This window comes from Mixophyes fleayi, chromosome 2 (assembly GCF_038048845.1).
Source record: "Mixophyes fleayi isolate aMixFle1 chromosome 2, aMixFle1.hap1, whole genome shotgun sequence".
In the NCBI taxonomy this organism is placed as follows: Eukaryota; Metazoa; Chordata; class Amphibia; order Anura; family Limnodynastidae; genus Mixophyes; species Mixophyes fleayi.
In genome coordinates, this window is record NC_134403.1 from 181,028,664 (window position 1) to 181,172,842 (window position 144,179).

The 144,179-nt window shown below is 42.2% G+C and overlaps 1 protein-coding gene across 1 annotated transcript; it reads left to right on the forward strand.

Annotated features, from left to right (window-relative positions):
• Positions 1-371: 371 nt before the first annotated feature.
• On the forward strand, positions 372-79,942 carry LOC142139874 (multidrug and toxin extrusion protein 2-like). Its single transcript, XM_075197733.1, has 15 exons — positions 372-473; positions 11,556-11,624; positions 20,032-20,180; positions 21,354-21,396; positions 22,658-22,702; positions 45,052-45,149; positions 47,515-47,612; positions 47,707-47,820; positions 55,808-55,875; positions 56,955-57,063; positions 75,714-75,789; positions 76,987-77,056; positions 77,225-77,357; positions 78,386-78,480; positions 79,814-79,942. Exons 1-15 carry the CDS (start codon positions 387-389, stop codon positions 79,940-79,942), a joined length of 1,383 nt encoding a protein of 460 aa, XP_075053834.1. The 5' UTR covers positions 372-386.
• Positions 79,943-144,179: the final 64,237 nt, after the last annotated feature.

Sequence of the window (144,179 nt, forward strand, 5' to 3'; positions counted from 1 at the left end):
TATACATTTTTACAATGGGTAACACATAGTGAAAAAGTCTCCTATACAGGCATGACCCCAGTAGAGAGAGGATGTCTAGTGGTTTTCGACTTTACATGTGTCAGACACCCTGCTTTTGCAGCAAATGCTATCATCTGGTGTGTACGATGTGTGATGTATGTGACTAAATTGGAAACTCATGTGGTCACATCGCCAAAAGGATAGGACCAACCCATGTCTCTAGCATTTGTAGCAGATAAAAACTCACCCTTGACATCCATTTAGCAGCATATTAGCTATTGTATAATGTACGTATGATGAGAACAAAAATGTTGATTCATCTCAAGAAGCTAATATATTAACTTGCATTTTCTGTTTTGATTATATTTTAGTGCCTATCTCAGCTTATGATATATCTTTTGTTTATTGTGAGTGCCATATTCTGCGGGCATTTAGGCAAAATTGAGCTGGATTCAATAACACTTGCTGTAGCTGTAAGTATTTTCAGTATTGTAACTAAATTGAACTTTGCATCAAAAAAGATTGAAAAATATTTGTATGTATTTAAAAGCTACCCAAAACTTCCATAGTTCAGCATTAATCCAGAATATAACTGGATTCAGTAAAGTTCAGTGTACCACTTAATCTGGCAAGTCCCCCAATATCTGCAGTGGTGCAATTATGCTGTCTTTGCTCCTCCTGACTTGTATGGTAAAAGCTCACCTCGGCAGGTACAAGTAGAAAAACCATGCTGTGCTTCATGGAAGGAGGAAACAAATTTAAAATGTGTAGACAGATTTAGACTGGGTACACACTACAAGGTTTTCAGCCAACCATCTGGCCAATCACACGATTAATGACCATTTGGCCCGATATCACATTAGTACAAGAATGAATGATTATTGTTCCAAAGCACATCATATCATTTCATTTGTGTCACACGCTGCTCATTCGGCTTCCATAGACAAAGACTGAGACACTCTCATGTGTCTCATTAACAGACTTCAAACCTCTAAGTTCTGATCTGCGCATGTGCAGGCTGATTACCTGTCTACTTCTAATTAAGATTCCTATTGGTTCCTGTTTTGGCTCCAAACTTCAAAAGGCATTTCCTCCCTTTCCTCTGGGCCTGTTGATCAAGTTACCTGTTTGCAGGGCCGGACTGGCCATCTGGCACTTCTGGCAAATGCCAGAAGGGTCGATGGCCAGATAGGCCAGTTGCTAGCTAGCCGGCCCCACTGCTCAGCGCACCGACTGTCATGCCGGAATTCCTCCATGACAGTCGGTGCGCTGAGAAATGGGGCTGGCTCTACACTTACTTCCTGGTGGCCGCGCGTCCTCTTCTCCCCTCCTCTTCTATGAATAGATCTGGCGATGTCACATGGGACGCGCACCACGTGATAGGTGCCGTCCCATGTGATAGGAGAGACTGCACAGCGCGCCGCGGAGCACACAAGGTAAGGAGGGAGGGAGGGGGTAGTTTATGTGCCAGGGTATGTAAAGAATGTGGGAGCCAGGGTATCTAAAGTATGTGGGTGCCAGAGTATCTAAAGTATGTGGGTGCCAGGGTATGTAAAGTATGTGGGTGCCAGGGTATCTAAAGTATGTGGGTGCCAGGGTATGTAAAGTATGTGGGTGCCAGGGTATGTAAAGTATGTGGGTGCCAGAGTATCTAAAGTATGTGGGTGCCAGGGTATGTAAAATATGTGGGTGCCAGGGTATGTAAAGTATGTGGGTGCCAGGGTATGTAAAGTATGTGGGTGCCAGGGTATCTATAGTATGTGTGTGTGACAGGGTATGATTATAGAGTGTATGTGTGTGACAGTGTAACTATAGTATGTTTTGTGTGTGACAGGGTATGACTATTGTATGTGTGTGGGGGCCGGCGTATGACCATAATGTGTGTGTGTGGGGGGCGGCGTATGACCATAATGTGTGTGTGTGTGTGGGGGCCGGTGTATGACCATAATGTATGTGTGTGGGGGGGTCAGTGTATGACCATAATGTGTGTGTGTGTGTGTGGGGGGGGGGCCGGCGTACGACTATAATGTGTGGGGGGGGGCGGTGTATGACTATAATGTGTGGATGGGGGGGTCTTAATATAATGTGGGAGGTAGGCTGGTTAATCTAATGGAGAATTGCAGGTAGGGGCTAATTATTGGGTGCTATTCAATTTGTGGGGGATGGAGGGGCAATTTAATAGTGGGGCCTATCAATTTAAGATGGGGTGATTGAATTTTTAATTTAATTCTGGGGTGGTTTGGGAGCTATTAATTGAATGTGGGGCTGTGTGTGGAAAATGAGGTCTATTTATTAAATGTGATTATGAGTTATTTAATGCCTGGGGTGGTTGTGGGAAATGGATATATTTATTAAACTTAAATGCTATTTAATTTCTTGCTGGGGTTGTTTGGAGAGAGGAAAATATTTTTATTTATTAAATGGGAATGCTATTTAATGTCAGGGCTAGTTGGAGGGAAATAAATGTATTTATCAAATGTGAATACTAGTATTTTAATGAGTGGCTGCAGTGAGGCCTAATTTTAAAACGCGGATGCTATATTGATTTAACACCAGGGCTAAATTTCATGTACTCATTTTTTTCTCCAAATAGGGCATCCAACATTCCAGGATCCAGACGAGCAGCAACTGATCGAAAGACACCAGCAGTCACAAGTGGTGACCATGACAAGACAGGTAGGAGAGACCAGGACAGTCTGCCAACTGTTTTGAATTTGGTAAGTGACTGTCCCACTTAGTCAGGATTTGGTCTGACAGTTGGGAGATATGTCCTGCTTCACACTGTACTGCTTGTTAAGGCAGAACTGCGTGCACCTAACAGTAGTGCACACAGTATTGCCTGTGTATTTGTCAAAAATTTGTCTTATAGCCAAATTACATTATAGGAGCCCCCATGACTTAAGTGCCCGGGCCTCCAGAGCCTTAATCCAGTTCTGGTCAGCAGGAGGAATCTGTGCTCCCAGTTCCGCCCAGGACACAGCCTGCAGAGCAAGCCGAGGAACTCTAAGTCTCATGAGATTTATTAATCTCGTGAGACTAAGAGCTTCCCTGCTCACTCTACAGGAATGTCAGCAGCATCAGAAGCATAGATAAGTACAGTGGGCTGGGGGTGTCATAATGTATCTGGGGGGGTGGCGTAATGTGGATGGGGAGGGTCTGATAAATGTAATGTTTTATTATAATGTATGTATCAACGCATTTTGACCATGCCCCCAACATAATGTAGATACGCCCTTAGCGGCACCGCCACTGCGCTGCAGCACACATTTTTTTCCTGCTCATCAACAGAGGTGGGCCTGTGTGCTTTAAATGCCAGGGCTGATTTTTAGTCCCAGTCCGGCCCTGCCTGTCTGATTGGGTTCCTACCTATTCTGTGTGCTCTCACCTGGATCGTCAGTGCCTCTGCTGTGTTGCTGTTTCAAAGGCCATACTGCTCAAGCTGCACCTGTCTCCGCTGTGTTGCTGTTCCACGGGCTATACTGCTCAAACGGCACCTGTCTCCGCTGTGTTGCTGTTCCACGGGCTGGATTGCTTAAGCTACACTTATCTTTGTTGTGCTGCTACTGCACAGGCCGCTCAAGTTACATCTAACTCTACTGTGTTACCCCTCCACGGATTGCACCACTCAAGATCATCTACTCCACATTTGTCTCGGTGGCTCAGTGGTACTAGAGTTCGTATCATCAAACTGCTTGTTGTTCTCTTCTCTGGCTGAACTGTTCATGTATGGATGAAAGTATTAAGGCATTGTATGGTACCGGATTCCTGCTGCATCTATTGTGATTATATTGCTACCTGGAATGTTACTCTTTCCTCTGATGTGTGCTGCTCTATTGTGATACCCTATACCTGCTGCCTTATTCTTTCCACCTTATTGCTGGACTGTTCATTCTATGCCATATCTAATTACATGCTGATTGTTCACATTGCATATGATATTGCCGGTGGCTCCGTCCACCTTGTACTTTGCTTCTAGTGTCATGTATATATATATATATATATATATATATATATATATATATCAAGACTTTCCTGTTAATTCATCTAGTCATTATTAAACCGCTGATTGTACTTTTATCCTGCATCTGTCATCTATTTACCCTCGGGTACTGCTACCACTTGCTAGTGTGTTACCTTACTCTCACTCCCCGAGGATCCGTTCCTACAACACCTATTGAACGTAACCAGAGTCCAGAATACCAAACCGTGACAATTTGATTTTTAAACCAAATTAAAATCTCGTTCAACGATGGAACAATGTCGTTCTAATTCTGCAGTGTGTTTGCACTCACCACTGGCAGTGTCCATAGATCTCTATGGAGTGTGCAGAGTCACAATCTTTTCAGGCTATGGTTATGACAGATGAAGAGCACAGATCTGAAGATACATCTTGTAAAACGTGTATAGTGAGTACACATGAGTCGGCATGCTGATCGGGACTTTTTTTTCCAGTCGTTAAAATCGTAACAGATTTTAACATTGTAACATCAGGAGAAATTTTCTGTAGTGTGTACCCAGCCTTAGAGTTGGGACACGTATTTCTCCTCAGCTCCGTGTCCCAGTGTGCTTTTTACTAGAATTTGGCCCTTCTCATTTAATAGGTAATTCGCTCAGGTGTACGGGCACTACGTTCTGGCTGCCTCTTGGGGCTCTTCTACTTCCATTGGATCAGTCCCATGTGTCTGAGTCCTGTATCCTAGCACCCTCACCATTGACGTTGATCTCCGGTGCCATATATACCACCCAAAGCGAGTCACAAAGCAGTGATTCGGCTCTCCCCGGCCCTCTCCGGATGCCATATTTCAGACAACTATAATACAATTACTGAGGCAGCTGTCTCACCTACCTGGTCACTGCAATCTGCCCGGGCTCCACAGCACAGGTCCTGTGCTGAGGAGCCCAGTGGAGATCTACATCTCTCCAATGACTGAGCACACTGCTCTCTAGTGGTTACTAAGGCAAACTGCAGGTACTGAACATATTACAGTTGAATTGTAACTGGACTCCTGCAGCTGGAACCTAACATCAACCTCTACTCTTTAAGAGACACTGACAAGCAGCATGAGAAGGGAATTCTGTCTAACCTACAGGCTTTCTGCACCTTTTTGAGCGTCCTTCTGCTTCATACCTATCATAGATTGAGGTTAATATCTTCAGGACTCAGCTGAGAGTGTGACAGCAGTCAAACCCGACAGTTGCAAGCACATATCGTCCCCCAACAGTGCCCTGCAGCTGAGCCTCTTTCCAGCCCATTCCTGGTTCGTGGGTCATCATTTTCTGCTGCCATCCGTCCTCCTCCTGGACTTATTGGACATGTGCCTGGCTTCCTTTGCTCCATAGCCGCCAAACTTGGCTCTCTGCTTTTTGGAACTTGGACATTGCAGGCTACAGCTGCGACACTCTGCCATCGTGGCTCTCCTTCTCTGCTGGCAGACACCACATGACGCCGCCATTTCCAACAGAGGCTGTCAGAGGCTGTCTCTCCCTGTGGGTCCAGCAACTTTACGTTGATTTACTGAGATGAGCACTCCCATAGAGATGTCCTTCAGCAGTGACATAGGTGAATTCCATCTCTACCTGGCAATCTGCATTGCCTGCGGGAGAAAGTGGCACAGCATAAACCATCCAGCCTCCGCGGCACCCAGAGATCTCATCTCCTGCCGATTATAATCACAGGGACCTAAGGGGCACTTAAAGTGACAAAGAATAGGATGTTTTTCCCTTTCTTCCTGTAGTGCACAGACATCTTTTTAATAGCATCACAGCCATCTTGTGGGTGTTTCTCAGATTACATTGACTGTTTCACTATTTCAAGAGGGTCACTAATACTGCACTGAATATATTACCTCCCTCATATTGCTTGGACCCAGGAGGAACCCTCTCATACAAGCTGAGACTGGTGTACGACCTCTCACCTCCCTCCTTACTTCATCCTTACCATCTCTAATCCTCTCCGCTCCTCCAAGCTCACTGACTGTTTGTTTTTTTGTTGACCTCACAATGTCCAATAATACAAAGAAAAACCTTACAGGGGCCTCAGCCAACTTCTTCAGCTCCAAATCCAAAGCCTCTCCTCCACGGTTGGATTGCTCTGAAGTGTCAGGCACCTCACTGACCGCAGAACATGCACTTGACCCTCAGATTCCACTAAGAACTTTCTAAGGCGGCTAATGATTTCAAATCCGAAATAAACTCGCTAGGCACTAGAACAGATGCCCCGAAAACAAAAACAGACAAACCTTTGCCGCTCACAGTATGTACTTGACAAGGAACTCTCTCGCCTGCACGATGAAGGCCCTAAAAGAAAAACAGGAGAACTCCGAAAATCGTTCTTGCTGCAACAACATTCGCATTACAAATGTTGCTGAAGAAGTATCAAGAAGGATCTTTTTGTCAAGGACTTTCTCCACATCCTTCCGGAACTTTCTGATGCAGACTGCCTTCTGGATTGGGCTCACAGAGCCCATCGGACCAATCCGTTTGCACTATTATCATACTATAGACCGCATTCAAACAGCTACTAGAGACAAGTCTGTTCTTTCCTTCCGTGACATGGACATCCAACTATTTAAGGACCTTGCACCTTCTACGATTCAAAAACGACTTGCAGCCTGTTACTAGGATACTCCAACAGCACAATATCCGTTACCGCTTGGGCTTTCCGTTCCAACTACAGGGTTTTTTTTGGCCAACACCTCTCATTTCATTAAAACGCTAAATCAAGGTCAGGACCTGCCAAGCTGGACATTCTTCTCGTGACGTCAGCCTCATAGTCTTAACCTCTAAAAGCCATATTTCTCATTGCGAACTCAAGATGCTACTCTACCCTGATATGACTTCTGTTGATTTTTCTCATTTTTTGGTGTCTGTTCTTTCTCGATATTGATTTTACAGGCGGACCTCTTTATAGGATGATGCTCCGGGCACATCGAACCTGATTGCAAGTTCCTCTGATCCGTCACAATTTAAGTCCTCTATTCTTTTCGATTAGCTGTATAGTTCTAATCGTTGTGACATTATAGTGTTCTGCCATTTCCATTTAACCCTCCTGGTAATTTGCTATGAGTGACTATGAATAATCCCTTTCCCTCCTTCCCCCTCTTCCCACTTCCCCTACCCTACAGTTCAATTTAATATCATTAATAGGGGATTGTTTTTCGTATACTGTTCACCAGTTGCTTATATCTGTTGTTATTTATGCCTATTGTTATCTGCCGTGGGTCCCCTGGTCTTGGTCTACTGCTTCCTTAGCTTCAGGACCACCCCCCATGTACCATTTGACATTGTTCTACTACTTATGTATAGTTTCTCCACTATGTCTTCGAACCCCGTCTAGGTTCCTATCACTCTTGGGTTTTTGTCCAATTGGGCCGTCTCATTTCCTTCCTTTCCTCTCTTTTTCTTGTGGCTTCCTTCCTTTTTCAGTTGTGTATTCTTACTAGAAGTTTCAAAGATGGACTCCATGTTTACTTCCCCAGTCCCTGGTCATTTATACAAGAGCTGTATCCCGTTCATAGCCATGGCTTTAAAAATTATCTTCATTAGCATCAACGGCTTCAACACCCCATGTAAGCACATGATGCTGCTTGGAGCCTACAGGAGAGAATAACTGACATTGTTTTCCTGCAAGAAACACATCTTACTGGAGCCTACTCCCAATTCCAAGGTAAGTAGTTTTCTCAGACCGGCTTTGTCTCTGCGGATTGTAGGAAGTGGGGCGTGGCTATTTTGATCTACAATAAAGTCCCTTTATACACTTCTCTACTTACGCAGACTCTGAGGGCCATTTCCTGCTTGTGGGGGGGGGGGGGGCACCCTCTGCTCTGCTCCTGTCACCCTGGTATCAGTTTATGCACCAAATCAGAAACAAAAGCCCTTTCTTCCAGGCTTTTCAAATGCATTGAGCAGTTTGTGCGGAGTCTCGTGATCGTTGGAGGAGACTTCAATGTTGTCCTTGATCCTGTCCTGGGCAAGTCTCCTGCCCCCTCCTCCCTGAGGGGAACTCCTCCTTTCCCGTAATCCACCTCTCTTGCTACATTGCGCTCCACCGTCTCTACAACACCTGGCGGCTTTGTAAATCGAACGCTAGGGACTACACCCACTTTTCTGACCCCCCTCCAGGTATATTCAAGCACAGTCATGTTACATGTCTCCCACTCCCTTACCTCCTACGTGACTCAAGCAGGCATAACTCCACTCTCTTTGATGATCTTTCTTCCTCCTTGATCTTTTTAAGCACCCTCCACAATGCATGCGGTAGGTGGCACTTTAAAAAATCGATCTCCAATTATTTTCTTGAAAACTTTACTCCTGATGTAATTTCGGGTATCTTTCGAGAGGTTCACAAAGCCACAATCGGGGACACCTGATTAATTTGGCTGCTACTTTCCAGAGAAAGGCTACGGAGGAAGTGTTAGCCTTAGAACACAAAGTTGCCTCGTTCCTCGGCCAACACCAGGTCCAGCTCAACCTGATCCTACTTTCTCAGCTTGACTCATTAAAGGGCCAATTTAACACCCTCCTCTCCCATAGGGCAATCAACCACCATGCAGAAACTCCAACAGCATTATTACAACAAAGCTGGACAAGATTGAGCTTCTGGAATTTTACGTTTCCACACCAGACAAGCTGCAGCTTGAGCGCGTATTCCCTTTCCACTGGCGACTCCAAAAAATCAAATACCTTTGGGTATTTATTACAAAATATCACTATCACCTTTTACAAGCATCCTTACCCAAATAAAACAAGACCTTGTCGCTTGGTCACAACTTTACATCTCTTGGATCAGTCATATTAATGCTATCAAGATGAATATTCTCCCCATATTTCTCTATCTTTTTCATACCCTACACATTCGTGTCCCCCCCCCCTATGTTTTCTGGTCTTATAACCGCCACTGATTTCGACTCAAGGTCCTCCAAAGGTTCTTTCGGGGAGAATGGTTGGGCATCCCTGACCTCCGGCACTACTACCTCTCCGCCCAACTCGCTCAATGTGTTCTGTGGTGTCGGTATGAATCATCCATAGTCTGGATCCGTATTGATGCTGAAGTTCTGGGACTGATCTCACCATCTACTCTCCTCTGGCTCACAAAGGCTCATCACCCAAAACACTCTCTTCTTCACCCAGTCATTTCACACTCTTTAGTGGTTTGGGACTTGTTTTCTCAAAAATACAGTCTCTCTCCTCACTCCACTCAAGTAATACCATTATTTAACCCCCTTGATTTCTCCCTAGGACACAACCCCAGTACGTGGGGAGTCAGACACCTCAACAACCTCACTTCTACTGCAACATTTCCCCAATTTGCAGACATCCAATCCCATCTACACATCCCCTCAAAATATTTTTACCAATATATGCAAATTTGCCATTTCCACAGCACAATCAAATCACGTCTCTCTTCCCACCTTCCCACCACTCTCGAAGCTCTCTGTTTGCGTCATACCTTCACGAAAATTTTAATCTCTACTTTATACTATGAACTTGCTCCATCCCTTCTGGTCTCTGGTACCCACACAAACTGGCCTGGGAAAGACACCTTAGTTAAACTTTCTTAGATGAAGAGTGGTCTGAGATCCATGAAATGTTACCTCTAGTTCTATCTGTGTCAAAATAATAGAGAATATCTATAATTTGTTGTTCCACTGTACTATGTGCCCTCTCGACTCCATAGAATCCTCCCTAATTATTGTTGTTGGTGAGGGTGCTACCTCGAGTGTACTTTCCTCCATATTTGGTGGATGTTTCCATAGTTAAATCGTTTTTGGACTGATGTGAAACAAGTAATTCAATCAATTCTCTAGGTTGATATGCCCCTGGATTCTAAATTTATTCTCCTACCATTGGGAGCCCCCACGACGACCTGACATTGGAATAAGTTGATTAGACGCATTCTCTCGGCAGCCACAAATTGCAGCCAAGTGGAGGCAGCAGAATCCCCCATCCTTTCAGACCATAATTAATAAACTTTGGCAGACACAGCACATAGAATATATAATTAGTATCCTACGCAATGCCTCAAAATATTTCATCAAGGTTTGGGACCCATGGCTCTCCTTTTGCAAGCACACTCTCCCTTCGCCTGATCTTGTATTGTTCTCAGTCCTCTCCTGTCTCAATCTTCTTTTCTAACTCTTCGCAACTTCAACCAAGCCACGCCACGCCACTTCTTTCTCTCTCCTCTCTCTTTCCTCTCTCTCTCCTTTCCCTTTCCTATCTCTCTTCTCTCTCTCTCTTTTCTTGTTTCCCTCTTCTCTTCTCTGTACTCTTAAAAATTCCTGGTCACCCACTATATCTATTTTACAGTACCAATTTGTATAAGAACTTCCATTGTTGCATTAAAGTTATTTCATCGCCTACCAATAATCATTGTCCACTGCGATTTGTGTGGTTCCAACTCACAATCAGATTTAATAGCAAAAAGTAGCAGGATACAATTCAATAAAATAAGTACAGCCGATACATACGCAGGGGCCCTGGATCCAGCATACAGTCATTCAATCCTGAAGTCTGTGGTCAAAAAGACTGTCTGTTGGTCCCAGAGCCCCTGCCTAGATACAGCTGGTGTTAAATTAAAAACAATAGAGATGATTTGGCATGTTTCCATAAGTTCAGGCTTCAGGACGGTCCAGTATAATGCAGTTCATAGGTCAGTTCAAACTATGTCCTCCAAGGGTCAGCTCTCCAACAGCTGCATACTAATCTTCCCGCCGAAAGCTTGTTCAAACTGGTCTATTTACATTACACACTCAATACCATTCTGATCATTATTTCCCTATACTCCATAACTCCCATACGCAAGGTGCGATCTCTTAGCCGATAGAAACGGACGTTTGAGGATAAATAGGGGATTAGAATGATACCAAACATGATATGTTTCCTGTATGCTGAACCTTAGATCTCAATAAAGTGCTTTTAACATTATTATATTTAACTATAAAATCTGTTACATTTGATTATAAACGACTGTGTGTTGGAACTATTTTTAAGGTGAACTCTTTACAAGTGAATGTGTCAGTGTAAGTGTATGTGTGCATTATTTATCCGTGCGATTGCGTCATAACACGTGGCGGTGCAATCGCACGCTAAAACAATATTAATCAATTTGATTTACTTCATCCAATTATTTGACTTCAATAGTTGGTTGTAATGTTCATATTGCAAAAATAATTTGTTTTTAAAAAAAAGTAGAATATGTGTGTCCCCTATATTCAGAGATATATTTGTTGTAATTCAAAAGCTGCACTTTGTGTACACATGATTATTAAATAAAGCATTTTTGCTTTGAACTTAGGTTTGAATTAAGGGCTGTAGCACATGGGTGCTATTGACCACTATAGTTTTCTATCCAGTATACAGCAGTTTGTCAGCTAAGTGCCCTGAAAACATACTTCTTTGCCAGGGGAATAATGTATTAAGTATTATCTAACTCGGTGGGCAATTTACATTAATAGCATCTCGGTTTCTGGATTGAAAATTGCAAGGTTCAAAGCACCCACATACTATGGCCTAAAATGTTTCCTCATCTGACATGTGTATGTTTTTCTTCACAGGTTATTAATGTAACTGGCATATCAGTTGGTGTAGGCATGGCCTCCGCATGTGATACTCTCATGTCTCAGGTACAAAAAAAAGAGTTATAATGCTGTATGTATTTAAACATGCTTTTTAAATACATAGTAATTATTATGTAACCCCATTTTCCCGTAGATCAACTGGGTGTCTATGTAAAGTGTATTGTGACCTGTGGTGTTTCCTTTACTTCTATTCTCAGTTGGCGCAGTGCCTCCACCTTGGTCAGAGTGCAGTAGGCTCTTCGTTGGGTAGTGTTCTTGACAAGCAACACCAGAGGCAGGCCAAGGAACCCTCCGCTCCCTACTAACAAAACCAAAGGCACACACAGAAAGAGACAGCAATAGGCAAATTGGTCTTTGAAAGCCACACCCAGGGCCGGATTAAGGGAATGGAGGCCCCTGGGCTAAGGGGCCCTCCATTCCCCGCGAGGCCCCCAATGTGAGCCGTCCGCCGCCCCCCACCCCCCGCGAGGACCCCCCCAAGCACTTACCTGTCAGTGCAGTCCTCCGTCCCGGCGCGCTGTAAGCTCCTTACTGAGGAGATCTCGCGAGAGTTCATGAACTCTCGCGAGATCTCCTCAGTAAGCAGACTACAGCGCGCCGAGACGGAGGACTGCACTGACAGTACTCAGCAGCATCGATCGGGCCGGGGGCGCCCCCGCCCCCGACCGATCAATAATGCTGCTGAGGAGTTTGAAGGGCCCCCTGGATGCCCGAGGCCCCTGGGCTATAGCCCAGTTAGACCTTGGGTTAATCCGGCCCTGGCCACACCAGCACTTTTATTGATTGGACGCATGCTCTCAAAGGATTTTTATGTCTAGTTAGACTTTATATATACCAAAATAGAATATCTCTTATATAAACTATATTTTAAAAGTATCCCTTTAAAACAACTACAATGCAATAACTTAACCTTTTTTACCTTTGCAAAGAGGTACCTCTAGTTTAAATGCCTACTTGCAATTATTCTCCAACTGTAATAATGTCTAGCAATAGTACACTCTAAACTCAACACATCCACTAACTTAACATGTCAATATAGGCATATTTAGCAATAGAATGCAGTTAATTGGTCTTATGAGGAAATTAATGGCAAGCAAATGTCTCTCCACTTCTCTATCCCAGAAACAGTTGACTATGGTGGAAAAAGCTCCAGAATAAAGTTGCTGGCGTCAGTTTTCCTTAGCTTTGTCAAACATAAATCTCTTTTAAAAGTGACACTCTGTAGTATCCCTCACTTTTCTAATAAGCACAATTTGTAGTCTGTCTTTATCCCGGAGAATATGACTTAAAGAAGTTAGGCTTGTACACACTGCCTCCTTGTCTCGTCCTATTACACAGGCCCAGCCCTGCAGTGAGCCATCTCTCCTCTGTACTTCACTGCAAGAAATGTCACTAGTCTGAGGTAAATTTTGTTGTTTAATGCAGATGTTCATAATATATATCAGTATCTGATAGAGATGAGTGGGCTCGGATTTCCGAAATCTGAGCCCACCCGAACACTGCGGATCCGACGGGATCCCAGCACTGTTCGGGAACTTCCGGGCGCCAAACAGAGCCAAACCGAGGCTATGACATCCAAGTCTCGCGTCGGATCTCGCGAGACTCGGATGTCATAAATTCAGCGCTAGCGGCCGCCATCTTCACTCTGGCTGTGATCACTCGTGAGAGAGGTTGCAGTTAGGGAGCTCCTGTCCTAGTTTTAAGTATTAGTGTAGCTTTGCTGCTTTGTCCAGTGCTCTGTCCTGCTGAGTCCAGTGGTGCTGTGTCCTGTGCTCTGTACTGCTGAGTCTAGTGGTGCTGTGTCCTGTGCTCTGTCCTGCTGAGTCCAGTGGTGCTGCCTGTGTCCTGTGCTCTGTTCTGCTAAGGGCATTGTTATTTCAAAGTTATCAAAAAGTTATTAAAAAATAAATAAAAAATTATAGAAAAATTATAAAAAAATAATAAAAAAAATATATAAAAAAAGTATAAAAAAATTATACAAAAATAATTGTAAAAAAATATAAAAAATGTATTTAAAAAATACTAGGTACTGCTGTATAACTCCAGTCCAGTGGTACTCTCCTGTGCCACAGATAATTTGTAAAGGCTTTGGCGAGTGTGTGTGGTTTAGGGGTACGCTCTCTTGTGCTGCATATAATGGAGTACAAAAATTTGGAGGATAAAGTAGGGAAAGATCAAGACCCACTTCCTCCTAATGCTGAAGCTGCTGCCACTAGTCATGACATAGACGATGAAATGCCATCAACGTCGTCTGGCAAGGGCAATGCCCAATCTCCTAGAGGGCATGTAAAATCCAAAAACAAAAAGTTCACTAAAATTAGCCAAAAAAGAAAATTGAAAACATCTGAGGAGAAATGTAAACTTGCCAATATGCCATTTACGACATGGAGTGGCAAGGAATGGTTTAGGCCCTGGCCCGTGTTCAGGACTAGTGGTTCAGCTTCACCCAAGGATCTAAGCCCTCCTCCTCCCCCTCCCTCCAAAAAATTTAAAAGAGTTATGCTGTCAGCAACAACACAGCAAACAACTTTGCCTTCTAAACAGATGACATCACAAATCCCCAAGGCGAGTCCAAGGGTGTTGGTGGTTGCGAAGCCTGACCTTCCCATCATTGTACGGGAAGAGGTGACTCCATCCACCATTTGCAGCACACCCTCTGCATATGCTGGAAGGATCACCCACAGTGTAGATCTAGATTTGGATAATCAAGATGTCAAGGAGGCTATTGATGTAGCTGGCGTTGTGGAGGAACTTGACGAGGAGGATGCTGATGTGGTTATTTTAAATGAGGCACCAGGGGGGGAAAAAGTTGATGTCCATGGGATGAAAAAGCCCATCGTCATGCCTGGTCAGAAGACCAAGAAATGCACCTCTTCGGTCTGGAGTTATTTTTATCCCAATCCGGATAACAAATGTATGGCCATATGTAGCTTATGTAAAGCTCAAATAAGCAGGGGTAAGGATCTTGGGCACCTAGGGACATCCTCCCTTATACGTCACCTGAATAACCTTCATAGTTCAGTGATTAGTTCAGGAACTGGGGCTAGGACCATCAGCAGTCCAGGGACACCTAAATCCCTTGGTCCTGTTGGATACACACCACCAACACCATCCTAGTCAACTTCCTCCACGGTCTCCATCAGATATAGTCCTGCAGGCCATGTCACCAGCCAGACTAAGTCCTCTTCAATCCGGGATTCATCAGAGGAATCCTGCAGCGGTACGCCTACTACTGCCACTGCTGCTGTTGTTGCTGGTAGTCGGCCATCTTCCTGGAGGGGAAGTCGTAAGACCGCTACGTCTTTCACCAAACAATTGACCGTCCAACAGTCGTTTGCCATGAGCACCAAGTACGAACCTAGTCATCCTATGGCAAAGCGCATAACTGCGTCAATAACAGCAATGTTGGTGTTAGACGTGCGTCCGGTGTCCGTCATCAGTGGAGTGGGATTTAGACGGTTGATGGAGGTATTGTGTCCCCGGTACCAAATCCAGATGAGATTCCACTTCACTAGGCAGGCGATACCAAAGATGTACAGAGAAGTACGAACAAGTGTCCTCAGTGCTCTGAAAAATGCGGTTGTACCCACTGTCCACTTAACCACGGACATGTGGACAAGTGGTTCAGGGCAAACGAAGGACTATATGACTGTGACAGCCCACTAGATAGATGCATCGCCTTCCGCAGCAACAGCAGCAGCTGCATCAGTAGCAGCATCTCCACAACGGCTGCTCGTGCCAAGGCAGGCAACATTGTGTATCACAGGTTTTAATAAGAGGCACAACGCTGACAACCTCTTAGAGAAACTGAGGGAAATCATCTCACAATGGCTTACCCCACTTAGACTCTCCTGGGGATTTGTGGTGTCAGACAACGCCAGTAACATTGTGCGGGCATTACATATGGGCAATTTCCAGCATGTCCCATGTTTTGCCCACACCGTTAATTTGGTGGTGCAGCATTACCTGAAGAGTGACAGGGGTGTGCAGGAGATGCTTGCAGTGGCCGCAAAATTGCTGGACACTTTAGGCATTCTGCCAGTGCCTACCGCAGACTCGAACAACATCAAAAAAGTCTGAACCTGCCCTGCCATCACCTCAAACAAGAGGTTGTGACGCGCTGGAACTCCACCATCTATATGCTGCAGAGGATGGAGGAGCAGCAAAAGGCCATTCAAGCCTACACAGCCACCTACGATATAGGAAAAGGAGTGGGGATGCGCCTGAGTCAAGCGCACTGGAGACTGATTTCCGTGTTGTGCAAGGTTCTGCAGCCATTTGAACTTGCCACACGAGAAGTCAGTTCCGACACTGCTAGCTTGAGTCAGGTGATTCCCCTGATCAGGCTGTTGCAGAAGCAGCTGGAGAAAGTGAGGGAGGAGCTGGTAAACCATTGCGATTCCACAAAGCATGTAGCTCTTGTGGATGAAGCCCTTCGTACGCTTTGCCAGGATCCGAGGGTGGTCACTCTTTGTAAGTCAGAGGAATACATTCTGACCACCGTGCTCGATCCTCGGTTTAAAGCGTATGTTGTGTCTCTGTTTCCGGAGGACACAAGTCTACAGCGGTGCAAAGACGTGCTGGTCAGGAGATTGTCCTCTGAAGAGGACCGTGACATGCCAACAGCTCCACCTTCACTTTCTTCCACACCTGTGGCTGCGAGGGAAAAGCTCAGTCTTCCTAAAAGACCCACTGGCAGGGATGCTGAGAACATCTGGTCCGGACTGAAGGACCTGTCAACCATTGCAGACATGTCTACTGTCGCTGCATTGGATGCTGTCACAATTGAATAAATAAATGGTGATGATGATGATGATGAATTGAAAAAATGGTGGAGGATTATTTTGCTGACACCATCCAAATAGACATGTCAGACAGTCCATATTGTTACTGGCAGGAAAAAAAGGCAGTTTGGAAGCCCCTGTACAAATTGGCTCTATTTTACCTGAGTTGTCCCCCCTCCAGTGTGTACTCGGAAAGAGTTTTTAGTGCAGCGGGGAACCTGGTCAGTGAGCGGCGAAGGAGGTTGCTTCCTCAGAACGTTGAAAAAATGATGTTCATAAAAATGAATTATCAATTCCTCAATCAAGTACAGCACTGCCCTCCAGATAATACAGAGGGACCTGTGGTTGTGGAGTCCAGCGGGGACGAATTGATAATGTGTGAGGATGAGGAAGTACACACTGAAGCGGGCCAGGAATCAGAGGATGAGGATGAGGACGACATCTTGCCTTAGTAGAGCCAGTTTAGTTTGTACAGGGAGAGATGAATAGCTTTTTTTGTGTAGGGGCCCAAACAAACCAATCATTTCAGCCACAGTAGTTTGGTAGGCCCTGTCACTGAAATCATTGGTTTGTTAAAGTGTGCATGTCCTATTTCAATAACATCAGGGTGGGTGGGAGGGCCGAAGGATAATTCCATCTTGCAACTCTTTTTTTGGCATTATGTGCTCTTTGGGGCCTAGTTCTATCTCCATCAGAGATATTCCTGCAGGCCATGTCACCGGCACAGCTATGTTGGTTTTACACGTTCGTCCGGTGTCCGCCATCTGTGCAGTGGAATTTAGACTAGTTGAAGGAGGTAGGAGCAGGCAGCTGTGCAGTGGAATTCAGACCTGTTGAGGGTGATATATTGTGGCACCGGTACCAAATTGGGTACCGGGGCCACTTCACTACGCAGTCCAGATAGATGCGTATCAGATATTAAACTACATTCAGTGTTGGGGGCAAATCCAAAGTTAATGAAAATGATCTGTCATCTTCAAAGACAAGAGGTATTGACGCGCTCGAACTACACCCTGTATATGCTGCAGAGGATGTAGGAGCAGGCAGCTGTGCAGTGGAATTCAGACCTGTTGAGGGTGATATATTGTGGCCCCGGTACCAAATTGGGTACCGGGGCCACTCCACTACGCAGTCCAGATAGATGTGTATCAGATATTAAACTACATTCAGTGTTGGGGGCAAATCCAAAAATAATTAAAATGCACTGTCATGATCGAAAACAAGAGGTATTGACACGCTAGAACTCCACCCTCTATATGCTGCAGAGGATGGAGGAGCAGCCATATGTGCAGTGGAATTAAACCCAGTTGGAGGAGGTATTGTGGCCCTGGTACCAAATTGGGTACCGGGGCCACTCCACTACACAGTCCAGAAAGCTACCTCAGTGCAACGTTTTGGACTAAAAACAATATTGTGAGGTGTGAGGTGTTCAGAATAGACTGGAAATTAGTGGAAATGATTGTTATTGAATGTTATTGAGGTTAATAATAGCGTAGGAGTGTAAAGAAACAAAAAAAAAAATGGATTTCAGTGCTTTTTATGCTTTTTTAAAAATAAATCAGAACCCAAAACCCTAAAACAGAACCAAAACCTTTCGTCAGGTGTTTTGGCAAAACAAATCAGAACCCAAAACCTCAAGCTAATCAGAACCCAAAACACAAAACACTAAAAGTGCCCGGTGCGCACCCCTAGTATCCGATCCCTAACTATATTGCCCTATCACTACCCCTGATAGTTTATCACAGTCCTGCATAGGGGTGTATAAATTATCTTCAGGCCTTCCCACCAAGTCCCAATCTACCTAATAACAAGAATCACAATACACAGTCCCATCAAATAATAAAAAAAACAGGGGTTAATCATCTATTTAGATTCAGTTTTCTCCTCAGACCTCTCACAGGAAATGTCAGCTGTTTCTCTCACAGGACAGTGTTGACAAGTCTGACTGGGCTCTCCCTCCTGTCAGAGCTGAAACACTTCTGTCCCTATCGGCTGTTTCCTCCTGGGCTCATTTCCTTCAGAGACTCACAGGGGCATATTCAATTAGTTTTCCGGTTCATGGTAACGCGCGTTACCGTGAATCCTGCGCAGTATTGCAGGTAATACGGTACCGCAATAACGCGGATTTTCGTATGCAACCCTATGGGCTGCAAACGAAAATCCACGTTATTGCGGTACCGTGGATTGATTTGCGGGCCGTTCCAGCGCGATCCCGCGAACTGGAAAGCTAATTGAATATGCCCCACAGGGTTCTTCCCTGACAGACTCACCGGTTTTCCCGCTGACCAGGACCAACTGCCAGTTTAAAGTAATTCCTCTCACACCTAATTGTCACTTTTCCCTCGTTCCCTTAGTCTCTGAGATGTCACTGTGAGCAGAGCTTTATCAATCCCTCACATAAATGCACATGTGCAGGCCATCATGTCCGTCGGCGCTACAATTATAACCACAGAGACTTACCTTGTGTGTTATTGGTGACATGCCATGTTACAGTTCTGACCGCCTACAGAGCAGCACAATGGTCCATGGTTTCTGTGCTTTCAGCCCTTTCCAAATTCCCTATTAATTCCATCCACTCTACTCATCAGTCTCCCAATTTTCTATCCTCCACTCAAAGCAGCTGCTAACAGTATTAACAACATGTTTATGCTTGTCACACTATTGGATTTCCCGTTAGAGAAAAATCAGAATTTGGCTAATTTACCTGTCAATTGTTTGTATACTTTTATTTACTAGTTCCTTATTGTCCCTTTTTCTAATTCCCTTCCAACCAAATGTATCTTCCTCCTCAGTTTTTATATCCTTTTTCCACAAAGCTCAAAATGAAAATTCACACCTCTTTATGTATCACCCAAATGATAAGATGCTAATTAACCCTGCTAATTTTTTTTATGTAGTTTTTGACTTCCTTCTAAAAAACAGTAAATATCAAAGTGTTGTCTAATGTCACGTGTGTTCTGGAGATTTTAGATGACATTTATCAAGTTTGAAAATATAGTAGTCTGTGCTTTCATACCCTTTATTTATTACAATATAATGCAGCAGGCAGCCAAGAAAACTGTCAGTTTTTAATATTTTCTTTTTGCTTTGTTTCAAGAATGTGCAAAACAGTTAAACCTCAGCACTGCAGAGAAGCAGAAACGTTTCAATTTATTTTTCAACTATATTTTAACAAGAAAATGAATAATGATGTTTGCAGATAATTTTATTATGAACCAAAAAATATGCATTATAGCAAAAAAATTAGGGGTTGTCTCCCTTAATAACTGCAAAAGAAAGAGACAGGTGGCCCTATCTGGGTCTAGATCGGGGCCAACATTATTCATTTCATTCAGAACCCATTATTTGCACTAATATCCCATCTAAATTAACCTGGACTGAATAATTGGTGGTAAAGGTGTCTTTGCACATCAGTTTCTTATAGCCCAGGTTAATACATTTAAATTGGAAAAATGAGAGGAAATAATTCTATATTGTGTAAAATAAATATTGGTAGCTATCAGCCTCCAGACCAAAGGTGGAAAACATTCAGTAAGAGACCTAATAAATCAACTTCAATTGTGTATTTTTTTTTGCACTCTATCAGAAATGTAACATATTCATTTTAACATTTATCTTAACTGATTTCATGTATGTAAATTAAGTTGCCTCCTTACCTCTTCTTCTAGACATATGGAGGAAAAAATATGAAGCGCGTGGGGGTAATATTACAGAGAGGCATTCTCATCCTAATGCTGTGTTGTTCCCCATGTTGGGCTATCTTCATTAACACAGAACAGATGCTGCTGCTCTTCAAACAGAACCCACATGTTGCCAGGTTATAAGTATTTGTATACTATACAAACATCTAATAATTACCAAATGATACTGTATATATTAAACAGAGAACATTCCCAGGAATAAGGGGAAGAAATTGTGTGCATTTATTTCAACTTGATAAAGGCTTCAATCGCAGCCAAAAGCAGCAATAACCAAGCTGAAATAAATATGCATGTGTCGCATGCACTCTATAGTATCAAACAAGCCCTTAACTATATTTAAATAAAATGAAAAATACATAGCACTGACAATGAAGTGTATACACGTGTGTAATTTATGTTTCAGCATAGTTTTAAAGCTGCCCTGTCACCTACGAAGGGGTTGCAGTCATTATTTTCTGGACCCCATGGCTACAGCCGGGGCTGTGAGATGTGTTGGAGAAGGCTGTGAGTACATGGACCAGTGAGAAGCTGCACTTACAGACATTACTGCTTTTTCCTGCTCACTTCCACGGTTTTCATCCATTGTAAAGTGCTGAAAAAAAATGTATATATTTTTGGTGGCTAAAATTTACATTTTTACCATTATTTTGAAAATGCATTTCCATACATACTATAGCTATTTTCCATCAAAGAACTGTTACTGTGTAATGTGCTATAAATAATAGGTATTATCACCAATTATCTAGTAGTTACCTCACTTTATGTAGCCTAGGCCAGGCTATTTGAGTGAATAGATCGATATACTGTATATCACTAAGTGATACTGCTGTGTAGAGACACAGAAAACCAGCTCACATAAAAATTCACCATGTCCCAAATACTTGATTCTTTTAGCACATAGTTTTTTTTGCTCAGTCTCACCATAGGCTATTCAGTCATTTTAGAAGGAACATTGTAGAAACCCCATTTAAAAAATGCTGCAACTTTACTATTCCTGAGTTTCCACCCCCAATATTCTTGGATGTACAAGAATTATTTACTACATAGATGAAACATATGCAGTTCAAATCATCTAGCATCTATCAGCACATGGACCACATTCTACCACTGTTCTTGCTGTACTGCATCTCACTTAATGACATGACAGACAATTCAGACAATTATTTCACTTTTTATGGTACTGGCATTTTAGGCAGTATATGTTATCAGGGTTAATTAGACACAGTGCTCCCACTCTGGCAGCGCTGGGTCTATTGGAACAAAAACTAAACTTATTATCATCTTTTCAGGTTAACACAGAGATATGTGAAAATAATTTTACCTGCTCTTCCGGTAAGTTTTTATTCAGTGCTTTATCTTGCTATTTTAAGTTTCCCACCCCCTTGTGTATATATATATATATATATATATATATATATATATATATTGTGGCAAGAGCCCGCTACAGGTGAAGCACACGCGAACAACTTCTTCCTTTTTATGGTTCTTTATTGTCAGGATGGTAATAATATTTTGATACCGTATACTCGCACAGCAATTATGGAGACCCTATACGCTTACTATACATAGTCCAGCTCTCTGTCCAGATCAGCCAGCTAGCCCAACGTTGATCTCCCTGAACAATGAAACAAGCAGGGTTTTATACCTGACACTCCTCCCACAGGCCTAGCTTGATGGGCAGGTGACACACCCACCTTCCCTTTAAAAGGAAACGCCCATCCCTGGCTCTGTTTAGACTAAGACACACCCTGTCTGTTTGCTGAGAGGAAGCAGCTTTTAAATCATGTAAGCTAACACACTCCAAACTACATATATGTTTTTACCTGGTTTAATCTCCACCTAGGTGCATAATTGTGCCAATGTTTTATTCTGTTTGTATACTTTATCTGCCTCTTGTCAGAAAAATGCCTCCCTTTGTTACAATATATATATATATATATATATATATATATATATATATATAATGCTAGGCTCCACTTTTGGGCGTCTATCCTGTTTGTCAACAAAATTTAATTTGCTATCTTTGGATCAAATGTGAAAAAACGTCCGTCATAACGATAGTTTTAGATATAATACACTTCCGAGCACTGTAATTTGTCCTTAATAAAATGCCGTCCATCCATTATTGTGTTTTTGAATGTCAAACTGTCAGATTTTTCAGATTTGATGACACTTGTGTATGACCAAATCTGACAGATCATCAAGTTCCTGGTGAAACTCAGTTTGGATGAACAAGTGGTGTTCAAAGGCAGGAAACACACCCAGAAGAATTAATAAGTAGGGCTGACCAGTAGAGTTTTAGTGGAGTCTAGCAAGTAGTAAGTAGGTTGAATGGGCTATAAAAGAAAAAAATTGAGAGATAGGTATCAGTATTATTATACATTTAAAATATGTCCTATTAATTTATAATTATAATTTGATTGTAATTTAGATTCCACATATATGTACATAATAATATTTGTTTTGTTCAGTTAGGTAGCACTATTTAGATTTTTTGATAGATTTGGATTTGTGAGAAAAACTGTACATATGTGTGTCTGTATGCTTTGTATGTTCTGCTTTGCACTTTATATGCTTCTGATAATTTTTACAGGCAATTTTTCTTCAGCAGCTGCAAACAAAATATTTACAAAACCAGGTAACAAAATGTACATGTATTGTATCTGTTTTATTTTATCTTGATTTTATGTTACTTTTTATATATTTAGTCTCCTCTCTCCAATTTCAAACAATGGAATCCTCTTGTGTTTAAATATTCAGCATTTGTGATTTCTGATAATAATAACTTTAATGTATTTGAGTATTTCTATCAGGTCACCACTACTCCTTCTAACCTTGAAATTATATATGTTTATCTCATTAATTCTTTGCAGACAAATTTTGTTTTGCAGCCTACCATTATGTGCAGCACTTCACTGCATTGATTCTAGTTTACTAGCACATATTTGGTGATACGTCCCCTGAAAGCAGTACACAATCCCTGAGATAAGGTCTAAGGCTGGGTAAACACTACAGATTTTTCACCTGATTATCATTCCAATCCAGGGCTGCTAAGAGGAATTCAGGGGCCCGGTGCAACAAATTCATGGGCCCTCCCTTATAGTTATTCAAGGGTGTGGTCACACAATTGGGGGCGTGGCAATGTGCCATTGGGGCGTGGCTAGCACATCAAAATCACTAGGTCCTGAATTGACGGGAGCGTGACATTTGTCCAAGCACTCCTGACTTTCAGGACATCTAGCACCCTTGTGTAGTATAGGAAGAATGCAGTGTGTACAGAAAGAGTTCAGTCTTGGCCTGCGCCCACTGGGCTCACCAAACACTCACCAAACATTGACATTGTCCCTACTAGAATCACAACATTTCACACACTATGCTGCTCTGTCCTACCTGTTCTTCTCACTTTTACCACATGTGGCTGCTGGTTTCTTTAGTTGCAGCTTGTCCGGATCCTGGAATGTTGGAGGACCGATCTGGAAAAAAAATGGCTACATTTAGAAAATTACAGCCAGCGCCACCGTTAAATCACTAGCATCCATGATTAATAACTAGGCCTTCCTCCAGCCCCAACATTAAAATAGTATTCCCATTAACCCGCAAGCAAAATAGCAACCATTAATTAGCCACCATCTACCTCACACACACTACATTGCCAAAAGCTCTGTGCCATCACACTCACATTACTGTGCCCCTTTATCGTCACCACGCTATGCCCCCTTATAATCACACTGCGCCCTCCATGCTGCATGTGCCCCTTTCTTCATCCCTTTGTGTCATGCTGCCTTTGCCTTCCTCCTTTCATCATCCCCCTGTGCCATGCTGCTTTTGTCCCTCTTTTCTTTATCCCCCGGTACCATGCTGCTTTTGTCCCTCTTTTCTTTAACCTCCTGTGCCATGCTGCTTTTGCCCCTCTTTTCTTTAACCCCCTGTGCCATGCTTCTTTTGTCCCTCCTTTCTCTAACTCCCTGTGCCTCTCTGCGTTTCTCCTTCCTTTCTTTAACCCCCTGTGCCTCTCTGCGTTTCTCCTTCCTTTCTTTAACCCTGTCACTCACCGGACCGTGAGTGCCTCTGCGCTGGTGCGTGGCTCCCTAGCCTTCCTGCCGGCACCTATCCTGAACAGCGGCCGTCCGCCATCCTGATGGTCTGCGTGTGCGCAGCTCCCAAGAACTCTTGTGACTGTTGCTTTTAATCCAAATTGGTTGATCAGGCAACTCCCTATTTAAGGCACCTGTGTGCATTACCTCATTGCCTGATCTTGGAGTCTGATTCCCTGTGAGTCTCTGAAGGTGTTTCCTGTGTTCTACTAGTGTCTTCAGTTTCCTGCTGATTCCTGATCTACTCATCGCTGGTTTCCATACCCGCTACTATCTCCTGTGTACTACTAGTGTCTTCAGTTCCTGTGGATTCCCTGTGCTTCTCATCGCTGGTTTTCATACCTGCTACAGTCTCCTGTTTCCTGCCTGTGTCCTCAGCTGGACTCTGATTACCGAATCTACTCACCTGTGGTTCCTACACTCGTCTCTGCCGTCCAGCGTCTCTGCAGTTCCTGCATCTCCCTGTGGACAGACTGTTCTACTGAATAGCGGTATGCCTATCTGTTATTGACTTTCTCCGTTTACTCTGCATATCCGCTAGGACAAGTTTCCACGCTCAGCAGCGGTACCCATACCTGCTATAGACTGTTATTGTTACGCTGCATACCTGTTTGGAATTAACCGTACTACTCAGTTGTTATATGCATAACTGTGATTGACTATCCATTATTGGCCTGCATATCTGTGCTGAGCAAGTCTCTACCAAGCAGCGCCACACATACCGTTATAGAGACTTTGTTGGATACGCTGCATACCTATTGGGATCAAGTTCCTCTGTGCTCTCAGTGTCTGCATCCTATTATCTTTGTATGCTTCCACTCATCAACACTTGTACACCTCCTAACCTATTAAGCAGTGGTACAACTTGCTATACGCAGACCACTGACTTCCCCGCTACCTACCTGCACCTGGACAAGTCTTCTCACCATAAGCAGGGGTACAACTTGCTATACGCAGACCACTGACTTCCCCGCTACCTACCTGTACCTGGACAAGTCTCTTCACCATAAGCAGTGGTACAACTTGCTGTACGCAGACCACTGACTTCCCTGCTACCTCCCTGCATCTACTCACGTCCATCCTGATCTCCGTGTTCAAATCTGCCTTTCCACTATATTAGCTAGAGGCTGATTCATTGACCAAAGATTGCTGCAAGTCACTGACTTTCCTATTATTTACTGGCATTCTCTCTCCATCTGCTGTGATATCTGTTCCGCTAGTCACCCCGCTACCAGAGCACCGTTGTGTGAACTTCACGACTCTGGTAAGCCCAGTCATCTGGTGAAATCCTGGGCAAGACTCCTAGTGCCAGTGACAGTAAGATCAGGCCATGACAGACCCAGGATCGGAACCAACAGCTAAAGAGATGCTGCAGTATCTTGTCACCCGCATCGAACAACAAGATGTTCGCCAACAACAGTTGCAATTTTGTCAGGCTTTAGCCTCCCAAGGAACCCTTATGCAAAATGTAGCAGCAACCATTGAGCTTCCAGTATCTCCATCTCCTTCCCCAGTGCCATCCCAGGTGTCCATCGCTTCCACGCTACACCTGCCTACTCCTTCTAAATATGATGGAGATCCCAAAACCTGTAGGGGCTTTCTTAATCAATGCTCCGTTCATTTTGAACTTCAACCTCATAACTTCTCTACTCATCGTTCCAAAGTGGCCTACCTCATCTCTTTGTTTTCCGGACAGGCTCTCGCATGGGCCTCCCCTCTGTGGGAAAGAAATGACCCTTTATTGCAAGATAGTGCCTAGTTTATTTCTACGTTTCGAAGTATTTTTGATGAACCTGGTCGTGTTATCTCTGCAGCTTCCAGTATCCTCCGACTATGCCAAGGATCTCGGACTGTGGCTCGGTATGTCATTCAATTTCGGATACTTGCCTCTGAACTTCAGTGGAACACTGAGGCACTGATCGCCGCCTTCTGGCAGGGGCATTCCGATAAAATTAAAGACGCACTGACCTCTCAAGAGTTACCCTCCTCCTTGGATGATTTGATTTCCCTTTGCCATCGTGTAGACATGAGATTTCGTGAGAGAGATTCCGAGAGAATAACCTCCTGCAAAGCGCTTCTTCGCTCAGTATCTCAAGTTCGTCATTCTCCACCTCCAGTAGAACCTATGTAGCTAGGTCGCTCAAAACTAACATCTGAGGAGAGAGAACGAAGAGTGAAAAATAGACTCTGTATCTATTGCGCTGACTCTACTCACATGCTAAACTCATGTCCTAGGAAGTCGGGAAATGCCAGGCCCTAACCAGTTCTGGAGAGGTAAGGTTAGGGTCCCTGGAGTCCTCTCTATGTTCTACGAATGTGAAAGTGTGTGCTTTTGATGTCACCGTTTCCTTTGCTACCAAATCCTTTGTCTCTCAAGCACTTATAGACTCTGGAGCTGCTGGAAATTTTATCTCTAGTTCCCTAGTGAATCAATGGTCTCTACCAGTGATTTCCTTAAAGGTTCCCATTGTCGTTACTGCTATTGATGGATCACGTATAATCAATGGTCTCATTACTCAAAGTACGTCTCCACTGACTCTTCAAATTGGAGCCTTACACCAAGAAAAAAAATCTTTATTGATCCTTCCTGTTACTACCAGTCCCATCGTAATAGGCCTTCCATGGCTTCAACTTCATTCCCCTCAGATTGACTGGAACACTCCTCAAGTCACTTCCTGGGGTCCCAAATGTCGTCATCATTGTCTCTCTCAAGTTGTTCCACTCAAAATACAGCAGTCGTCCATTTCACTATGTCCACCGGGCCTCCCTCCTCAGTATGCTTCCTTTGCGGATGTGTTCGATAAGGTTCAGTCAGAATGCCTTCCTCCTCATCGGGCATGGGATTGTCCGATTGACTTACAACCTGGCAAGAGTCCTCCTAGGGGCCGTGTGTATCCACTTTCATTACCTGAGACTCAAGCAACATCTGAGTACATTAAGTAGAACCTCCAGCGAGGATTTATCCGACCTTCTACCTCTCCCGCTGGAGCGGGGTTCTTTTTCGTAAAGAAGAAAGATGGATCATTACGTCCCTGTATAGATTTCCGTGGACACAATGCCATTACCATCAAAAATCGGTACCCTATTCCGTTAATCACTGAACTTTTCGATCGCATTAAGGGAGCCCGGATCTTTACCAAGTTGGATCTTCGAGGTGCCTATAATTTAATCCGGATCAAGTCCGGAGATGAATGGAAGACAGCTTTTAAAACCAGGGATGGCCATTATGAATATCTTGTTATGCCCTTCGGGTTGTGTAACGCCCCCGCTGTCTTCCAGGGTTTCATGAATGAGATCTTCCGGGACTTGCTGTATGTCTGTGTCGTCGTCTATCTGGACGATATATTAATTTTTTCCCAGGATCTGCCCACTCATCAACAGGTGGCAGAGGTCCTTTCCAGACTCCGAAGAAATTCTTTATTTTGCAAACTAGAGAAATGTTCATTCGAGTTATCCCAGATTCCATTCCTGGGATACATTGTGTCCGGAGTCGGTCTTAAGATGGATCCAGAAAAGGTGAACGCTATATTACGTTGGCCCCAACCTACTATTCTCCGAGCAATCCAACGCTTTTTAGGATTTGCGAATTATTACAGACGCTTCATTCAAGGGTTTTCGTCCATTGCCTCTCCTATAGTGGCCCTGACCCGCAAGGGGCTAACACTAAACTGTGGTCCTCCGAGGCCCTTCAAGCTTTTCAGTCTCTCAAAGAGTCCTTCTCTTCTGCTCCTGTGCTTCGACAGCCTGATGTGACGCTTCCCTTCTTCCTAGAGGTAGACGCCTCTAATGTTGGCTTAGGGGCCATATTATCCCAAAGATCGGAGCAACAAAAATTCCATCCTTATGCCTTTTATTCCTGAGGTCTTCTACCCGCGGAGAGGAATTATACCATCGGGGACAAGGAGTTGTTGGCCATAAAAGCAGCATTAGAGGAATGGAGATATCTACTGGAGGGAGCTCGTCATCCCGTAACTATTTTTACGGATCACAAAAACCTGTCATATCTACAGTCAGCTCAATGTCTAAATCCCCGTCAAGCAAGATGGTCTCTTTTATTTTCCCGTTTTGAACTTATTATAACCTTCAAACCTGCTGCCAAAAATAAAAAAGCAGACGCCCTGTCTCGGGCATTCGTGACGTCCTCAGACGTTGAAGATGGTCCTAACCATTCTATTTTAGATCCCAAGTGTGTGTCTCTGGCCACTTCGTCTACCAAGGTGCTACCATTTGGGAGAACCCTCGTGCCTCCATCTCTTAGGAGGAAAATATTGTCTTGGTTCTATTCCTAACGTTTTTCTGGACATTCGGGTGAACGCAAGACTTTAGAAATCCTTTCTCGAAGCTACTGGTGGCCCTCTATGAGGAAAGATGTCAAAGACTTTGTGGCCACTTGTGAGCTGTGTTCCCAGTTTAAAACTCCTCGCAGAACACCAGCGGGATTACTACAACCACTACCCATTCCTTCCAAACCTTGGACCCATATTAGTATGGACTTTGTCACCGATCTTCCTCCGAGTAAAAAGTGTAATACCATCTGGGTAGTGGTGGATCGATTTTCGAAAATGGCACATTTCGTTCCTTTGACCGGTTTACCTTCTTCATCTACTCTGGCTGATCATTTCATCAAAGAGATTTTCCGAATTCATGGATGTCCTTCTGAGATTGTTTCGGATAGGGGAGTGCAATTTGTTTCCAGATTCCGGCGAGCCCTTTGCAAGACCTTGGGTATTCGGTTATCACTCTCATCTTCCTACCATCCTCAATCAAACGGACAGACAGAGAGAGTCAATCAAGATCTTGAAACTTTCATTAGGATGTTCTCCTCAGCCAACCAAGACAACTGGGTAGATTTACTCCCATGGGCTGAATTCGACCCATAACAACATGTATCACGAGTCATCTTCAAGAAGCCCATTCTTTGTGGTTTACGGTCACCATCCGTCTTTCCCGGAATTTCCTGCCCTCCCTCCCACCCAAGTTCCTGCTGTGGAGACTGTTTGTCAGACCTTCAAAGATATCTGGTCTCAGGTCAAAACCTGTTTAAAAAATACATCTGCCAGATACAAGTCCTTTGCGGATAAAAAGAGGCGGACTATTCCACCACTAAAGATTGGAGATCGTGTTTGGTTATCAACCAAAAATATTCGTTTGAAGGTCCCATCTATGAAATTCGCTCCTCGTTTTATTGGTCCATATAGGATCATTCAAGTGATAAATCCAGTTTGTTTCAAACTTCTACTTCCTATGAACCTTCGTATTTCCAACGCCTTCCATGTGTCTTTGCTCAAACCTCTCATCATCAACCGTTTCTCTGTTCCTCCTTCAGCACCTCGGCCAGTTCAAGTTCATCAAGAGGAGGAGTTTGAGATCACTCATATATTAGACTCAAAAATTTTGCGAGGAGTTCTTCGTTTCCTAGTGCACTGGAAGGGCTTTGGCCCAGAGGAGCGTTCCTGGATCCGGGCAGATGATCTCAACGCCCCAGCTCTCCTGAAAAAATTATTTTCCCAGAATCCGAGCAAACCCGGCTCCTTGTGTTCTGTGCCCACCTTTAAAAGGGGGGGTACTGTCACTCACCAGACCGTGAGTGCCTCTGTGCTGGTGCGTGGCTCTCTAGCCTTCCTGCCGGCACCTAACCTGAACCGCGGCCGTCCGCCATCCTGATGGTCTGCGCGTGCGCAGCTCCCAAGAACTCTTGTGACTGTTGCTTTTAATCCAAATTGGTTGATCAGGCAACTCCCTATTTAAGGCACCTGTGTGCATTACCTCATTGCCTGATCTTGGAGTCTGATTCCCTGTGAGTCTCTGAAGGTGTTCCCTGTGTTCTACTAGTGTCTTCAGTTTCCTGCTGATTCCTGATCTACTCATCGCTGGTTTCCATACCCGCTACTATCTCCTGTGTACTACTAGTGTCTTCAGTTCCTGTGGATTCCCTGTGCTTCTCATTGCTGGTTTCCATATCTGCTACAGTCTCCTGTTTCCTGCCTGTGTCCTCAGCTGGACTCTGATTACCGGATCTACTCACCTGTGGTTCCTACACTCATCTCTGCCGTCCAGCGTCTCTGCAGTTCCTGCATCTCCCTGTGGACAGACTGTTCTACTGAATAGCGGTATGCCTATCTGTTATTGACTTTCTCCGTTTACTCTGCATATCCGTTAGGACAAGTTTCCACGCTCAGCAGCGGTATCCATACCTGCTATAGACTGTTATTGTTACGCTGCATACCTGTTTGGAATTAACCGTACTACTCAGTCGTTATATGCATAACTGTGATTGACTATCCATTATTGGCCTGCATATCTGTGCTGAGCAAGTCTCTACCAAGCAGCGCCACACATACCGTTATAGAGACTTTGTTGGATACGCTGCATACCTATTGGGATCAAGTTCCTCTGTGCTCTTAGTGTCTGCATCCTATTATCTTTGTATGCTTCCACTCATCAACACTTGTACACCTCCTCACCTATTAAGCAGTGGTACAACTTGCTATACGCAGACCACTGACTTCCCCGCTACCTACCTGCACCTGGACAAGTCTTCTCACCATAAGCAGGGGTACAACTTGCTATACGCAGACCACTGACTTCCCCGCTACCTACCTGCACCTGGACAAGTCTTGTCACCATAAGCAGGGGTACAACTTGCTATACGCAGACCACTGACTTCCCTGCTACCTCCCTGCATCTACTCACGTCCATCCTGATCTCCGTGTTCAAATCTGCCTTTCCACTATATCAGCTAGAGGCTGATTCATTGACCAAAGATTGCTGCAAGTCACTGACTTTCCTATTATTTACTGGCATTCTCTCTCCATCTGCTGTGATATCTGTTCCGCTAGTCACCCCACTACCAGAGAACCGTTGTGTGAACTTCACGACTCTGGTAAGCCCAGTCATCTGGTGAAATCCAGGGCAAGACTCCTAGTGCCGGTGACAAACCCCCTGTGCCTCTCTGCATTTCTCCTCTTTCACTTACCTCTGTACTTTCATCTTTATTTTCTTTTCTTCTCTCTTCTGTCTTCTTCTGTGCGCGGCTCTTCACTGGATGTCGGGCGTGACGTGATGACTTCACGCCCGACATTCATTGCAAACAGAGAGGGGAAGAGGGACGCCGCGATCATGTGAGTATTTCTATACACGCATGATCGCGGCGCCGGCGCCGCACCTCCCCCCCACCCCTCCCTGGAAAAAAAACACATTTGAAAAATAAAAGTTTAAAAAAAAGTAAAAAATAAATAAAATTCAGAGTGAGGGCCCGGGCCCGGGTAATTAGTACCCACTCCCCCACCTCTCGGCGTCTCTGTTCCAATCACATGATAAATGACTGTTACGTCCGATATCGTATTAGTGTGTACGCTCCCACAATCATGTATTATCGTATGAAAGCACATTGTATAAATTGATTTTATTTTATAAACTTACTAAAAATCTCTATAAACGATGGAAAGAGGTCAGGCAAATTCTGAAGTGTGTATGCACTCACGACCAGCAGTGCAGACAGATCTCTATAGAGTTTACAGAGTCACAATCATTTCAGCAGATGGTTATGACAGATGAAGATCACAGATCTGAAGGTAAGTCTTGGAAGTGTGCAATGAATAATTTGGCATGCTGATCAGGACTTTCAGTCATTGATAAAATTGTTAATGATATTGCATCGGAAGAGATTTACTTTTTCACCAGCCTTACTAGTGGCTTATTCATTGGCAATATAACCTCCATCTTCCTGCTACTAATACAGCTTCATATAGCACCAATGATTCTTCTGGTTTTTCTAACTTTGCTATATCATTTGGACTAAAAAAAAATATAAGCCCTTTTGCTGTGTTATTGTCAGTACATTAGCGGATATAATTACTAAACTGCGGGTTTGAAAAATTGGAGATGTTGCCTATAGCAACCAATTCGATTCTACCTGTCATTTATTTAGTACATTCTATAAAATAACAGCTAGAATATCATTGTTTGCTATAGGCAACATGTACACTTTTTCAAACCCGCAGTTTAGTAAATATACCCCTAGATCTTTGGTGGCAACATTAAATTAGTTCTAAGACGCAAATTGCACATTATCTATGGAGAAGCGTCAGATCACAGTTTGAGATCGGAGCACCGATATGAAATGTTCATGCAGCCGATTGAGTAAGTTCACCATAGCTGACTTATTAAACTGGTGAGAAGACATCAGCATCCAATTATGGTTTATAATTCGGCTAAACAGATCATACAAGTGCATTGTGCTCATTCTGGAATATTTGTATCATTAGGAAGAGAGCCATACAATTTAATTATTAAAATTTAAGGTACTTTAGTCCACTACTCTCTTTTATCTCTAAATCAACACACGTTTCATTTACCCCTTCTGCGGTATTAACAAATCTGTGTGTCATCTGAAAATGAACATAACCTTCTTCAAAGACGGCAAGTATTGAACAAAAATATTGTTTTTTATGTAGCTTTGGTTATGGCCAATTTAGTGGTAGTGTTAAGAATCATATTCACGGGAGATAGTGCAGTGCAAACAATAATTTTGCCTAAGAACATAGCCATGAATAAAGAATGGTACCAAAGCATCCCCCAAGAGCAACTTCTCCCAACCATCCAAGAAAAGTTTGGTGAAGAACAAAGCCTTTTCCAGCATGATGGAGCACCTTGCCATAAGACAAAAGTGATAACTAAATGGCTCGGGGATCAAAACATCAAAAACTTGGGTCCATGGTGTCGAAGTCGTATAATTGGATGAACGAAAGTATATTGGTTAATATTGTTTTGCCGTGCGATTGCAATTCTTACTTCATGTAACACAGATCCGTACGCCACCTAACACAGCGCATGGTGCGATCGCACGGTAAAATACGCACATACACACTCACATTACAACATTTAGTTATTTATATAATTCATATTCATGCTAGTCCGTTACACTGTAATTTATGAGCAGATAGTATTTGGTTTATTATTAGTTTATATAATATGATTATATGTACACTTCAGTGATATTTAAGGTTCAGCTTATAGGAAAGGTGTCATGTCTAATATCATATTAATCCCCTTTACATCAGCAGCTGTTCGTTGCATTTGGCGAGATCGCACATTGCATACTCTAGTTATTGATGTTAGGGAATAAACCTTTAATATGATATTAACCGTCAAATGCTAATGGACTGATTGTACTTGGAGTTTGGCGGGAAGAACAGAGCATTTTTGCGGGAAGAACAGAGCTCATCCCCTGGAGAGACCCCAACCTTTGGATTCCTTAGATTGAATCCGCCTATGATGTGTAACCCCCTGGACCCTCCTGATGCCTGGACCAATAGAAGCAAGCTATACCACCTGCATTGTTTCACTGTATCTCTGTTCGCATATAAGCAGTAGCTCTCATGTAGTGTTCAGTCTACTCTGATCACAGTATTCAAGGGTGAATTACTGTGCACTGGTGCCCGTGGTTAGCGCAGCGTTATGTATGTATCTTTTGGTATTGGCTGTACTGTACTGTATCTTAATATAATAATGTATTGAACTGTTAAACTATTTACATCTGCTAAAATAAATCACTTTGTGCGTTAGAAACACAATACAATTGCTTGGGCAATGCTTATTTGAAAACTATACAATTACTTTAATAATTTGGGGACTCTTGAATTTGGAGGTTACGTTGCTGGAAGGTATGCAACGCTGACGGAATTCGGTTCCTCAACAAAGGGTGGATATTGACAGACGCGTCTCATACGGGAAAGAACGCAATGTGTTCAAAACCTGTTGTCCATTCTGTGTTGAGAAGCCGAATGTCCGCAGTTGCGTAATCTGAAGGAATCTAGGAAGAAGAAAGAAAAATGTTTATTTTTATTGTCGTTTTGCGTTTTAAAAGGTATTGCATTGCCTAGTGTATGTGTATTTCCTGTTTAACATGTATAAACTTCCAGTATTGTTACCACGTGTTTAAACAATCATGTTCATAGTCTGTTATATATGTAACATAGTCTACATATGTGTTAATATGTTCATAGTCTGTTATATAAGCATTTGTTAAAACCTCTGTAAAACTACCATTGATTGGGAAATCTATTTTCTGTGCAGAAAACAAAAGGTTGTATGCGAATGGTATGCATAAAGATAAGAGAGTTTGCATACTGTTGAAAAGAGATAGATAAGGGAAGAATTTGCATACTGTTGAAGACAGACAAAGAGGTGATTTACTATTGAGAAGACAGTGATATCGGTTGCTGCCTGACCAGGGGGACTGGATGGGCAAGGTTGTGTTTGAAATAAGAACACTATTCTAAGTAGTATGTGGATTTTTATGTAGCATACGGTGTATTTGAATAAGTAGTATGTGGATTTTTATGTAGCATACGGTGCAGTTTTATAGGTAGTATACAGGGTATACGGTGATATGGTAGTATGTGGATTTTTATGTAGCATACTGTGTTATAGGTAATATACAGTATTCTAAGCTGTATATGGTGTGGGAATAGGTAGTATACAGGGTATACAGTGATATGGTAGTATGTGGATTTTTATGTAGCATACGGTGTTATAGGTAATATACAGTATTCTAAGCTGTATATGGTGTGGGAATAGGTAGTATACAGGGTATACGGTGATATGGTAGTATGTGGATTTTTATGTAGCATATGGTGTTATAGGTAATATACAGTATTCTAAGCTGTATATGGTGTGGGAATAGGTAGTATACAGGGTATACGGTGATATGGTAGTATGTGGATTTTTATGTAGCATACAGTGTTATAAATAATATATAGTATTCTAAGCTGTATATGGTGTGGGTTTTATGGTAGTATGTGGTATTTTGAGTAGCATACGGTTTATTGAAGAAGTACGTGATTTGAATAAGTAGTATACAGGGTATACGGTGAAAACAGATTTTGTGGAGAGCCAGGATATCGAGGAGCTAATATTTCTGTTGTCCATAGTGATATTTCTGTGTTAGGAGGTGTGTGGGCGTAGCCTGTGAAACCATCCACGGATAAAAATCTCTAGTAGGTTCTGTTTGAAAGGAGAACAGGTAAAAAGTTTTTTTGTGTAGCGTTGAGAAATAGGTTGTTTTCACAATGGATGCGAAGCAAACGCTAGAGATAGTTCATGTTGTGCTGCCTAATGAATGGCCGGTTAGTTCGGCAAGGTATGTTATGCATAATAAATATGGTGCATACGCAACGGCATATTGCGACAAGTGGGTCAAGATGACCAAGGATTGTGAGAGACCTTTCCTAAACATAGGTAGTTTTGAATCAAAGGTGTTAAGTAATGTTAGAAATAAAGTGCGGTTGATTACATCAACAAAAGCGAGAATTAAATATGATGATTGTTTAAAATTGTGGCAAATGGAAGGTAACACGTGGCAGAGCAGCGAATGCAAGCAGAAGTAAGTGTGGCAAAAAGTGCGCGCACAGCGGAAATGAGCGTACCGGAAGTGAGCGTTCCGGAAGTGTGCGTTGCAAAACGTGGAGAACTGAGCGCAAGCACGCCCCAGACAATTTCGGCCGGGGCGGAAAGTACAGCCAATACCAAAAATGTAAAAACTGTAACTAGTACCTTGTATGTTGTTTTAAGTAATGTTAAAAGTAATGTTTCAGGACAAAGAAAAGGAACGATCCCACCAGCAGGGGCAGCGGCTGGAAGTGGTGAGAATAATGTAAAGGTTAACACAGGGGGAAACATCCATTGTACTGCAGCAGCAATTCCAGCAACTAGTTCAGAACATAGTGATTTGGTAGACTTACATCCTGTCTGCACAATAGCAGTTCCCAATGGGAAAGCGAACAGAGATGGTGACGTTCCCTTAAAACATGTAGCAAAGCATGATCCATGGACTAGATCTGAAATATTTTCAATTTTGTCTGATTTCCCTAATCCTAAGAAAGATTTGACCAAATGTCAGAAGTTTATTAGATATTATGGTAATGTGTACAAGCCAACTAATAACGATTGGTGAGTATTATTAAGAGCTTGTTTTCCTCTCAATACTGACATACAAAAGTTCATTAAGGATTGTATGTTGGAGTAGGATAAATCCTTAACGGAGGATGATAATCAGGACAATATTAGACGTATAAATACACAGTTGGCCATATATTTTCCAGTGATAGTGGAATGGAAAAAGATTTTCACCATCAAGCAAAAAGATAGTGAGATTACAACTGACTATTTTGTCAGGGCTTTAGCAGCCATGACTAAGTACACAGGGATACCAGATATAAGGGAGAATCCACAACATAGGGAGGTAGTTGTTGCAGTACTAATGAACGGTCTCCGGGAGGATCTAAGGACCTGGATACAAACCTCGTTTCCTAATTGGAGGGGTCTCACGGTAAATGCAATTAAAGAACATGCCATAGAACATGAAAAAAAAATATGTAAAAAGGAGAAAGCGCAGAGTAATAGGCTAAGGATGGTGGGTATCCAGGCTTTAGAAAGATTACATTTAGAACCTCAGAATTATAAAAACCACTATAAGGGATGAAAGAAACAGAAAACTTTGAAGTGTTTTAACTGCCTTGAGAAGGGACATTTGAGGAAAGATTGCAAACAAGATCTGAGAGCGAAAGCTAGGAAATTAGGATCAGGCAAGGCAAATGGTAATCTGTGGTAAGTATTAGTGTGCAGATTTAGAAAGAAACTGTTTTAAAAGTAATACTTTGTTGATTTTGCTTGCTTGTTTTATGTCGTCATGTTTGCTTTTCTGATCGCTGGCCGATGGTAAAGAATAAAAATGTTTGGTTTGTTTGTTGTTTAAAGATACCTATCTTGTTTTTCTTCTTACAGATAAAGGGTACACAAAAGAAATATAGACTTGGGGGTATATTTACTAAGCTGCGGGTTTGAAAAAGTGGGGATGTTGCCTATAGCAACCAATCAGATTCTAGCTTTCATTTATTTAGTACCTTCTACAAAATGACAGCTAGAATCTGATTGGTTGCTATAGGCAACATCCCCACTTTTTCAAACCCGCAACTTAGTAAATCTAGCCCTTAGTGTTTACAGGGGTGGGATAGAGAAATAGAAAAATCACTCTTGAAAGACAAATTAACAATAGACCATTGGAACACACTTTGTTTTAGGCTGCAGTGACTCATGATCATTTGTTTGGTTGAGAATCATTATCCAAAAATGAAGTATGTACATACTTTGCTCCAAAATATTGTTTTATGTATTTCAGAGAAAATATGAGTCAATAAGAGAAAATTTTTCATTTCTCTATCATAAGTTAGGAAAGTCCGTTGAAAAGGTATGTAGATAATGTGATACCGAGTTCTTAATGAACAAATGACGGACGACACTGGATTGCACGTTGATTTAAGACCCCCTAGTCAAGTATGGGGAGGGGTCATAGTTTAGCAAATAGCTAAGGGGATTAGTGGAATGAATTCAGCCATTTCCCCCTAGAGTCCAATCCAGCTGTCATTTTTGCTGAAAAATCTCACTTTCTACATGCATGTTTGTTTTCAAAACCTTGTATTCAAAGCTTTGTATTCCTATTATTCATTGCTTTCTTATTTCTCATTCTTTACATCTATGCTAGTATCTCTCTCTCTCTCTCTCTCTCTGCTCTTGTATAGATACGAAAAGACATAGACATAGTCTCATTAATGGGGCTAAAACATATTTTTTTTAAGACAAATTCAGGGATACACACATTAGATTGACATGAGTTACAGAAACAGTCAGGGGTTTGGTGTTATGTGTATAAAAGCTGCTAATTTTAAGCAGAAAGTTTTTTTTGTGAGGAAATACGAGTCATGTTTTTATAGATGCATATCTGTTTAGTTTTTTTTGTGTTTTGTGCCTACTGTACAAAAATGTGCCTTTATGTGTATGCACAAAGGGTGGATAGGAGTAGATTGCTAGAGGATAGGCATACAGATATGCATCTCTGTATAGAACATTGGAGTAGGATTTTTACCACAAGATACGACATAATGGGAAACCCTAGAAAATGTAGAATTTTCGTGTTTTATATTTTTTTCACTGTTAGACAGACATGTACTGGATACTGTTATATTTGAAGAAAGTGCTATAGAGATAGACCCCTTTGCCCTTCTCACTTAGCCAAGTAGCTTTTTGTGGGGTATTGAAAATGGCATGTGAGTTGGCAGAGGGAAAATCGATTGATATACATTGGCCTTCAGCATTTTTCTAGTCTAGGGGGCGATGTTGAGTTGACTGAAAAATCTTTTTATAGCAATACCAGCACATGAGTAGGACACTACATAGAGGACTTTACACAATGACACAGTTACCAACTGAAGTAGCTGCTAGTAAAGTCCACACACATACACGACCATACACGGCTGTCACACCAGGGCGAACATAGCTGTCAAATAGACAGCAGGGTTTTAGGTGACAGCTGACAAATTTTTGTTTTGTTTTGTTTTTCGTTGTAAACAAAACATGCACACATACACGTATTAGTTAATATATGAAGATTTGGGTTACCTGAAGAATTTCTCCAGGTGAAATAAATCCACGTCATCCAATTGCCACCATGCAGGATTCTCAAGTATACAATGGTGTACCAATGAAATATGTCTGCGTAAAGTTGTATTGAAATGTGTCTAATGTATTACTGTGTCATACTTAAAGCTTTTGTTATTCAATGTGATAGCCCTAGAGTTATAATAGGTGATAGGGGTATTCATGTTATTGATAAAAAATGTATAACGTATGAGTAGTGGTAACAAATTACATGCTTTTGATTAGCCACAAACCAGTGTGAACATAAAGTAATGGTACTAATTAGAACGAATTGAATAGAATGAGAGTTGGAACTTGATTGAAGTGGCTGATAGCTTTAGCCACTAGTCCTCCACACTATCAATGCCACTCCTGAGCTGCCTCTTAACCTGTCGATTTTTGAAATGTTCTTGACCCCTCTTGAGATGAATTTGTAACTGAGAGACTAGTTTAGACCTTGAGAGAGAAGGTAAATAGTGAGACAGCAACCAAGAACGTTCAGAACACTGTTTCCTGAAGGGTTACATTAACTGTCAGGATGTTGGACCGAGAGAGTAAGTTGTGGAACAGTAAAGTTCTTAGGCTCAGGTTATTTGACAGACAGGTACCAGGTGTAAGCTACCAGCACCAAAAATAGCAGAGACACTGGTACCCATTCCACCCAATGCAGAAGAGCCAACACTCAGAGAAGGGTCCAAGGGCACTCATGAATCTGTTCTGGAAGGCCTTAAATGCAGTTAGTAGCACCTGAGCCAAAGGCTAAGACAGCTGTCCATCATGAAGTTGTAGTTTTCCTGTTCTGTTTTTCTCTCATCACATTTACTTTTCAGGACGGTCAATTCTTTTGTTTATTGACAGGTGACAGAGGCTGGTTCAGGTAATGATATTGAGGAGTTGGGGATGAAGGATAAGTTAGTAGCATAATCGGTCCAGCCAATTACTCTATTCAATTCAGGGGTAAAGGAAAATTTGGAAACTCTGGAGCTTGGAGAAAGTGTGAGGGGCTATTGTCTGAGTAGCATTACGTCCGTTTGTACGTTGACCACATAGTTAAAAGGAGGTACACCCAGCGATGCCAGTCCAGTAATTTTCGGACTTCAGCAGGCATCCTTGAGAATGATTATCATTCTTGGGAGGGTAAGGTTTTAGACCAATCAAAGTGCTGGGCATGCCCTCACGTGCCTCAGTGATTATATCAAGTAGGACTAGTTTTCTTTCCACTAAATATTCTTGAGGTATCCGAATTATGGGTGAGAGGTCACTAGGGGAAAAGTACAACACCTAGGTCCCTTAGTCTGGAGTCTCCCAATAGTTTACAAGCTGATCACTGTTAAAATCTGAGTATTGGGAGACTGGGAAGAACGAACAGACAATAGCCCGCCCACAAGTGTTGATGAAAAGAACTGATGACATTATTAGAAGTGTGTATATTAACGCAAGCTGAAGGAGGTTGTAGATGACATTATTGATAGACAGAGGATGATGCTATTGATGAACATGAAGTGTTTAAATGTATTCTGAGCTTAAAGACATGCGATGGACAGATGAACCTGTTAAACTTGAAGAATTGTAGTAGAGTATTTTGTATAGCTAAAACATGTTCTATTGTACTTTGTACCTTTCCAAATAATGTATTAAGTGTTTTATTGCACCCTTGAAGGGCATACAAAAGGTTATCTCCAAGCTCCAGAAGTGTACGGTCTATAGTAAAAGAAGAAATAGTTTTGAAGATTAAGACTCTCATTTATGATAACTTGTTTAGATCTACAAACAGCGTGGTCATACCCCAAGGGGGACTTGCATTACATAACAATGGTACTGGTACTGAGATCCTGCATATAACATCTTTAAGGTGATAGTTTATTATACTATCAAAGGGTGGAACTGTCGAAGTCGTATAATTGGATGAACGAAAGTATATTGGTTAATATTGTTTTGCCGTGCGATTGTGATTCGTACGCCACGTAACACAGATCCGTACGCCACCTAACACAGCGCATGGTGCGATCGCACGGTAAAATACGCACGTACACACATGCATTACAACATTTAGTTATTTATATACTTCATATTCATGCTAGTCCGTTACACTGTAATTTATGAGCAGATAGTATTTGGTTTATTATATTACGATACAATTGCTTTAATAATGGCCAGGAAACTCCCCAGACCTTAATCCCATTGAGAAATTTTTGTCAATCCTCAAGAGGCGGATGGACAAACAAAAACCCACAAATTCTGACAAACTACAAGCATTGATTAGGCAAGAATGGGCTGCCATTAGTTAGTATGTGGCCCAGAAGTTGATTGACAGCATGCCAGGGCGAATTGGAGAGGTAGTTGTCAATAAAAGCCTTTGACACTTATGAAATGCTTGTAATTTTACGTCAATATACCATAGCAACATCTGACAAAAAGGTGAAAGCAACACAGTTTGTGAAAACCAATATTTGTGTCTTTCTTAAAACTTTTGCCCATGACTGTACAAAAAGATCAAGGGGCTGTTGCAAATTTGTTGGCAAAATGGGTGTAAATTGCGCAAAAAAAAAGAGCACAGAAAAATAGCTTTTCTCTGCCCATATGCAGAGCTGTAGACACTTGCACATCACCAGCATATGTGCTTGGTTTACCATAAGTCATCATCAGTGTGTGCTTACACCTACCCTCTAGCATGTGCAAAAGATGTGTGTTTCTGCATGTCTGCATGACAGTATTTGTGTAAACTTGCCTTTACTGTACTTGGCATACCTATATAGATTCACCCCTGTCCCTCAGAATATTAGTAATTGCTTTGAAGTCTCTCTGTTTAAAGACTGACATGAGCTACGTTCTATAAAAACTGGAGGGTCATAGTTCCAAAAGGGACTTCTGAGCAATCGTGGGAGGTGTTTAGAAGGGACTCTTAAGTTTTATATTTATGCATTCTTAAAACTATGCCTATTATTGAGGTATCCAAGAGCGGTGGTAGTCAGCATATCAATGCTAACTACCCTGACCAGACTTAACCCGACGCTTTGCAAAGTACATTGTCCACATAATTAGTCGTTGCTCACAACAGTCGGGAAGGAGCCTGGTCGGGGAAGGAGGCGTTCGGTCTCACCACGTCAGGGTAAGTCTTGTCAGAATAATGAGTATAATTATTCCATACCACACCCTCCAAGAGTTTAAGCCACAATGCTCAGTCCTCTGTCTATGACAAGTTGATGCTTGGTCAGTGAGGGAATGGTGTTTGGAAGTAGATTTATTAGAAATTACTCTAAATCATTGAGAGACTGTTTTCATGATCCTTCTTATCCTGTTTTATTTCCTTTGCTATTTTCCAGTTTTTCATGTTTCTGTTTAAACCAGGCCTGTCCAACCTGCGGCCCTCCAGGTGTTGTGAAACTACAAGTCCCAGCATGTCCTTCCAGCTATCAACTGGTTGTATACTGGCAAAGCATGCTGGGGCTTGTAGTTTCACAACACCTGGAGGGCCGTGGGTTGGACAGGCCTGGTTTAAACGATCAGTTATTGGTATAGGAATCACAGCTCTCGATCAGCTTCCATCTCAGCTCTTGATTGACTGGACTGTTTGGATCTCTGAAGTATCTGTATTTGCACCCAGTGAACTTTCTCTGCATATTTGATTTCAGCAGAAGGGATGATCTTTGTCCAATAAAAGTTGCTCCAGATGTTGTATTCATTTATCTTGTTACCAGAGCCATTTCATCTTATTACAACATAAGAAAAATTACAAATGCAATGAAACAATTGGCACACTGGTAGGCCAAATTCCTCTGCCCTGAGGAAAAATTGCATGTGAACTGTTTTATGCTTTAGGACAAATAAGCAGTTGGCTTAGGACATAGGACTTATATAGATCATCTGGATCAGGTCCATTATGTTATGTACAATGTTGCTTGCATTTGTGATTGTAATATGGCTCTCAATGAGGAGTGTGAAACTGCACAAAGCCAGTGTTCCAGAATTCCGCATGTAGGGTCCCCACTAGGCTTTCTGCTAATGGCCCCATTTGGTTAAAACTGGCAGTGGATTAAGTTTTAAACGCCTATTTTTGAAGCCATAAACCATGTGGAAACTGCTTTTTCTGTATTGGTTTTGGCTTTCTTAAGTAACATGCTAATTTTCTAAAAGCGTAACGCAGGAGATATTGGAGAAAATTACCACATTAACTGCATTCCCCATAACAGTCAGTGAGGACTGCAATCTAGGCAATTTTTCTAAGTTCCAAAAAAGTTAGCTTTTCAGAACTTGTCCGCTACAGCAAATGCCATTTGAAGATAACATTAGCAATTGACTCCTACAGGGAGAGCATTGCAGTAGAGGGATCTTCAGATCCCTCACCACAGCTTACCTGCTTTCCCGTCCGGGTTACTAGAGCAAAATTTCAGTTTGCAATAGTGACCTGAGAGGGCAGACAGGAGAGGAGAGACAGACATCGGCGGTAAGTGAAGTCTTCACCAGACTAGCCATCAATTAGGTGTGCTGTTCCAGGATGATTTTTTAATAAATACTTACGTAAAATCATTTGTCGCTGTTACGATGACAGATGATAATTATCGGAGCAAAACCCTGTTAATTAATAAATGGGCCCCTTAGTGTGTTTTCCTCATAGAAGAAGCAGTGGGTTTGGATCTGGGACATAAGTTTTTTTCATTGTACGCTCTTCTCAATAAGATAAACCATTTTCCTTAAATGAAGATAAAACACGTTATCCCATTCTTATCTCATTGCCTCTAACAATGAGTGACTGAGAGAACCAAACCATTCATGCTCAACCAGGGGGCGTAGGAACGAAGATTTCCATGGGGATGGGGGGTAAAAGGCCAAGGACTACTATAGGGCGTGGAGACCCTTTTTCTCGAGTTTTGTACCTTATTTTATAACAGTTGTAATAGTGACTGCAGATATAGATTTTGTCAGTGTTTCAGGGGTGGACAAACCCAGTTTCATTATTTATTTTACTATAAAAATGTATTTATACATTATTAAGTTAATATTATTAATAATATTATCTACCAATGAATACAATAGCTGTTAGAAAGATAGATAAATTAAATTGTTCATCTTAAACGTTTTCATTTTTCATAGTTGTTAACCTAGTTTTTATTCAGATTTCATTGACAGCTTAATCTCATTTGAAGTATTGGAAGTATTTTTAAATCTATAGTCACTGCCTCACTGGTTATGGTATGTGCTATAAATTCAGATTGCTATATCTCATGTTTGTTACTGGACATACCACACAAAATTCAGGGTAAAAGTAAAATGAACAGTTGTTCATCATCAATGCAGGTTATTTATTAAATGTTTATGAACGGAACACTTAGGGCTAGATTTACTAAACTGCAGACTTGAAAAAGTGGAGATGTTGCCTATAGCAACCAATCAGATTCTAGTTACCATTTATTTAGTACATTCTAGAAATTAAGGCTAGAATCTAGATGGTTGCTATAGGCAACATCTCCACTTTTTCAACCCCCCAGTTTAGTAAATACACCCCTTAGAGGTTTTTAAATAAGCAAATCAATCAATCTGTATTAAATGTAGGCAATCTATATAAAAAGAACATTTGGTAGTTATACTAAGACAATCTATAATTGGACGGGCAGTGTTTCATGTTGTATTAATAAGCACCAAAAATATTAAAATTAAATTTTACTTTGCTCAAATACATTATTTAAATGAGATAAAGGGGTTGAGATAGGACATTTACAGGGACATTCCCTGTTTTGGGGTAGGGTACACAGCCTTTAACTCATCACAGTAGTATTTTTTCCATGATCTCTTTGGTGCCAGAGATCAGGTATTGTCTTATACGTTAACATTAGTTCTAGTTATACTTCTGTGGAAAAGCGGATTGCAGGTTCAATTTGACCAAAGTTGCAAAAACATACCACACACAAAAGCAAACTGTAATAATGACTATTCTGATATCCCATCACTCTTATAATTAAGTTGCAAATAAAACTAAACTGAGTATTTTCTTTAGGTGAAAAACTGAATTAAATAAGTAAATGGGGTGGTCCTAAAATAGGACACGTTATCCCATTGCCTCTAACAATGAGTGAATGAGAGAACCCCACCATCCATGCTCAACCAGGGGCGTAGGAACGAATATTTCCATGGGGGGGGGGTTTGATGTGGCATTACCCTCTCTTCTTCATGTACATATCCAGGCACAGGTTCAGCTCCTAGGTTTGTGTACAGGGCATATACCTAGAAATGTGAGACCGAAGTGTCACTTACACATATAAAGAAGAGGTGTAGGTCTGCCGTTTTTTACATTTCATAAATTGCCATGTCCAGGATAGGCATAAGTGCAGGTTAAGGGTTGTTGTTTGTTTAAGCCTACATTGATTAGGATTCACAATGTATAGACACAAAAAAATTAAGCAAATTTTTGCTTCCTTTTCAGGGTATAATGTGGCCTCCGTTTTTTGTTGGTTTGATAGTTAACGTGGTCAATGCAGTTGTCAATGCAATCTTACTGCTTGGACTGAAGCTGGGAGTAGAGTAAGTAATCTCACATTTAATTCTTTTTCTACTTTATGTAAGCAAGTGATAACATGCTGTAACTACCAATGTATGCACATTCATAATGGCACATGACATACTGATAAAGCAAGTGAGACAGAAAATAATCCCTATGTGGAATTACTGTATAAATTAAACAAACTCAGAGTGTGATGACACCTCTTATTTTATGTAAAACTAGCATATTAACTAAAATTATTTACATATGTGCATATGCTTATTATTTATAGCCACTGAATATTGTTACTGTGAGGTGATGTGGAATTGTGGCTTAAATGTCCAATGATTTTTCTCTTACAGTATTATTATTTATATCCTCCAATTGATAATTAAATGTTAAATCTAACATGTCCCACAACTATTGTATGTAGGGTGGTTACCATTACTTTAATTCGAGAACCTATTCTCACTAAATTGGGCTCGATGCGTATATAACAAGCCATCCGTATGATGGGATATGAATACCATCTTTCAGACTATCTATGTCAGGTGAAATCTCCAGCTCACAAGTAAATTGGTTAACAATAACTTCACTGTAAATCTTTTTTAAAAGGAAGCAGAATAGTAAATAAATGTAATTTTCAAGGTATGCTAGTATTAAGTAGTAATATAATTAAAGATTACCTGTCCTGCAGTTTTGCCAAATCTCAAATCAATAGTAGACCCTGAGTAAAAAACTATTTTGCACATATGCCATTTTTGTTAAAATAAGCTAGAAAATGTTACCCTTACCTCTTTACCTTATTGGTTTTATTTCTGCAATAAAACCAATGGTAGTAAAGAAGCCTAAATGAGTTTATTAGGCACCCATGAGTGGTCCTCGTTGGTGTCTTCTGCCCCAGCTTCCTCTACTCTCTCTCACATACAAATGTTTTTCTGTCTGTGGGCAGCACGGTGGCTAAGTGGTTAGCACTTCTGCCTCAAAGCGCTGGGGTCATGAGTTCAATTCCCATCCATGGCCTTATCTATGTGGAGTTTGTATGTTCTCCCTGTGTTTTGCGTGGGTTTACTGGTAGGTTAATTGGCTACTATCAAAATTGACCCTAGTCTCTCTCTCTCCCTGTCTGTCTGTGTCTGTGTGTGTATTCTAGGGAATTTAGACTGTAAGCCCTAATGGGGCAGGGACTGATGTGAATGAGTTCTCTGTACAGCGCTGCGGAATCAGTGGCGCTATATAAATAAATGGTGATGATGATGATGATAGTATGGTAAAGGTGTGATGCAGGTGGCATTGGGTGTTTTTAGCACACACATTTAGGAGCTGGTTTTATCTGAAAAGATGAAAAAGAACAATGGTTGTGTGGGAACTGGGCTTTTTAACTGATGTTTTTGTACCGTCACAGAACATGCTGAAAATGTGTCTGTACAAATATACATACAGTATATAGATCTATACCTGCCAACAATCCCCATTAGAAATTGGCCTAAACCATTCCCAAGTCTACCGAAACCATGCCTCGATCCACCCATCTTAAGTAAGGTCTCACCCCGTTTCAAGTAGGCCATATACATCTAGGGTACCAAAAATTGGGTCTCCTGAAAATTGGTACTTTTGGCAGTTATACATTTCTTTACAGCTCCATTTGATTCACAATATGGGAAAGCTATAAATATGGATTAGTGTGCATTTAGTATAACTGTGAGCTTTCAGAGCCAATCTTTAGAAGATGGCTGTCTTTATACAGGCTACTAAAACTGTGAATGTCAAAGAAACTATACAACTGTAACCAGTGGTCAAAGTGGAAATTTAGAAGTTGCTGTATGGAAAATGTAATAGGAATGTAAGGGAATGGAATTTTATAGTGTTACAATGAAGACAGTAGGAGAAGTGGGGGTATGGCATACCACCGTGTACACTACCACTTCCACTTCTCACTGTAACACATAATAAATATAACCTGTGATTATTTCTATGTTCTCTATTTAGATATATTTTTGTGTATGTGACATGGTCACCTTATGTCAACTAATGTGAACTAATCTTGTAAGCATGTTAAAATAACTAAAGTATAAGCCTTTAATCAAAATGCATATTTTTCCATAGTTCACACTTTTAATATTTTTGGGTTAGCAGGATCTTACAATTGTTTTACTGATTAAGTTATACCCAAAAGGAGACAAGTCTTGGCAATTGCCATAATGAATAAACCCTATATCACAGGGGTGTTTCAGTTTAAAAATTCTGAAACTCCTTTGTGGTGCGTTGTTTCAATTTATTAAAGAGGAATTTAACCTCAGGATAAAAGCAATGGTAAAGTGGTAGGAGCTATCCAATTAATGTTTTTTTATTTGTACTGTAATTATATTCATATCTACAATCGTGTCTTTCATTTGTTTCCTCTAGTGGTTCAGCTTGGGCAAACACCATTTCTCAGTGGGCAATGTTTCTTTTGCTGTTTTCATACATTGTTGTGAAGAAACTGCATGTAGAAACATGGGGAGGTATGTGAATAATGACACAGAAAGTACATTTGTTAATGTTCTTTTAGAAGCACAGTTTAGGATTGTTTTGAAGAAAATTCTATCTTGTTTTCAGGTTGGTCTAAAGACTGTCTTCAGGAATGGGGGGCATTTGTAAACTTGGCCATCCCTGGCATGCTGATGCTTTGTATTGAGTGGTGGAGCTTTGAAATTGCAGGCTTTTTGGCAGGTTGGTTCATATATGCTTTTTTTTCAAACTATGGAAATAGTGATTACTTTGGACAACTCGCCCTCTGTATGTACTTGTCCCTCCTCCCCATTTAGTATGGTAGGGGGCTCAAGGGGACCCTGCCCAGGACTCCTGCAATTACCAGCAGCTTTCAGCAGCTGCAACCCATTGTTTAAGAGCAGGCAGCTATTGCAGCTCTCATGGCAGTGTGTCCAGTCATATTCAATAGATAGTGGAAAAGCAGTTTACACATAAATAATCAGCACATTCCATCTCTCAGCTATAGGTAATAGCAATGGTCCTAGTAGAGGTCCCCCACACCAAGGGAGAAGTACATATAAATGGGAGTTGTCCCAATGTGAACATCCTCTCTGTAATGATAGATTATCATCAAAAGTACAAGTTAGGAATTGGATCTAAAATTTAATTTAAATTGGACTTTGCATGCCTCACAATTCGACAATTGTTATGCACGTTTAGTCGCTATCCAATAACGATTGTCGAATCCCGATGTGTTGTTCCAAAGCACAAAGTAATTTAATACCCAAAAGTAGCAGAATAACAATGCAAAATAAAACAAGTACAGCCGTTACTTATCGCAGGCGCTCTGAATCCAGTGAACAGTAATTCAGGTCTGAAGGCTGTGGTCATAGAAGACTGGTCACTAGGTCCAGAGCCCCTGCTTATATGCAGTCAGTGAATACAGTAAAACAATGCAGATGATGTGGCTTGCTTCCATTGGTCCAGGCTTCAGAAAGGTCCAGTGTACTGCAGGTCATAGGCCAGTTCAAACCAAAAAATCCAAAGGTGGGGGTCAACTCTCAAGGATATGCACTCCAATTTTCCTGCCAAGAATCCAGTTTCAACTAGTCTATTTGCATTTTACAGTCAGCATCACTTTAAACATTTATTCCCTAACATTGCTAATTAGAGTATGCAATGTGCGATCTCTTCGGCGAATGAACCGGACAACTGCTGATGAATAGGGGATTAAAATGATACTAAACTTGACATAGTTCCTGAAACCTGAACCTTTGGTTTCACTAACATGCATATAACTTATAATACTAAACATAAATACTGCTATATTCTGACATAAATAACTATGTGTTGCAACTACAATTAATATGTACTAATTACAAATGTGTGTGTTCGTGTGTATGTGTGAAAAAGTGTAAAACTTGTTATTGCCACGTGTTGCGGCTGGATACGCCCTTCCACGCCGCAGCATGCTCTACGCATAATTTCAGACAAAGACAACCAAGTTTGCTTGATATTCATTGAAATGACTTTATCCAATTTGCTGACTTCGACACTATGTAAATCAGCAGTATTCTGTTTCTTAAGGAAGGCCAGTCACATTTTTGAACCTACATGGTACAGGGCCAGATATCATGAAGAACACAGTATTGTAACAAAGTAAATAGCAAGTGCATTACTGCACAAATATACACAGTGAACTGTGCAAAGAATATATTAAGTGTGTCAACATCAAAAATATAAACAGCACATTTGGAATTGCAAAAAGGCAATACTGTTCAAAGCAATCCCGTGCCCAACACATAGACCATGGGGTCTATTTATCATGCCCAGGGCTGGCAAGAGGAATTCAGGGCCCCGGTACAACAAATTCATGGGGCCCCCCTTATAGTCAAATATGCTTAAAAAATTTGCGCCTCCTTACAGCGGCGCAAAATTTTCGGTGGTGTTATAATGCATTTGGGGGCGTAGCAAATGCGCCATTGGGGCGTGGCTAACACATCAAAATCACTAGGCTCTCAATTCGCCTGAGCGTCACATATGTCCAAGCACTCCTGACTTTCAGGACATCTAGCACCACAGTGTAGTATAGAAAGAATGCAGTGTGCACACAAAGAGTTCAGTTCCTCACACAAACTGGGGAACAGAAATAAAGTCAGTATTCATTTGCGTACTTATGATCCGTGTGCATGGTTGTTCCTTATTAGAATTTATTGGCTATGTTTTGAAAAATATTATTTTTGACTGTAACGAGCAAGATTGTTATAATGTTGTAATGTTAAAATAGTGTGAAATTGTACTATACACTCTACACACACAATAGACCCTGTTTATTATGTTCTAGGTATATTTACTAATTACGATTACTCATGAAGATATATAATTCTATCAATATCAACTAATAATTCTCACTACTACAATTTGTTTTGGTCACCCTAGATAACTATTATCAACAAGTTAACCCGTGCATGATACTCATGCATTCTAGTCAAATCAAGCTACTTAAGGTGTTAAAAAGGTTCTTGTCATGCATTTGGGCCATAGCCCAGGCCTCCTCAGGGGAAGAGCGTTACTTCCCGACGTAAGCGCCCTTTTTTAACGTGGTTTTGTCCACATGTCACCACCTCATCATTCTTCTCCATCACCTCATCCTTCATTTTCATCGCCACATCTATCCAGATGTCTATCCAGACACAGGGATCTCTCTCAGCGGTCCTGAGTATCACACCCCTCTCACTCTGTCACCCCTGGCAACCACCAACCACTCCCCACTGTCACCCCCGGCAACCACCAACCACTCCCAACTGTCACTTCTCCTTCAAGAAATATATATATATTTTTTTAAATCTTTATAAACACTTTTAACAACTAACAAATTAAATTAACAAATTAAAAACATCTTAGTATACCAAATTTCAGCCCTTTCTGAATTTTTTTTTCCACACACACTAAGAATTTAGTAGGTCAGTGTATAACTCCGCCCAGCAGGTGGCGCTGCAGCTTGGTTTTATTTTTTCCACACACAGACAGACTAACACATGCCACTAAGCATTTATATTATAGATTATAAAAATGTATCAAACAGTTATAGCCAAAGTCTGAGGGCTGATCGGATTCTCTACAAAATATTGTTTCCATTTATTGCTATACATTCATAGATCTCCAAAAGTACCAAGGAACACCAACATTACCAGTTTGTCTAATCCTATAAACCATACTCAATATTACACATACCTTACAGTCCCAAGGGGCAACTAACAAACCAAATGATTTGTCATGCCATATTCTCTCTACGTATTTGAATCATTTTTACAGCCAATGATTTGTAATACGTCAAGTTTCTTGAAAGATAACTAGAGTTAAGTTCAGGTTGTATGTGAACTTCCTCTTCTTTATCTTCTGGTCCCCCGTTTTTCAACCCCTCTGTGCCCCCCTCCCCCCTGTTTTCCTCCCTTCACTTACCTTTTCTTCTCTGTTCTTTTTGGTCCTCTCTGCTCCTCTGTGCTCCATTGCTCCAGACTGACTGAATGCTGGGAGTGACATGGTGACGTCACACCCGGCATTCAGTCAGTCTGGAGCAATGCAGCACAGAGGAGCAGAGAGGAGGGAGACCAGCGCCGCGATCACGTGAGTATGTTTTTTGTTTTTTTTTTCTTCCCTGCTCCCCCCACCAATGACAGAGACCCCACCACAAAAACAAAAAAAAAAGAAAAGAAAAAAATATTGTTTTAAAAAAATAAAAATAAAGAAAAAAAATCGTCGGCGCAAGGGCCCAGCCGCGCCCCCTGACATGCCCGGGCCCGGGTAATTAGTACCCGCTCCCCACCCTCTCGGCGGCCCTGATCATGCTCAGACAGAAATCAGGCATTAAGTAACATTCTTTATCACAGCGATACAGAATGTAGTTTTGCTGCAAGCCCCGGAGAATGAAACCCTCATCGAATTTACTGTCACTCTGCTGGCTTGTCTTTTGTCAGGAGCATAACGCTGTGGCAAGAGGCTTGAATCACTAGTCATCCCTTAGTTTCTTGCAACCCCATATCCACAATTTTCAAAATCCGTTTCTCAGAAAACATTTAAATGGTAGGATTCTGACAATCTGCCTATTTAGCCGATTTAGCTTCACCCACCACAGAGGCATAGGGCTATTGCGGAAAAAGTTTTCGCCGAGGACCCCAGCAAGGAGGTTTGGTCTTCGATGCTAGCACCATGCAGGTCGTGATTCTCCGGGTACCAGGCGAGACTGACAGGTGGCATGGGTATTCACCGGAAAAAGGAGATATCAGAGAAGCAGAGCAGATACGAACATGGGAAGCCAGAAATTGAAGAAAAGGTCTGGATTCAGAATACTGGTAACAAGAATATCTGAAAGGACCCAGATACTGGATACCAGGATAAGCTGAGATCCACCGGGTACAGGATTCCAAGATCACCTGAGAAGCATCGGATACTGGATACCTGGATTAGCTGACCTTATCTGTGGGAAGTTTGAATGTTCTCCCCGTGTTTGCGTGGGTTTCTTCCGGGTGCTCTGGTTTCCTCCCACACTCCAAAAACATACTAGTAGGTTAATTGGCTGCTATCAAATTGACCCTAGTCTCTCTCAATGTCTGTCTGTGTGTGTGTTAGGAAATTTAGACTGTAAGCTCCAATGGGGAAAGGACTGATGTGAATGAGTTCTCTGTACAGCGCTGGGGAATAAGTGGCTCTATATAAATAAATGGTGATGATGATGATGATGATGATGATGATGATTAGCTGAGAATTGTTCTATGATTCTCAGCTAATCAGCACCAAATACAGGATACCAGGATTAGCATTGGACGCTGGCTGCCAGGATAAGATGAAAAGCACCAGCTACAGGATATCTGGATTAGTTGAGAAGCGTAGGACGCTGGTTACCAGGATAAACTGAGAAGCAACGGATACAGAATACCAGGATTCACAAGGACAAACAGTCCAACAACAGCAGGCTAACAGGACATGAAGTTCTGGCACAGTATTGCCAGAACAAGTACTTTAATTAGGCAGCTGGATGAAGGACGAGTGGAAATCTAATTACCAGGGGAATGTAAAAAGATAAAAGACAGAGGACCGACGGAAGAGGCGTTGGTAGTGCACCGGACCCTGCTAAGAGAGGGTTTTACTCTCTCGTAAATTAATTTACTCTCTCTTAAATTACCGCCCCATCTCCCAACTCCCATGCCCCTCCAACCTTCTCGAGAGAATTGCCTACACTCGCTTCACACACTTTCTTACAGCAAACAACCTATTGGATCCTCATTAATCAGGCTTTCGCTCTTAACACTCCACAGAGACTGCACAGCACAGCAGTGAAATTGTGCCATACTGCTTGATAAATAATAAGGTGTCCCGTGCAGTAGCCAAATCACTTGTGATAATGATGTTGAATAAATAGAGCAAAAGAAAAATATAGCTCTATCTCTGTGATGAAAATTTTATGGCATTGGTAGGACTTGATAAATATGCTCTAAATTTTTAATTATCAAAAATCCCTCTGTCAAACTTTAACAATTACATATATGAAATAATAAATGATTAAAATAATATTAAAAAAACGTATAATATACATAAAAGAACAATGAAAAATTAGTTACTTGTAATAGAACCCTTGTGCTGTCTCATTGAGTCATGAGGACCCTTACTCTTCTTGCTGTTGCCTGACATAATAATTAATAGTTAATTATTAATAGTTAATGGTTAATAGCCTGTGCTATAGCTCTTGTGCAACGTTGCATTATCACTTGCAAGCTGGCAGTTTGGGAAGCACAGTAGGGATTGGGAGGTAAGCCCACCTTCCCAGGAGGCCTCCAAATATTTTGGGTGTCTCCCTGACATTCATGCAGAGGAAGGGGAGGAGAGAAAAAGAGACCTTTATTTTATTTCTTTTATAGCTTTTTATGACATCAGTCCTCATTTTTTTGTAGCGCACCTCTTTCTGTGTACCGAAAAGCAGCAGCCATTTTCTTTTGGCATACTTCTTTAGGTGTGCTGGAGAGTGGTGGTTATTTTCTTGTAGTAGAGCAGGGATCTGGGAGCTTAACCTTCCTTCCTGGGAGACAAAGAGGTGTCCCAATATTCTGGGACAATAGGGAACCATGTTTTATATACCTCATCTGTCCAACATAATCGCCTGATGTCTACATAGTTCCATGCCGACTATATACAGAATGTGGCCAGAGTAACTACGTCATACCCACCAGTTCAATGCCCACCATAGAATGCCTCAGCCCAGTATAATATGTCTTATACACATCATATGCATCCTTTGCCAACATAACTGCCTCAAAGCTGCCTTTTTACCACTATATATAACCCCCGTCCAACAGAATTGCCTCATACACATCATGTGCAATCTGATTCCCAGCATACTCTAATGCTCACTATATACAGCATGTGTCTATAATAACATGCCTCTTGCCCACCATTCAGTTTATGCTCATTATTCCAATCCCTACAAATGGCAGCCTTGAACTATTGTTATACCCAGCGTGGAAATGTTCTTTTTGTTACTATATTATATATATTGGTCAGGGTACAAGCTCATTTGCAGTGTTATTTATTCTGTCTGTACTTGTACTGTGAAGAGCAATGGTAGACCATGCTACTATGTGTAATATATTGTTATTAGTCTCTATAATTTTCTCTTGTTATGGACTTACTACCCATTATCCTTGCCAATCCATTATATTTTCTGTTGTTATGAAACTTTTATTGTTATATTTGTGTGCAAAAGTTTCTTCCTTAAATACAATATTTAAATTTTAAAAAAAAATCACAGGTGTTGTCAGAAGAATGAATATACAGTGATTTCATCCAGAGAGCCCACAGGAGCTTCATCAATCAAACCAATCCAGTGTCAAGTTATAAAACAGCCACATTGGATATTAATAATGAAATCTCTAGTTGCTGTTAGAAGAGAGGAACATTGAAGAGGTCAATAAGACTGCTTTATTTCAATTTGATAGCACTGTCCATCACAGTGGGGCCCTAAGTGACAGGCTGCCAGTTGGGCAATTCTGGAGTTTTAAAGTAAAAAAAATCAGTCATTGTAGTGTTAGTGCCAAATTATTAAATTTTATTATGCCCTTTCTACACCAAAGAATAGTGGGTATGTGTAGGGGTGGGCAGGCAAATTTTAGCCCGAGGGGCAACACTCGACTTTTTAATAAAAAAAATGCAGGTGTTCCAGTGAACCAGCCCAAGGTAGCCCACTATTGGACCAGCCTGGTCGGCAAATGCCCCCCTACCCTCCAGCCCAGTCTACCACTGGTATGTGTGAGTCTATGTTTCTCATACCATTTTTGTGTGTATGTGCGTGTTCTTATTTTGATAGTGGTTGGTGGAAGATAGTGAAGTGTGGTGCAAACTTTGCACAAGTCCTTAAAGTTTTGAATTATATACTTAAAGGGTAACTCCTCTCAAAAAATATATTGCCTAATTAGAATCATTGTGTTGTATACTAAATCATACTGGAATAGCTCCTGATACTCCAAATTGCCTGTTGAATGTGGACAGGAGGTTGACACACAGCAGAAAGTGCCAGATAGCTTTGTTCTTAGTAGAAACAGATGCCTGCATGCAGTATAAATGTAAACTTACATTGTTACACTGCAAGTCTTATAAAAACCCCTGTGTGTCCTAACTGAGACAACTTAGTGTGACAATGACCGTGCAAGAAAACTAAACGGAAAGAATGACTGTATGTCTTCCAAGTTGCCCCGTTTCAACCAGTACAGTATGTAATTATTTGTGCCTGTTACTGAAGTTAGCAGTTCTGAATAAAGTATGTTATATGTTAAATTTCACATCACTTATTTAATTAATAGGTTACTACAATTTGGGTGAAAAAACCTGCAATATTCAGTTAAACGATCTGTAAAAGAGCAACCTGGGCAATTGATCTCCTTTCAGGTTTCCAGTTATCCGGGGCTGTACAGAGTAAACAAACTATACATGGTTTTATCCAAGTTGCAAATGCATTATAACAATCACAAGGCAGAATGAAACATTAGGAATGATGTTCTTACTGAAGGAAAAGGAGATGGAAACTTAAAGTGTATTAAACAGGCTAGATTATACCTTTTCTTAGGGATAGGTTCAGCTTAACTGTAGAAATAAAAACATTTTGGGTGTTGTTTGGACTAATCTACATTTATACATATTTATAATAAAACAACCTGTAAACTTATATGTTTCTTTTTAGGATTAATCAGTGTGGTGGAGCTTGGAGCTCAAGCCGTAATAATGGAGTTGATAATATTGACGGTTATGGTGAGCAGTTTGTGACTATTAATTGGACATTTAAACTTACCAAAACAGCTATTAATGCACACTTTTTAATATAACTATTGCTACTGAAAAGGAAAAGCAAGAACGATTTAGCATGTTTAACAATAAGCAAGTATGGCTTATGATTTATTTATAATAACTGTTCATAGCTGCCTAACCAAATAATACAAATGAAGTCAAGTAAATAAGTAAGAATATGATACCTGTCTGTCCATACTAAAGAATACTCTATATGAGTAGGTGGGTATAGCCGTTACTATATTAGTTTAGGAATGGACACCCTGGGCTACTTTAACTTGGTTTTGCCAAGGTGCAAAAGTGCTAGCTGCATTTATTCCTAACTCAGGCCCTAAATGAACTGTGTGACATGTAATGTTACATTTCTCTTTTATTAATTGCTTATATGTATCAAGGAATTTCTCCAGAATATAAATATTTCATAAGTATTGTATAAGTAATAAATCTTCTATTTTAAGATAATTATTCTAATTTGAGAAACTTATACCATGTCATTTTAAATGCTATGACAGCTTACTACTTTGCGCTTTTTTGATATATATTTATTTGTATAGTTATATTTAGATTTTTATAAAAGATTATATTTTTTACATTATTTTTGTCTTGTTACACCACCACAAAAATACACAGAATAGCAAAAGTTCAATTTTAGAAATTTAAGACTTATTTTATTTTCTCATTAATGGCATATTCAGAAATGAGCCTTTCCTCTTTTGTGAAAGTAGAGGAATTAGGATCATTTTAACATTTTTTTTTAAATGTCAAAAACAATGCCGCATGCAGTAACATGTCTTTTCCCCCATTAATATGTTCACTTTTAGTGCACGTTCAAGACTTGTTGACTAGAAATTTTAGTTGGTAGTTTCCATTGTGTAGACTTTATTTACTTGGTTTTCTTACTCTCAAAGCCAGCCTCCGTTTTACCTATTGTACTGCTAGAAATGCTGACTCTAAAGTTTGGAGTAAAGTAAAATAATTTTTATACCCTAAGATTTGATTACAGTTCTTAGTCCCTAATGTATGTATTCATTTTTCTTTAACAGCTTCCATCTGGTTTTAGTATAGCTGCCAGTGTCAGAATAGGAAATGCTTTAGGAGCCAGAGATATTGAGCAAGCCAAAAAGTCTTATAAAGTTGCACTGTGTTGCACAGGTAAGATATTTTATATTATAAATGGTATATTATAGTTATTTCATCGTTTTCTCCAATAACCATTGTCAATGCGAATTGTGTGGTTCCAAAGCACAAGCAATTTATTTAGCAAAAGCAAAAGAATAACAGTTCAATAAATAAGTACAGTCGATATATATGCTGCACGGTGTTGTGCTCTGCTCGATCCAGCTATACAGTCCTACAGTCCTGAAGCCTGTGGTCAGAGTGACTGAATGCTGGTCCCAGAGCCCCTAATTATGTACAGTCAGTGATACATTGAAAACATACAGATGATTTGGCATGTTTCCATAGGTTCAGTCTTCAGGAAGGTCCAGTGTAATGCAGGTCATTGGCCAGTTCAAACGATGCCATCCAGGGGTGGGGTCAGCTCTGCAGAAGATGCATACTTATTTACCCACCAAGAACTAGTTCAAACTGGTCTATTAGCATTACACAGACAATATCATTCAAATAATTTATTCCCTATCATCCATAACTAGCATACGCAAGGTGTGAACCTTTCGGCGATTGAACCGGACGTCTGCGGATAAATAGGTGATTAGAATGATACCAGACATGATATGTTTCCTGTGACTTGAACCTTAGATCTTACTAACGTGTACATATCACCTTATACTATTTAACTATAATTAAATAACATATGTACATAAATGACTGTGGATTGGAACTATTATAAAAATGAACTATATACAAGTGAATGTGTAAGCGATTGCGCCATGACACGTGGCGTACTAATCACAATTGCACAATATTAATCAATATACTTTCTTTCATCCAATTATTTGACTTTGACAGCACCACTCTTTGATAGTACACAAAACTATCACCTTAAAGATTTTATTGCAGGATCTCAGTAGTACGTTTCGTTGTTCTGTAATTTATGTCCCCCTTTGTGTATGACCCCACTGTCTGTAGATCTCAGTCAGGTTACCATAAAAGCGAGTCACAATCCTAGAAACAATTTTCTTTTACTATGGAACATATTCTTCTGGAGCTTGGAGATAACCTTTTGTATGCCCTTCAAGGGGGCGATAGAACATGTATCAACAATATAGAATATTCTACTACAGTTCTTCATGCCTAACATGTTCATCTGTCCAAAGCATGTCTTTTAGCTCAGACAACATTTAATTAATGCATGTTCACCAATAACATCATCCTATGTCTATCAACAATGTAATTTACGATCTCCTTCAGCTTGAGTTAGTATACACACTCTAATAATATCTACAGTTCTTTTTTTCAACACTTGTGGGGTGGGCTATTGTCTGTTCGTTCTTCCCAGTCTCCCAGTACTCAAGTTTCTTTGTACGTGAAACAGTGATCTGTGTTTGAGATCGCGGCGGCCGCGGGCACCGCCGCGACTTTCCTGGATCCTCCAATGACGTCCCGGCCGTTGCTACTGTAATCGGGACGTCACTTCCGGTTTCCACGTCCCGGTTGCCTGGGCAACAACCGGGATGCTACAGACTCCCTGACTCCGCGCCCGGCCAGCTGGTTAATAGGCGCGCGCGCGCACAGGGCTAGTTAGGTGAGAGCCAATCATGGCTGTCCAGGTGCCTAGGAGGCAGTTTGTAGAGGAGTCAGTTATTAGTATGCAGCTGAGCACTGCATTACAATTGGCCACCAGCACTTCTATCTATTAGGCTTCTCCTGTGAGGGCTCTTCTCTGATTGGCTGCTTGAACTATTTTAGGCAGTGAGGACTAAGCCTCATTGCCGGTTATAGCGTCCTGTCCTCAGTTCTGCTGCCTGCTTCTTCTCTCTCTGCTTGGTGATTATTACCTTTGATTGACTTCCCGTGTATGACCTTTGCTTGTTCCTGGACCACTGAACCTACGCTTCTGACCCTGACCATTTGCCTGAAAACCGGATTCTGCTCCTCCGCTAGTGCTTTTGATCTTTCACTTGTCCCTGGATTTCGAACCTGTGCTTGTGACCTCTGACCTTGGTTTTCCTGCCCGCTTTTGTCCGCCAATCACTCCACTCCTGGGTTCTCCTTAAGTCAGTATACGTTACTCGACCCTCTGTCAGCCTGCGGCCAAGTCTGTCCCCACCACTAGGGGCTCCAGCGAACACCGGGCCTTCAGAGTAGACCCCGAGTTTCATTGTACTGGCTTGGGAGTTCCTAACAATCGGCCTGCCGAATATTAGGAGACTCCAGACTAAGGGACCTAGCTATCTTACCTGTCTTACCTTTCCCTTAGTGACCTCCCAATTCGGGTACCTCAGGAATATTTAGTGGAAAGAGAACTAGTCCTACTTGATATAATCTCTGAGGCACGTGAGAGCACACCCAGCACTCAATTTGGTCTACAACCTTACCCACCCAAGAATGATAATCATTTTCAAGGATGCCTGCTCAAGTCCGAATATTACTGGACTGGTTGCACCTCTCTTCAACTATGGGGTCAACGTAATTACAGACGTAATACTCCTCAGACAATAGCCCCTCACTGTCTCCAAGATCCAAGGTTACCAAATTTTCCTTTACCCCTGAATTGAATAGAGTAATTGACTGGTCCGATTGTGCTAACATCTTCTCCTTCATCCCCAACTCCTCAATATTAGTACCTGAACCAGCCTCTGTCACTTGTTCACAATTGAAGGAATTGACTGTCCTGAAAAAAGAATGAAACACGGGACAGGGAAAAAAACAGAAAAAACTACTATATCATGCTGGACATCTGTCTTTGCAAAGTCCTTGGCTCAGGTGTTGTAAACTGCAATCAGGGTCTCCCAGACCAGATTCACAAGTGTAATTGGAACCTTCTTCGGGTGTTGACTCCTCTGCAGTGGATGGAATGGGTACCAGTGTCTCTCTGCTACCCCTAAGGACGTGATGCTGGTCGTCAACACTTGGTACCTGTCTGTTAAACAACCTGAGCGTAGGAAATTACAGTTCCACAACTTACTCTCCCAGTCCAACATCATAACAGTAAGTGTAACACCTCAGGAGACAGTATTTCGAACGTTGTCGGTTGCTATCTCACTATTTGCTTTTTCTTTCAAGGTCTAGAACAGTCTCTCCATTACAAACTCATAACAAGAAAAGTCAAAAATATTTCAAAAGATGACAGGTTAAGAGGCAGTATAGGAGAGACCTTGATAGTGGGGAAGACTAGTGACCGAAGCTACCAGCCACTCCAATCAAGTTTCAACCCTCATTCTATTCAATTTGTTCTAGTTAGTACCGTTACTCTATTTTTCTATTGGCTTGTGGCTAATCAAGAGCATGTAACTTACTATCACTGCTCATACATTATAAAGTTATTACCAATAAAATGAATACCCCTATCCCTTTCTATAACTCTAGGGATATCACATCTACTAACAAAAACCCTGAGTATGACACAACAATACATAAGAAACATTTCAAAAGACCTTTACCCAGCTTTATTTCATTGGTACACAGGTACATACTTGAGGATCCTGCAAGGTGGTAATTGGATGAAGCTGATTTGTTTTATCTGATGAAAGTCCACCTGTAGGAGGGGTATGGGATGATTCTATTGGTATTGTCTTCCTGACATTTTCTCTCACTTAAGACAGGACATTGCCTCCCTACCAGCTTGAGAAGAAATGCCTGATGCACACCAGTATGCTCTTACCAGCTTGCACATACCTTATTTTACCCAGCTGAGTCCGACCATGTGCTGCCTCCGCTAGGCCTTGAAGATACACTCTGGGAGCTACTGGCCTACCTTGTCCATCTCTCCAGGGTCCAGCAGACTTCTGGCCACATCCCTTCGTCTTCCAGACTGTTTCTTCTTCAAGCAACACAAAACTGATATATTTTAACTAATTTATGTGTGTGTATAATTTAAAGCAATACAGAGACAAAGAAAACAAAACATTGATTTGTCGGTTGTCACATAAAACCCTGGTGTCCATTTGACAGCTATGTCCGCCCTGTTGTGAAAGTCATGACAGTCATGTGTGTAAGTGTTAACTTAACTAACAGCTACTTCACTTGGTAACAGTGTCACTGTCACAAGTCCTCCATGTAATGTGAGTTCTACTTATGTACTACCATTGTCATAAAAAGTTCTTCAGTCACCTCAACGTCACCCCCTAAACTAGAAAAATAATGAAGACCAAGGTATATCAATTGATTTACCCTCTGCCAATTCATATGCCATGTTTAATTCCACATGTTAGGCTACTTGGCTAAGTGAGGAGGGCAAAGGGGTCCATTTCTATAACACTCGTCAATTATAACAATATCCAGTACATGTCTATCTGACTATAAGAAATATAAAGCATGAAAATTTTACATTTTCTAGGGTTTCACTTATGTCAAGTCTTGTGGAAAAAATCTTACTCCAATGTTCTACACAGAAATACATATCTGTATGGCTACCAAATATACCTTCAGTGAGTATCCTGTCTCCTACCACCCTTTGTGCATATATAGAGGCACACTTTGCACAGGAGACAAAAAGGCAGATACCACATGCAATCTATAAAACATGAATCATATTTCTGCTTAAAAATCAGCAGCTTCTATATACATAAAAACAAACCTCTAGCTATTTCCATGACTATCTCAATGTAGTGTGTGTACGCCTGACTCTGTCTGATGTCACAAATATCTTAGCCCCATGAATGAGACCATGTCTATGTGTTTTTGTATCTCTTTGCAAGAAAAGAATGAGATACTGACAGAGATGTAAAGAAAGAGAAATAGGAAAGCAAAGAATAATAAAAAAAACAAAAGGATTTGCAGATAAACAGAAAGGCAGAGAAGCAAAGAAGCAAAGTGTGAGATTTTACAGCAAAATGACAGCTGTATTGGAAACTATGGGAAAATGGTTCTACTTTTCCCACTAATCTCCTTAGCTATTCACTAATCTATGTTTAGTTCAGTTTAACTGGGAGATACGTCACCCATCCAATCCAGTGTCGTCCATCATTAGCTCGTATGGAACTCGGTATCTCATAATCACACTACCTATATACCTTTGCGATAGACTCATGACTATAATGGAGAAATGCAAAGTTAACCCATTGTGACACATACTCTATATCTCTCGTGTGTCCTCCTGAAATACATAAAACAACATTAGAGCAAAGTATGTGCACACTTCATTTTAAATAATAAATCTCAGCCAAATAAATTATCATGAGCCACTGCAATTAGAAGAATGTTACAATGACCCATTGTTAATTTGTCTTTCAAGGGAAACTTTGTACTCCTCCAGTAATCCCCTTAATCACTAAGTATATATATTTCTTTGTTTGTCCTTATCTACAGAAAAGAGGAGCAAAATAGTTCGTTTCAAATAACAAAAAAACAAACATGATATTTCTTTTGCTTTCAATCCTTATCATCGTTTAACGACAGGAAACTAAACACAAGACAAAATAAAACAAACAAACAGCAAAAAGAAAGTATACATTTAAGTTTATTTCTCTCTAATCCTGCATAATTACACTTACCTTATATTAAGCTTTACCCTACCTGGTTGTAGGATTACAGGTATCACCTGACCCCTAGAGTTGGCTGCCGTTCTCCTGCAAAGCATTTATTGCTAAAACGTGTGCTGGTAACTGTCTGGGAAACCCCTGAGACTTGTGTCCACCCTCTTTGTGAGTATCCATGTGATCCCCCCTTAGGTGGTCCCAATCTCCTTGCTTCCACTCTGGTTCTTTCCTTACAGTCCTAAGTGTCCTGTTTTAGTGCATCTAAAACACTTCCTCAACTCATGTTGTTTCCTTTCTTTATAATAAGTATTAGTATACTGTGGACGTGAGTGCAGTCCTTCCAAAGCCTGCATACTTACCATCCATAACCTATTAGTTGGTGCCTCTTTACTTTTACCAATATTTTTGTCATGCTCCACGGCAGACTCTCTAAGAGCATCTACCGTGATGCCTCTCCAGTTAGGTAAAGAGGTTTGTACCCAAGCTTTTTGATTCTCCCTGAGACCATTCATTAGTACTGCAACAGCTAGTTCCCTGTGGTACACACCATCATTTATATCTGATATTCCAGTGTATTTGGTGATTGCTGACAGAGCTCTGACAAAATAATCTGTTGCAAGCTCACTATCCTTTTGTTTGATAGTGAAAATCTTGCTCCAGTTCCCTACCACTGGAAAATATATGGCCAACTGTGAGATTATATGTTTAGTATTTTCCTGATTATCATCATCTGTTAAGAATCTATCCTCCTCCAACATACAATCCTTAATAAATGTTTGTATACCAGTATCGAGAGGAAGACAGGACCTCAACACCACTCGCCAATCTTTATTAGTTGGCTCATATACATTACCAAAATATCAAACAAATTTCTGACACTTGGCCAAATCTCTTATAGGATTAGGGAAATCAGACATAATTAAATGCAATTCAGATCTAGTCCATGGACAATGCATTGCTACATGTTCTATGAGAACTACACCATCTTTGTCCGCCGCCTCCTTCCCATTGGGAATTGCTATTGTGCGGACAGGATGTAAACCTAATAAATCACTACATTCTGGACTAGTTGCTGGAATTACTGTTGCAATACAATGAACTTTCCCCCTTTTATTAATTTCAATATTATTCTCACCAATTTCAGCCGCTGCCCCTGCTGGTGGGACCATTCTTTTTCCTTGTCCGTGTAATGCCTCTTGCATGTTACTGGCATGGGCAATGGCTGAAATTATGGTGGGTTCATTTTCTTCTTCTGAAGCATTACCTTTAACATGATTTTATACATCATAAAAATTACTAGTTACATTTTTAAAATTTTTGTACTTACCACCCCAGCCGCATTTGGCGGTGGGGGCGCGCTTGCATTCACTTCTCTTTGCTTTGCAACGCTTACTTCTGGAACGTTTACTTCCGGTACGCATGTATTATTACCCTGCCTTGTATTACCTTCCTGTTGCCACAGTTTTATACAGTCATTGTGTTTTATTCTCTGTTCCATTGATCTAATCAAACATATTTTATCTCTAACGGTACTTAGTGCCTCTAAATCAAAACTACCATCCTTGGGAAATAGTCTCACACACTCCCGGGTCATCTTGACCCATTTGCCACAGTACGCTGTTGCAAACGCACCATATTTCTTATGCATAATAAACCTCGCCGAACCAATCGGCCCTTCTCTAGGCAGTAACACATTGACCATCTCTAGCGTATCCATTCTCTACTACTAGAGATTTTATTGGCCGTGGACGATTTCAACAAGCTACGTCCACTTCGCTTAACCCGACTAAGTATCACTGAACAATAACACGCAATTGTCAGCGTACCCAATCGAGGAACAACCTAACACAACAACTGGGATCAGAAAAGTACCAACTTTGCAATAACCTGCTTTTCCATTTTGGGTACTTTACAACTGTTAGCACTCAATATTTATCATAATATCAGCGATTGCAGCGTGTTTCCCCCCAAACTCCCAAGTCACAATCAAGGTTGCACAATCAACCATGCGGTCCGGTCGCACCGATGACAGATACTACCTATCAGTAAGCTTTGAGATTACTATTGGGAATGCGACGAAAACCTGTTGTTTTTGCTCCGAGTATACCTGTCATGTATACTCTGGCGTCTATTTATACCCTGTTCTCTTTTAGAACAGAATGCCACACAAAGGTTTCTTTACACACTGTTCTCTCTTCAAACAGAACCTTTGTCTCTCAGGTTATCTTTATAGCCCGTTTCGCCAAACAGCAACCTGGATCCTCTCTGCCTTTTTTAAACAGTAAATCAACTCTTCTCTTTATAATCCTACAATTCACATACACATACACCTTTGTTTTCTGCGCAGAAAATAAATGTCCCAAACAATAGTAATAACTTTTCAAAGGCTTTAACAAGTGATTATACTATACATATATAACAGACTAATAAAACGACTGCTTAAACACTTGGCAACGATACCGGAAGTACACATACGCAATGCAGGAAATACACATACTCTATGCAATGCAACACATTTAAAACGCAAAATGACAATAAAAAGAAAGAATTCTCTTTCTTTTCCCTAGATTCAAGTTAGCGCTCCTTAGATTACGCAAAACGGACATTCGGATTCACAACACAGAATGATAAACAGGTTTTGAACACATTGCATTCTTACCCTTATATGATGCGTCTTTGATACCAGACATGATATGTTACCATGATCTGTTCCCTGTGATCTGAACCATAGATCTCACTAATGTGTCCATATAACCTTATAATATTTAACTATAAACTAAATAACATCTGTACATAAACGACTGGGGATTGGAACTATTACAAAAATGAACTATATACAAATGAATGTGTAAGTGCGAGTGTATGCGTGCATTATTTATCGTGCATTTGCACCATGACACGTGGCGTACTGATCACAATCGCACGGTAAAACAATATTAATCAATATACTTTCTTTCATCCAATTATTCGACTTTGACAGGTACACACTCTATAACTTGTTGGAACATTGGAAATGTTAAATGAAAATACTGGAGTATATTTCTTAATAAATAATTAGGGCAAAAAATAAAACATTCAGTCAATCAGATTTTTAGTAACCCTCGGTAATCGGTATACTTCCTTCGGGCCTACATAAGCCAATGGGTGTGGTAGGTCCTGGACAGTTTACAGGACTTTTGGCTTACCTCTTGAGCTAGCTTTTGGGGTTCTTGTAAATTTTTAAGCTTTATTCAGTGTATTGGTGACTGACAACTGAACAGATAGTATTATAAGACATATTGGCATCTCCAGCTTAGATCAATAGAAGAAGGACTCAAAGCAATGCTCCCCCTTTGCATGTCCACATCTTGTAGGTAAATGAGGTAATATGTTTCTTCAGGGTCTAAAATTCCATGAAATTGTGTTGCATCCAGGTTTATTTAATATGGCTCTCTGGTGTATTATATGTGTAGTTTTTTTCATACCTCACACATATACCAGGGTGTGCAGGTTTCCTCAGCAATATCTTGTGCAAGAGAAAGGCTGACTTAGTTTTCAGCTTCCTAAAGTGTTTATTGATTGTGGTTATTAGGTTATATGTAGATCTGACAATGTTGTAACTTGCCACATTCTCTATATGATGGCTAGCAATCAATTAATCACCTGTAATCTGTTCGGGTTTACTACCTATTGTACGTTAAATGGCCACATGTGAGGTTATGCAAGTTATGTATGTTGCTACTGTGTTATGTACAGTAGTGTATACATACACATAGCGGAGGATCTTATCTATGATTGCTGACTTAGGCTTTTTAGGCTATGTATTGTGTGGCGGTTTGTACATGTTTATATACCAGGCACTTGAGGTTTGGTCACCCATCTTCCTTTGATATAATTCAAATAATATAGCCAAACATTCCACTTTACCTCTGACTACTTTGCACTAGGTAGCACTGTATTATGAGAAAAAGTATGCTAATAAATTTTTATGTATACGTTGCATGTGTTCACTTTCCTTAGCTCATACATTTAAATTTATTTAGCTGTATAGGTTCAGACAAAATACTGTAGAGTCATTGAGGCTGATGCAGAGTTGGTAGCAAAATGGGATTAATTACTCTAATAAACAATCACATAAAAATAACAAATCACAGAAAAATCTGCATAGGCGCATATGCAGGCTCTTCTATTCTGGTAATGCTCAGAGCAACTTCACGCAAGATACGCTGCGCAAACTTGGGTACGTCTCACTTTGCATCAGCCCTTTTATGTTATGCACTGTGATGCAAGAGTCTCTATGAGTTCTCTCAAAACTGCATATTACACATCCTTGGCTTTAACTTTTTAGTTTCTAGGTGCACAGCTTACAAATATCTTACATATATGCAGCAGGTTGTTGCTAAATAAATTACAATCTATTGCCTTGTAGTTATCTACTGTCATGTGTATTGTGACTTTGTGTGCTACTCAGTGTTGGACTGGGGAAGAAGGGCCTACAGAGGGGACTGCAACGCTAGGGGCCCACCAGTGGGGGTGTGGCCAGCCATCATAGAGGCGAGAGCAGACACTAGAGGGGGAGTGGTCAGCTCAGAAAGGACAGCTAGCACCATAGTGTAATATATAAAGAATGCAGTGTGTATATAAAGAATACACAGTCTTGATCTGCCCCTTAGATTGGGCAGAACAGTAACCAAAAATAGGGATTGTCCCACAAGCCACAACTAAAGAAACCAGCAGCCACAGGTGGTAAAAGTGACAATAACATCTAGGACAGTCTGTCAAATGTTCTGCATCTCGTGCAGGCTTGGCTAACCTGTGGCACTCCAGGTGTTGTGAAACTGCAAGCCCCAGCATGCTTTGCCAATATATAGCAGCTTATTTCTGAAAAAGTATGCTGGGACTTGTAGTTTCACAACACCTGGAGGGCCACAGGTTAGCCAAGCCTGCACTAGATGCAGAACATTTGACAGACTGTCCTACATGTTATTGTCACTTTTACCACCTGTGGCTGCTGGTTTCTTTAGTTGTGGCTTGTCTGGATCCTGGAATGGTGGGAGCCCTATCTGGAAAAAATAATGGGTAAATTTAGAAAATTCCAACCAGCCCCGATATTAAATATAGTAACATAGTAATATAGTTGATGAGGTTGAAAAAAGTCCATCAAGTTCAACCTATTTTGGATGTCCTGCGATCCTGCACTTATATTTGAAATTGATCCAGTATAAGCAACCGCCAATCTGTTTCAATTATGAAAATCCCCCCAGACTCAATATTGCAGTCCTATTTTTACCTTATATCCACTACTATCCTTCATTTTAATTAACGGTCATATCCCTGGATACACTTTTCCGCTAAAAATTTGTCTAACCCTTTCTTAAACATATCTATTGAATCTGCCATCAAAACCTTCCGTGGCAATGAATTTCATATCTTGACTGCCCTTACTGTAAAGAACCCCTTCCTTTGCTGGTTGTGAAATTTCCTCTCCTCTAACCTTAGGGGGTGACCACGTGTGCTGTGTATAGTCCTTGGGGTAAAAAGTTCCCATGAAAGTTCTCTGTATTGACCCTTAATGTATTTGTACATAGTAATCATATTTCCCTTTAGACGCATCTTTTCTAAAGTAAACATGCCTAAACTGGCTAACCTTTCCTCATAACTTAATGACTCCATACCCTTTATCAATTTTGTCGCCCTTCTCTGAACCCTTTCTAGTTCCAAATTATCTAATTATAATTTTATGGAGTGGTGCCCAGAACTGTACTGCATATTCAGGATGTGGTCTTACCAAAGATTTATACAGTGCCAAAATTACACTGTCTTCCCTTGCATCTGTGCCCCTTTTTATGCATGCCAATACTCTGTTTGCCCTTGCAGCTGCTGCTTGACATTGAGCACTATTGCTAATTCTACTGTCTACGAGCACTCCCAAATCCTTTTCCATTATAGATTCTCCTAAATTAATTCCATTTAATTTATAGATTGCATTCTTGTTTTTTATCCCTAAATGCATAACCTTACATTTATCTATGTTAAACCTCATATTCCATTTGGCCGCCCAATCCTCCAGTTTATTTAAGTCCCTCTGTAGAGAAGCTACATCTTGCTCTGATTTTATTACCTTACAGAGTTTAGTGTCATCTGCAAAAATAGAAACTTTACTCTCTAAACCATCACCAAGGTCATGAATAAATATATTATAAAAGAGTAGCCCCAGCATGGAACCTTAAGGTACTCCACTTAAGACTTTTGACAAATTAGAACATGTTCCATTTATCACAACTCTCTGTTCCCTATTCTCTAACCAGTTTTCGATCCAAGTACAAATGTTGATTCCTAGACCCAGTTCCCTTATTTTGTAAACCAACCTTTTGTGTGGCACTGTATTAAAGGCCTTTGCAAAAGCTTAGTAGACCACATCTACTGTGCTGCCCTGGTCTAAGTTCTCACTAACTTCCTCGTGGAAACTAATTAGATTAGCTTGACATGACCTATCCCTCACACATCCATGTTGATTCCCACTAATAATTTTATTGCACACCAAGTAATCCTGAATACTATCCCTTAAAATACCTTCAGGTAATTTCCCCACTATTGATGGCTTACATGTCTATAATTCCCTGGTTGTGATCTCGTCCCCTTTTTAAACAATGGCACCACATCTGCTATTCGCCATTCCCTTGGTACTGAGCCAGATGAGATTGAATCTCTGAAAATTAAGAATAGTGGTCTAGCTGTTTCCGAGTTTAATTCCATAAGGACCCTTGGGTGTATGCCATCTGGAGCTTTATTTATCTTAATATTCTTCAGTCGCCTTTGGACTTCTTCCTCTGACAACCAAGTATTAATTAATGGTATGGTTTAATTTCCATTTTTATGTATTACTCCTACCATTTGTTCCTCTCTAGTAAATACTGAAGAAAAGAAAGTGTTTAATACCTCTGCTTTTTCCTTAATATCATTTATCAATTCACCCATCTCATGCTCCTCAAACTCAGACCCACATTCAATCAATAGCCCCCAAACACTCCATCTTAAATTAATAGTCCCCACTATAAAATTAAATTGCCCCACCTTCATTCTACAAACAAAATAGCACCCATTATTTAGCCACCACCTACCAAACACATTACATTTCCACAAGCTCGCTGTGTTATCACACACACACATTACTGTGCCCCTTCATCACCATGCTGTGCCTCCTTATGATCACACTGCGCCCTCCATGCTGCATTTGCCCCCCCTCCTTCTTCTGGCCCCCGTTCATCACCCTGTGCCAATCTGCTTTGGCCCCCCCTTCACCCTGTGCCATGCTGCGTTTGCCCCCCTTCACCCTGTGCCATGCTGCTTTGGCCCCCCTTTCACAGTCTGCCATGCTGCATTGGCCCCCCTTTCACACTCTGCCATGCTGTCTGTGCTCCCCCTTTCACACTCTGCCATGCTGTCTCTGCTCCCCCTTTTTACTCTTTGCCGTGCTCCCCATTTTCAGTCTCTGCCATGCTCCACCATCACTCTGCCGTGCTCCCCTTTCACTCTGCCGTGCTCCCCCCTTGCTTCCGTTCCTTCACTTACCTTTTCTATCGGCTTCTTTCTTCTCTTCTGTCTTCTTCCCGTCTCCTCTCTGCAGCGCTCCTCACTGAACGTCGGGCGTGATGATGCCACGCCCGACATTCAGTGCGAACGGACCAGAGAGGAGTCGGTGAGTGCCGTGGTCACATGAGTTTTATTTTTTAAGTATTCCTCTCCCCCACCAATGAAGAGGGGAACGATCAGGGTCGGGGCCTACCGGGGGATAGCCCAGTCCCCCGGCGGACCAGTCCGACCCTGGTGCTACTTACTTGGTTTGCACTCCTTACATTTTATCCAGCGCAGTCTCCGACTTAAGAACCTTGCATTTATTTCAGATAAGTTCGTACATAGCAATATGTGCATTCCAGTTGCAATCTTGTTGTTGAGTATTATTTCAGGCATTGGTTGCTATAGCTTAAATTCCAACAGATGTCCCTGTCTGGTTTGTTTTATACAATATGCTGGATCACTTATAAATAACATCTAGAAACAACATCTGGGTCATCTAGAAACAATTTATTGTAGAAATGTATTTCAATCAGAGTTGCAGGCACCAATGTATAATTTGAAATGCACTTATCATGTTACATTTGGAGATGTTTTGTATGGAAGTGTCATTGTTTGGGTTTGTAACTTTGCTAGAGGAAGTCTGTTTGCTGATAGCAGGAAATGCTCAGTAAGTCTTTATGTGAAGTGACAAACACCAGTTTAGCCTGTATACCCAGCAGGGGGCCCCTGCTTGGCTGTCTGGTGTGGCTGCATTTTAGATAATGCAAGCATCAAGTTTTAGCACATAACAGGGTAGTGTAAATATTGTTAGCTTTGCATTGCATGTAAATCCATGTTTGGGAAACATATATTGTATCCTGATACTAAAAATAACTCAGACCTCAGGGGGCTGGCTTACCCTGTGAGGCTGTGCCCAAACTGTATAAAAAGAGGGACCGTGTACACTGAAATGTATGATCATTCTTGTTCCATCTGACCTGATCACTGGTACCTTCAATCAGTGTGACTGCAAATCAACATCACTTGCTTCAAAGTCTTGCTTGAAAACGTCTTCCATGCTGAAAATCCTGAGACCTACAGATTAGACTCAAAATCTAATCCGTTTCTGGCTGTCTGAGGCTTGGACTCAGCTTCCTAGCAACACTGATCAGCTCACTACCCAGCAGCTCTGGCCAGTGTGATAGGCCAGAGGGGATCCATCCACAGCAACCCTGATCCATAGTAAGTGGTCAAGGGGTACCAGCCCAGGTGTACCAGCGAGGGGGTACCCTAGCAGTGACAGTTACTCAAAAGGAACCCGGTACTGGATGCCGGTAAGTAGTCCAGTGGTGGCAGCATTTGTAATTTTCTACTACTGCGGTTAGAGGGCGCATTTGGGATAATGAAGGGGATTTGTGGCAAAGTAAGCCCTACCGGTTCACAGCAACAACAGACAGGGTGGCATAGGCGGTCCATCCTGTCACAGCTTCCATTTGGTTTTATATGGGGTATAGTTTTCAAGGAAATCATTGCTTTGAATGGTGTTCACCTTGGTGAAGTGTATGTTTACTGTAAGAAGTTACTCAGTATATCAGCATTTAATATTGTACTCAGCTATTACACTGACTACAGATGTCACTGAATCACCCCCAAAACAGTTTTCTCACTTCGATACACAGCTAGGGCCCGATTCATTAAGGCACATCAATGACGATACGTGCCATATTTTATTTAAAATCGCTCTGCTCATGTCCAGTACTGGACAATGTGCCAGTAAACGCAACAAGGTACGAATAATCTTTGAGCACAAAAAACCCTTACAACAGCCTACAATTTCAGGATGGGACTGGGGGGTATGCACATAGTTAATGTACAGTTTGGACGTGCCCAGAGAGAGCATGCAGCAGTGTCCTTATTCAAGCTTTGGGCATCTCAAAGATATGTGTATTTCTGTTGTATCACTTGCACCAGCTACAGGTTTGGTGTAAGTGCCAAGTGATAGTGATGAGGATCGTGTTTGCAATCAGGAGCAATTGTAAAATGAAATGGAGTCATTGCCAGGACAGCCTCTTATCGGATGCACTGTCCCGGCATGACTTTTTTGATAATTGGTCCCCATCCTTCAACCCTTATTGCTGCGAAAAGCAGCGCCAAGGAATAATAGTGTAGGTGCCATTTTTTCAGTGGCTCATAAATAGACCCCTTAAAGAGCTGAATTTCCAGGATATACTGCACTAGTTTTAGGAAAAACATGGCCATAAATGATAAATAAATTATGTGAAGAAACAATAAAACCTTCAATCTGATCATAAAGAGACACCCAAAAATCAATGACAGACTTCCTCTTGTTTCTTAATAAAAGTAAAACGAATGCTATCATTAACTACACCAAAAAATACTAAAAAATCTTTTACCTTCTGTTATGACTTGCCGGGATCTCTGTCAGAGTAACTAGATAGATAGATAGATAGATAGGTAGGTAGTTAGGTAAGTTTAGATAGCCACTGGGTGTTTAGATAGGTAGTTAGTTTAGTTCTTAGATAGATTAGATAGATTAGTTAAAGTAGATTAGATAGGCAGATAGATTAGCTAGTTAGATTAGATAGGTATTAGATAGGGTCAGTTAGGTCTGTTCTCTGTCAGAATCTGCCCTCAATTCATGCTGTCATTTCTATATTATACCTCAACTGGCCAGCCTGTTTCTCCTAGCTCACTCACCTGGCTTCCTCATTATCACCTGCAGCCTATTGGTTCTGCTTTCCTTAAATAGCCGGCTAATCCTCTGCAGTATTGCAGGTAATACGTTTATCTTAGTGTTCTGCTCCCTGGTGTTTCCCCTGTTACCTGCTCTTGTTGTTTCCTGCTGGCTTTGTGGATTCCCGTGTACCAGACCGTTTCCGTTCCTGACTACTCTTCATTGGATTTCCCTGTGTACCGACTCGGCTCTGTTTTGACTCTACTCCTGTGTTGATATCCTGTGTACCAGACCTGATTCTGTTCCTGACGATTCTATCTACTCACCAGTTCCAGTCAGCTATCTCCTGGACCCCAGTAAAGTTGTGCCCCCAGGCATGGCTTCTGCGTGAGCGGCAGCTCCTCTGCTCATCCTAACCTAATACAGAGACGCAGCCCCTGCAGCATCTCTGTGCTTAGAACCTTGCCACAGGTACTATTGACTGTTTACATATATCACTGTGTGCCTATAATAGTAGTTACCCCTGGCAACCGCCAAGGAACTGTTTCCCTCCAATCTCCGGACTCTCACCGGTACTGTGGGTTGCAGTTACCCCTGGCAACCGCCTAAGAACTATTTCCCTACAATATCCGGACTCTCACCGGTTGTAGTTGCCCTTGGCTACAGCCTACGTTCAGTTTAATCATCTTTACCTATCACTGCAAGTTCCATTCCTTTCCGGACAAGCACTTTTACAGAAGTCGCTGTGGATCAGGGAACTTCTCTATCAACTGTTCCTTATTTATTCCAGTGGCCACGAGTGATATATCAGTCTTGACACCATCCACTCAGTGTCTCACCGGACTCCCTCCTGCACTTCCTACTCTACGGCCTTGGTAACTTTATTCCTGGGTTCTTCCCAGCCAGTGCACATCTCACGACCCTCTGACTCCGGGTTTTGCTGTTCTGGCTGGAGGGGTTCCTAACACCTTCCATATCTTTCTTTGACATATCACAGAGACATAACTCCCCATTCAATAAACAGGTCATAACCTCCCATACATTTGCATGTGAAATATATTATTATGACATTATTAAGTCTCCTGCAGGAAAATATGCGATTACTGTAGGCTCTCTATAGTTATAATTTGCACACCTTATTCATTTTTGTACCTGAACTTACATTGGCACCAAAAGTTCTGAAATCATTAAATAGGAACAAAAAAAATGTGTTTCGAAGGTTATATTTTCCATATCACCACATAAGCAGCTGATTTTGTCCGGAATCCTTTTGTCTATGGATTTCACTGAGCTACTCCTCTGTGTTAAAGAATCTTTCCTGCTAGTGTTTTTTTTGTTTGTACAAGACCTTAATTCGACAGTCTACCCTGAGTAGGAAGGGACATGGATGATGAGAGGGAAGCAGGCTCGTAACATTCATATGTTATATGAGTTTTCAGAAAGATTCTCTGTGGACCTTTTGAAGTACCTTTTGATATACCTTACCTAATTAGCTCCTCACGAGTCAAACTTTTAAAACAAATTATCTAAGGCGAAATCATGTATATGCATCCATATTTAGTGGTTTAAAATTGTATTTGGGTTTCAACCAGGACAGTGAAATTTTAATTTTCATTGTGCGAAAGTCTTGTTACATGCTCTTTATGGAGGAGGATGGGCTGTGTTTTATCCCTTCCTTTTTTGGGAATATCTTTGGCAATATCTAACATACTGGCTGAGAGGGATGAAAATGTAACTACCTTGAAATTCCCTTTTTCTCATCCTTCAAATCCATCGAACCCTTGCTGTCTTTGTTACATGACTGAGGTGTACAGAGAGGCGGCCTCTCCTATCGGAACCTCCCCTGATAATATCTGATTAACTCAGTGTTCTTTTACCCTAACTCTGCTGGTGTGTAGGAGCTATCTCACTTTTATTGCTTCATAGGATTAAAAAAAGAGAATTTCCAGGTTGGTTAAAATGCGCTCTTTTTTAAATTTTCTTTTTTATCTACTTTTTGCCAGTTAACCATACTACTGCTACCACAACCAACATAATTAGATTTTGTAACTTTCCTTGGCATGGTTATGAAGACAAGGTTATGTAATGTTAATTTTGAAGGCCTATAATAAAATCAGCAAAATAAAATACCTCCGTCTCATTGTAAATATCAATTTGCACGGTGTCTACAAAAAAATTAAGCTGACCCATCCCCTATAGTGAATCACGTAGCTTTGTAAAACTTTATCATAAAATTCAGACAAATGTGGCTCCAAATCCTAAATATTTTGGTTGTCGGACTGAACCTTGTAAAATTTGCTCAACTCTTGCTGAATGTTGTCTTCCCTCTTTTTTCCTTCGCACTGTCATAATCATTTTGCAAAAGTGCTGTCCTCCTAGTCAGATACTGAGAATTTGTGTCACGATTTATTACAAATAAATAATGACTATGGTGCTTAAGCCCTATAGAAAAGTCATCAACTTTTGCTTACTGGATTTTGTCATTTCTATCTATCCACTTTCTAATGTAATAATAAATGCAGTTTCTACTTTTACATATGTCAGAAATTTAAACTTAAGAAAACCATGTTGATATTGAGGAGATAACTCCATGTTCCGCCCTTTCCCTCGTAATGAGACGAAGGCTGTTGCAAGTAAACACTGTGTCCGAGAAGCAGACGGAACTGGTGCTTACTGAGCATGCGCATCAGTGTAAACGTGCAAGATGCTCCTGAAAGGAACTTTGTGTCCGACTCTAAATGAGGCCCTGATTGAGGATGGAGCATACATTGTAGTGAGTAAGACTTCACGATGGTGTGTAAAGGGCCCCATCCCAATTTTGCTATGGGGCCCCAACATTTCGAGTTCTGTTCATGATTTGGAGCTTATTATGTCCATCCAGATTCTATATTATTTGTAAACAAATTAATTGAATAAGAATATGTGTTGGCAAAAAATAATCTGTATTCTCATTCTCCCTTTCTGTTTTTCAGCATTTGTTGCTTTGCTTGTAAGTAGTGTACTGTTAGCATTGAAGAATGTCATTGGCTACATTTTTACTATTGACAAGTAAGTATATTCGAAAGTGGAGTTATTTTAACAGTCAACTGTTATTTTCGAAATTCAATGTATCATTTTTTATTGTGACGTTATATCAAGCAGAACACCCAATGCTTAATTCTTAAGAGAGTGACATTTTATTAACTATAGTAGCAAAGGTCAGCACCACTTCTAATACAGATCATACTGGAGAAAAGTTGGGAAGTAGTAACAGGACCTGAAGGAAAATGTACAACAGCAGAGAGAAATGATACCCAGAATACAAGGATACAGTCTTCTTTAAGCAATTTATTGGCTGCATATCTAGCACCTTTAACTTCCCTTGTCACTGGTGATTATTAGCATTCCCCATGTAGATTATCCCTTGCAGAGAGTTAATGTTTCAGTTGCCATATTATGCTGTTCTTTTGCCACTTTACAGCATGTTCTGCTGTTATCTAAGTTTTTAAATACTTGCACTTTATTTAAAGTTGTCTATTTGAACATTTCTTATTGTACTACCACCGGTTGATGGTTGAGTATGAAATCTCGATGGAAGAAAACCCAACACTTATACTGGTGACATGAAAATGCAGGCACACTAAATGCTGGTATTTCAATTTCACTGACACAGGTTAAATGCATTGTAATTACAGACAGTGAAAATGCCGACATTGAATCGGCAATGCCAGAGGATCCAGTGGCTATACGGCACAAAACAGCCTTAAAAAATGAAAACAATAATAAGGTTAAAATAAACCCACACCCCCCTCCCAAAACACCTTAAAACTTGAACTTGCAGCCGGCGGACCAGTAGGCCGTCAGCACACAAAGGGTTAAAAAAACAGCCCTGCTGGCACTAAACGGTCTTAAAAATAAATAAATATTAATTCAATAATACTAACCCTAGTGCTGCCGGCCTAGTGCTGATTGGAGGAAAATCAGGGGAACAAACAGCGTGGGGTCCCCTCAATTCTCCTTCAACCAGCCCCAGGCTTAGCAAGCTGTGGCTGGTGGCACTATAGCAGGGGAACCTACAGCGTGGGGGCAACCATGGGTATGCTCATGCCTGTACTACTAGTACTCAGGGTAAAGCTATGGGTAAATGTAAGTCGTCACACTATCTATATACAATGGTATATAAAAACATTGATTCCATCATACTGTTATACTAAATGGTTTATGTATAAAAATATAGGTGTAATTGTTTTTTTTGTTTACATGCAGACAAATTATTGCCTTGGTTTCTCATGTCATGATCCTCTTTGCTCCTTTTCATCTGTGTGATGCTGTGAATGTAAGTATTTACAGCAACATTCTATATAAAATAAAACACATGAGGGATCATTTATGAAAACTGGGGCACAGACAACAGTGGAAAACAGGTGATTCACCTTTTTTCGGTAATGTCCCCTAAAGTGTCTTAAGACATACAATATTTCATACTTTTCTATTTTTCTTGTAGTGTGTCTGTGGTGGAATACTCAGAGGAATAGGAAAGCCAAAGATTGGCGCTATTACAAATGCTGTTGGTTATTACCTCATTGGTCTCCCTATTGGAATAACGCTGATGTTCCTAGTGAAGCTTGGGATCATAGGTAAGCTATAACACTAAAAATATATCTGTAAATATATATGTGTGTATATATATGTATATATATATATATATATATATATATATATATATATATATATATATATAGATAGATATATATATATGTGTGTGTGTGTGTGTATATATATATATATATTTATATATATATATGTGTGTGTGTATATATATATATATATATATATATATATATATATGCTATTACTATCAGCACAGTGGATGAAAGAACATGCACGTGTCATGTTTGTTTTATTTGAAAGTCAGTTAGTCAGATAGGTTGATATGACTTTCTGTACAAAACATAGGACATGACAGAACAACCCAACTGTTCTTTGGTATATGGTAGTACCTAGCCTCACATTACATTGCTCTCCACTGTAGCAGTCCTATGTACAAAAAAAGTATTATTCATATTAGATCTTTATAAATAATATATCTAGGTAAAAATTAAATAACCTTCTTGTTGTGAAAGACTACACCCTTCCCCAGATAGTGATTTCAGGACCTGTTCAATAGAATAACATCAAGAGTCTGACATAGTGTTGTACATTTTCTTCAACAAAAAGAATCCCAATTTACATTACTCTATAGCATTGATGTATGTAACTAACTGAAATCACAGAATGTGTTGGTAAAGCAACAAACTTAGTGTTGAACTTAATGATAATACTGACTCCAGCATCTAATATCAAGTTCCAAATTTAATTTTGAAAGATATAGGGGTATATTTACTAAACTGCGGGTTTGAAAAAGTGGAAATGTTTCCTATAGCAACTAATCAGATTCTAGCTGTCATTTAATTAGTACATTCTACAAAGTGAAAGCTTGAATCTGGTTGGTTGCTATAGGCAACATTTCCACTTTTTCAAAACCGCAGTTTAGTAAATATATCCCATAGTGTTCTGTGAGGTCATCCAACTAATAAGTCAAATTTTTTTAGCCCGTAAATATGTAATGCTAATACTTCTCTTGCATAATTACCATATAAACTTGTTTAAAACTTGTGTTTTCAAGGTTTATGGACTGGGCTATTATTTCCAGTGCTCATGCAAAGCTTCATCTATCTGCCCTATATTATACGAACTAATTGGATCCAAATATGTGAAGAGGTAATTTAATTTTGTTGTAGTTGTGATATCTTATTTATGTATTGGTTACATTGTACCATTAGGATGCCCAAAAAAACACACCACAAACATATGCGGCTATGCAGATTTGTTTGAGTCGTGCGCCTAGAGATGTAAGATGGGGTGGGAAGGGGCATTCCATGCTCTGCAGCTCGGCATGCCCTTACTGTACATTGTCTACGTGCTTACGCTTAGCTGACGTAATGTAAGTGTCCTTTGCACTCGAAAATTAATTGGACATTCTTGCGTTCACTGGCTTAGAGTCAGTTTCTCGTCATGCGCAAAAAATTGGCTGGCCAAATCTACATGTGTGGCCAGAGAAAGCAAGAGAGAAATACCTAGTGGCCATATTTTTCCTGTATAACTTCATTAGTCAATGTCTTATGTGGCAGTGTGGGTGGGTTATATACAGAGAGCATAAGGCGTTGAGTAGTAAACAGTAGATATCTACGACTAAGTAGGACTCTGCACTAGTGTGTAGCTAATACATTATTGCGGCACCTGTTAGTAAAGATGTTCAGGCTCGATTTGCCTAGAACCGAATATACCCGAACCTAGCAGACACCGAGTACCGAGCCGCTTTTTCGGATTTGAAAATGAGGCAAAACGTTGTTACGTTGTCGGATCTTAGATCTCGCGATTTTTGGATTCCTTTGTAAGATTCAACATAACGGTGGGTGGAAATACAGGCGGGCCCAAGGACAATTCCATTTTGCACCATTTTTCTTTTCTGACACTGTTATGTGCTAATGTGTCCTAGATGTGCTATGAACTGCTATGTGTTTGTGTCATTGCTCTGTCGCTTACCATCCAGCCAGGTCGCTGCAGTCTTTGTCCGAATGTATATGAAAATAATATTGTGATCTGTGAGATGGTCAAAATTGACTGCAAATGACTTGAAATTGGTGTTATTGAGGTTAAGAATAATGTAGGAACAAAAAGAGAACAAAATTATGTTATTTTAGCATATTTTAGGATTTTTCTAAAAAAATCCAAAACCAAAACACTCAAGGGCGGTTTTGCCAAAACCAAAACACAAAGCTAATCCAGATCTAAAACCAAAACCAGTTCACGGTGGTCAGTGAGCATCTCTATCTGTTAGCGGCTTCTATTATGAACCTTGACTAGTTGGGTCTGCTTAAGTCAAAGTTCACAAAAGGTGTATATATCATTTGATAGAAAATGCAACCCAAATAACAAATGTGATTCATAGCCAACTGCTTTAGAACCAGTGGATAGCATTTAATTTGGGTTTGCATGAAAACCCATTAAGATTAACCATGCTTGGTATTCTAATTATCTGATTATATTTCAGGCTTCTATTAGAGCTGGAATAAAACATCAGAAGGTCCTTGAAACCAACACATTAGGTGAAGAAATGTGTAGTACTGGATTTAGCTCGGCTGAAAATGGTAATAACAGTCTTGTTTCTTTATCAAAGTGAATCTGTCATGTAAAACTACACATTTAGGTCAAATAAATTACAAGAATATTTATTTTCTATATAAATATGGGCATATACTAAAAGAAGATGACAATCTCTAGATGGTGCACTTTAGAGGGAAGTGTTCATGGCACAATGTAATGTAATGTTGTGCCTAACACACAGAAATGTAAAGTAATTTGGGTACAGGAAAATGATGACTATATTTACGATCTGCAGTAGTGTTATTGTTATATTGCTCCTAACTAGAAAGTGTTACTTAGGATTTTGTGTGAGCTAAGAGACAACACCATTAATGCCCCATGTGTTTGAACTAATTATGGATGGTTAATTTGCTTTCTACTTAAAAATCTTTATTTTCTACTATACTACAGGGGACATAATGTCACCAGTTACAGGTGCAGTTATCTTGCCTGACGTCATCTCCAGTGACAGTGATACAAACCAGTTCGTGTTGGCAGATGATCCATCTTTGGAAGCATCCATTGTAGTAGGAGAGATCCTCTCAACAAAACAGCTTATTGTCCGGCGTGGGCTGGCAGTGTTTTTTTTTTTAATCATACTTGTGTTGGGTATTACGGTTCATTTTATTACTGCCAATCGATAACACTGAAGATGACAATCCACAGTGCATACTCTATAAACTGAAAGTGCTGAATAAACAGGAGAACTACAGTTCCAGCTTCATCCAATCAAAGTTTCTCAAATCTCCTCCCCAAAGTAATACTAAAAAAAGCTTTAATGAACATGCGAGAAAAGCAGGAAAAATATAAAAAGTCCCATCTGCTTTAGATGTAGCGAAGCAGGGCAAATAATCTGGTACAGGGGTTGAGACAGGTAAACAATTTAACATCAAAATAGATCTTGTTGTCTTCAAAATCTTTAATCCAGCACTGATTGATTTCAAGGTATAAGCCATTGTTTCAAGCAGTAAAGATATATTTTTGTTTAACAAACTAAATACATTAGTATGTAATGCTGGGTACACACTACTGAAAATTTCTCCCGATGCGATATATTATAATGATTTTACCAATTATTGAAAAAAAAAGTCCCAATCAGCAAGCCGCATTGTCTATTGTAATTCCCTCCTTACTGGTCTTCCCAAAATCAGACTTGAGCATCTACAATCTACTTTGCATGCAGCTAGATTGATTTTCCTTGCAAAACATTTTTTGTCTGCTGAGTCACTCCGTCAGTCTCTACATTGTTTGCCTGTTTCTCAAATAATCCAATATAAAATTTTTCTACTAACATTCAAGGCCATCAACAAAATTGCACCGACATACATCTCCTCCCTTGTCTCAAAATATCTCCCATTTCGACACCTCCGTTCTGCACAAGATCTGCGTCTCTCTTCCACTGTCATTACTTTATCCCATTCTCAGTTACAGGACTTTTTTTGGGCTGCACCCACTTTGTGGAATTCACTCCCTCGCACCACAAGACTTTCCTCTAGTCTTCAAACCTTCAAGCGTTCTCTGAAAGCCCACCTCTTCAGACAAGCTTATAGTGTTCCTCTACCAGCCTCTTAATCTCCCTAGGTTACCCTATTACCACGCTCTACACAACTAACACATGACAACAAGCCTCTGACCAACATAGTTGTGTGACTAAGCATACAGCCCACTAAATACTTTGTAGTCTTTGCATTCTAGCTGGACAAATATTCAATATGATGTAGCATTTACCCTTGTGTATCAAACCATTGTCTCATAAATTGTAAGCTGGCGAGCAGGGCCCTCTTACCTCTCTGTATGTATGTATTACCCAGTATTGTTTTATTACTGTTTGTTCCCAATTGTAAAGCACTACGGAATCTGCTGGCGCTATATAAATACATGATGATGATGATGATGATGACGACGATGATGATGTATACACATGTGTACACACTAAACACATTTTACAAGATTTACCTTCAGATCTGTGCTCAACATCTGTCATAACCATCATCTGAAAAGATTGTGACTCTGCACACTCCATAAAGATCTATGGATACTGCCGGTCATGAGTGCAGAATTGGAATGACATTGTTCCATTGTTGAACAACATTTTTAGCTTGGTTTAAAAATCAAATGATATGATGTGCTTTGGAATGATAATTGTTCCAAAGCACAATAATGCAATATCGGGCCTAATGGTCATTTATCGTGTGATTGGCTCGATAATTGCAATACGTTGTAATCCATGGGCTGATCACATCCTCTTTATTGACTGACCAGACCCTTCTTATAGTTGGGCCCTTACCACTGCATTTCCCCGGTGGGCCCTTCATGTCTCAGTCCGACACTGTGTGTATGTTAGGAAATTTAGACTGCAAGCTCCAACAGGGCAGGGACTGATGTGAGTGAGTTCTCTGTACAGCGCTGCAGTATTAGTGGCGCTATATAAATAGCTGCTGCTGCTGATGATAATCGTCTGAAAACCCTGTAGTGTATAACCAGCCTTAACAACTGTCAAGAACCAAATCATATTGTATTCCAAGAAATCCTTAGACAAACTTAAGTTATTTATGTTTGCATTTGTAATGGTTATTCATCATATCAGTGTTTCCAAAAACATTAACTTCAACAACTGAAATATATCCAATTTCTGCAGTCTTCCTGGATAAATAAATAAAACGTGTATGTCACAATAATGGCTATTGTATACAAATCAATGTAACTGGTCATTGGTTTTTTTAGGGCTCATTAACATACGTATTGTATTTTGTCAAATTAGTGCTTTTAATTGTGATCAATACAGGTTTAGCATATACATGTTACAAGTGCAGGTGCAATAACAATAATTAAATCCTATGGAAACTCTTGTCAAAATATGTGCTTTAATCACCTATAGCTGGGAAAGAATACACCTAAAGTTTAACATCAGTGCTAGATGTTTAGACACACAATGAGGTATATTTATTAAACTGTGGGTTTGAAAAAGTTGAGATGTTGTATAAAGCAACTGTGAAGATACCGGGTTTATCTGGCCCAGTGCTACCCAGTACCTTCTAGGATTCGTATGGTCACTCAGGCAAAATGCAGTTATAAAAATACAACAGTATATTTATTGTTATACAAACAACACTAGAATATTATATACACACAGTAAATAAATGCCAGTCAGATTTACCACATCATCTGTCCCTTACCCCAATAACTTAAGGAGATATAGTCACCTGCTGTCCAGACTTCATGACCCATGGATCCCTCTCAGCTGCATATATAGACTTGAGTTAGAAAACGACAATTCAAAACTCCATCTTGCACCTTCCTGAATGAAATCCAAGCATGAGCACCCCTCCCCCCTGGAGTTGTTCCTTATATATCACAGGTCTAATTTCCACAGTCTTTCCCCTCCCTGGACAAACCCCTGCATCTATTCTACTTCCCCATTGGCCAGTGCAGGACTAGGGGGTTTGGACAGGGCAGTGGAGATGAGATGTCCTTTCACAGAAGCCCCCTGCTGGGATGCAGGCAGAACGTCTGGACTAGTCCTAAGGAGAACAATTGATGCTTAATTGGCTTCCCCTACTTCCAAGGATAAGGTAGCAGTGAGCCCCTCCTAAAATTAACCCCTTACACTACTTTGTGATGTCACAGGGTCCCCAGCTGTTCCATGCTTCCTGTAGAGGAAGGAGGGGGGAGAATGAATGCAGCTCAAGCCCTCTCACCTGTATCCTAGACACCACCTGATCTTTACCCATAACCCTCCTGGCTTCAGTTTAAGGACAATGAATAACATTACTTCAAGTCATCAATATATAATACAAAATATACATATTTAAATTGAATTACAATGTCCCCTTAACCACATGTAATTGGACAATGCAGTTGTAGTCTGATGAGCTGGGGAAACAAAAGAAGGCTATAAAAAGTATTTGCTATAATTCACATTATGTGAGAAATGAGACATGCTCACAGGGTTATCAAACTCATTTCGTCACATATACCTCCCCTACTTTTTTAGCCCTTGTTCCCCAGTGGCTCCCTAGCCCCAAGTAATCATTTCTTACAAGTCCAAATATTCTGGCCTGCTGTGGTTTCTCCTGGGTCTGATGGTAAGGTAGACAGCAGTACACAGTTCCTCTTTCTCCCACCAGGGTCCCATGGCTGCAGGCATATCTTCCCACCCAGCTGGAGTGGGGGTTTATGCTGCCCTGTGTCATAAGATGAGTCAACAATAAAACTGGGCCACTCCGGTGCACACATCCATGGTAGGAGAGTTGTAGTCCACCATCCCTTGGGTGCCTTGTCCACCCTTAATTGCCCAACTGCAAATAGTCCCTTGGCCTGTCCTTTGTTTCTGGAGGCCATGCTCCCCTCCCCCACATATCCGAGGGAAAACTGCCAAGTGGCAGGAAAACTTTCTGGCACCTTGTCCGTTTGTTTCTGGCAAAGATCCAATCCCCCCTCCCCCAAACACTCAAGAGACAACTGCCCAGTGGCAGGCAAGCGTGGGGGCTCCATTAATTCTTTGCTTATGGGGAATCCTCTGTCCCCCTCCCAAACCACATGTGGGTGCCCCTGTAAGTATGTTTGTGTGCATCTCCCCTCCCCTGCTACCACATCCAACTGTTGCACTACTTCCCTCTCCTCTGGCGCATCGGGGTAGTGTGAATCCTCATTGGACACAGACTTGTCCTCCTGGCAGCAAAACAAAGTGGATGGTCCAGTGCAGGCCTCTGGTATTGGGTCCTGGATTCCCAGATTTGGAGCTGGAGTGCGATGCATCAAAGCTGGTGGGGCTGGTGAATCTTGCTGTACTGGTGCCCTCTCAGACACCCACTCAGTCAACATCTCCTCATCTGCCAATTCTGCATAGGGGAAGGCATAAGTGTAATTTTCCCAGGGCCCCATGGTAGTGGCCTCTGACATGACAATTCCTTTATCCTCTCCCATTAATTCTGTCCTACAGTCTGTAAACATGATTTCTGCTGAGATCATATGTTGCGCAAGTTTATGATTCTCTTCTGTCACAATTGGGTAAAGCTGTACATCACTTGCCCCGGAGAGCACACATGCGGTATCCTGCGTTACTTCATTAAACAAATTCTTTTCAGGCACAACAGGGATGGATAACTGGTCTTTTCTGTAATTCTGTTCTAACTCAGACACAGTCTCAGGTTCCAATAACACTGGCAAATTATCAGAAGATGCTACTACATGGTACTTACTTGGTAGCTCTTTTCGATCCAAGTCACCAAATGGGAGAATTTCTCCTAATCCTTTCTGAGTAGTCGGAGGTACAACATCCTCACCAAGCAGTTCTTCTCCAGTCTCCCCCAAGATAGTAGCTTGGGCAACTGTATTTAATCCACTGGGATGGACCTCCCCCTGATTAACAGACTGAGCAGCCATCTTTTTAGAGTGTGACAAAAGATATTCCAATTGGCATTTTTCAGTATTCACTCGATAACACTGATCCTGCCACATTTCAGTGTCTGTAAATCCTTGCCGCCATACCTCATCCTCTGCTTCTTCAAAACTCTGTTGCAGACATTGCATTTGTTCCCAGAGAGGTATGTGGGGACCTAAAGTGAGCATCCATTTTCTATAAACACTAAAGGCATTGATGGGATTCTCCTGATCTTTTAACAAACGTTTCAGGATATCCATGTGCGTGCAGTACAGGTAAGGTACACCCCGGATCTGGCATTCCACTATCAGCTCCTCCATACTCATTGTCTCTAGTGGATCTGTAGAATCTGCTAATGGGACAGATTCTATTAATGTTACGGACTTACCTTATCCCCGCCGCTCCGTCCAGCCGCACTTCCGCATTCAGGACCATGTGACCGCACCCGGAGGCGGTCACATGACCACAACCTAGAGGCGGGGATTTTGAATCCCCTTCTGCATAAAAACCTCACTCTGACACTCGCTGAGTGTCAGAGCAACACTTACCTGTTCCTGGCTCCTGCTCTTCGTGGATTGCAGTGTCTTCCTGTTCCTGTGTCTCCTGTGTGCTGATCTCTGCCTGTTTGACTTCCCTGGCTCTCCATTCCCTGTGTACCGACCCGGCTTGCTGACCATTCTCCTATTCTTGTGACCCGTGTACCGAACCTGGCTTGTTGACTCCGAGTTGCCTTCTGATTCTGCCTGACTCCATTCCTGTGTACCGAACCGGCTCGTTGACTCCGCTACCACCGCTTCACTCCGCTGTACTACATCTTGAGGCGAACCTGGGGACCGCGACCTGCGACTCCTGGCAGCGAAGCCCACCCCGCCTTGCGGCGGTTCTTGGTGAACACCGGGGAGATCGTTAGACTCCGCACCTCAGGTAAGCCAGCGCTAATCAAGATTAGTAATATAGTATCCAGAATCTGTTACAGTTTGCTCTGACCATGGATACCACAGCTAAAGATCTGTTGGAGCATTTAGTAGGAAGGATGGATAAACAAGAAGCTAACCAAGAGCAACTTTTAAAATTCCTCAATAGTCTATCCACTCGCTTGGATGTTGTCCAGAACACCCTAGTGGCTGGTGGATCACCTGGGCCGGCAGTGGCCCCTGTACCTCAGGCCGCAGCAGCAGCTTCTTCCTCGCAGCTACGGTTGCCTAACCCACCTAAGTTCGATGGAGACCCTAAAAATTGCAGAGGTTTTTTAAATCAATGCTCCATACAATTCGAGCTTCTACCTGGGAACTTCCCCTCCGGAAAAACGAAAGTGGCCTATGTGATTTCGTTATTGTCCGGTCAAGCTTTAGCATGGGCTTCCCCCTTGTGGGAGAGGGACGACCCCATTCTACATAACTTCAACCTCTTCTTGTCCTGTATGGCTGCCATCCTAGACTACCCACCTTCTCTCAAGTCTCATCTTCTGAAGTTCCAGCAGTGGACTCTCTGGTTCGTAACTTCTCTGATATTTGGGAACAAACCAAGACAAACTTAAAACAAGCAACTACTCGTTCCAAAAAATTCTACGATAAAAGGAGAAGAATGACTCCAAGTTTTGCAGTTGGTGACAGGGTATGGCTACCAACCCAGTCATCTTAGGACTTCCTTGGTTTCGTGCCCACTCTCCCACCTTGGACTGGAAATCTGGTCACATATTGTCCTGGGGACAGTCCTGCTTCTCTCGCTGCCTACAGAGAGTGGTTCCCCCGAATAGTCCCAGACGTACCCAAGAATTTCCTGTGACTCTCCTGCCTGAGCCATACCAAACCTTCTCTGATGTTTTCTGTCAACAAGAGGCCACTAGACTTCCCCCTCACAGAATCTGGGACTGTGGCATTGATCTGATACCTGGTAAACCCATTCCCAGGGGCCGTGTTTACCCCCTTTCCCTCCCGGAATCTAAGGCTATGGAGGAGTACATCCAAGAAAATCTAAACAGGGGCTTCATCCGCAAGTCTGCCTCCCCAGCTGGGGCTGGCTTCTTCTTCGTAAAAAAGAAAGATGGGGGCCTCCGCCCTTGCATTGATTACAGAGGCCTGAATGCCATTACCGTTAAAAATCGGTATCCACTGCCACTGATTTCTGAACTATTCGACCGGATCAAGGGTGCCACCATCTTTTCTAAACTTGACCTCAGAGGAGCGTATAACCTTATACGCATTAAGGAGGGGGATGAATGGAAGACGGCGTTTAACACCCGAGACGGCCACTTTGAATATCTGGTCATGCCTTTCGGGCTATGCAATGCCCCAGCCATATTTCAGAGCTTTATGAATGAGCTGTTTCAAGACCTCTTGTACCAATCTGTAGTCATCTACTTGGACGACATTCTCATCTTTTCTCAAGATCTAGCATCTCATCGTACTCATGTATTGGAGGTCCTCTCTCGTATCCGAAGAAATCAGTTATTTTGCAAATTGGAGAAATGCACCTTCGAGCAGAAACAAATTCCCTTCCTGGGATATATTATTTCGGGCACCGGTCTACAGATGGATCCCACAAAATTGAAAGCCATACTTGACTGGCCCCAACCTTCAGGCCTTAAAGCCACTCAACGCTTCCTAGGATTCTCCAACTATTATCGTCAATTTATCAAGGGGTACTCCTCTCTCGTGGCTCCCATCACAGCATTGACCCGCAAATCTGCTGATGCTGGTATTTGGTCCTCTGAGGCTATCCAAGCCTTCATATTATTAAAGTCTCTCTTTTCATCCGCACCCATTCTTCAACAGCCAGATTGTTCTCGTCCCTTTGTCCTGGAGGTAGACGCCTCTTCTGTTGGCACAGGAGCCGTACTATCACAGCGAGGTCCTTCTGGGAAACCTTATCCCTGCGGATTCTTTTCCCGTCGCTTTTTACCTGCTGAGAGGAATTATGGGATTGGCGACAAAGAGCTCCTGGCCATCAAATTGGCTCTCTCCGAATGGAGACATTTACTAGAAGGAGCGCAATTCCCTATCACCATATATACCGACCATAAGAATTTGCTTTACTTACGCACTGCCCGATGTCTAAATCCTCGTCAAGCAAGGTGGTCCTTATTCTTCTCACGCTTTGATTTCAACATCACTTTTCACTCAGGATCTAAGAACACGAAAGCAGACGCCTTATCTCGCTCTTTTGATCCAGCTGACATGGAATCCTCGGAAGATAAGAAATTCATTGTAAATCCATGTCAAGTATTGGCAGCTACACACCTAAAAAAGGGTTGTCCTCCAGGCAAAACATTCATCTTGCCACATCTACGCACCCGGCTCCTTCACTGGGCTCATCACTCACTCTTCTCTGGGCATGCTGGCATTCGCAAGACCTGGGACTTATTGTCCCGAAGCTACTGGTGGCCTTCCTTGCTGGAGGATGTGAAGAGATTTGTTGCTGCTTGTTCCAAATGTGCTCAACACAAGACCTCTAGGAAGAAGCCTTATGGATGCTTGCTCCCAAGTTTATTGGCCCATTTGCTATATCTGAGATTATTAATCCCGTAGCCTTTAGATTGAGTCTGCCTCCCTCCTTACGCATACCCAATGTCTTCCATGTCTCCTTGTTAAAACCGATGGTAACCAACAGATTCTCCACCTCATCCAGAACTCCTCCTCCTGCTGTGGATCGGGATCAAGTGGAATACGAGATTAAAACTATCCTAGATTCTCGTAAAGTTCAAGGTGCCATACAGTTCTTGGTGGATTGGAAGGGTTACGGCCCTGAGGAGCGCTCATGGGTAAGAGCCATTGACCTACATGCTCCCCGTCTACTTAAATCCTTCCATAAAAAATTTCCTTTGAAACCCTATTAGGTGTTCGGAGTCCACCTTTATGGCAGGGGGTACTGTTACGGACTTACCTTATCCCCGCCGCTCCGTCCAGCCGCACTTCCGCATTCAGGACCATGTGACCGCACCCGGAGGCGGTCACATGACCACAACCTAGAGGCGGGGATTTTGAATCCCCTTCTGCATAAAAACCTCACTCTGACACTCGCTGAGTGTCAGAGCAACACTTACCTGTTCCTGGCTCCTGCTCTTCGTGGATTGCAGTGTCTTCCTGTTCCTGTGTCTCCTGTGTGCTGATCTCTGCCTGTTTGACTTCCCTGGCTCTCCATTCCCTGTGTACCGACCCGGCTTGCTGACCATTCTCCTATTCTTGTGACCCGTGTACCGAACCTGGCTTGTTGACTCCGAGTTGCCTTCTGATTCTGCCTGACTCCATTCCTGTGTACCGAACCGGCTCGTTGACTCCGCTACCACCGCTTCACTCCGCTGTACTACATCTTGAGGCGAACCTGGGGTCCGCGACCTGCGACTCCTGGCAGCGAAGCCCACCCCGCCTTGCGGCGGTTCTTGGTGAACACCGGGGAGATCGTTAGACTCCGCACCTCAGGTAAGCCAGCGCTAATCAAGATTAGTAATATAGTATCCAGAATCTGTTACAATTAATACATTTGCAGGGGATTCATCAGGCATGTCCCTGTGCTGTAATAGTCCATTTACGTCTTGTTTGTACTGCTGATTATTGTTGTATCTGGATTCTCCCTTGGCCAGATTCTGCATAGTACAAATAACTTCATGTGTAAAATCATCCCATGCTGGTTCATCCTGAAAATTACAGGCACTTGCCTCCTCTTTCAACATTAGGAACACATCCAACAGGTTCTCCAATTTCTCCTGTAGACTGGCTCCTTCCCACATAATAATCTTTGGGCACTCCTCATCCCAATAATCCAAAATGTGCTGCATTGTGGTGGGGTGGTGCAACACATCCATATCCCCAGCCTGCAGACACTGCCACAGTCCTTCATCCCAGTACGCCTTTCTCCTGGGTGTACTGGACTGCTTCATCCCTTCCTTTGGGAACTTTTGCAACACTGGGCTGTGACCTGCTCTCTTGTTCCTAGAGCTCACACCCATTTTACTTCCAGGGATCACCTCACTGTGATTTCCTCTCTTTGAGACACGGTTCCATCTTCCGCTCTCCTCTGGCGGGGTGCGCTTCCCCTTATCAAATCGGCACTTAGACGGCATCTTCCCTCGCCTAAAGCCCACAACGCTTTTCGTGACACTTTCTACCTTAAAGCCTTTAGGAGTAAGTTCAGGATAATGTGGTAACTGGTTTCTAGTGCTAACTGCTTTGCAGAGCCCTGGAATGTATCACGATACAGTTCCCCTGCAGCTCTACCCAGATAGGACCTGGGACTGAGTGACCCCACTGCTTGCCACCAAAAATGTGAAGATACCGGGTTTATCTGGCCCAGTGCTACCCAGTACCTTCTAGGATTCGTATGGTCACTCAGGCAAAATGCAGTTATAAAAATACAACAGTATATTTATTGTTATACAAACAACACTAGAATATTATATACACACAGTAAATAAATGCCAGTCAGATTTACCACATCATCTGTCCCTTACCCCAATAACTTAAGGAGATATAGTCACCTGCTGTCCAGACTTCATGACCCATGGATCCCTCTCAGCTGCATATATAGACTTGAGTTAGAAAACGACAATTCAAAACTCCATCTTGCACCTTCCTGAATGAAATCCAAGCATGAGCACCCCTCCCCCCTGGAGTTGTTCCTTATATATCACAGGTCTAATTTCCACAGTCTTTCCCCTCCCTGGACAAACCCCTGCATCTATTCTACTTCCCCATTGGCCAGTGCAGGACTAGGGGGTTTGGACAGGGCAGTGGAGATGAGATGTCCTTTCACAGAAGCCCCCTGCTGGGATGCAGGCAGAACGTCTGGACTAGTCCTAAGGAGAACAATTGATGCTTAATTGGCTTCCCCTACTTCCAAGGATAAGGTAGCAGTGAGCCCCTCCTAAAATTAACCCCTTACACTACTTTGTGATGTCACAGGGTCCCCAGCTGTTCCATGCTTCCTGTAGAGGAAGGAGGGGGGAGAATGAATGCAGCTCAAGCCCTCTCACCTGTATCCTAGACACCACCTGATCTTTACCCATAACCCTCCTGGCTTCAGTTTAAGGACAATGAATAACATTACTTCAAGTCATCAATATATAATACAAAATATACATATTTAAATTGAATTACAATGTCCCCTTAACCACATGTAATTGGACAATGCAGTTGTAGTCTGATGAGCTGGGGAAACAAAAGAAGGCTATAAAAAGTATTTGCTATAATTCACATTATGTGAGAAATGAGACATGCTCACAGGGTTATCAAACTCATTTCGTCACAGCAACCAATTCATTTCTAGCTATCATTTTGTAGACTGTATTATCTATATGATAACCAGTATCTGATTGTTTGCTATAGGCAACATCTCCACTTTTTCTCTCACTCCAAAATCCTTGCATATTGTATTAAACAGATGGGGGAAATTAGTTGACAGTGATAATAGTTAGATAGATGGTTTGTTGGTGGGGGGAGCTGAACAGTTAAGGAAAAAAAAATGACATACTCACGTGATTCCGGTGCCGACGTCCCTCCTCTATGCTCCGTTCACACTGACTGTCATCAAGTCATGCCTGTGTCACAGTTTGGTATTCTGGACTCTGGATCTGTTCATAGATGTTGTGAGAACGGATCCTCGGGTAGAATATAGCAATACACTGGTAAGTGGTAATGGTAACCCGAGGTTCAAAAAGATGACAGATGCAGAATAAAAGTACAATCAGCGGTTTAATGATGACTGAATGAATATACATGAAAGTCTTGGTAGATGTATATACACTAGGAGCGTAGTACAAGGTGGGCGGAGCCACCGGCAATATCATAAGCAATATGAACAATCAACAAGTTATTAGATATGGCTTTGAATGAACAGTCCAGCAATAGGGTGGAAAGAATGAGGCAACAGGTGTATGGTATCACAATAGCGCAGCACACATCAAAGGAGAGATTAACAGTCCAGGTAGTAGTAGATGCACAATAGATGCGGCAGTGGCCCGGTACCATATAATGCCTTAATGCTTTCAATAATTCTTGAACAGTTCAGCCAGAAAAGAGGACAACAAGCAGCTTGGTGACACAACCTGTAGTGCCACTGAGCCACAGTGACCAATGCAGAACAGATGAAGCTGGACAGAACGGTTCAGCGAGATGACTTGAAGGAGCAGCCTGACTTAGTCAGGTGAGGTTTAAACAGTCCCGTCCCAGGATCAGCGATACAGCAGAGGCAGGTGCGGCTGGAGCAGTATAGCCTGAGAAGTGGCACATAGTGGAGATGGTTGCAGCTTGAGCGGTATAGCCCATAGAGTTGCACACAGCGAAGGTGGTTGCAGCTTGAGCGGTATAGCCCGTAATGTAGCACCCAGCGAAGGTGATTTCAGCTTGAGCGGTATAACTCACAGGGTAGCACACAGCAGATATAGTTGCAGCTTGAGCGGTATAGCACGTGGAATAGCAACACAGTAAAGACAGGTGCAGCTGGAGCAATATAGCCCGAGATGTAGCAACACAGCTGAGGTAGATGCAGCTTGAGTGGTACAACCTGTAGAGTAGTAACACAGCAGAGACGGGTGCAGCTGGAGCGATTTAGTCCATGGTGTAGCACACAGCAAAGGTGGTTGCAGATTGAGCGGTATAGCCCGTGATGTAGCACACAGCAAAGGTGGTTGCAGCTTGAGCGGTATAGCCCGTGGAATAGCAACACAGTAGAGACAGGTGCAGCTGAGTGGTACAACCAGAGGAGTAGTAACACAGTGGAAACAGGAGCAGCTTGAGCGGTACAGACCGCGGAGTAACAATACAGCAGAGGCACTGACGATCCAGAAGAGAGCTCAATTAATAGGTAGGAACCTAACCAGACAGGTAACTTGATCAACAGGCCCAGAGGAAAGGGAGGAAGTGCCTTTTCAAGTCTGGAGCCAACACAGGAACCAATAGGAATCTTAATTAGAAGTAGACAGGTAATCAGTCTGCACATGTGCAGATCAGAACTTAGAGGTTTGAAGTCTGTTAATGAGACACATGTGAGTGTCTCAGTCTTGGTCTATGGGAGCTGAATGAGCAGCGTGTGACAGTACCCCCCCTTTTAAAGATGGGCACCGCACACCTAGGATTCAGCTTAGAAGGAAAGTTCTTGTGAAAATTCTTAACCAGAACTGGAGCATGAACATCCGCAGCGCCGATCCAGGAACGTTCCTCAGGGCCAAAACTTTTCCAGTCCACTAAATACTTCAAACTTCCTTTAGAGATTTTTTAATCCAAGATTTGTGTGACCTCGAATTCTTGATCCAAATGAACTTTAGGTGTTGTAGAAGAAGTATGAGTAGATGAAAAACGGTTGATGATTAGTGGTTTCAACAAGAAGACATGGAACGAATTGGAGATCCGAAGAGCAGCTGGTAAAGATAATTTCACAGAAGCTGGATTAATTATTTTAGAAATAGTATAAGGACCAATAAAGCGGGGAGCAAACTTCATACAAGGAGTCTTGAGACGGATATACTTTGTGGAGAGCCATACTCTATCAGCTATCTTGAAAACAGGTGCTGCCCGACGTTTTTTACCCGCCGCAAACTTGTACCGTTTGGAAGATTTCTTAAGACAGCTCCTTACTTGATTCCAGATAGAAACAAATCTTCGTCCAACGAGATCAAAAGCAGGAACCTGGGTGGGTGGGCGGGAGGGAGGTAAACCTGGGAAAGGATGGATGAATCCCATACACGATAGAAAATGGTGATGCAGAAGTTGACTCATGAAGGGCATTATTATGCACAAACTCTGCCCAAGGTAGAAGATCCACCCAATCGTCCTGATTGGCAGTAGAAAACATTCTAATAAAAGTTTCTAAATCTTGGTTTACACGTTCAGTCTGTCCATTAGACTGGGGATGCTAAGATGATGAGAAGTTTAACTTGATACCAAGAATTTTACATAAGGCTCGCAAAAATTTGGACACAAACTGAACTCCACAATCTGACACAATTTCTGCAGGACAGCCATGCAACCGGGATATCTCCTTGACGAAGCATGTAGCAAGGACAGATGAGGATGCTAAGCCAATAAGTGGAACAAAATGATCCATTTTTGAGAACCGATCTACCACTACCCAGATGGTATTATATTTTTTTCTTGGGGGTAGATCTGTGATAAAGTCCATGCTCAAATGGGTCCATGGCTTTTCCGGAATAGGAAGTGGGATCAGTTGTCCAACAGGAGATGGACGAGTTGACTTGTGTTGACTACAGATTTCACAGGAAGCAACAAAGTCCTTAACATCACAATGAAATTTTGGCCACCAATAATTGCGGGAGACCAACTCAATGGTTTTACATACACCAGTATGGCCAGTAAAACGAGTAGAATGGAACCAAGTCAGAAGTTTATTTCATAAATCCGGTGGTACAAAAGTCTTCCCAGGAGGGGGAATACAGGCAGGAGCAGGAGACAAAGTAGAAGTAAATATACACTTGGGATCCAGTATAGAATGAGGTTTCACCTCTTCGGTCTTGGAATCACAGGAAAAGGTTCGAAAGAGAGCATCAGTACGTTTATTCTTCTCACCAGGTTTGAATGTAATTCGAATGTTGAAGCGAGAGAAAAAGAGAGACCATCTAGCTTGTCTTGGATTTAAGCATTGAGAGGATTGTAGATATAATAGATTTTTATGATCCTTAAAGATGGTAACTGGAAATTTGGCTCCCTCTAGAAGATAGCGCCATTCCTCCAATGCTATTTTAATGGCCAGTAATTCTTTATCGCCAATGGCGTAATTCTTCTCTGCAGGCAAAAATCTTCTGGAGAAAAATGCACAGGGATGGAACTGGTTAAGATGAGACTTTTGTGATAACACAGCCCCTACTCCCACACTTGAAGCATCAATCTCGAGGAAGAATGGCAAAGACATGTTAGGTTGTTGAAGAATAGGTGCTGAGGAGAATGCTTCTTTTAGAAATGCGAAAGCCTTTAAGGCCTCTGGCGGCCATGATTTGGGATTGGCACCCTTCCGGGTGAGAGACACAATAGGTGCCACGATAGTGGAATATCCTTTGATGAAACGTGTATAATAATTAGAGAATCCTAAAAAGCATTGCACAGGCTTCAATCCTAAGGGAAGAGGCAACTCGAGTATAGCTCGAACCTTCGGGGTCCATCTCCAATCTTGAACCTGAGACAATATAGCCAAGGAATGACATTTGGGACTTTTCAAATAAGCATTTCTCTAATTTGCAAAAAAGTTGATTCTTGCAAAGACGTTAGAGAACTTCTGCCACATAAAGAAGATGTGAATGAATGTCCTGAGAAAAAAATCTAAATGTCATCTAAATATACAATGACACAATCATAGAGGAGGTCTCTGAAGATTTCGTTAACAAAACTTTAAAACACCGCAGGGGCATTACACAAACCGAAAGGCATCACTAGGTATTCGTAGTGGCTGTCGCGAGTGTTGAAAGCTGTTTTCCATTCATCGCCGGCTTTAATTCGGATGAGATTATAGGCTCCCCTGAGGTCTAGTTTAGTAAAAATCTTCGCCCCCTTTATACGGTCGAATAATTCAGTGATGAGAGGAATAGGGTACCGGTTCTTAGTGGTGATGGCATTAAGACCTCTGTAGTCAATACGTGGGCGAAGGGACCCATCCTTCTTTTTAGCAAAAAAGAAACCGGCCCCAGCAGGAGAAGATGAAGGTCTAATGAATCCACGAAGAAGATTCTCTTGGACATATTCGGACATGGCTTGAGTCTCTGGCAAGGATAAAGGATACACACGACCTCGCGGAGGGACTTAATCAGGTAACAGGTCAATAGAACAATCCCATGTTCGATGAGGAGGAAGATGTTCAGATCTGGCCTTGTCAAATAAATCCCGAAAGGACAGATACTGACTAGGAAGGCAGCTGGATTGAGACTCAGACGAGATGCTAGTAGAGGCCAGGGGACGAACTCGAGAAAGACAATTTTTATAGCAATAAGGACTCCAAGTTAAAACTTGTGAAGTGGTCCAATCCTTCTCAGGAGAATCTTGTTGGAGCCAGGGTAATCCCAGAATGACTGGACTAGTAGTAGATGGCAAAACATGGAAGGATAACATTTCTTTATGTAATGCTCCTATTTGTAACAGAATAGGTTGAGTGCATTTCTTAATGAGACCATTAGAGATACGAGATCCATCAATTGCAGAAATAGATACAGGATGCTCTAAGGAGTATACGGGTAAGGACCCTTGGGACACGAGTGAAGTAGAAACAAAGTTCCCAGCAGCTCCTGAATCTAATAAAGCATAGGAATGAACAGGGCCAGAAGGGCCATATAATATAATTGGAAATGAGCACACAGTAGGTAACGATGATGGAGGAGAAGATTTGACATTGCCTAACTTGACTTCCCCGGAACAAATTAGGCTTTGGCGTTTCCCGATTTCTTGGGACACTTATTCAGGATATGTCCTGGATCAGCACAATAAATACACAATTTATTTTTAAATCTTTGATCGCGCTCCTCCGGAGTTAAACGCGATCATCCTAGTTGCATTGATTCTTCTTCAGAAGGAGGAGAGAGATGATAAGCTGATGTTCTAGATACAGGGTGGCAAGAGTTATCCTTTTCAGCAGATCTTTCTCTGAAATATAAGTCCACACGATTACACAAAGAAATTAGAGCATCTAGAGTAGCAGGCAGTTCCTGAGAGGCCAGAGCATCCTTGATCTTATCAGATAGACCGTGCCAAAAAGTAGCCACTAGAGCATCATTATTCCAACGTAGTTCTGATTATAAAGTGCGGAAAAAGATCACATATTGCGCCACTGATCGTGACCCTTGACGAAGCCTGAGAATACTTGAAGCTGCAGAGGTAACACGACAAGGTTCATCAAAAATTTTCCGGAATGTGGCTATAAAAGCAGAGCTGTCAGAAAGGAGAGGATCATCACGCTCCCAGATCGGGGAGGCCCAGGCCAAGGCTTGGCCAGACAATAATGATATTAAGTAAGCAACTCTTGTTCTTTGAGTAGGAAAGTTCTGAGGTTGCAATTCGATTTCAATCGAACACTGATTGAGGAAACCTCTACAAACTTTGAGGTTGCCATCAAATTTAGCAGGAGACAGAATCCGGAGAGTAGAATGAGAATTACTGGGTAATCCTGGTACAGGCACAACCGGAGGAGAAATAGAGGGAACAATTTGAATAGTATCCATTCTTGTACTTAATGTCTGAAAACATTGCAATAACTGTCGCTGACCAGCATCTTGTTGTTCAACCCGGGTAATTAAATGTTGTAACATATCAGTAGTTGAAGACTCCCCAGCAGAATCCATTGTGGCCTATTGATACTGTCACGGTTTGGTATTCTGGACTCTGGATCCATTCATAGATGTTGTGAGAATGGATCTTTGGGGAGAATATAGCAATACACTGGTAAGTGGTAGTGGTAACCCGGGGTTCAAATAGATGACAGATGCAGGATAAAAGTACAATCAGCGGTTTAATGATGACTGAATGAATATACAGGAAAGTCTTGGTAGATGTATATACACTAGGAGCGTAGTACAAGGTGGGCGGAGCCACCGGCAATATCATAAGCAATATGAACAATCAACAAGTAATTAGATATGGCTTTGAATGAACAGTCCAGCAATTGGGTGGAAAGAATGAGGCAACAGGTGTATGGTATCACAATAGCGCAGCACACATCAAAGAAGATAACATGATCCTAAATCCAACCCCACAAGCTCGCTGCCTAGGTGTAATCCTTGACTCACACCTATCCTTTGTTCCCCACATTAACTCTATATCTAAATCATGCTACATACATCTAAAGAACATTTTCAGAATTAGCACATATCTCATGCAAGACACTGCATAAACCTTAATTCATGCACTTATCATCTCCCGCATTGACTATTGCAATTCCCTCCTAACTGGTCTTCCCAAAAACAGACTAAAACCTCTACAATCTATTTTGCACGCTGCGGCAAGACTGATTTTCCTTGCAAATCGTTATTCCTCTGTTGAATCACTCTGTATGTCTCTACACTGGTTGCCTGTTTTCTTCCGAATCCAATATAAAATACTTTTACTAACCTACAAGGCCATCAACAAAGCTGCACCAACATACATCTCCTCTCTTGTCTCAAAATATCTCCCAAGTCGGCAACTCCGTTCTACACAAGATCTGTGTCTCTCATCCACCCTCATTACATCCTCCCATTCCCGGTTACAGGACTTTTTTCGGGCTGCACCCACTCTATGGAATTCTCTCCCTCGCACAATAATACTCTCCTCTGGTCTTCAAACTTTCAAGTGTTCTCTAAAAACTTACCTCTTCAGACAAGCTTATAATATTCCTCAACCACCCTCTTAACCTCACTACCTTTAGCCTGTTACCGCCTGTTACACAATTTCACACAAGACAACTACCCCTGACCTACATTGTTGTGTGACAGGAACATTTAGCTTATGAGTCACTTTTACCTTTGCAGTCTGGCTGGGCCAAAATGCAAAATGTAGACTTAACTTCATGTGTCAATCTCTCATTGTCCCATAGATTGTAAGCTTGCGAGCAGGGCCCTCTCACCTCTTTGTCTGTTTCTGTCATGGGCACTAGGAGTTTATACCCGAGTTTCACCTGATGTTATAACTGACAGAGGGGCGGTGTTGACCACGGACCTTAGGGCAGTTAGGTGAATGATTGGAATGATGATAACAGGAGGAAAGTAGAGAATGTCTCATGAAGTCAATGACTTGCAGCTGTTGATGGTGGAAGCTCAGCGACTTGGAACTGTAGAGAAGAAGCGATATAGCTTCAGACGAGATGAGAGGACGTGAGTAGGAGAAGGTAGCTCGTGGAGGAGTCAGTGGTCTGCGTACAGCAAGTTGTACCACTGTAGTGATGAGGAGGTTGTCCTGGTGCAGGTAGGTAGTAGGGTAGTTGGTGGTCTGCGTATAGCAAGTTGTACCACCGCTGTGATGGGAAGAGTTGTACTGGTGCAGGTAGGTAGCGGGGTAGTCGGTGGTCTGCGTATAGCAAGTTGTACCACCGCTGTGATGAGGAATGTCCAGGTGTAGGTAGGTAGCAGGAGAGTCAGTGGTCTGCGTATAGCAAGTTGTACCACTGCTGTGATAGGATGACTTGTCCAGGTGCTGGTAGGTAGCAGGGAAGTCAGTGGTCTGCGTGTAGCAAGTTGTACCACTGCTGTGAGGAGGATTGAGGACTTGTCCAGGTGCAGGAGGGTGGTGTGGAAACGGCAAACTGTAGCTGTGTGGAAACAGCGCGAGTAGAAAGGAGTTTTGTACAACACAAGTAGGTAAGTACAATGAATAGTCTGTCAATATAGTAGCTGGCTCTTTAGCGTGGAGAAGCGGGTCAGTGCGGATATGCAAGTAACAACAAAGTCAATATGATGAGAGCATACCGCAGCTGAGTGAGAAGCTTGTCCGGGTAAACAGGCAATGTAGCATAGACAGTCTATCATAGGTAACTGTACCTTAGTGCAGTAGTCACGTATAGTTCAATAGGTATGCAAGTAAACAATAATAGTCAATAGTGGATATTGCATACCAAGTAGAGCAGGAATCAGATGGGAAGCTGAAGAAGCGATCAGCTGAGTTGACACGCTGTAGCGGGTATGGGAACCGCCGTTGAGTAGAGCAGGGAACAGCTTGGAAACTGTAGACGATCAGCTGAGTAGACACGCTGTAGCGGGTATGGGAACCGCCGGTGAGTAGAGCAGGAAAAGCAGCTTGGAAACTGCAGACGATCAGCTGAGTAGACACGATGTAGCGGGTATGGGAACCGCCGGTGAGTAGAGCAGGAAGCAGCTTGGAAACTGCAGACGATCAGCTGAGTAGTAATGCTGTAGCGGGTATGGGAACCACTGATGAGTAGAGCTGGAAGCAGCTTGGAAACTACAGACACGAGTAGAGCTGGAAGCAGCTTGGAAACTGCAGACACGAGTAGAGCTGGAAGCAGCTTGGAAACTGCAGACACGAGTAGCTCACAGGAACACCTATAGAGAATCACTGGGAATGAGACTCCAAGATCAGGCAACTACCTAAGGCTGCAGGTGCCTTAAGTAGGGTGAGGTGATTGATCCATCAATCACATTAGTGGTCAGGTGTAGTTTGTTAAAGGGACCTGCGCATGCGCAGTGCGACAGGATGGCGGACGGCCGCGGTTCAACACAGGTGTAAGCGGGAAAGGTGGAGAACCACGTACCAGAGTGGAGGCACTCACACTCCGGTGAGTGACAGTTTTACCCAGTTTGTTTATTAGTTTATTATGTTTGTCCCCAATTGTAAAGCGCTACGGAATATGTTGGCGCTATATAAATAAATGATGATGATGATGAAAGGAGAGATTAACAGTCCAGGTAGCAGTAGATGCACAATAGATGCGGCAGGGACCCAGTACCATATAATGCCTTAATGCTTTCAATAATACTTGAACAGTTCAGCCAGAAAAGAGGACAACAAGCAGCTTGGTGATACAACCTGTAGTGCCACTGAGCCACAGTGACCAATGCAGAACAGATGAAGCTGGACAGAACGGTTCAGCGAGATGACTTGAAGGAGTAGCCTGACGGAGTCAGGTGAGGTTTAAACAGTCCCGTCCCCGGATCAGCGATCCAGCGGAGGCAGGTGCGGCTGGAGCAGTATAGCCCAAGAAGTGACATACAGTGGAGATGGTTGCAGCTTGAGCGGTATAGCCCGTAGAGTTGCACACAGCGGAGGTGGTTGCAGCTTGAGCGGTAAAGCCCGTGATGTAGCACCCAGCGAAGGTGGTTGCAGCTTGAGCGGTATAACTCAGAGTAGTACACAGCAGATATAGTTGCAGCTTGAACGGTATAGCCCGTAGAATAGCAACACTGTAGAGACAGGTGCAGCTGGAGCATTATAGCCCAAGATGTAGCAACACAGCAGAGGTAGATGCAGCTTGAATGGTACAACCTGTAGAGTAGTAACACAGCAGAGACAGGTGCAGCTGGAACAATTTAGTCCATGGTGTAGCACACAGCAAAGGTGGTTGCAGCTTGAGCGGTATCGCCCGTTATGTAGCACACAGCAAAGGTGGTTGCAGCTTGAGCGGTATAGCCCGTGGAATAGCAACACAGTAGAGACAAGTGCAGCTGAGTGGTACAACCAGAGGAGTAGTAACACAGTGGAAACAGGTGCAGCTTGAGCGGTACAGACCACGGAGTAACAATACAGCAGAGGCACTGATGATCCTGACGAGAGTTTAATGAATAGGTAGGAACCTAACCAGACAGGTAACTTGATCAACAGGCCCAGAGGAAAGGGAGGAAGTGCCTTTTCCAGTCTGAAGCCAAGACAGGAACCAATAGGAATTTAAATTAGAAGTGGACAGGTAATCAGTCTGCACATGCGCAGATCAGAACTTAGGGGTTTGAAGTCTGTTAATGAGACACATGTGAGTGTCTCGGTCTTGGTCTGTGGAAGCCGAATGAGCAGCGTGTGACAGCCTGACAGTCAGTGAGGAGCGGCACTGAGAGGACCAAGCAAGAAGAAAGAAGAGAAGACAGGAGAGAAGAAAAGAGAAGAAAGAAGCAAAGAAAAGGTAAGTAAAGAAACAGAGGCAAGGGGAGGAAAGCAGAAAGGGACAGTTGCTATAAAGAAGGGGGGAGAGAGGCACAGAGTGAAAAAGAAGGGGGAGAAAGGCACAGAGTGAAAAATAAGGGGGGAAGAGAGGTACAGAGTTAAAAAGAAGGGGTAGAGAGGCACAGAGTGAAAAAGACGGAAGGAAGAGAGGCACAGAGTAAAAAAGAAGGGGGAGAGAGGCACAGAGTGAAATAGAAGGGGGAGAGAGGCTCAGAGTGAAAAAGAAGGGGTAGAAAGGCACAGAGTGAAAAAAAGGGGGAGAGAGGAATACAGTGAAAAAGGGGGGGAAAGAGAGGCACAGTGTGATAAAGAAGGGGGAAAGAGAGGCACAGAGTGATAAGGGGGGAAAGCAGCATGGAGGGCACAGTGTAAGCATAAGGGGGCACAGTGTAGTTGTGATGAAGGGGCGCAGTATTGTGTGTGTGATGGCACAGGGGGCTTGTTGCAATGTAGTGTGTGTGAGGTGGATGTTTTTTTCCAAATAGGTCCTCCAACATTCCAGGATCCAGACAAGCCGCAACTAAAGAAACCTGCAGCTACAGGTGGTGAAAGTGAGAAGAACAGGTAGGAGAGAGCAGCAGAGTGTGTGAAATGTTGTGATTCTAGTGGGCCAATCCCAATTTTTGATGACCGTTCAATGCTGAACACATCAATGCAGGTTTTTTTCTGTAGGAGGGTGGCCTGGGCACGCCCAATGATGCATAGCCACGCCCCCAATTGTATGAACACACACATCAGCGCAATTTTGTTTAACATTCTCAACTATAAGGGGGCCCCATGTTGTTGTACCGGGCCCCTGAATTCCTCTTGGCAGCCCTGGTAATGAGTCAGGGGGTAAATGTATCAAGCTGCGAGTTTCTGCTGGATTTGAAAAGTGGAGATGTTGCCTATAGCAACCAATCAGATTCTAGTTATCATTTATTTAGTACAGTCTACTAAATGATAGTAGACATCAATATCAAATGCGCTAGGTTTATCAGATATACATTAGACATATTTACTTCCTTACCTCATGTATGCACAGTAAAGAAATAATTTTTTAACACAAATAAAATAGATGTAACTCCAATTCTACTTGAGGCCCATACTATGTGTGCATTACAATATAGTTTCTAGTGAAGAATGTGGTAGTGAAGGAGCACGCACTACTATGAGGGAGGATGGGGGAGCATTGTGAGGAGAATGGTGCGAGTGACTGTCCTGTGGGCCCCCCAGTGTCTTGGTGTATATAGGATTACTGTGAACCATAGATAAATGGGGGAAAATCCAGCTGCAGCAGAACTACATGTCTCAGCTTGCCTTGTTGGTGATTGTTAAAGTTAGCTGGCACATGTGAGTCAAAAGTTATCATGGCACAGATATTTTTACTAGACTTTATAGTCTTACTGATGTATATATGCTGGATATAGAATTGCTGTGGTGGAAACATGCATCCACATTTCACAGTAGTTTTAAACTCGCACCTCCACAGGCTGACCACACTCCTTCAGTGTCACGAATGGTGTTAAGTGGGCCTCTACCATTGGTTTCCCTGGTGGTCCCTTATATTTTCTAAACAAGCACTTTCCCCAAACCCATGTAATTACTTTCTCCCTCCATCCCCTTCATTATCTTCCTTCCTAACCACCCAGGCCATAGTATTGCTCACCTACCCTCGCCTGTTAGGAGGGGGAACAGACAGCAGGCATGAGAGGAGTCAGTGGAGGGTATCAAGCGCAAGAGGAGACCGGGAAGTGGGAGCCGAGGAGAACAACGGTGGTGCACGTTAGGTGAATGGCTGATAGTCTTTAAGGAACAGATGGGATTTTTGAGCCCGTTTCAAGATGCTCAGACTAGGGGACAGATGGATGGAGTGAGGGAGGTCGTTCCAGTGAAAGTGGGCAGCACGGGAGATATCTTGAATACTGACGTGAGATGAGGTAATTAGAGCAGAGGAGGGGCAACGATCATTGGTCGAACGCAGTGAACTGGCGGCACTGGGATGGGAGTGGGCCTTTTGATGGTGAGGAGTTTAAGTGGATTCTGTATGGGAAAGGGAGCCAGTGTAGGGCAAGGCAGAGGAAGACCGACTGCCGCATCAAGAATAGAGTGAAGTGGGGCAAGATGGATGTGAGAAAGGCCAGTGAAGAGAAGTTTTGCAGTAATTAAGGTGGGAAATTATGAAAGCCTGGATAATGGTTTTGGCAGCATCCTGAGAAAGGAAGGACTGGAAGCAGGCAATATTCTGTATTTGGAAACGACAGAATTGGGCAAGAGATTGCATGTGGGGGGCAAAAGAAAGGGAAGAGTCAAGGGTGACACCCAAGCAGCGGAGTAGGGAAACAGGAGAGATGGTGGTGTTATTAACGGTGATGGAGAGATCAAGGTGAGGTAAAGAATTATAAGGAGGGAAAACAATGAGTTCAGTTTTAGCAATGCTGATTTTGAGAAAACGTGAAGACATCATGGAGGAGATGGCAGAAAGGCAGTCAGAAACACGAGATTGAAGGGGGGGCGGTCAGGAGAAGAAATGTAGAGATGAATGTCATCGGTGTAGAGATGGAGACCAAAGGAAGAGATAATATTGCCCAGGGAGGTAGTGTACAGTGAAAAAAGAAGAGGGCCAAGAACAAAGCACTGAGATACTCCAATGGGGAGGGCGTCAGGTAGAAAACTGAAGTCCAAAACTACATCAAATGATAAGGCAGCTCTCAGTCATAGAGTCATGACAGTGCAGTTATGAGGTGATTGCAACACTGCAATCCCAGCTCTCAGTGGCTGAAAGCTGCATGTAATCAGCTGCAGGCAGTAACTTCTAGCTGCCACTTATGGGGACAGGAGGAAAGAACGTTCCGTGCTGTGTCTGCTTTTAAATTGTTACATACACACTTCCCCCTGTGTCGACCTATGGAGGAAGGGGGACATAAAAGCACTGAGTATGACTGTCAGATTGGCATTGGTGCAGCGCCCAACAGACCTGCTGGCACTTGGAGCACAATCTTTAGTGCTCTACCCACGATATGCCCCTGGGCCAAAGATTTGCCTCCTACAAAGCGTATCTTAAAGATACGTCTAATTCAAAATTGAAAGACATCTGTGAAAGGAATTGCTGAATTACATCTCCACGCCACTGCTGTTTTGAACTTACATGTGATGGTCCCTGACTTAATTCTACAAGTGCAAGTGGGAGCAAGTATAACATACACTCAACTAAATATACAGGCGCAAGTAGTGCATGAAACATTTATAGCTATTTGGCTCAAATGTTCTTATGTCCAACTCTAAATCTGACCCTCTTTGTCTTAAAAGCGCTGCTTATAGTTATATCTTTAGTTGTTGTACCTAATATACAACCCCTTTCTTTTAACGTACCATATAAAGCACTGCATGTACATTTCAGGAAGAGGTTTATGTTGTAATTATTATAAGTAATACATAGATACCGTATGTGGTACATTAGTCTGTACAAATTATAAGTAATACATTGATACTGTATGTGGTACATTAGTCTGTACAAGCAATGTGAGATATGACAAGCGATGAGAGATATGACAAGTCATGAGAGGTATGACATATCATCATTAACATTTATTTATATAGTGCCAGCATATTCCGCAGCTCTTTACAATTGGGATCAAACACAGTAATAAAACAATACTGGGTAATACATACAGAGAGGTAAGAGGGTCCTACATGCAAACTTACAATCTATGGGACAAAGGGAGTTTGATACACAAGGGTAAGGCCTACATCATATTGCATATTGGCCCAGATAGAATGCAAACTTTTTAAGTTCTTTTTAAGTTTTAAGTACTTAGTGAGTTATATGATCAGTCGCACAGCAATGTTAGTCACAAGGTTGTTGACTTGTGTGAACTGTGTACAGGGTGGCAATAGGGTAACCTAGGGAGATTAAGAGGGTGGTTGAGGAATTTTATAAGCTTGTTTGAATTTTGAAGAGGTGGGTTTTCAGAGAATGCTTGAAGGTTTGAAGGCTAGAGGAAAGTCCAGGAAAATTATAAGTGAGTAATAACCTTTAGTTTTACTTGTGATCAAATCATTGACAACCTTGGTCAGTGCAGACTCTGTGGAATGCTGAGAGGAGCGAAAACCCTGAGAAATGGGGCGGTAATTTGAAAGAAAGTTTGGGTCAGAATTTAGTTTTTTCAGAATAGCAGTAATCATTGCGTGCTTTAATAGTGATGAAAAGATAGCAGTAGAGAAAAAGAGATTGCAGATTTTAGTTAGAGGTGGAATGAGCACAGGGGACAGAGATCTACCAATATGTGAGGGTATAGGATCAAGTGCACTGGAGGTAGAGTAAGAAGAAGAGAGTAGATACTTCTTTTTAATTTGTGAGATCAAATGAAGAGAGGTTGTCAGAGAGTACTTGGGAGGATGTTGAAGAATCTTCTCCTACGATATGATTCTCAAGCCATTTCATGCATTGTTCAAAGTATCTCCCATCCTCCCAGCCACATGGCAAAATTAGCTATTTTGCATGTGTTTGTAAAACCCACACACAACTCAGGTTTCAAAGCTGTTATCTGAAACTGACAAAGCAGGGTGTTGGGACACTGGGAGGGTCACTGGCTTGTTACTGTTGGACACATACACAGTGGGGAAAACAGACAGGGGTGATGACATCATCACCCCTGGACACAAGAAGCTGCACATGTTTGTGGTGAATGACCACACACGCTGCTGCTGGGAGTTACCATGTCTGGACTATAAAAGTCCAGACCCGGGACTCCCCTTTCTCTCTGGATAGCTGCTGCCCCTTGACAAAGAGCTCTACATTACACTAGGAACATTACACTAGGAACATTACACTAGGAACATTACACTAGGAACATTATAAAAATAGGGATACACTACACTGCAGAAAAGATCTATAGGATTACAGCACACTACAATATCTATATATTACACTAAGCTCCAAGAAAGGATTCCATCCACGTTCCCTACACTGCAGATAAGAATCGGACCGAGGATACAAGGACTTGATAAGTATCATTAATATATATATATCCATAGAGCTATATGTGTATTTGTAATGTGGATTTAACTATTTATATACATATAATTGAGTAGCTATTGTCTGATATCTGTGATAGTTAAATCAATATTATAAATACTGATTCTTATTAAAGATACATATGTAAAGCTAGCCTAGTGTAAGGAATAACGGTGGTGAACCTAGGGTTAATGTTATATTGATATACTACGTTATGTTGAACAACGTTACGATATATGTGTGAATTGTGAATACAAGCTTTTCTGTGTTAACAGTAAAATATTTTGATTTAAATACATACATATGTTGTGAGTATTGATTATTTATAACGAATATATACTGTGAAGTACTGCTGAGATACAGTGAATATTGGATAAATAGTTCTGTAAAACTTGTGTTATTTAGTGTGGTCAAAAGACTGAGTAAGGCAACACTGTGTAAGGAAAAGTGCATAAAAGTGCGAGTTTTATAGCGAGTGTATCTAAGAATAGAATAAGAGGACAGCATGCGCATGTAAGGCGCTAGCACAGGTCCTTTAACAAAGGAATTAAACTGATTGCTTGTCAAGGAAGATGATACCATTTCAAGTCGGAACTTATCAATCTTGTGCTTGAAATAGGAAGCAAGATCCTGGGCACTAATGGTAGTTGGAGGGTTTGGGTTAGGAGTGGGGATATGCACCGGCAACTTTTGGTGTCTCGTGTTTTGTGTTTTGGATTCGGATTTTCGTGATGTTTTGGGTTCGGATTTGTTTCGCAAAACACCTGCCGAAAGGTTTTGGTTTGGATTTAAGGTTTTGGATTCGGATTTTTTTTGAAAAAAGCATAAAAAGTTCAAAAATCAAGTTTTTGGGCTTATTTTCACTCCTACACTATTATTAACCTCAATAACATTCATTAACAAGCATTTCCACTAATTTACAGTGTATTTTGAAGACCTCACAATATAGTTATTAGTCCAAAACGTTGCAATGAGGTATCTTTCTGGACTGCGTAGTGGAGTGGTCCCAACAATATAATTTAAAAACCCTGAACTTGTATGATTCGCACCAAAAAAATGTACCTGGACTGCGTAGAGTAGTGGTCACCACAATATAATTTAAAAACCCTCAAATGGTCTGAATCGCACCAAAAAATGTACCTGGACTGCGTAGAGGAGTGGTCCCTACAATATAATAAGAAAACCCTCAAATGGTCTGAATCCCACCAAAAAATGTACCTGGACTGCGTAGAGGAGTGGTCACCACAATATAATTTAAAAACCCTGAACTTGTATGATTCGCACCAATAAATGTATCTAGACTGCGTAGAGGAGTGGGTCACCACAATATAATAAGAAAACCATCAACTGGTCTTAATCGCACCAAAAAATGTACCTGGACTGCGTAGAGGAGTGGGTCACCACAATATAATTTAAAAACCCTGAACTTGTATGATTCGCACCAATAAATGTATCTGGACTGCGTAGAGGAGTGGGTCACCACAATATAATAAGAAAACCATCAACCGCTCTTAATCGCATCAAAAAATGTACCTGGACTGCGTAGAGGAGTGGATCACCACAATATAATTTAAAAACCCTGAACTTGTATGATTCGCACCAATAAATGTATCTGGACTGCGTAGAGGAGTGGGTCACCACAATATAATAAGAAAACCATCAACTGGTCTTAATCGCACCAGAAAAATGTACCTGGACTGCGTAGAGGAGTGGGTCACCACAATATAATTTAAAAACCCTGAACTTATATGATTCGCACCAATAAATGTATCTGGACTGCGTAGAGGAGTGGGTCACCACAATATAATAAGAAAACCATCAACTGGTCTTAATTGCACCAAAAAATATACCTGGACTGCGTAGAGGAGTGGGTCACCACAATATAATTTGAAAACCCTGAACTTGTATGATTCGCACCAATAAATGTATCTGGACTGCGTAGAGGAGTGGGTCACCACAATATAATTTAAAAACCCTGAACTTGTATGATTTGCACCAATAAATGTATCTGGACTGCGTAGAGGAGTGGGTCACCACAATATAATAAGAAAACCATCAACTGGTCTTAATCGCACCAAAAAATGTACCTGGACTGCGTAGAGGAGTGGTCACCACAATATAATTAATAAAAAACCCTCCACGGCTCTGAATTTCCAAAAAAAATAATCTGGGCCACAATACCTCCTCCAAGTTCCAAGTGTAGTGTTTATAACATATTAACACTACACTAATTCTAGCACGTCAAACCTTCTTGTTTTAAATAATGACAGGGTATTTAACTTTAGATTAAATTTTTTGAATTTGTTGACATTTTCTTTTACTTTTTGAACATGGCAAACGATTGTTGAATGGTCACATAATGCCAAAAAAATAGTTGCAAGATAGAATTGTCCTTGGGCCCTCCCACCCACCCTTATGTTGTTAAAATAGGACATGCACACTTTAACAAACCAATCATTTCAGCGACAGGGCCTACCAAACAACTGTGGCTGAAATGATTGGTTTGTTTGGGCCCCACACCAAAAAAAGAATTCATCTCTCCCTGTACAAACTAAACAGGCTCTACTGAGGAAAGATGTCGTCCTCATCCTCAACCTCTGATTCCTCTCCCCCTACAGTGTGTACTTCCTCCTCCTCACACATTATCAATTCGTCCCCGCTGGACTCCACAACCACAGGTCCCTCTGTACTATCTGAAGAGCAGTGCTGTACTTCATTGAGCAATTGATTATTCATTTTTATAAACATCATTTTTTCAACGTTGTGAGGAAGCAACCCCCTTCTCCGCTCACTGACCAGGTTCCCCGCTGCACTAAAAACTCTTTCCGAGTACACACTGGAGGGGGGACAACTCAGGTAAAATAGAGCCAGTTTGTACAGGGGCTTCCAAACTGCCTTTTATTCCTGCCAGTAACAATATGGACTGTCTGACATGTCTATTTGGTCGGTGTCAGCAAAATAATCCTCCACCATTTTTTCAATTGTGACAGCATCCAATGCAGCGACAGTAGACATGTCTGCAATGGTTGGCAGGTCCTTCAGTCCGGACCAGATGTTATCAGCATCCCCGCCAGCGGGTCTTTTAGGAAAACTGAGCTTTTTCCTCGCAGCCATAGATGTGGAAGAAAATGAGGGTGGAGCTGTTGGCATGTCACGGTCCTCTTCAGAGGACAATCTCCTGACCAGAAGGTCTTTGCACCGCTGTAGACTTGTGTCCGCCGGAAACAGAGACACAACATACGCTTTAAACTGAGGATCGAGCACAGTGGCCAGAATGCATTCCTCTGACTTTAAAAGAGTGACCACCCTCGGATCCTGGCAAAGCGTACGAAGGGCTTCATCCACAAGAGCTACATGCTTTGTTGGATCGCAATGCTTTACCAGCTCCTCCCTCACTTTCTCCAGCTGCTTCTGCAACAGCCTGATCAGGGGAATGACCTGACTCAAGCTGGCAGTGTCGGAACTGACTTCTCGTGTGGCAAGTTCAAACGGCTGGAGAACCTTGCACAACACGGAAATCAGTCTCCACTGCGCTGGACTCAGGCGCATCCCCACTCCTTTGCCTATGTCGTAGGTGGCTGTGTAGGCCTGAATGGCCTTTTGCTGCTCCTCCATCTTCTGCAGCATATAGAGGGTGGAGTTCCAGCGCGTCACAACCTCTTGTTTGAGGTGATGGCAGGGCAGGTTCATGCTTTTTTGATGTGCCTCTAGTCTGCAGTAGGCACTGGCTGAATCCCGAACGTGTCCAGCAATTTTGCGCGCCACCGCAAGCATCTCCTGCACACCCCTGTCACTCTTGAGGTAATGCTGCACCACCAAATTAATGGTGTGTGCAAAACATGGGACGTGAAATTGCCCATATTTAATGCCTGCACAATGTTACAGGCATTGTCTGACACCACAAATCCCCATGAGAGTCTAAGTGGGGTAAGCCACTGGGAGATACTTTCCCTCAGTTTCTCTAATATGTTGTCAGAGTTGTGCCTCTTATTAAAGCCTGTAATACACAATGTTGCCTGCCTTTGCATGAGCAGCCATTTTGTAGATGCTGCTACTGATGCAGCTGTTGCTGTTGCTGTGGAAGGCGATGCATCTACCCAGTGGGCTGTCACAGTCATATAGTCCTTCGTTTGCCCAGAACCACTTGTCCACATGTCCGTGGTTAAGTGGACAGTGGGTACAACCACATTTTTCAGAGCACTGAGGACACTTGATCGTACTTCTCTGTACATTTTTGGTATCGCCTGCCTAGTGAAGTGGAATCTCGACGGGATTTGGTACCGGGGACACAATACCTCCATCAACCCTCTAAATCCCACTCCACTGATGGAGGGCACCGGGCGCACGTCTAACACCAACATTGCAGTTACAGCCGCAGTTATACGCTTTGCAATAGGGTGACTACTATCAAATTTTGTGGTCATGGCAAACGACTGTTGGACGGTCAATTGTTTTGTGAAAGACTTAGCGGTCTTACGACTTCCCCTCTGGGAAGATGACCGACTAACAGCAGCAACAGCAGCAGTGGCAGTAGTAGGCGTACCGCTGCAGGATTCCTGGGATGAATCCTGTATTGGAGAGGACTCAGTCTGGCTGCTGACTTGGGCTGCAGGACTCAATCTGATGGAGATCGTGGAGGAAGTTGACGAGGAGGGTGTTGCTGGTGTGTATCCAACTGGACCACGGGATTTAGGTGTCCATGTACCGATGACGGTCCTAGCCCCAGTTCCTGAACTAACCACTGAACTATGAAGGTTATTCAGGTGACGTATAAGGGAGGATGTCCCTAGGTGGGCAAGATCCTTACCCCTGCTTATTTGAGCTTTACATAAGCTACATATGGCCATACATTGGTTGTCCGGATTTGGATAAAAATAACTCCAGACCGAAGAGGTGCATTTTTCATCCCATGGACAATGGGCTTTTTCATCCCATGGACATCAGCTGTTTCCCCCCCTGGTGCCTCATTTACAATAACCACATCACCATCCTCATCATCAAGTTCCTCCACAACGCCAGCTACATCATCAATAGCCTCCTCCCGAGCCACCTCTTCCCGTACAGTGAAGGGAAGGTCAGGCTTGACAACCACCAACACTCTTGGACTTGGGGATTTGTGATAATTTCTCTTTAGAAGGCAGAGTTGTTTGCTGTTTAGTTGCTGACAGCATAACTCTCTTCAATTTTTTGTAGGGGGGGGAGGAGGAGGAGGGCTAAGATCCTTGGGTGAGGATGGACCACTAGTCATGAACACGGGCCAGGGCCTAAGCCATTCCTTGCCGCTACGTGTTGTAAATGGCATATTGCCAACTTTACGTATCTCCTCAGATGATTTTAAGTTTCTCTTTTTGCTTTTTTTTGAGAACTTGGGCTTTTTGGATTTTACATGCCCTGTACTAGGAGATTGAGCATCGGGCTTGGAAGACGACGTTGATAGCATTTCATCGTCTATGTCATGACTAGTGGCAGCAGTTTCAGCATTAGGAGGAAGTGGGTCTTGATCTTTCCCTACTTTATCCTCCAAATTTTTGCTCTTCATTATATGTAGCACAAGATACTGCAGAATGTGTGAACTTGGTAATATTGCAGTACCAATGGGCTTATACTGCAGGATTGGTTTGGCAAATTTTGTTGTAATTACATTTTTATTTAATTAGTTTTTTGTATTTTTTTTTTATTAACTTTTTTTTAATTTTTTAAAACTTGGGAATATTGGGGAAATAACTATGCCCTTAGAAGCACAGAGCAAAGGACACAGGACCACTGGACTGAACAGGACACAGCACACAGGACCCAGCAGCACCACTGAACTCCAAATTGACAGAGCACAGCACACAGCACCACTGGACTGATACTACAGAATGTGTGAACTTTGTAATATTGCAGCAGTACCACTGGACTTTTACTGCTGAATGTGTGAACTTGGTAATATTGAAGTACCAATGGGCTTATACTGCAGGATTGGTTTGGCAAATTTTGTTGTAATTACATTTTTTTTTAATTATTTTTTTGTATTTTTTTTTATAACTTTTTTAAATTTTTTAAACACTTGGGAATAATGGGGAAATAACTATGCCCTTAGATGCACAGACCACAGGACACAGCACGACTGGACTGAACAGGACACAGTACAGGACCCAGCAGCACCACTGAACTCAAAATTAACAGAGCACAGCACACAGCACCACTGGACTGATACTGCAGAACAGAACACAGCAGAACACAGCACAGCACAGCCCAGAACAGCACAGCACAGCACAGCACAGAACTAAAAAGCACAGCACGAGATCTACCAGAACAGAGGACCACCTAACACACCCTCCCTCTACCCTGATCAATGCCCGAGTGAAGATGGCGGCGACTAGCGGGGAATTTATAGGTTCCGAGTATCGCGAGATCCGACAACGGGATTATGACTCGGAGCCTCGCTTTCAAGTTTTCATTTGGCGCCAATACCCGGATCTGTCTCGGATCCGACTCGGATCGGCAACGTTCGGGTGGGCTCGGATTCAGGAAATCCGAGTGCGCTCACCTCTAGTTAGGAGGGTTTAAAAGAGACTTAAATGTGTTAAAAAGGCGTTTGGGGTTAGATGCCTGAGCAGAGATGAGAGACTGGAAGTATGTTTGTTTTTCAGCGTCTTGAGTATTTTGATACGAGTGGTATATAGTAGTATATGTGAGGAAATCATTAAAGGTAAAAGATGTATGCCAGTGACGTTCTGCTTTACGAGAAAGTTTTTGTAGATTTCGTGTTACTTTAGTGTGCCATGGGTTACAACAAAGTCGATGTGTCATGGGAAGATATTGGGTTTTCTGGCCCAAATCTTCCCACTTCACACTGGCTGGCCACCCACGGGTGCAATACTATGCCAGGAAAGCCAGTATCTTCTAAGGTTGCTATAGTCACTTAAGCAAATGCAGTTAGAAAAGTACAGCAGTACATTTATTGTAATAAAAACAACACTAGGGGCCTGATTAATGAAGGAACTTAAATTAAGAAGTTTCTTATTTAAGTCTCCTGGACAAAACCATGTTACAATGCAAGCGGTGCAAATTAGTTTTCTGTTTTGAACATAAGTTAAATACTGAATGTTGTTTCATGTAGCACACAAATACTTGATAGCTTATTTGTACACTGAAATTTAAAGTTGATATTTGTGTGCTACATGAAAAAACAGTCAGTATTTAACTTGTGTGCAAAACAGAAAACTAATTTGCACCACTTGCACTGTAACATGGTTTTGTCCAGGAGACTTACATAAGAAACTTCTTAATTTAAGTTCCTTAATGAATCAGGCCCTAGAATATCATATACAAACAGTAAATAAATGCCAGGCAGGTTTACCACATCAACTATCCCTTACCCCACTGACTCAAGGAGTTACAGTCACTTGGCTGTCCTGACTTGAAGATCCATGCATCTGCAGATGTACTCCACTGGAAGAGAACAGCAACTCAATCCAGCCACTCTGCAGCTTCCAGCCATCAATCCCCACAATTAGCATCCTTCTCCCCTGGAGTGGCTCCTTATATCCAGGGTTTTCAGGATTTCCACAGTGCTTTCCCCTCCCTGGGCAATCCCAAGGCTCTCTCTTTCTTAAACATTGGTGGGTGGTGGATCAAGGGGTTGGAGGGGGAGTGGAGATAAGCAGTGCTTCCACAGAAGCTCGCCTACTGGGTTGCAGACAAACTGTCTGGACTAGTCCTGTGGAGGACAATGGATACTAGTTGGCCTACCCCACATCCAAAGATAGGATTGCAGTCAGCCAATCCTGAAATTAACCCCCTACACTACTGTGTGATGTTACAGGGTCCCCAGCTGTTTCATGCTTCTTCTAGAGAAAGGAGAGGGAGAATGAATGAAGCTGCAGCGCCCTCACGTGTATCCTGGACACCACCTGATCCTTACCCATAACCCACCTAGCTTTAATTTGAGAACAATGCATAACAGCATCACTGAATTAACAATAAACACGGTTTTACAATGGGTAACATGGAATGAAGGATTCATATCTTATATTGGCATGGTTACAGTGTTAGACAATGTAGTTGTACTCTGCAGAGATGGGGATCAAAAACTGGGCTATAAAAAGTACACCTTATAGTCCACATTTTGTGAGGTACAGGCTGGTTAAGGTGTTATTAAGCTTGTTCCATCACATGGCATATAATGAGTCACTGGAGCCATTTGATCATGGACAGTTGCTAGGGTTTGGTGAAAATAAGAAACTATCATATCAGGGGAGGGTAATGTAGAAATTGGGGATTGAAGGGGTTGAAGAGAGGTGGAAAACTGTTGAAAGTCAATAAAGTTAATATTGCTGCGGGTATAAGGAGGCATGGTAGAGTGTGATAGCAGGGAGATTAAAGAACTGGGGGTGAGTGAATAGCTGATTAGGTGATGATCCGTGAGGGGGAAAGGAGTGTTAAGGAAATCAGAAACTGAGCATAGTATAGAGAAAACATAATCAAGATAGTGGCCATACTGATGAGTAGAGAGGATTCAATCCATTGGGAGAGGTGAAGAGGTTAGAGTTTATTATCTCTGTGTTTAGACTTTTTATTTTACAAGAAACTATTGTATTATACCTTTGTTTGTCTTTTGATTAATTGCTTTATCTTAAGCATTGTGGATTTATTTTTCATATTAAATTACACTTAATAAGTTCAGGTCTCTGTATTCTTACGAATTCATGCGAAAGTTTGGTCAAAACCCTTTGTCACACACACAATTTCTCCCAACCAGCACTCACCTGAGCCTGCGTGACGTGTGTGTGACAAAGAGATAATCAAAAGCAACCACCTGGTCTGTCTAATTGATTAAATCCTTCCCCATCTGTGCCACACACTAGTCTTGCCTTAGCAATTATGCCACCGCAAAGGTTTTCTGTGAAGAGTTGACACTCTAATTCATGAAGCCTTCGGTTCTCTCTTAAAACTAATCTATCACAATTTACTTTAATCAGTGCTGCCATAACCCACAATGTTCTCCCCTGTTTCAACTATGAAACGTTTTGACCAAACTGTTGCGTGAATTTGTAAGAACACAGAGACCTGAACTTATTAAGTGTAATTTAATATGGAAAACAATGCTTATGATAAAACAATTAATCAAATGACATACAAATTCAATGGTTTCTTGCAAAAATTAAAAGGATAAACACAGAATTGATAAACTCAAGTATGATCAAGTTTCTGTTGCTGGGAGAAGCAGAAAATGGGATACTCTTTACTATCAGATTGATTCCCAAAAGTAAACGTGGGAAGAGGGGAGTCAGCCCAGACATATACGATATGATGTATAAATGTCATATAGGGTGACAATCTGAATACAGAAAGTATAGCAGCAAACTCATGATCGCCATTTATAATGTATTTGTATGACTTTTGAATAAGTGCATTATTATTGTAACGCTATTATGTATACAATCTAAAACATTCTAATGATCTGATTGGCTACATGTGGTTCTATCACTGCTCACTTAAAAGTTAGGATATATATAAAAAGGAGAATGGTACTATTCCTAGTCAAACACATGGTATGATAAAATCTCTACTTTCAAAACCAAGGAATAAATAATATGGTGTCGAGCAAAGAAGATATTCCCTAATTTGATTAAGTCACTCTTACGTAGTAAAAAATAAAGATATACACAGATATAAGTGTCCTTCCAGAAGTAAGTGCAAAGAAATACTTGGCAGATTTTTTCTTGCATTTGTTTTGGATTACTGCAAGTCATTCAACCAACTTACCCCGTTACACAACTTACATATTTTGGGCATGATGCATTAGAGCATGCATTCTGAGCGCAACTTGTGTTCCGTATTCTACGCACATATTTATGACTTGCGCACTGTAAAATTCATCAAAGATTGAATTCAGTCGCAAGCCATTCACATCAGGTAAAATTTGTGCGGTGTATTGATGCGTCCGGCCACGGAACTGTGCTGTTTTGGTCCATGCAACTCACGTACTTTACAGTACGCTAGACATTAGCATTGTTATAAATAGGGATACTTTTTGTTTTTGGCAGGAGTGTTCTTAGGAGCTGATTTTCCATCATCTATTTTATTTGAATCACACAATATATTACAGATGACAGCTCCTTCATGTAGGTGACCACTAAAGTGTGTGCAATTTTTAAAGTATGGTATTAAAACTGATGTTTACGCTTGTGTGTGTTGTATTGACATGCTTGTTTGGGACATTGCAGGTCCCAGCATGGCCTTGCAGCCATGGAGTATGCTTGTGCTTGTAGCACTAGTGCTTTCTTAATGGCAGCAGGCCATTCTGGGACCTGTAATGCACCAGGGACAAAATACTTCATGTATTATTATTATTACCCCATACACGCCGATCAAAGGTGTGAAAAGGGCTATACTGCTTCCAGCACAGGGTGGGTACCCATGAGAGGGTAGGGGGGTGGAGGGCCACATCGCCCAAGGGAATCCAGCCCAGTGCTGACTACTCTGCGGTATGTCGCCATTATGGCACGGGGAGCCCTATGCTGCGAGAGGCAAAGCCTAGTGCTGGTAATAGTGAAATCGGGGTCATCCAACACTGTTTGGCCCACCATTTTTTGCTACTTCCTGTCTAAGCTAGCAGCACTACAGTTGTTTCAGCTGCTTTGATTGGCCCATCATTTTTTTGTTTTATTTTTTCTAGTTTGTATGCAAAAAATTAATGATTCATGGCAATATTGTGACTGGATCCCTTATATTGATAATAACAAATGAATATTATATATTTGTTTATGTTCAAAAAATCCCTTCATTATGGTACAAATGAGCTGAATACACATTTTCTTTTATCTAAAACAAAACACACACACACACACACTAATGTTTTGAACATTTTTGTTAATAACTAAACAAACAGTAAAACAAAATTAAGTACAATAAAAATTTTCTATTAATTACATTTTTTTATGGGTACTTTTTACGTTTTTAAACGAGATAAGCCAGGGATGGGGTATTGCAAACTTGGTCAGGGGTGCGGGAATCCAGGGTAGGGGTGCAGGAAACCGGTGCTGGGGAGCCAGAAATATGGCTGTCTTCTTGAGCTGTTAAAAAATCAGCAAAAATAAAAAAATTAGATTTGTAAGCTTAAGTCACTTTGACAACATATATTACTTTTATGGGTATACTTTGTTTACACATTTGCCATGCTCTGCAGAGTCATGAAATGTTATATAACTTGAAACTCTCTGCAAAGGTTCATGTTATGCTAAACACAACAGTAGCCAGAGGACTAATACTTTTTCATTACACTTGCAGATATTTATTTTTGTGGGGTGTGTTGGGGGGAAGGGGTGTTTGCAAAAAAAACATTTATATGGTTGTCTAGGTCTAGGGTAAATTCTATGTGTTAAAAAAAGCCTTTTTATAGAATACACTTTAATGCTGGCGGCCCAACTGCACAAAATTTCCATCATTATTACCTCAGGATACTTACATTCAACAGCCTCCTCCTCCTGGGCCTGCTCCTGGCGCTCCTCCTCACTGGCCTCCTCCAGGGCCTCTCATTGGCCTCCTCCCGGCCCTCTTCCCTGGCGGCACCTCTTTGCTGCTTCAGGTTTATGCAATGGAGCAGGGTCAGACGGTGTGTTTGAATAAATATGACAAATTATCTGTCTTCATAAAGTCTTCTCTGTTTCAGACTTACATAGAAACAGGCAGATAATATTAGAAATATCCATTTTCACACATTGACAACTCAGTGGCTTTAAAAAAACAAAACCCTCTACACCACTTACAGATGGACTTGACCTGTGCAGGTAACCTGTGCCAACCTAATATCAATTACATAGTGACGCAGAAAGATCTTTAATACAGGACACGGTTGATGACAGAATAATTGACAGGTGAGGCAGACATCTTATATATGGTATTTGTCTAAGACATTTTTTAAGCCTATTTGGAGTATTGCATAAAACAAATTTCACAGTTAAGCAATCAGGTCAATTTAAAAATTCACATCTTGTTATCTCAGCCCCGATATCGTCCAGTAGCCATGGCTGCCGTCTCTGCAAATCGCTCCAGCAACGCAAACAGTCAGAACAATAAAATCAACATGTTGTACATAGAAGCTTATAAAGAAAGACAACCATTTTTACAATTTTATATGCAGTATCAAATTGTATATAACTGTAGAGATAGTGTGAAATGTGGGAATGGGGTGGGTAGAAGGGAGTCAGAGAGGAGGGGGGGGGGGAGACCGCAGAGCAGGGATATGAAAGAACTCAGGAGGTGGAGAGTGTGTAGATGACTCGAGAAGGTAAGAGGGCAAAGCGTATAAGGGAGCCGGATTTACCCCACATGGGTCCTTATCACGGGGCTAATTGTTAGGTGGACGTGAGCTTTCCACAAACAGCCATGGAGCCCAAACCTGGTTAAAAACATGGCCTCTATCATGGAGGTAATAGGTAATCTGTTCCATGGCTGCGACATGCCAGATTTTTTTTTTAAGGGCTGTTAGAGAGGGAGGGGAAGTTTTTTTCCAGTTTAGTGTGATAAGGGATTTAGCCGCTGTCAATATGTGTGAAGCTAGTTTTTTGGAAAATTTGTCGAGCTCTGGAGGAGGATAACATAGTAGAAACACCCAGGGGTCCTTTGCAACGGGAGCCTCAAATAGAGAGTTTAGAATGCCACAATCCGCGTCCCAGAACGAGGAGATAATTAGGCAGGTCCACCATATATGGAGCATAGTTCCCCTGTGGCCACAGCCCCTCCAACAATAAGGTGAAGAGGAGGGAAACATGCTGTGAAGTCGAGTAGGAGAGTAATACCAAAGATAGTAAATTTTAAAAGAGGTTTCTTTAAGTTTGGTGGATATGGAGCTTTTGGCTATCCCCAGTCTCATGTCATCCCACGCCTCGTCGTCCGGGGGGACCTAGATCTCTTTCCCAATCAGCCTCATGTGCCCTCGGAGTAGGAAAGACAGCTGCGATAAATATACCATAAAGTTGGGATATCATGCCTCTGTCCCTAGGGTGATTTTTTCAAAGATCTTCAAAGGGGGTTAGATTTCGCAGAACACATGTAGGTGGCAGGGACCGCAGAAAATGACTAATTTGGAAAAACTCAAAAGGACTAAGTATGCGGGATGGTGAGTGACGTTGAAGTTCCACCAGTGGGATCCAGTGATTTACTTTGGAGAAGTGTATCGGGAATTTAAGGCCAGCTCTAGTCCAAAGACGAGCTCTTGCGGCGGAGAGTCCAGGAGGGAATACAGGATTGTGCCAAATGGGGGTTAAGGGGGATAGTTGTGTGGTAAGCTTCAGTTTAAAGGAGTAAAAATCCCATAGCTTGATGTCAAACTTGATAGTAGGGAGCATTTTAGATGCAGGAGGACGATGTGCAGGGGAGAGACCCCATAAGGTTGTAAGATAGGGCAAGGTAGTATAAGCCGATTCTATATCGAGCCAGGAAGTGGAGCCTGGGGGGGCATATGATGTGACAATGTGTGAAAAGTGGGAGGCCAGGTAATATAGTTTAATATCGGGAAGACCTCTGCCGCCAGAAGAGATTGGCCTTTTGAGAATGCTGGCTGAGATCCGTGCGGGTCTATGATTCCAAATGAAACGTATGAGGGATTTTTGTATGTTAGAAAGGAAGGAGGCAGGAACTGCGACCGGCAGTGTTTGAAAGAGGTATAGCCATTTTGGTATAATAGACATTTTAACTGCTATGATCCTGCCCAGCCAGGAGATAATGAGGCGTTTCCAGGAGGTCAGGTCAGAGAGCATCTTAGCAAAAATGGGGAGGGAAGTTTTCAGGAAAGAGGAGGTCATACCGTGAGGTGAGGAAAACTCCCAAATATTTGATCTTTCTTTTTTGCCATTTAAAATTGAAGGTCGTCTGGAGGAGATCCGTTTGCCGAGGGGAGACTTGAAGCAGCATGGCCTCTGATTTTGCATAGTTTATTTTATAACCAGAGATGGTCCCATATGCTTGAAGAATTCCATAGAGATTGGGGAGGGAGATTGCTGGTTGAGATAGAGAGAGGAGGACGTCATCCGCAAAAAGAGAAATTTTGGAGTTGATACTACCCACCTGCACCCCCTGAATGTTGGGATTGGATCTAATCTGGAAAGCCAGGGGTTCGATCACCAGAGCGAATATAAAGGGTGATAGGGGGGCAACCTTGCCTTGTGCCGTTTTGGATGAAGATCGGGTCTGAAGGTATACCATTAATCAAAACTTTATCAAAAGGAGTGGTTTATAATGCCAGGACGCCAGTGAGGAAGCCACCAGTAAATCCAAAGGCCTCAAGGGTGGCCCTCATAAAGTCCCAGGAGATCCTATCAAATGCTTTTTCAGCATCAAGAGAGAGCATAATAGTGGGGAGATCCTGGAGTTGACAATGTGGATAATGTCAATGGCTCTTCTGGTATTGTCTCTCACCTGGAGTCCCGGGATAAACCCCACTTGGTCATAATGGATTAGGGAAGGGAGGATTTGGTTTAAACGATTCGCCAGAATTTTGGCATATATTTTTAAATCAAGGTTAAGGAGGGAGATTGGTCTGTAACTTGCACAGTGGAGCGGGTCCTTCCCTTCCTTGGGGATTACAACGATTCTAGCTTCAAGCATTTCAGGGGGGAAGAAGTCTCCCTGAAGAACATTGTTGTAAAGAGAGCGCAGGTGGGGAGCAAGCAAGCCCAAAAACTTCTTATAAAAAGCAGCCGTGAAGCCATCGGGGCTCGGGGCTTTGCCTTTTTTTTGCCCTTTAATGGTTTGCTGGACTTCCTCTATTGAGATCTCCTCATTGAGATGTTCAAGAGCTTGGTGGGGTAATTTAGGAAGTTTGGAGTTGGCTAGAAATTCTGAGATCATAGTAGCATTGGATTGATGTGTTGGGGAGGTGGGGGAGGGTGGGAGGTTATACAATTCTGTGTAATATTGTTGGAAGGATGTTCTGATGGCCGCAGGGTCGTAGAGAAGCTGGTTGTGGGAGTTACGGATCGAGACAATATTATTATTCGTCCTAGCGGAGCGGAGACGTGATGTAAGAATTTTATCTGCTTTGTCTTCTTTCTCATAGAGAGTAGCCATTTAAGTCGCTTGGCAACTTGTTTGGAGAGAAGAAGATCCAGTTGAGCTTTTGTTTTACGTAAGGCCACTAACTTGGCGGAGTCAAGGGTCATTTTATGTTGGATTTCTAAATCATGCAGTTGGAGTAAAAGTTTATTGATATTTGAGAGAGTTTCTTTTTTATTCCTGGAGGCCACGCTAAGCAGATGTCCCCTCATGACCGCTTTATGCGCCAGCCAGAGAGTAGACTTAGAGATCTCCTGAGAGTCATTTAATTCGAAGTAGGTCTCTAGATGTGATTTGAGCTGGGATACTATGTCTACATTGTGGCGGAGAGATTCGTTAAGGCGCCATGTCATGGGGCGGGGACGAGGTGTGAGGCCAGAAACATCAATGGAAATGGGGGAGTGGTCAGACCAAATCAGAGGATGGATCCGGGCCTCCTGGAAGTTTAATGCAAAGTCATGGCTGAGCAGGATCATATCTATGTGGGAATACGATTGGTGAGGTGAGTAAAACGTGTAGTCTCGAGCTGTTGGGTCTTTTACTCTCCAGGAATCGTAAAGAAGCTGGGACTTCATGAGACTGAGGAGAGATTTAGAGGAGAGTAGGTCTGAAATGGGTAGGGCTGCAGCCACAGGGGAAGAGCGATCGAGAGAGCTATTTAGGACGGTGTTAAAGTCTTCCGCTACTATGAGGTCCCCTTGATGGAGTCGTGTCAGAAACTATGTTGGTTTTGGTTGGGGGCATAAATGTTAACCAGGGTACAGAGTTTATTGTTAAGTTTACCTACTAAAATGAGGAACCGATCTTTGCCCTGTTAATAGAACCATTAGCGGCAAAAATCCGATCTAACGGGGCGATACGCGGAGTTAAAACAGGGAAATCCGAACATAAAATATCATTATATGCTGACGATGTTCTTTTGACTCTCTCGGATCCCGCTGTTTCTCTTCCTCCCCTTCTTGCAGACATCAAAACCTACAGTTACATCTCGGTATACAAAATCAATCCACAAAAAACAGAAACTCTTGATTTCTATCTTACAGAAAGTATGAAATTTTCTCTCACTCAGCAATTCCCCTTCAAATTGCACCATAAAAAGATAAAATATCTAGGTATCTACATAACTAAACAATATAGTCAGCTTTTCCAAGCTAACTATCCAAAACTACTATCCCAAATTAAATCTGATTTAGAAACCTGGAGTAAAAACCTAATTTCCTGGATAGGACGAATCAATTCAGTTAAAATGAACATTTTGCCCAGGTTGCTATATCTCTTCCAAGCCCTTCCCATACGCATCCCCCCTTATGTATTCAAATTTTTGCAACACTTTGTGGAACGCCCCGGGCTCCTCCAGAGTTTGGGTCTCGATTGAAGCTGAGAGCCTGAGTATTTCCTCCGCCTCCTCTCTCCTGTGGCTCCCACGCACTAAACGTCCTCGGTCCGCTCTTAATCACCCAATTGGGACCGAGCAAACACTAAGTTTAATCTTGCCCCGGCTCCTAGTCCAATTGTTCCTCTTTTTGATAACCCAGATTTTCTGCCAGGTCGAATAGTCTCGTCCTTTGAATTTTGTAAAAGGAACGATGTTTACTATCTTAATAATATCACTACAGACGCTTCTTTTCCCTCATTCGAAGACATAAAAACCAAATTCAATATTCCCAACACTTTTTTTTTTCAATACCTACAACTAAGAAACTTTCATTCCACTACTAAATCATCTTTAAGAATCAGGCCGTTGACCTCATTCGAGTCACTTTTCCTCTGGCGATCTTCTACCAATGGCCTTATATCTCGGCTATATGGAGAGCTGAGAGTCCCTGACTCAGACACCCAAGATTCCCATGAGCGAGCCTGGGAGGAGGATCTGGGGGGTCCCTTGGATGGGGAAGATTGGGATGAAATAAAAGCCAACACGGCCTCTAGTTTAATCTGTGTGAAGCTGAAAGAAAATGCCTATAAGCTTCTTTATCGATGGTACTTGGTCCCGACCAGATTACAAAAAATCTTTCCGGACTCATCCAGCTCATGTTGGAGAGGATGCTCGTCAGAAGGGTCCTTCCTCCATATTTGGTGGCAGTGCCCCAAGATTGCCCCATTCTGGTCGGAACTACGGAACTTCGCATCTCAGATTCTGCAGATTGACATCCCGGTCTCTCCCAGATTTTTCCTTCTCCCACTTGGAATTCCATCCGCAACTAAACACCAAACAAAAATGTTCCGCCGCATAGTTTCTGCAGCACTATGTCAAATTGCCACTAATTGGAAACAACCCACCGCGCCTACTATGCAGACAATTATTAATAGAGTTTGGCACTCATACAAAATGGAGTTTATGACATGCATATTGCGCAACATCTCTAAATCATTTAATAAAGTCTGGGAACCTTGGATGTCATTTTTTCAAATCCAAATTCCTTTTGCCCTATGACTCCTCTAAAACACTCCACTTGATATCCCTCCTCAACCCACTACCTTCCCCCCCCCCTCCCCCCACTTCTCTATTTCTTGCTCTGCTTTCTTTCTCTTCTCTTCTATTGGCGGTCTGCCACACCGCCTCCTAATCTATTTTGCCCACTTTTCTCTGACTGGCCTCCTTTCTGTTTCTTTCTTCTTCTATCCCTATAGCTAAAATTTGGTCAATCTCAATATTCTCATTATGATACACAATGTTTGTATTAGTCCTTGAATGTGTATAACCTAATTGTAACAGATTTTGTCTTGGACTGATGCTCATTATTGACCTTCTCAAAAATAAAACTTTTAAAAAATAAATAAATGAGGAACCGACCCTCTTTATTAGCAAGTGAGTCAATGAGTTCAAATGTAAGGTGACGCGAAAACATAATCGCCACTCCACGTTTCTTGGCTGAGTGGTCGCATGCATGATGAGTGTTAGGGTACATTTTTGAGCGTAACGCGGGGTGGCAGTTGTGTAGAAAGTGCGTTTCTTGTGAAAAAAATTAGATCGCCTGTATGGAGTTTGAGAGTAGCAAAGAGTTTACCGCGCTTCTGGGGGGTGTTAAGGCCCTTTACATTAAAGGAGAGAACTCTAAGACCCATGTGAGGTAAGGAGGAAAAAGATAGAGGTAGAGCTCAATGTGTAGGGAACCGGGGGGAGTCTCGAGAAAGTGACAGGAGGGCACTTGGGGGGTTGCGCAGTACACGAGGGGTAAGCGAGAAAGTCAAATCTGAATGTTTCATGTGGTTGGTTGGAAAAAGGGAAAGGTTGGTGGTGGGAAAAGGAGGGGAAAGGGTAGGAGGTAAGTCACACGGCAGAGTAGGCCGGGACCAGTGGTGCCGACATCGGGAGGGGATATTATGTACTAGGGGAGTACATAGGTCAGCAAAGGAGCTAACAGCTCCAGGGGAGCGTGGCGAGGCATCCAGTAGACACATCACGCTGAACAAAAAGAACGGGTCAGGGGGGTGTATTCCCCTGGGGTACCTGAAAGAGAGGCTTTGGAAGTGGATTAAATGTGGGTATTGGGCGAATCAACCTGGGAGGGAGGTGGGGATAATGAAATTGTGCAATATTGAGGTGAGGTGAAGTATAGGAGGGGGATGGTAGGGAGTGTGGGAGGAAGAGGGCAAAGGTTTAGCGAAGAGTAGAAATATGGAACAAGACATATCAGTGTCTGACAACGGTATCGATGAACAAGCTGAGGTCAGGGGTCACAGGCAAATAGCAGAACGGGTAAACAGGCCAAAGATCAGGGTCACAGGAAACACGAGCAAGGTCCAAATCAAAGCCAAGGGTCATACACGGGGAGTCAAATAGAGATATCAGGATACAGGACAGGAACTAGCAGGTCGGCAGACTGGAACACAGAAGCTATAACCGGCAATGAGGCAGCAGACCTCATTGCCTTAAATACCAGTGGCCACCGATCAGAGCCTAGCTCTGAATTAGACACAGCCCCAGCATAATTAATAGGCTGCATTAATTAGCCCACAGGCTAGAACATATGGTGAGCGCTGCGCCCGGCTTCCTCTCATTGCCGGGACGCAGCGCCGAAGCGTCTTCTCGTTGCCCCGGCAACGGCCGGGTCAGGGCCGGAAGTGACGTCCCGGTCGCCATAGCGACGGCCGGGACGCAGGTGAGTGAGTCGCGGCGGCTGGGCACCGCCGCAGCTCGTAACAGTACCCCCCCTTGAGGAGGGGTCGAGGGACCCCGACATCCAGGTTTTCTTGGGAACCTCCTGAAGAATTCCTTCAATTGTTTAGGGGCATGGAGTTGTCTTCGCGGAACCCAAGATCGCTCTTCTAACCCGCGATTCCTCCACTGCACCAGGAAGTGCACCTGTCCTTGCACTTTTTTGGAATCTAAAATCCTTTGAACCACATATCTTAGTGGCTTCCTCGAACTTCCCCCAGGCACAGTTGAGGATTGGCTAGGATACAATACCGGCTTCAACAATGAACAATGAAATGTGTTCGGAATTTTTAGTGAGCTAGGAATCTTCAATCTAAAAGCTACCGGATTGATCTGTTTGGTAATCATGAATGGCCCAATAAATTTAGGCCCTAGTTTTTTACAAGGCTGTCTGAGCCTGAGATTTCTAGTTGATAGCCATACTTTCTGGCCCACTTTGAATGGGCAGGTGGTACGGTGGCGATCCGAAAAATTTTTGGCCGACAATGAGGATTTTTTCAAGGAGGACTGAACTTTCCCCCAAATTACTTTCAGATCAGCAGCTGTGGAATGAATCTCCGGAATACCAGCAGATTTGAGAGAGTACAGAGAATTAGACCTGGGATGGAAACCGAAGTTACAGTAGAACGGGGAAGTTTGAGTAGATGAGTGAGATGAGTTATTGTAGGCAAACTCTGCCCAAGGCAGCAAAGATGACCAGTTGTCATGGAATTCTGAGGAATAACATCGGAGGAACTGTTCAAGTGCTTGGTTAACCCTTTCAGTTTGCCCGTTAGACTGAGGGTGGTATGCAGATGACAGACTGATCCGGATTCCGAGGAGGGTGCAGAAGGATTTCCAGAATTGTGCTATGAATTGTGAACCATGATCAGAAACAATATCGGAAGGAAGGCCATGGAGCCGGAAAACATGTTGTATGAAGAGAATGGCCAGATCTCGAGCTGTAGGAAGCCTGGTTAATGGGATGAAATGTGCCATTTTACTGAAACGGTCCACCACAACCCAAATAGTATTATGTCCTGCAGAAGGTGGCAAATCAACAATAAAATCCATGGACAAATGTGTCCAAGGTTTTGCAGGAATGGGCAATGGAAGCAATTGACCCACCGGGCGAGTCCTGGGGACTTTGTTCCTGGCACAAATTTCACACGAGAGGACATGACTTTTGACGTCAGCGGACAAAGATGGCCACCAGACCATACGGGAAAGGATCTCCAGCGTCTTATAAACTCCAGGGTGTCCAGCAGACCTACTATTATGCGCCTCTGCAAGAACCGCCTTCCTTAGATGGACTGGAACAAAAAGACGTTGTTCCGGAGTAGTATCAGGGGCTAATTTCTGGAATCTCTGAAGTGTGATACTCAGATCTTGGGTTAATCCAACATGGATTATGGAAGGAGGAATAATAGGCTCTGGGTTCGAAACTGGAACGTGGTGTGCCAAGAAACTTCTGGACAGAGCATCTGCCCGGACATTTTTGGAACCCGGTCGATAGGTGATCAGGAAATTGAACCGGGTAAAGAACAACGACCAACGGGCCTGTCTGGGATTTAGACGTTTGGCCGATTGTATATATTGCAAGTTCTTGTGGTCGGTAATGACAGAGATCTGATGTGGAGCACCCTCCAGCCAATGTCGCCACTCCTCGAAGGCCCATTTGATTGCCAACAGTTCCCTATTCCCGACATCATAGTTGGCTTCTGCTGAAGAGAACTGACTGGAGAAATAGGCACACGGGTGTAGACGATTAGTATGAGGGTCCTTCTGTGATAGTATAGCCCCAGCACCGACGTCAGAGGCGTCGACCTCAAGAACAAATGGTTTAGCTGGATCCGGGTGTCTAAGGACCTGAGCGGAGACAAAGGCTTTTTTCAGGCTTTCGAATGAGGCTACTGCTTGAGGCGACCAATTAGTTGGATCCATCCCTTTACGGGTTAGGGCGACAATGGGAGCCACGATGTCCGCAAAACCTGTAATGAACCTTCTATAATAATTGGAGAAGCCCAGAAACCTCTGCACCGCCTTAAGGTTGTTTGGTTGCACCCAATCTAGAATAGCCTGAACCTTAGTTGGATCCATGGAGAATCCCTCAGAAGAGATTATGTAACCTAAAAAGGATACTTTCTGCACCTCGAACTCACACTTTTCTAGTTTGGCGTAAAGGTGGTTCTCTCGCAGTCTTCGTAGAACTTGTTTAACGTGATTCTGATGTACAGACAGCGATCTGGAATAGATGAGGATATCATCTAAATAGACGACCACGAAACTACCAAGAAAGTCCCGAAGAACCTCATTGATTAAGTCCTGGAATACTGCAGGTGCATTGCTAAGACCGAACGGCATAACCAAGTATTCATAATGGCCAGAGTGCGTATTGAATGCCGTCTTCCACTCGCCTCCCTCCTTGATACGGATGAGGTTATACGCTCCACGAAGATCGATTTTTGAGAAGACAGTAGCACTTCTCAGCTGATCAAATAATACGGAGATGAGCGGAAGGGGATAGGTATTCTTGATTGTAATAAGATTCAATCCCCGGTAATCAATACAGGGTCTTAGTCCTCCGTCCTTTTTGGATACAAAGAAGCATCCTGCTCCTACGGGAGATTTAGATGGCCTGATGAAGCCCTTCTCCAGATTTTCTTCAATGTATTCCTGCATGGACTTGGTCTCCGGACCAGAGAGAGAGTACAGGCGACCCTTAGGCAACTTGGAACCAGGAATAAGCTCGATGGCACAGTCAAAGTCACGGTGTGTTGGTAAGGTGTCAGCAGCTTTATTGGAGAACACATCCCAGAGCTCATGATATTGTGAGGGAAGCTGCTCCGGAATAGACTGAATCACCCGCAGGGGCAGTGACAAGCAGGACTGTGTACAGTAAGAGCTCCACTGGACAATTTCTCCTTTTACCCAGTCCATGACAGGGTTATGACGGGAAAGCCATGGGTGACCCAAGATCAAGGGAACTGATGAACAATCGATAAGAAGGAAGGTTATTGACTCTGAATGGAGAGCTCCGATTTTTAATTGTAGTGGCGAGGTCTCCCAGGAAATCTTGCCACCAGGCAACGGACCTCCATCTAAGCCACAGACAGTAATAGCGGACTTGAGTTTTACCATCGGAATTTTAGCAGCGCGGGCGAACTCGATGTCCAGGAAGTTGCCTGCAGCTCCACTATCAACGAAGGCAGACAGGTCCATTGAACGAGCACTAAACATGAGCTGTGCAGGGATCAATACGGCGTTTTTCGGGGAGACAATCTGCAGACCTAGGTGAACTTTCCCCTCGTTCCCTAGGCATGCTCTTTTCCCGGCTTATTCGGGCAGGAACGGGAGAAGTGGCCTTTTGTGCCGCAATAGAGACATAGGCCCTGTGATCTTCTCTTGTCTCTTTCCTCAGGGGAGAGACGATACGCCCCCAATTGCATGGGTTCCTCACCATCCGTGGGAACAGGAATGAAGCCGGATAGAGGTGATGATGTCTCCTTTTCGATTTTCCGCTCTTTAAATCTCCTGTCGATTTTAATGGAGAGGTGCATCAGATCCTCCAGAGAGGTAGGAGATGGGTAGTGCACCAAAGAGTCTTTGACCTGTTCCGACAGGCCAAGACGGAACTGACTCCGCAAGGCAGGATCATTCCATCCACTATCAGGTGACCATCTACGGAATTCAGCGCAGTATTCCTCTGCCGAGTGCCGGCCTTGTTTCAAGGCCCGTAGATGAGTTTCAGCGGAGGCAGTACGGTCCGGGTCGTCATATAGTAGACCTAACGCCTCGAAGAAAGCGTCTACTGACTGCATGGCAGGACTGGTCTGCGGCAAGGAAAACGCCCAGGACTGGGGGTCACCCTGTAGAAGGGAAATGATAATCCCGACTCTTTGATGCTCTGACCCGGAGGAGCGGGGTCTCAATCGGAAATAGAGCTTGCAGCTCTCCCTGAAATTCCGAAACAGGGACCTATTTCCAGAGGAGCGATCCGGCAAGTTCATCTTAGGTTCAGAGACGGAACTTGGAGTGGGTTGTGACACTTTTGCGGCTTCTTCTTGAACAGACAGACGCTCAGCCAATCCCTGGATCATCTGATATAAGGACTCAACATGAGCTGCTAGGGCTTGTGCCGGAGACGGTGAGGATCCACTTGCATCCATTCCAACCTCGTCTCCGTGAGTGGGCCGGTTATAATGTTAGGAACCCCTCCAGCCGGCACTGGAGCCCCTGATGGTGGGGACAGACTGGGCCGCAGACTGACAGAGGGTCGTGAAGTGCGTACCAGCTGGGGAGAACCCAGGCAAGAGGAGTCAGGTCCACGCAGAGGTCAAGGGCCGGCAGCAGACAACGGTATCGATGAACAAGCTGAGGTCAGGGGTCACAGGCAAATAGCAGAACGGGTAAACAGGCCAAAGATCAGGGTCACAGGAAACACGAGCAAGGTCCAAATCAAAGCCAAGGGTCATACACGGGGAGTCAAATAGAGATATCAGGATACAGGACATTAACTAGCAGGTCAGCAGACTGAAACACAGAAGCTATAACCGGCAATGAGGCAGCAGACCTCATTGCCTTAAATACCAGTGGCCACCAATCAGAGCCTAGCTCTGAATTAGACACAGCCCCCAGCATAATTAATAGGCTGCATTAATTAGCCCACAGGCTAGAACATATGGTGAGCGCTGCGCCCGGCTTCCTCTCATTGCCGGGACGCAGCGCCGAAGCGTCTTCTCGTTGCCCCGGCAACGGCCGGGTCAGGGCCGGAAGTGACGTCCCGGTCGCCATAGCGACGGCCGGGACGCAGGTGAGTGAGTCGCGGCGGCTGGGCACCGCCGCGGCTCGTAACACTGCGACACAAGAGCACCCAGCAGAGATGCTAATAAACAGTACTACTAGCGAATATAATGCAGCACAGTACAGGGGAAAAAGTTAAAGATCCAACAGGAGCTAGGGCCCCCCGGACAACATTAGACAAGATAAACATAACCATATAATAATATAGGAAGTGATATACAAAACATACCAGGATTTTAACATGTGAGACATTACGGAATGAAGTAGTGTTCCTGTGTGAACCCCTCAAAATGAGGGGAGACCTCACTGGAGGTGAGGGCCCATTGGTATTCATAGGCTCTCTCCATAGTGGAGCACCTGGGTTGGAGCTCAGAGAGAGAACAGAATAGCGATGAGGAGAGAGAAAAGAAGAACACAAATTACAGAAAAAACAAAACCTGAGAACTGTAATCAAGTCACGGAAGCTTCATCAGGTGGTGGCGATGATGTCGGCACGGTGGACCATTCAGTACTGGGAGCTTGACGTGACGAGGGTCTTGCTGTTCTCTGAGGGGGGGCGGATGACTCAGAAGGGGTTGGAAGACCGGTAGTAATTCCAAGTTTCGGGAGTAGGGAGTGGGCTTCAGAGAGAGTTCTGGCCATAAGCATTGAGCCTTGATGCCAAATCAGGATGCGAAAGGGGAATCTCCAACGGTATTTAATTTGCCGCTGTCGAAGAAGTGTGGTGATAGGCTTAAAGTCTCTCCTTTTGGCTAGGGTGATTGGAGAAAAATCCTGGAAGATTTGAAGGGTAACATTGTCAAAGGTGATAGATTGAAGGCGGCGGACTTCTCTCATGATTTCTTCTTTCGCTGTGAAGTAGTGCATTCTACGTATGACGTCCCTGGGTTGGGACGGGTCTTGGGAGCGGGGTCTCAATGCCCGATGGGCTCTGTGCAGGAGAAGGTGTTCCTCAGGAGTAGAAGGGGAGAGCTAAGAGAAGAGTTTCTTGAGGTAAAGGTCCAAGTGAGCTGGTTCGATCTGCTCCGGTATCCCGCAGATTCTCAGATTGTTGCGTCGTGCTCGATTGTCTTGGTCTTCCTGCCCTTCTTGCAGCTAGGTAATGTCTTGGCGAATTTGGTGAAGGTCCGTTCCGTATCATTGTTGATAAGTTACCACTTCTTCCACTCTGTGTTCCAGATGATCGGTTCTACCGCCTATTTCAGCAATGTCTGCTTTGAGTGAGTGGAGGGCTTGGACCGATGTTTTGACCACCTTCAATTCTTTGAGGAGAGATAGAAAGTCTCTGCGAGTCAAAGGAGAACAGTCCTCATTTTCAGGATCCGAGTCAGAATGATCCCTGGATCTGGCCGGAGTTTTCTGTTTGGAGAGATAAGGAAGGAGATCTCCTCCTGGAGGTTTCTTTCCTCCCCTGGGCATCGTAGTAGGATGGGGAGAAAACCCATTGAGGAAGTAGTGGGGGAGGAGGTTCGGTTGCTTCGCTATAAATGGTTCAGGGCCGAGGGGGAAAGAGGGGCATGATTAGCATCTAAACATCTGTCGTTCGTCTGGTGGAAAAATTGAGTGGAAGCGTGGGAGCCCCCACATTGTAAGGAATTTGTTGGCCAAGGCCCTTCTTAATAAATGGATTCACCACCCAATGCTGGTAGCAGACAATGTCTGTTGATAAGTTAAACTATGGTTAGAGCAGATGCTACCAGGTGGGGGGCTTAGCTGTAGGTTGGTGCTTATGTTTTTTTGCTATTGTGTAAGCACTGAAGAGACTTCTTGATATTGGTATTATTTCTTAGAAAGTTATAGAGCTCAGTGTCCGGTATTAGCCACTGGATGGCAGCACTGGTGTTGTGAAGTGCAGATAGGAACAAGCAATTTCTATTGTATAGATCTGATTGACCCAAGTGGGTCAATAACAATGAAGATATATGTGGGACAACCAGCCTCAAAAAGAAAAGAGGATTACATGTATAATTACAGGAGGGGAGATTTTCACCTCTATGAAGTAGGTTTAAGCTGGTGAGTGGGTCCACTTGCACACTATGGAAATGTCTGTGATCCAGGCAGAAGGAGGGTACTGTGACTTACCGCTTGCTAGAAGACAGGAGCAGGCCAATTCAGCGCCAGCAGCTCAGAAGCAGCTCCCAGGATGGACATGGGCACCCAGGCGCTGCATTGTAAAGGGAAGTTTCCCTTTACAATACAGCGCTGCTTTAAATTTAATCGCCGAAGACACTGAACACGCCGGAGTTGAAGAATCCGGACATTAATACATTTACCCCAGATCTTAAGGTATTTGCAGATCATAAGATCCACTTCTTATTTTGAATTAAGAAGGTATTATGTAACGGCAAATGTGGGAGGTGTGAAGAGTTTATTTACATTTCGAAAAACCCAATAAGAGTGTATTATGCAAAACTTTTAGTACCTAATCATTCCTTTTAACACTTACATGCTTACATGACATGTGAGCAATAACTTCAATTGTTAATGCGCTAAATACACACACCTGTATATTCACTTACATGAATGATTGTGTATTGTTCTATGTTTTGAACTGAAATTTATGAAAATGCAGAAATCACTAGCATAACTAAACATGCATGTTAAAAGTAGAGATGGTTACTGACCCCCGTGTTTTGGTTTTGGTTTTGGTTTTGTATCTGGATTACCTTCGTGTTTTGGTTTTGGTTTTGGCAAGACCGCCCTTGCGTGTTTTGGTTTTGGTTTTGTTTGGTTTTGTTTTGCAATTTTTGTAAAAAATACAATTTTTTTGGTCTAAAATAACCTAATTTAGTGCTCCACTTGTTTCTTGGATAAGTGAGGTAATTCTAAAGCTAATAAATTATGAAAATGACAGTTTAATCCCTGGTAGGCCGTCCTTAATTCTAACACTTGCCTACAAATTATTCAGACAAGCCTGGTTGTCTTCCTCTCCATCTTTGACTATTGGCAATGTAGCCATCATCTTTGGGTGTATATTACACCCTCCACTTGTAGTTAAATAGAAAGAAATCAGCCTGCATTGACTGTACGTTAAATAGAAATGGACAAAGGCAGTTTGGTGTCTGTCTGTATTGGCACCCCCCCTCCACTTGTAGTTAAATAGAAAAAAAATCAGCATGCATAGACTATACGTTAAATAGAAATGGACAAAGGCAGTTTGGTTTCTGTCTGTATCAGACCCCCTTCTCCACTAGTATTAAAATAGAAAGCAATTCAGCCGGTATAGACTGTAGAATATAAATAGAAATGGGCAAAGGCAGTTTGAGTTTGGTTTCTATCTGCATCAGCCCCCCCCCTCCACTTGTAGTAAAATAGAAAAAAATCAGCCTGCATAGACTGAACAATATAAAAAGAAATGGACAAAGACAGTTTGGTTTCTATCTGCATCAGACCCCCTCTCCCCTAGTAGTAAAATATAAAACAATTCAGCTCCTCTAGACTGTAGAATATAAATAGAAATGGACAAAGTCAGTTTGATTTCTGTCTGTCTCAGACCCCTTCTCGACTATTAGTAAAATAGAAAACACATCAGACGGTCTAGACTGTAGAATACAAATAGAAATGGACAAAGGCAGTTTGGTTTCTGTCTGTATCAGACCCCCTTCTCCACTAGTATTAAAATAGAAAGCAATTCAGCCGGTATAGACTGTAGAATATAAATAGAAATAGGCAAAGGCAGTTTGAGTTTGGTTTCTATCTGCATCAGCCCCCCCCCCTCCACTTGTAGTAAAATAGAAAAAAATCAGCCTGCATAGACTGAACAATATAAAAAGAAATGGACAAAGGCAGTTTGGTTTCTATCTGCATCAGACCCCCTCTCCCCTAGTAGTAAAATAGAAAACAATTCAGCTCGTCTAGACTGTAGAATATAAATAGAAATGGACAAAGTCAGTTTGATTTCTGTCTGTCTCAGACCCCCTCTCGACTATTAGTAAAATAGAAAACACATCAGACGGTCTAGACTGTAGAATACAAATAGAAATGGACAAAGGCAGTTTGGTTTCTGTCTGTATCAGACCCCCTCTACACTAGTAGAAAAATAGAAAACAATGCGGCCGGTCTAAACTGTAGAATATAAATAGAAATGGACAAAGGCAGTTTGGTTTCTGTCTGTATCAGACCCCCTCTCCACTAGTAGTAAAATAGAAAACAATTCAGCCTGTCTAGACTATAGAATATAAATAGAAATGGACAAAGGCAGTTTGGTTTCTGTCTGCATCAGCCCCCCTCCTCCACTTGTAGTTAAATAGAAAAAAACCAGCCTGCATAAACCGAACAATATAAAAAGAAATGGACAAAGGCAGTTTGGTTTCTGTCTGCATCAGACCCCCTTCCACGTGTAGTTAAATAGAAAAAAAGCAGCCTGCATAGACTGAACAATAAAATTGAAATGGACAAAGGTAGTTTGGTGTCTGTCTGTATCAGCCCCCACTCCACTTGTACTTAAATAGAAAAAAGCAGCCTACATAGAGTGAACAATAAAATAGAAATGGACAAAGGCAGTTTGGTATCTGTCTGTATCAGCCCCCACTCCACTTGTAGTTAAATAGAAAAAAGCAGCCTACATAGAGTGAACAATAAAATAGAAATGGACAAAGGCAGTTTGGTATCTGTCTGAATATTACACCCTCCACTTGTAGTTAAATAGAAAAAAATCAGCCTGCATAGACTGCACGTTAAAAAGAAATGGACAAAGGCAATTTGGTGTCAGTTTGTATCAGATCCCCTCTCCACTAGTAGTAAAATATAAAAAAATTCATTCAGTATAGACTGTCGAATAAAAATAGAAATGGACAAAGGCAGTTTGGTGTCTGTCTGTGTATGACACCCTACCGTTATCGTGAAATTGACAAAACAGCAGCCTTTCAAGACTGTACGTGATATATAAATGCCCCAAGTCCCTTTCCTATTTGGGGGTAGATTACACCCTACACTTATATAGAAAGTTTTAAAAAGATGTTGTCTTCATCATTTTCTGAATCATCCTCACCCTCATCAGTGTGTACATCATCATCACAGACTATCAATTCATCTCCGCTTGAATCCGTCATTAGAGAACTGTCAGTGCTTGGATGTCTTTTATGGTGTAGGCCTTCCTCGTGGAAGATGTAGTTGATTTTTATGAACATCATCTTCTCCACATTATTTGGAAGTAACCTCCCATGTCGATCACTGACTAGTTTCCCGGCTGTGCTGAATACTCTTTCAGAGTACACACTGGAGGGTGGGCAGCTTAGGTATTGCAAAGCAAGTTTGTACATGGGTTTCCAAATGGCCTGCTTTTCTTCCCAATAAAGAAAGGGACTGTCTGACATTTCCATATCAATTACCTCTTAAAAATAATCCTCCACCATCCTGTGCATGTTAATACTCGGATTGGATGGAGTTATGGGCAAGAATCTTCCAAATCAGCCTAGATGTTAAACTGTTCTGGTCTGCCTCCTGCGTCTTCCCTGCTTCGCTTTGGAAAATTAAATTTTTTACGAGCAGCAGCTGCTTGAGAAACTGAAGGAGGACACGTCTTCAATCCAAGGCCCAGTTCAGCGGACAACATGCTGACCAATAGCTCCTTGCAAAGGTTAACATCTCGCTCATTTTGAAGCAAAGACCCAATGTAGGTCTTAACCTTGGATCCAAGTTCAAGATTTTAATTACTCGAGGATTATTGCAAAGCAAATTAAGTACTTGAACTACAAGGCCAACATACTTTGCGAAATTGCTTTCTTTAATCTCCTTCAGCTTCTCAAGCTGCTTTTCCAATAGTCGAATTAATGGAATTACTTGGCTCAAGCTAGCAGAGTCTGCACTCACTTTACACGTCACAACTTCAAATGGTTTCAGCATCTTGCACAGCACAGAAAGGATTCCCCACTGTGCAAGAGTGAAATACATCCCCCCTCCTTTCCCAATGTCATGGCTTCTGCAATATGCTTGGATGGCTTTGCGCTGTTCCTCCCATCTTCTGAAGCATGTACAGGGTGGAATTCAACCTAGTTAACACCTCTTGCTTAAGTTGGTGGCAGGGCAAGTTAAACTGTTCTTGGAGCTATTGCATTCTCTTACATGCTGTGGCAGAATGCCTGAAATGCCCTGAAATTTTACAGGCCACCGAAAGAATCTCTTGCACCTCAACGTTATTTCTTAGGAAGCGCTGCACCACCAAGTTTATGGTGTGAGCAAAACAGGAAATGTGATGGAATTCACCCAGCTGTAATGCTCGCACTATATTGTTGGCGTTATCAGAAATGACATATCCTGGGGAGAGTCCAAGTGGTACACGCCATGTATCAATCACATCTCTTAGTTTTCGTAATAAATTGTCAGCTGTATGCCTGTTAGTGAAGCCAGTGATACAAAGAGTGGCCTGCCTGTGACAAATGTTATGTAGTGGTGTACATGCTGCTGCTGTTCCTGCTGGTGAAGGCGAATGACCAAACCAGTGGGCTGTCACAGTCATATAGTCTTTGGTTTGCCCACTTCCACTTGTCCACATGTCTGTGATTAAGTGAACAGTGGTCAGAATGGCATTTTTCAGCGCAATCTCTACATTTGTACACACTTTTTGGTACAGTAAAAAGAATAGCTTTACGGGAAAAATGGTGTCGCAATGGAATTTAGTGACGCGGACACAAAACCTCAATTAACTGTCAAAAACCAGCTGAGTTTATTGTGGATATTGGACACAGATCTAACACTAACATAATAGCCATGGCGTCTGTGATTCGCTTGGTGACTGGGTGACTGCTGTTATATTTGCTTCACCTAGCAAATGATTGTTTCACAGTTAATTGTTGTAATGTAGGACTGCTCTTTTTCTTGGCCTTCTTCTGGGATGAAGCTTCACCCCCAGCAGCAGCAACAGCAGCAGCAGTGGGACTAACACTTTCTTCAGAGGAATCAATTATAGTGCAGGAGTCATCTAGCCTTACTAAGTGGGATGCACAGCTAACTCCGATTGCTACTGAGGATATTGATGAGGATGGTGTGGTGGGTGTAGATTGCAGCCGTCGGGATGTAGGTGACAGAAGGGTCCTAGCTGATGATGGAGTGCTTGTAATTTTTTTGAAGAACTTTCAGCTTTTCCCAACACCTTGCCTTGAACTCTCATCAAATGGCGTAACATGGATGAGGTTCCCAGATGGTTAAGGTCCCTCCCTCGACTGACTGTGGCTTGACATACACTACAAATGGCTATACAACTGTTGTGAGGATCTGGGTAGAAATAATTCCACACATAAGAAGTGTTTTTTTTTTTTTTTATGCCCAGGCATGACAATAGCCTTTTTCTTGTCATGGGCCAGAACTGCTGCCACTGGTGAAGGACTTACACAAACAACCTCATCCTCATCAACATCCTCATTAGCGCCCTTGTCGCCTACACAAATCTCCCCCTCATCCTCTTCTAATTCCAAAGAGGCATCCTCAATTGGTGTATCACCGGCTACACTCAGGCTGTTCAGGCACACATCAGCAGAAATGCTGAAAGGGCCCTTCTTTATGGGTACACTAACAAAATGCTCACGATTACACATACCACTGTTGGTTGGACTCTCCACAGGGATTGATGTAATTTCTGATTCTGAGCATCTATTTTCCTCTAATGCCTTACTGTTTTCTTGCAGCTCAGCTTTCACGCATAACAGTAGTTGTGCACCACTTTTGGATTCCAAATTACTTGGTCTTGCTTGGTCACGAGTGACCATACAAGAAGAAGGCTCAGTAACATTTTTTGATCTGGCACTAATAGAGAAAGGCGAAGGCCTCATTCTTTCTTTGCCACTGCGTGTGTAGAATGGCATGTAGGCAATTTTTTATTATCGGCAGTTAACTTTTCCTCAGTTACAGTTCTTTTTCGCTTCAACACAATTTTTTGGGGTGTGTTTTTTCCCCTGGTTTAAAAAGACTACGTACTTTTACATAGGCTTTACCAGATGACGTACAGGGAAGACTACCATCAGGACTGGTGCCAGCACTTGCTTGCTGATCCTGCTCAAATGTGGACTGCTTTGAATCCATTTTAATGAGCCCAAAGCACTTGTAGTTCAAAATATTAAATAGATAGTGCTGCTAGATAATACTTTCAGCACCATCAAAATTGTTATTTCACACTGGGGAATATGGAACACCCCAAAGCACTTGTAGTGCAAAATATTAAATAGATAGTGCTGCTAGATAATACTTACAGCACCAGAAAAATTGTTTGTTCACACTGGGGAATATGGGACACCCCAAAGCACTTGTAGTGCAAAATCTAAACTTTATACTGCTGGTATATTTCTATTTCTGCAGCCAGAAAATAGTTTCTGTAGGAGGGAATATGACACCCCAAACAGTTGGTAATGTTTGCAAAAATGCCTTCTATATTCTCCTGTCTTCCTGCTATAACAATTGCTAGAAGAATTGCTAGAAGAGTTGCTAGAAGAATCGCAAGAATAATTGCTAGAATAATTTCTAGAATAATCTCCCTGCTCTAATGCTGCCTGCGACCTAACCCTTCTCCCTCCCTCTATCAAATGGTGATGGATTGCTGTGGAAGCGGGTATTTATCAATTTCAAATATCACGAGAACCAAGCTCCGAGATCCGACGATGTCATAATGACATTTTGCCTCGATTTCAATTACGAATTGGCGCCAGAGTACCGAGCCTGCTCGGCTCGGTACTCGGATAGATGAAGTTCGGGTGGGTTCGGTTCTCTGGAAAACGAGCCCGCCCATCTCTGACCACCAATAGCTTCTATCAAGTGCTTCACTTAGATGCTATTAAACTTATCCCTACAGCTAAGCAACCGCTATTTGCACTGTTCCTGTTAATTTGTTATGAGGAGATTGTCTAAACTGCATTAGTTTATAATATTGCATGCATTATCTCTGTCAAACAATTTTTATTACTTACCAGCTGGTATATTAGGTATAACATTGATATACTTATGTGATTTTCGTAAGTGTATGTATGTATTAGTGCATTTTACACTGCTCATATTGGCACCGTATGTTCAAAATTATGTTGAACATCAGCTATGGCTCAGCAAATTATAATCGGTATAATCGCTCAACTTCTACACATTATACTTGACACAAGAAATGGCTATACTTTCTGTATTGTCATCAGATGTGCCTTAGTTTTTACTAGCTTTCTACTATGCACAAGTATCAGGATCTGCACTGTTTTTTGAATACCAAGAAGGGCTCTGTACATTAACCATCATCATTGTTTCTACTTTGATTACTAGTCTTTATTATATGGGAGCAAAATTATATTCAGATGTAAGTCCCGTTGCTTGCTGTATCTTGCGTGAAGTTGCTCTGTGCATGCTCAGATACTTTGTCCAAACGCAAATGACACTTCCCACTGTTTATGTTTTGAAGGGTGGATGTGCTTGCAACATTGATCCAATTTTAAAAAATGCAAATTGTGCTCTCATGTGTGTATATATGTATATATGATATACACACACGCGCGCACATACCGACCAGCCACAACATTAAAACCACTGACAAGTGAAATGAATAACATTATCTTGTTATAATGGCACCTGTCAAAGTGTGGCAAATATTAGGCAGCAAGTGGACAGTCAGCTCTTGAAGTTGATGTGTTCGAAGCAGGAAAAATGGACAAGCGTAAATATCTGAGAGACGTCTAGCCAAATTCTTATGGCTAGACATCTGGGTCTAAGCATCTCCAAAACGGCATGTTTCCAGTATGCAGTGGTTAGTGCATAAATATTTCTGGCTGTCAAAAGTCATATCTGTCAGCAGTATCTACCAAATAATTTTTAGCACTCCTCAGTGCTTTTGGGGTGTCCCCCATAATTGTGCATAAATATTTCTGGCTGTCAAAAGTCAGATCTGTCAGCAGTATCTACCAAATAGTTTTTAGCACTCCTCAGTGCTTTTGGGGTGTCCCCCCCTAATTGTGCATAAATATTTCTGGCTGTCAAAAGTCATATCTGTCAGCAGTATCTACCAAATAATTTTTACCACTACAAGTGCTTTGCGCTCAGAATGGATTCAAAGCAGTCCACATATGATCAGAATGAGCAACCAGGTTCTGTCACCAGTCCTGATGTTAGTGTTCCCAGTACGTCATCTGGCCAAGGCGATGTCAAACAACAGAGTGTTTCCAAATCAGTGCAAAAAACAAATTTTTTTTTACTGTGTTGAAGCGAAAACGAAGTGTTACTGAGCAAAAGTTAAGTGCCGATAAAAAAAAAATTGCAAACATGCCAGTCTACACACGCAGTGGCAAATAGAGAATGAGGCCTTCACCTTTGGCTATTAGTGGCAGATCCCAAAAAGTTACCCAGCCTACAATTGGTGCACAACTACTGTTACGCGTCAAAGCCGAGCTGCAAGATAACAGTAAGGCATTAGAGGAGAATGTTTGCTCTGATTCACAAATGACAACAATCCCTGTGGAGAGTCCATCCAACAGTGGGATGTCTAATCGTGAGCATTCTGCTCATGTGTGCCTTAATAGCCCGTGTGTAGCCGGTGATACACAAATTGAGGATGCCACTTTGGAAATAGAAGAGGATGAGGGAGAGATTTATGGAGGTGACGAGGGCACTAATCAGGATGTTGATGATTATGATGCAGACAGATACCAAATTGCCTTTCTCAATTTCTATTTATATTCTAGATTATATAACGGCTGAATAGTTCTATTTTATTCCTAGTGGAGAGGGGATCTGATGCAGACAGATACCAAACTGCCTTTGTCCATTTCTTTGTATATTCGAATTTCTAGTTCTACAGTCTATGCAGGCTGCTTTTTTTTCTATTTTACTACACGTGGATGGGGGGGGGGAGGTCTGATGCAGACAGATACCAAACTGCCTTTGTCCATTTCTTTGTATATTCGAATTTCTAGATCTACAGTCTATGCAGGCTGTTTTTTTTATATTCAACTACAAGTGGAGGGCAGGGAGGGCTTAGATAGCCACCAAAGTACCGTGGTCCATTTAATTTTACTTTCTAACTCCACAGTCTGTGCAGGCTGGTTTTTTTTATATTCAACTACAATTTGAGGGTGGGGGGGGCTTAGATTGCCACCAAAGTACCGTGGTCCATTTAATTTTACTTTCTAGCTCCACAGTCTGTGCAGGCTGCTTTTTTAATATTCAACTACAAGTGTAGGGTGTAATATACACCCAAAGACGATGGCTACATTGCCAATAATCAAAGATGGAGAAGGTAGACAACCAGGTTTGACTGTATAATTTGCAGACAAGTGTTCGCATTAAGGACGGCCTACCAGGGATTAAACTGTTTTTTTTATAATTTATTAGCTTTAGAATTACCTCACTTATCTAAGAAACTGGTGGAGCACTAAATTAGGTTATTTTAGACCTAAAAAATTGTATTTTTTTCAAAAATAGCAAAACAAAACCAAACAAAACCAAAACCAAAACACGCAAGGGCGGTTTTGCAAAACCAAAACCAAAACCAAAACACGAAGGTAATCCAGATCCAAAACTGAATACAAAACCAAAACATGGGGGTCAGTGACAATCTCTAGTTTTCATACCCTCTACATTAAGATGTGAGCCCACTTAATAACTTACCTGTTGAATCTTATGATACAGCCTTATTCTGTACCCACAATTTTATGCTCTTGGAGCTCTATGATATGAGTTTTTTCCATTTTTAACAATCACACTGTCATCTGGTGGTTGTTTGAGAAATTACATGCTGAATATATTATTTCATCTATGCTCTTCTCAGCACATAGTGCTGTATACAATGTGCTCTGTTGATACCCTCAATCTGGCGTAAATGGTGGGTTAGACCAACTATGAGGGGAATTGGCCAGTGACAGACATCAATCTCGCAGTAAATCTCAACATCACCCTGAGTATCTTTTATAACCTTATTCAGTGACCACTCCGATTTGTAGATGGGCAAAGACAGGAGAGGCTCTTCCAAAAAAGGATATACAAGCATTCCCAGTTCTTCACATCGTTCTGATTTACAGTAATTTCAGTAAAGTCCTCCAGCTCATCGACAATGTCTGAGCATCAACAACCGTCTTCTCCGGCCTCATCAGTCTCCTCTGGCTCACCATCCTTAAATACTGCTCAACTTTCTAATCTTCCAGCAGAATCCCATCATCATCATCATCATATCCATTTATTTATATAGCACCACTGATTCCGCAGCGCTGTACAGAGAACTCATTCACATCAGTCCCTGCCCCATTGGAGCTTACAGTCTAAATTCCCTAACATACACAGAGACAGAGACTAGGGTCAATTTTGATAGCAGCCAATTAATCTATCAGTATATTTTTAGAGTGTGGGAGGAAACCAGAGCACCCGGATATCCCATGATATCAATGAGGTTCTACAACTGCTTAAATCTCTACCTACCAGGCAAGATTTGCAGATTAAGGTGGACTTTGAGAAACTGGAAATTAAGCTACAGGATATTGTTCGCAAAGAAGTGGCAAATATTTAGGCAGACCTCTCTCGCATTATCACAAGACTGTCTGTGTTGGAAGAAAGTAAAGAAGATGCTTTAGAAAACCATAATAGTCTTAGGGAGGTGGTCTCTCACCAAACCACGGAACTAAAGTTGTTACAAACAAGGATGGATGACCTTGATAACAGAGGCCGCAGAAACAATTTAAGGATACGTGGTGTTCCGGAAGACATCCCAACTCAGAGCTTGGTCGATGTTTTGACAAAAATCTTTAATGAAATTCTGAAACAAGATCCAAATGAGTTTATTACATTCGACAGAGCTCATAGAGCCCTTCGCCTGAGAGGGGTGGCAACTGAAACTGAAAACCCCGAGACATAATTTGCAGGGTTCATTACTTCCTCCAGAAGAAGAAGATTCTCAACAAAGTCAGACATCTGGAGAAGGTTGAATTTGACAGAAACACTACACAAATGTTTCAGGACTTATCATGGCATACTTTGCAAACCCACAGAATGCTAAGGCCTCTAACTTCTGAGCTTCGTAAGAATAACATCAGATATTGTTGGGGTCTTCCTATGAGGGTCCAGGTTACCCACAAAGGGTCATCATTGACTCTTTGTGAACCTTCAGAATTAAAGTCCTTCTGCAATACGCTAGATATCCAGTTGGTCTTGTTAACTGAATTGCAGACCCATCATTAACTGCTTTCACCACGATTACCTTCAGCAGGATCCGACATTATGCAGTTGGTGGGGAAACCAAAAAGGAATGCCAAGAGAAGAAAAAGTCAGTTCACTGAAGAGATCAATTGAGCACAACCATCTGCACTAATATGTTTCAATGTGACCTTAAGGTCTTGAACGCTATGCTATTTTAATCTCTGCCCTCAGCCCCACCTGTATATTGTTATTTTTGTTTGT

Excerpts from the sequence above, each read along its gene's own strand:
- LOC142139874 (XM_075197733.1), top strand. The coding sequence starts at position 387 with ATGATATATCTTTTGTTTATTGTGAGTGCCATATTCTGCGGGCATTTA. Across the intron at positions 11,625-20,031 it reads GTGATACTCTCATGTCTCAG|ACATATGGAGGAAAAAATAT; the intron begins GTACAAAAAAAA and ends CTCTTCTTCTAG. Across the intron at positions 75,790-76,986 it reads TACATTTTTACTATTGACAA|ACAAATTATTGCCTTGGTTT; the intron begins GTAAGTATATTC and ends GTTTACATGCAG.